General features: G+C 45.8%; 3 protein-coding genes across 3 annotated transcripts; 2 read left to right on the top strand and 1 right to left on the bottom strand.

Annotated features, from left to right (window-relative positions):
- The first annotated feature begins 28,952 nt into the window (after positions 1-28,952).
- On the top strand, positions 28,953-85,748 carry CEP170B (centrosomal protein 170B). The gene is made up of 19 exons (XM_053946220.1): positions 28,953-29,057; positions 40,979-41,068; positions 44,080-44,158; positions 46,730-46,788; positions 48,052-48,190; positions 56,614-56,715; positions 57,281-57,757; positions 60,947-61,695; positions 63,688-63,873; positions 64,069-64,177; positions 65,585-67,360; positions 70,621-70,870; positions 73,095-73,254; positions 76,879-76,917; positions 77,463-77,606; positions 79,149-79,237; positions 79,797-79,890; positions 80,772-80,823; positions 81,550-85,748. Exons 1-19 carry the CDS (start codon positions 28,953-28,955, stop codon positions 81,783-81,785), a joined length of 4,935 nt encoding a protein of 1,644 aa, XP_053802195.1. The 3' UTR covers positions 81,786-85,748.
- Positions 85,749-90,380: 4,632 nt separating this feature from the next.
- Positions 90,381-104,652, top strand: PLD4 (phospholipase D family member 4). The gene is made up of 11 exons (XM_053945600.1): positions 90,381-90,452; positions 93,405-93,494; positions 95,658-95,866; positions 96,538-96,721; positions 97,040-97,160; positions 97,518-97,645; positions 97,814-98,014; positions 98,481-98,620; positions 101,609-101,774; positions 102,801-102,897; positions 104,158-104,652. The coding sequence occupies exons 1-11, from the start codon at positions 90,450-90,452 to the stop codon at positions 104,373-104,375; spliced, it is 1,557 nt and encodes a 518-aa protein (XP_053801575.1). The 5' UTR covers positions 90,381-90,449; the 3' UTR covers positions 104,376-104,652.
- Positions 104,653-108,773: 4,121 nt separating this feature from the next.
- LOC128789327 (protein AHNAK2-like) lies at positions 108,774-137,616 on the bottom strand. Its single transcript, XM_053945154.1, has 7 exons — positions 137,567-137,616; positions 136,823-136,964; positions 136,310-136,485; positions 122,701-135,518; positions 119,668-121,749; positions 117,646-118,716; positions 108,774-116,694 (listed from the first exon to the last, which is right to left on the bottom strand). Exons 2-7 carry the CDS (start codon positions 136,956-136,958, stop codon positions 109,767-109,769), a joined length of 23,211 nt encoding a protein of 7,736 aa, XP_053801129.1. The 5' UTR covers positions 136,959-136,964; positions 137,567-137,616; the 3' UTR covers positions 108,774-109,766.
- Between the last annotated feature and the right edge of the window lie 4,417 nt (positions 137,617-142,033).

Genomic DNA, 142,033 nt, shown 5'->3' with positions numbered 1-142,033 from the left:
ACAGTATTTTCAGACATCAAAAGATGACAAAACTTACTGAGCACTGCTGTGAAGTTAGGTATGAGCACAGTGCCTTCCTCATGGTGTTCACTGTGCCTCCAGTAGCATTCTGGCAAGTTCTTGCAATGCTTTGTGTTCACCTTCAAATCAGAATTTCTGGCTTTTTGTTTTGTTTATTTCAAACTCAACAAAATATGTCAACTGCTTTTGGAATATGGAAACTTAGGAAATTTATCTTGGAAATTATTTTTCAAAACATGCCTTTTTGTGTGTGTTTTTCTCTGTTTACTGGGTCTTCAGGGTATGCAATGTGGCTGTGCACAGCTGATGGAGCACAGGGGAGTGTGGGGAGGTATCAGGAATGTAACTACAAAACCCGAATTTATCCCCCAGGATGATTTCATGCACAGTCATGATATCTGGATCTCTTAATTCTCCTCTCAAGTTGACATATCTAACAGCCTTTTTGCTAAAATGTCAGTGCTGGGAGTTTCCCTGGGAGAGCCTGTCTCCACATCATGACCTGGCACAAACTCCCTTAGCTTTTACAACTGTGTGGTGTTAAAGGGTTCTGTGGAAGGAAAATAGATGTAGTGAGAGCTCTTATTGCATCGCTGGCTTCTGGCACTGCAGCAAAAGCTGACTGATTCAGTTGGTTTCAAAAAATGGGTTGAAGTCTGATTTTTTTCCTTTTCTTTCTTTATGGTGTTGTTTTTTGGTTTTTTTTTTTTTTTTTTTTTGTTTTTTTTTTTTAATCTGCTAAGGAAAGTATTAGATTGGCAGCCTTTCAGTTAAAAGTCTTCAGGTTTGCCATCCCCGCAGACTCTCACGTGTGGAGGTATCAAATTGCAGAAAATAGAAAGTGCCTGGGTTGCTGGCTGTATCCTGCGAGGCTCAGCCCCGCGGTGGGGGCAAACTCCAGCTCAGTGGTGCAGAATTTTGCCCACGAGAGGCTGCGGAACGGGCTCGGGTGTTGCACAACGTCCGAGCGGCCCCGCGGAGCCGGTACCTGCGAGCCTCTCCCTCTTCCTTGTGTACTTTGAAACCCCGAGGGAGGGAGACGCAGAATGAGTAAGTCACTGGGAACAGATGTTGCACAGTAGCAGCGAAACAAATATTTTGTGTTTATGCTACTTCCATTCAAGGGTAATGTTAACACCGATGTGTCTGTGTTAACTTGCCCTTTTCTCAGCAGAATCTCAGCAGACTCAGGAATTGGTTGCTAACAGAAGTCTGCTTGGAGCAGGGTGAATGCTGGGTTCTGAATATATGTGTTCGGTTCCTAATTCTGCAAAGTGTATTGCTTATTCCCTTGCTATGTGTCATTTCTTCCCCTGCCTGACCTGTTTGCTCTCCCCCTGCTGCCAGTGGCAGTTTGCTTTGCGTAAGGAGGAAAAGCACTACCCAGAAGGACTCCAATTTTATTCCCCCAGCTTTAATTTATTTATTTTTTTCCCCCAATGGAGTTTCTGAGTAAGAAGCAGATACCCTGGTGGGTTTTGTTTTTCTTCTTCTTCTTTTCTTTTTTTTTTTTTTTTTTTTTTTTTTTTTTTTCTTGGAGAGACCTGCCTATTCCTCTTGAGGCTTTTTCATGTAGATATGATGGGCTTGGGGTGCACAGCTGCCCCACCATCCCCTTGTTCTCAGCTTGGAAGTCTGGGAAATGCCTGGCTCCCCAGCCCTGGAGGATATTATCCCTGTGGCAGCATCTGGCTCTTGGCAGACGCTGTGGACAGCCACACTGGCAGGGTTTGGAGTTCCCTTTTAGTTTTGTCGTGTGGTAATCTGTCAGTTGGCTCTTTGGGCTCCCTTGTTCTCTTGTGTGCCTTTTCTTTTTGACAAACCTCTTAATTCAGAGTTGGTCATTGAGAATTCTGAGAATGATCCCTGGAATCTCTATCCACAAGGCATTTCTTTTACTTTGCTGCAAGGAGGGGTCTTTTGGCAAATCTTTGTTTTAGTATAACAATGGGGAGAGGGAAAAAAAGCTGATCAAGTTCCTGGTAGCTCATGGAATCTGTTAGTGTCAGTGGACAGGATAATTTGCTCAGCGGACTGATTTATTTACAGTAACCCTAAAAGCATTGACTCCCTCCCCAGGAAGGAAGCACTGATGGTTTTAAACAGAAAGAAAAGCCTTTAAACAAACTAAGAGTAAAGAAAAAATGCCAGTTCTGCTGCTGCTCTTAAAAATGAGTGGTTTTGGGGACAGACCTCAGCTGAAGTAAATCCCACCTGTCCCTTGGATTGTGTCACTGTGCACTGTTTGAAAACCGTCCCCCAAGGATATTACTATTATTTTCTCCATGTATGAATAAGCCACTTACAAGGCATAGCTGCTATATTACAATTTCCTAAGAGGTGCTGGCATCTGGAGAGATTACATTCCACTGGCCCTTGGGATGGAAAGAATGAGTTCAAGAACAAAGAATGAAACTCTCACTTCTGCACTCAGAAACCCAATATTCACCGAAGGGTAGGGGCCAGCCAGTAACCAGACCTCAACATTGCCGCTGCTTGGCGCAACCTTCCCCTTCCCTGCCAAAAATTGGGCTGCACTGAACCATCCATAAACTTAAGCTTAATACTACTCAGGCTGAACTTGGTGGCGGGGAGGGGAGAGGAGGAGGAAAAATCAGGCTCCTCTCTGTGGTGAACTTTGCGACACCGCAATGTGTAGGATTAGCAGCTCCACGCTTCGGTGTCTATTTGCAGGACTGGCACGGTTCACGCCGTGGTCTTGGCAGCTGCGGCGCAGCCCCGGCACCTTGCTCTGCAGAGACACCTTTCTGGGTGGGAGGAGGATGCTGAGCGCCTGGCTGCCCGCCAGCCCGCGTCGAACCGCCACGCAAATTGCAGCGGAGCTGCAAAGAAACGGAGATCGCCCACTCCGAGCAGTCTGTGCCATCGGCTGTCTGGCAGGATTGATGGTTGTCACTACCGAACGCTGCTGAGCTGGAGCCAAAATCAAATGAGTGGATGTCCTTGTGAGCCTGCTTGGGGGAGAGAAAAAGAAAAAAGCAACTAAAACTAAGAACTTCTTTTCAGTTTAGAAAATGAGCTAAAAGCTGGTTCCACTTTGTAATAGCTTAGCTGAGAAGAAGGGCTGGGAAGCATTCCTGCTGCATGCGGAATTGGAAGGCCACAGGTTTTTGTCTTCCTTGGTACTGATTTGTAGCAGAAGAGACTCTGTCAGGAAGGAGGGAGCATCTCATGTTAAACTGTCCATAGGGCACAGAGGAATGTTTAACCATAGCCAGCCCTGATCTTGACAGGTGTGGCGTAACGTTGATGGTGGCAACAGGGGATGGGCTGATGTCCTTTAATGGTTTTCTGTCTTCCCACATGGACAACCAGACCTGGCCATGCTCCAGGTCATGATTGTAGCAGTGGCTGATGCATAATGATAGTGAAGCAACTGGTTATAACCTCCCTGGGAAATCATAGATTAGCTTGTGTTGGAAGGTAACTTCAAAGATCATTCAGTCCAAACCTCCAGCAATGAGCAGGGACATCATCATAGAATGAGAGAATGGTTGGGGTTGGAAGGGACCTTAAAGATAATCTAGCTCCAACCCCACTGCCATGGGCAGGGACACCTTCTGCCAGACCAGGTTATTCAGAACCCCATCTAACCTGGCCTTGAACACTTCCAGGGATGGGACAGCCTCAATTTCTCTGGGCAGCCTGTGCCAGTGCCTCACTGCCCTCATAGTAAAGAATTTCTTCCCAGTATCTAATCAAACCTGTCATTTGTCAGCTTAAAAGCACACCTCCTGTTTTTCCTATTGCTATGTGCCTTTTTATCTGATCTTCAACTAGGTAAGATTGATCAGAGCCCCATCCCAAATGACCTTCAATGTTTCCCAGACAAAAAGAGGGGACTTGGTTTCCTGAATCTGACTGAGAGGTGTTACCAAAAGAATTTTACAAAATCATGGTAGAAACACAGTATTGGAGCCTGGTTTGTCTGTGAGGACTGAATTGAGCCACATTTACACCAACAAAGCAGAGATGAGGCCCTACCCCTGGCATGGGGTTGGCTCACCTTTCAGTCTCCAAATTGTTCGCAAAATGGACAAGAATTATCCAGACCAACATATCCTGAGGGACAAGAACAACTTGGAAAATGGAATGCATTAATCTCTGCTCCTTCACCTCTTAAGAGAGGGACAAAAGGAAGGAAAGCAAGCCAGAAAGGAAAGATATGTGCTTCCTTTTCTCCTCTGTGTTGGGGAAAAAAAAGCTTACTCGTCTGCCAGCTTCTTCTTTCCTTCCCTCATGTCCTTAGTGTGGTAAGATACAGAAAATAAAGTGTTTTTCTCTACCATGTATATCAAGTCCCTCTCCTGGGATGGAGGTGCTGTGGTGCTGCTACTCACTGGGCTGAGGAGTGCTGGGTCTGGTCCTGCCTCTCCCATTGTTCCTACTTATACTGGTAATTTATGTTTTGGGGGTAGATCTGAGCTAGCCAAACTAAATCTTCGGGCCTTGCTAGAAAAATGGTACCACGCATTCTTGAATTAGGTCAACAATTCTTGAATTAGATGTGATGCCAAAGGTATCTTTGAGCCTGCTTGAGCTGAAGAAAAGCCTCCTGCCTGGTGATGTGACCTCTCCAGGATGCATCCTTTTGTTTTCTTCTGGTGTGTCTTGAAGGGACTGATTCTGGCAGGGAGGTACTGCTGGGGGGACATCCTTGTGCCTGAGGTGGGGAGCGGGGCGGGGACAGGGCATGCTTTGTTTGTGACATTGGCAGTGCCTACATTGCTCATTGCTAGAGGGATCCAAGCTGTAGAGCTAAAATGCATGGTAAACACTGGCTTGGCACATAGCAAGACTATGGCTACAGTGAGGTAAGGACCATGTCCCCTGCCCTGCAGCCCAGCACTTGTTTGAGGTTGTAGCCTCTGAGAGATGATCTCTCCTTGTTGTCCAGGCAGTGAGGTGAACCTCTTCTTTTCCTTGGAGCTCCTGCCCTGATGGCCAGGAAACTCCACTCTTCAGATGGGCTATAAATATTCAAAGGAGGAAGCACAGGAGCCTGGCCATGCCAGGCCATCACTTCTGTGCCTTCAAACCTAAATTACTCCCATAAGCTGAATTCTTGGTTTGGAGGGTACCTAAACAGCGTGTTCAAACACTTCTCACCTCCCTGAGCAGGTACTTCCTCTCTCTGTTGGCTTCAGGAAGGATGCTCACCCCAAGACACCTCCTTCCTGACTCAGGTTCAGCCTGGCTTTAACAAACCCACAGACCCCTTCAGCCTGAGAGATCCTTCCATTGCTTCTCTGCTTCAGAGAAAATCATGTCCAAGTGCTGTGTCTGTCCCTAGGCAGGCATGTGGAGGATAAACTGGCTGCCTGTTTGTGTCTGGTCAAAGATGTTACTTGGTTTGGTTCCTTCTCCCTCCCTTTTCCCTGTTAGTCCAATGGTATCTTTATATTAAGCAGCACAAGAGAAGAATAAAGATTTAAGCTCATTTAACCTTGAACACAGCCATTAGTTAAGCAATTAAAATTAAAGGGTGAGTTAATGGGCAGTGTCAAACATTCGGAGAAACATCTGTTGTAATAGAAGTCTGCCTTTTAGTTGATGAATAATTGATCCTCTGTTTGTCAGCACCTAAGCTCAGGCAAGGCAGGAGCACTGGCACTGCCAGAGCATCTCCAGTGCCCCCTCCCCAACCACAGGCTCCAGGAGAGCAGGAGGACCCAGCCACCAGCACTTGGAGGTACATTAGGAAAACCACCTGCACTGCACCCCCTCGCTGAGGTGGTCCCTGCTGGGTCTCTTGCTTAGCTGGGATCAGATGTGTTACTCCAGGTCTGGAGGAATTGATGGTCTATTTTTAAGTCTTTATTAATGCATATGTGGCTGGATGTGGTGTCTGGACACCCATAGCCAGGCACGTAGATGATTCAAACTGCTTTGAATTGAATCACTGAGTTAAATTTACTTGCTTTTTGGCAAGCAGTAGATGTGAGGGAACGTCTTTACTAATGCATTGAAGGCAGTACTGTAAATATTACCCAGAGTTTGAGGAGTAAAGAGCAGAAAGGGTTTGTCTCTTGGCTGTGGTAGAGCCAGTATTGCTGGAGTCACTTCTGCAGTATTGCCATCTCCCACAGGCATCCCTCTCTCCCTAGAATGGAGAACAGCAAAAGATATTTGTGTGAAATCTTGTGTCCTGTGAGATGGGGAGAGCTCCGCTATTGCCAGCAGCAGGGTGCCCCTGGTGCCTAGTCCTGCACACCCAGCTGGAAAGCACTTCCCAGCCAAACCAGTCTCCATGTGGGGCTGGGAGTGCCTTAGCAGGGTGGGGTGATGGAGCAGGGTCTGGTTCCCGTGCTGAGCTCCTCGTGTCTGGGGCTGGGAGAAGTGCCAGAACAACCCAGAAACCGAATCGAGGATATGAAACATTTGCAGCGTGGGATGTGGGAGAGGAAACCTGGGTCACGGAGGATTCTTGACGTGTTGTTTTCCATATTACCTCTCAATCCCTTTAAAAAAATCAAACTGAGCCTGTTGTGCAATTCTCCATAATTTGAGCATGCAAAACTGTGCAACAAACGGAATTAAATCAAAGCCACTGTCCCAGTCCAGCACAGAAGGAACAGTGGATTTTTAGCAAGCCCAGCAGCCCCCATATGGGGGATGCCATGAGCACAGACCCCTTTATAGAAGGCAGTTGGGAAAAAGCAGTGGGAAGACAGCAAAAAAAGCAGAAGGAAATTATTTTGAAGGTATGTCAGAGATGAATGTTGTCAGAATGTGAGTTCTACCCCTGCCTCAAGCTTTGTCAAGCCAAGCTTTTACCCTTTGAGGTAAAAAAATAATATCCATCTGGCTCTTTGTTAGAGAGAAACACAACAAAATCACCTCCACCCTCCTAAAGAAACCAATTGTAAAAATATTTTGGTTTCATACACTTATCTTTCTTTTTTCCCTCCAAACTATCTGTAGAACTTGAATTTATGCAAGAGTTCAGGATTTGTTTAATATTGGGTTAATCAGTGTGTGCATCATAAGCATAAAGAAAGGGAAATAAACTGGGATGGGAAAATTATCTGTGTGTCTTCTGCTGGTTTTAGCTGACAACAAACAGAACCTGTAGCCCTGTTTCTTCCCCTATCTCCTCCTGTGCATGTAGAGGTTGCCTTAGCATTTGTCTGCACTTTTGCTGCTGCTTCCACTTCTTTCTCTGCTTCTTTGGAGTAGAGTAGCTCTTTTTCAATTTTATATTGAAATTTCTATTTCAATGTAAGATTGTCCTCGCATTATTGTCAAGTGTTTGAAGCCTTTTTCCACTTGCACCTTTTTATTTAATTCGTCAATATTGCCTTTAGCCACACGTGAATGCAAACAGACCTTGATCTGAGGCCTGTGTACAGCAGGCAACAAACGTGGCTGTTCCAGAGTTCTTTAGACAAATTGTTTTCAAGCAAAATTTTAACTGCTGAGGTTATGAACACACAAACCAGCCCATCCAACTGTGTGTAGGACATGCACAGAGGAGATGTTCATGTTGAAATTAGTGTGGAAGCTTTTTAAAATCAGAGATGACTGTGAGGATGGATAAAGTAAAGGGTCAGGGATTTTTATCCTAGATGAATTTTGTTTGAGGAAATCTGACCATTTATTAAGGAGATTGTATTCAAAACTGTAATTCAGCCATTTTCAAATATGAATAGCAAAACACCCCTCAGAAGCAACAACAAAGATCTCAGACCTCTGACTTTTCAAATTTACTTATTCCTATGTTTGGCTATATTGTAGTGCCAAACGTGTATTTTCTAACTTTTCCCCAAAATTGCATATTCATATCTTCTGCCTCAACCCCAACTTTGAGACTGTCCCCATGGTGATACAAGTGACTATTTCCACTCTAATAACCTGGTTATATTTTCTTGGCCACGAAACTACAAAAAATCATAATCATACTTTCTTTCACTCAAATATTTTGCGAGAAGGATCTAGGAAAAAATCTCTGCTAAGTAGTTTAGCTGAAAGTCATATTTATTGACTTAAACGGAAGAAGATTTGAGCCTTAAAAGCAGGCTGCTGCCTTTCAGATAATATCCCCAAACACCACTTTTTCATGTGTTTTCTGAGCTAGGTATTTTCTGAGATGACTTCTTTCCAGCCCTCTGTTTACATCTACAGACAATAAAAAGGAGATTTACCCTGGAGCTTTCTTGCCTGTGATGAGCATTTGCCCCCTGCACACCACATCTCAGAGACGGGTGCAAAGCAGTGCTGATTTATCTGAGGATGCAGGTTACAGGAACAGCTGTTTTTTGAAAGTGGAGTTTATGCACATGAATAGGGGATAGCTGAGGGCTGCCAACTAATCTGCTGCAAGCTTCCCCTATACATTGTTACAGCAAAAGATTTGTGTGGTAATGCCTAATTTTTAATTGCAATTTCATTAGGATTATCAGCTAGTTATTTCATCCCTGTTGGGAGTGGCTGGGCTGCAAGGGAGGTACAAGGGCATCCTCAGCCTGGTCCAGCCAAACCTGTGTCACTCTCCCAGGAGGGGCAAATTCAGTGCCTCTGCCTAAGCTCTGCAGAGCCCACATTCAGAACCCCTCATGCATAAGCAGGAAACTTTACAGGAGCCCTGCAGATGCTCAGGAGGACAAAGTGAAGTTGGGGATGAAGGAGGAAACCTCTTGATGTCACAAAGACATCCCAGAGTCATAGAATCATCAAGGCTGGAAAAGACCTCCAGGGTCATCGAGTCTAGCCTTTCACCCAACACCACCTTGTCAGCTAAACCATGGCACTGAGTGCCTCCTCCAGGCATTTCAGGGATGGTGAGTGACTTCACCACCTCCCTGGGCAGCCCATTGCAGTGCTTAACCACCCTTTCAGTGAAAAGCTTCTTCCTGATGTCCAACCTGAACCTCCCCTGGTGCAGCCTCAGGCCAATTCTTCTCATCCTGTCACTGGCTGCCTGGAAGAAAAGGCTGACCCTCACCTGAGTCCTTTCAGAAAGTTGTAAAGAGTGATAAGGTCTCCCCTGAGTGTCTTTTCATCCAGGCTAAACACCCCCAGCTCTCTCAGCAGCTCTTCATAAAACTTACTCTGAAACAAGCATCTACCTCCCCAGAGATGCTACTAAGGCAAGTCAGAATAGCTACTGCTTTGTTTCAAAATAATAGAGGATTGATTTGGCATTTTGTTCTGAAAAGCTGCTTGCAATGTTAGCAACTACCCAGGCAAAACAGAGGAGAAAGGTACAACTTCCCAAGCCCTGGGTGCTCTCCCCCTGCCCATGACTGACAGCTCTGCTCTGCCTGTCATCTGCAAATGAGCTGAATTCCTCGCCATAACAACAGTTGGAAGAATCTGTTTTTCTAGCCTAGAAATAGGGATTTGGCCTTGGCCTTTTTGGGTAATCTGTTTGGAATTTGGTGGTGGTGATGATCAACAGTTGTTCAAAGCTGCTGGCAGCCCACTGGCCTTCACGCATCGACTTGGTGGTCTTGGGCTCTTTCCAGCTCTGTGCATTAAACATTGCTTTCCCATGATGCAAGAAAAAGGGTGCAGTCGATGCTAAAAGGCAGAAAATTTAAATCTGATGAAAGGAAATGCTTTTCTACACAATTAGCCTTTGGGATTTGTTACCACATGGAGCTGCTTAGGCCAAACATTTCACATGTCTTTGGGGGGAGGAAAGGGTGTCTGGGGATTTATATGGAAAGCAGATTTTCCAAGGAAAAAGGTTCAAATTTGAATGAAGGCTCTGAAGTTCAGAGTAGGAGTTTTAGCTTCAGTTTGAGTGATTAAGGTGCTCTCTGGACTGCAGCAAGATTTTGAATTGCAACCTGCAGTCAGTCCCAAGTGAGCATCACAACTACTGGTTATGCTGTTAACCTGCTTTCAGAATTGTTTCTCCTACCACCAGTGCACCCAGCAGCACAAACTTCCCCACCAGAGGAGTTTCAGCAGTGGTACAGTTTGTTACCTTCCTCCTCGGGGCCATACCAGCACTATAATGCATGGGGCTTGATGATTTCATATGTGGGCAGCAAAGGCATTAGTGGCTTTCCTCATCACTCCAGCTGATGGGTGACTTTGTGCTGTGGGAGAGGTCAAAATGTGCCTTCCCTTCAGACAGGAGCAAACCACAGGAAGTTTTGTGTATGAAATAAACTCTGCTGGATGGGCTGGCAAGGCTGAAGGCTGGAGGAAGCCTTCTTCCTGGGAAAGGTTTCTCCTGGCTGTAGCCTCACAGGTGCTGGGCCCCTGAAGAGCCACCTGAGCTGGAGTTTTAGTATAGTTTTGATGAACACAGCCTCCTGTAGTCACATCGTGTTGAAATTAATGTGCTTTTTAATGGTTGGGTTTTCTTTCACTTTTGTTTTGAGAATGCCAGGACCATTTTTAAAAACCAAAAAATTCCCCCCTGGGTTTTCCAACTTCCCCTGAAATATCAAGCCCTTCATTTAAAGTCCATTTTTATTATTAGTTTGGATTTCACTGGACAGTCTCAACTTGCATCCAGGTGTTTTGTTAGACTGGATTTGTTCCCATGTGCCACAATGAGTTTCATCCTGCAAAATGCGGCATTTTGCAGAAAAGGGGGGTTTTAGAGGAAGTCTTTCAAACCAGAAAAATAAAACCATGGCAGAGCAAGAGACTATTGCCATTATAAACAAGTGTTTGGTGCAAACACAAATGTCTGCAGAAATTCCCTTGTTCCAGTGGGTGGGGCTGACATTCAGAATATTTACAGAGCCTTGGGAACTCCTGCCTGTTGGGAGATGGGTGCTGTGGTGCACAGTGCTAGAGAAATGCACAACAACCCAAATTTCCTCATTTCCTTCCTTGTTGTCTATGATAAAGAGACATAAGGATAATAAAGGACATAAAGGTCCTTCAATTTGCCCCTTATTTGCTGTCAAAATCACAGAATCACAGAATGGTTTGGGTTGGAAGGGACCTTAAAGATCATCCAGTTCCAAACCCCCTCCATGGGCAGGGACACCTTCCACCAGGCCAGGCTGCTCAGAGCCCCATCCAGCCTGGCCTTGAACACTCCCAGGGATGGGACATCCCAGCTTCTCTGGGCAACCTGTTCCAGTACCTCACCACTCCCACTGTCACAATTTTCTTCCTAATACCTAATCTATACCTGCTTTCTTTCAGTCTAAAGCCATTCCCCCTTCCCAGTCACTACTTGCCCATGTGAAAAGCCCCTCTCCAACTCCCCTGTATTCTCCTTTAGGTACTGGAGGGTCTCCCTGGAGCCTTCTCTTATGTCCCACATAATGTATCACAAATAGGTGATTGAAATAAAACCCAGCAAACAACTATTGGCCTTATCGAAGTCCCTGCCTGCCTCCATGCTGGTTCAAAATGTATATTGAGCAGTAATAGCATTGCAAAAGCAGGGTAAGTAGTTTCTGTCACTGCTTTGTCACTTGCATTACACTTTTGTACGTATGAACGTTTTTTTTCTTATCTTTTTAAGCCTTGAAACACCGCCTAAGCCTTGGCTAAGCCTTTGTGAGCCTCGAAGCCGAGCGGATTGAGAAGGGAGAGAGGCGGTTTGCCTCTCACTGCCGACCCAAGAGCATCCTCTAGTGTGGATGGGAGGTAACATTTACACCTTGCCTCGCAAAACCGCACTGGCGGAGCCAAGCAGCGAAAACGCAGCGCCAAGTTCGTGGTAAAAGGCAGCACGAGGGAGGGAATGCAAACACAGGCAGTGGGTGCTTGGCCCCACTCCAGGCTGGCTTCAGGAGGAGGTGACAGAGCCGAAACCCCCATGGGCTGAGCCTGTGATGTGATTGGGCAGCTCTCATGTACTAATCCTGAGTGAAACTGAGTGCCAGCCATTTCATAATGTTAAATGTATTGATGTGGCCAGGTATATAAAAAATGGAAGACCTACTGTAGGCAGACACCTTAAAATAATTTAAAATGTGTATCATGCACTTACAGATTACAGTAGTTTCTGTAAGGGGTGTATTTTGAGTATAAATGTATTTTGCTAAAAAAGGTAAGTGAAACCACCTTTGAGGCTATGGTTTTTTTTTTTTTTTTTTTTCTTTTTCTGTGAAAACCTACTTTATATTTTTGGTAACAGTAAGCAATTTTTGTGCACTGAGCAACCAAAACCACATTTTGATTTTCACTGCACTGTAAAAAATGTGCCTCCATGACAGCAGGAGGACTGAGATCCAGCAACTGCCATGGTCCACTCCTAGGACCATGTAAGGGGATGCATCTCCAGTAGATAGAAGGCTGAAGAGTGTGACTAATGATTGTTAAATAGTCATTACATGGCTATTATGTGTATTTATGCTATTATGGTATTATATGACACAGATCTAGTCCCCTTGTGCCTTATTTTTTTGTTCTGTAAAATGGAAAAAACAAGTTTAATTTCACTGCCTCAGGAGGGGATAAACTAATTATCCTGAATGTGCATCTAAAAGCTGATGGGGAGCTGTAGAATTATTGCAGGTGGGTGGACACATGGCCAGTGACAGTGTGTTACCTTCCAAAGCCTGAACAGGAGAAATGAGGCCACCCTTTCCTTCCCCACCTCACTGCACCTCGGGATCACAGAATCATTGGTTTAGGTTGGAAGGGACCTAAAAGATCATCCAGTTCCAAACCCCTTGCCATGGGCAGGGACACCTTCCACCAAGTTGCTCAGCCTGGCTGAGCCTGGCTTTGAACACTCCCAGGGATGAAGGATTCAAAACCTTTCTGAGCAACCTGTGAGTGCCCTCACAGTAACGAATTTCTTCCTGATATCTAATCTAAATCTACCTTTCCTTTGGTTTGAAACTGCTAGCCCTTGTTGTGTCCCTACACTCCCTGATCCCTCATCTTTCCTCTCCTTGAAGTGCTGGAACCATCCTGTTATGGGGTGGCTGGGTTGTTTCTGGTTGTTTCTGTTTGCTAAAAGCTTGCAGTGAAACCTTCTGCAGGAAGGAAGGCAGCACATGTGCTCTGACCTGGAGAAGCTCACATATTAGGACAAGCAACACACTCCATCTGTGCACAAATTTGGAAGAAGTAGAGAGGAAGGGTGAGATCAGGACAGACACAGGTTGGAGTAATCTCACCTCAGTGGGATGAAAGGCTTTGAAAGAAGCTTTGAAGGGATAAGTACTTATCCAACATGGGAGCAAACAGAAAATGAGATAAGAGCCAACACAGCTTACCCAAAGTCCACCATGCCAGCACAACCTGTTAGCTTCCTTTGATAAGAGAACTGATCTTCCAGATAAGATCTGCTGCACTGATACACTACTTGCCTGGTCTCTCAGAGCAATTGGTAAAGTGCCATTTGGGAAATTATGCCCTCAGATGGGAAGTGGTAGAAATGTTGTGGTGAGGTAAGAAACTGGCCAGGGCAATGTGAGTAGCAGGGAAAGCCTTGGGGGAAACTGCTGGAGACATTCCACAAGAAGACTGGAAAATCATTGCCAGTACAGGGCAGATGGGGTGTCCCAGTAGGACACAGATGGAAAAAGTAGGAGAAAGGGAAGAAATTCAGTTGCTATGAGCATGAGCTCATGGAATAGCAATAGAGTTTCTGCCATCAAACAGGTACTCAAGACTTGGGAATGACTGGGAAGGAGAACACATCCACTGGGGGCAGGAGGATTGAGATCCACCAGCTGCCATGGCCTTGACAGTGGTGTGTCCACCCCTAGGATGTAATGGGTGGGGATGGATTTCCTACAGATAGAAGGCAGGACAAAGGCCATAGAGCAGAGGTGGGTGAGACTTCATCTGGGATATTCTGCTCAGTCTGGTCCTCTGTGGGAGGTACTGGGCCTATCTACCAGCCAAGGCAGGAGGCTTTGGGGAGAACAGGCACAGCTTTTTATAGGTAAATATTGATGCTGGACAGGATGATCATTGCAGATCCCTTCCAACTGGAACTATCCTATTCTATTCTAACACCTTAAAGAGAACTGCTGGGCATACCCCAAAATTTTGAGTTTACTTCTTTTGCTGACTTGTGATTTAATTAGATCATAGAGCTAAACACAAGATAAACAAGTTCAAGCAACACAGATCTTGAAAATTAAACCAGAAATGTTAATGCCGCCAAGGATTTTGTCCATTCAAGGTGCTGAATTGAACGTTGACAAGTTTTGTTGACTGATGCCCTCCCTTCTGCAGCTGGGGTGGGTTCTGTGCATCTGGAATGTCTGTGTGGACATCTGCCCATGGACTTGCAGGGCTGATTGCTCACTTCCTGCCCTGCCTTGCTCCTGTGTCCTCTGAGTAAGCTACTGCAATCCCACCTTGAGAGCACACCAGCAACATTCAGTTTATGCTGGCAGTGGCTTCAGAGGGCTGGTATGGACAGTACAAGCACTGCAACAAACAGATAACAGGAATAGACACAGGTGGGGCTAAATGATGTGTCATTTGGCCAATAAAATCCCTCTTAATAATACTCTGGATAGTAGAACTGCTGCATAGCAGTGGTGAGGGGAGGTGTTGCTGAAATTATGCAAAGCCTTGCACCCCCCTTCCCTGTTCCATCATGCCCTGCTGAAAAGAGCAGCTGCTTAGCTCCCGATTGGAATGAGCATTGGATTGGGTGCTGAGGAATGCTGTGTATTCTTCCACTCTCTGTTTTGACTGGCAATGCCACCTGCAGCACTGACTGCCAGGTTCCTCCCTAGATCCCAAGTGATGCTGCCCCTGGTGCCTTATGGTATCTCTCCGCCTTCTCTTCTATCTTTCTAACCAGTTTTCTACTCATTCACCCAGGCTATACTATTTGCCCCATGCTTGCTGCAGGAAGATAGGCTCTAGAGTAAATTCTGTGCTGTTTTTTGGCTCTTTGGTGTCTGTCATTTTTAGGAAATCCATCTTACCCTGCCAACACCCAGTCCTGTCTCCCATAAACAGCCTTCTAGCTATGCCATCTCCCTTCAAATCCAAAAGCTGCTTTTCTCCAGCAACTGAGCCAAGATTGATTTGTAAAGTCTATGGTTCTGATTAGTGCAGGCAATTACTTAATCTCTTTTAAGTCTCCCCCCTACCCTAGAAGGTTTAGCAGTTGCAAGATCCCTTGTATCCAGCTGATGGACTTGCTGAGCACACCTATTGTGGTGGGAAGCTCTCCAGAGCCACACTGCCTTGGGCATGACTCCACTCAGGTAAATCACTAAAGCTCAGCGCCAAGAAATCACAGTCATCGCAGAGGGGCCTGAAGAAAAACTCTGTGCAAGCTGATCTATAACAGCTTCCAAATGCACTGAGCCCTTCCAGTACAGATGTCCTAAATCTTCTCTGCCTCTGCCAGTATCAGGGACCCTGCTGTGCCCTGGTGAAGGAAGGTAGAACATGACCCCATGTGCCTTATATCCCTTTGGTGCAATTATATTGCAAATGATAAAAACGACTGTGAGTTTAAGGAGAGGCTGGGCAGGTTCACAAAAGGCTGTTTAGAAGAGGGAAACCACACACACCTCAGGAAGGCTCTGGCAGCCAGGCTGCACCCAGGGCAAGTAGGTATTTTTGCATTTTCCTCTAGGAATTCACTTTGACTGTGGCCAGGGAGGGGCAGGATACAGCCATTATTAAGAGGAAAGCCATCTTTTTGCAGAGCACTTGTGAGCTCCTGGGTCTCATCACACACAGGCTCTGCTGCACCTGGCTGCCATCAGTGGGAATGGGTCCCCAAGCTTTTGTAGTCTGGACCTTCTTGCTTCACATCACATCTAGAGCAAAGTGAAAGTGCTGCCTGAACTGCAGTTGGCAGTGCTAATTCTGGGTCAATAACTTTCAGTATTTCTTCAAATGGAAAAGGTTGCAGTTTAAACCTTTCCCTAAGCACAGGCTGATATGTGTTCCTGACAGACAAGAACACAGCATGTGAAAGCTTTCCTTGCTGAATTCATCAGGAATTTACCCTTTCACATGGATGAGGGGCTTTTCTGGCCATCCCCCATCTTCCCATTGCAAAGGAATAGAGAGATGCGGTCCCACACAGCAGTCTCCAGTCAGCAAATCCTCCCATTGGGAACAGTAAGTTTATGAATTTTCATGATATCCATTAGTAGTAAGCAGAAGTTGCCTTGAGACAGACTTTTTGTTAATTAACTTTCTGAACACGCACTTTTGTTTCTAGCTGGTGAATGAATTTGTTGTTCAAAGTCTTTCTCACATGCCCAGGCTTTTGTCTTTTTCTCTTCCAGGTTAATGGCTTTATAATTCTTCATGGATAGTAAAATAATCACCAAAAGACAAGAGCAATAATTACATAGAGCTGAATAAATGGACATGGTCAGAACCTCAGCTAACGTAAAGAGATTTTGAGGGATCTGCTCCTACTAGATGAGGGTGTTCAAAGATTTTCCTGCCCTTCCTCCTCAGAAGAGGAATTTGGAGTGTGTGTTCTCAAGGATGTGAAATTCTGCTGTGTAAGGCTGTCAGCATCTTCAGGTTTACTTCTCAGCTTTGTAGTTTTACGCTGTCTAAGAAAAGCAATCGGCACAGATGAAACACTCAGATGTGCTGAATGACTGCTTTGATGACTGAAAAGCAGAATCCCAGGTGCTGAGCCTCTTGCACTCCAGTGGGTCCATGGAGATGGACGGTGGCTCCTGGAAATTTCCAGGAGCAATGCACAGGAGGACATGACCCAAATCCAACCAGCGAGGGATTTCCTGAGCTGAGAGTTGGAGGGATATCTGGGGGCTCTGCATGGGGACAAGAGTAGAGCAGTTCAGATCAACTTGCTTCTCTGTCTGACCAGCTCTCATCCCTTCTGCCACAGCCCAGAGAGAGGCCCCAGGGCTGAGCTCCTGTCCTGCACCACTCTGCATTTCCTAAACCCCAAGGGACCAGCTGCAGCCCAGTTATGCAATGATATTTTTTAATAGCCAGTAGCAGGGAAGGCAGAGTACAAAAGCGGCTTCAGCTGGCACCCCTACAAACCAAGACATTCCCATGTTTTTAGCAGGAGTCAGTTTTACACAAACCACACACCTTAGAAGAAGCAGCAGAGTGATGCTGGCTGTAGTATCCAAACCTGGTTCATTCTGTTTCTTGCCAAGTCTTTACTGAGGCCTGTATATTTCACTTAAGATTTGCCAATTTGTCACTTCTTAATTCACCTACCTTAATGCTATTACTTACTGCAATAATTATTGCAAACAGTAAAGCAGTCTGCAAAAAGCAACTATCTTATATCTGTTTAGAAGCTGTTATCAACCAGGCAAATAGTTTATGGAAAAGACAAAATCAAGCTCCTTGCACAAGCCTTTTTTTTTCCTGTAAGTCGTGTTGACCCCTATTATATACATTGTCATTCTTTATTGCTGACTTCTATACTAATATTTCATTACTTTGCCCAGAATGGCTGACTGGATGGCTTAGCATTACTTACATTGCCCTAGTGATTTTTTTAATAATTTACCCAAAATGCAGCATTCCACCAGTCCTCTAAAACATTTGTAGTCCTCCAAGATTAAGTGGGAGTGGGTCAAAGATCCCTTGAGCCAATTCATTTAAGTTCTGAAGATGACAGTTGTCTGGACCTGTTAAGGTAATAATGTTTGTCTCTAGTAATGCTGTTTAATAGCTTCCCTGGTTACTAATGGGATGGAAAGTGCATTGTCCTCATGACATTTGTGCATGATTCTTCTTGTTTCCAAATTCAGAACAAAAATATTTACTGAACATCTCAGTCCTTTTCACATCATCATCAACAATTTTACCATTTCCACCATGTGATTCAAGTGTTTTTGAAGTGAGCACCATCTTAAATGTAAACTAGAGCCAAATGCCAGCTTATTGCCCTGTTCTATTTAATGCACTTGTGACTGATTTAAGACTTGATTGTTCAAGGCTGCAGCAATATGAAAATCCCACTAAAACTCTAGAGGATCTTCAGGGGTGAACTCAACCCCCCAGGTGGTATTGGCTGCCAAAATTACTTAAAAGATTAAAATAGGCAATGCCTGATACAGCATACCAATTGGCCTTATTGATTTTGTTAAAGCTAAAAATGGCTACAATTCAAGTTTTAAATTAGTTGGAAAGGCAGTATGGTACTTTTATTAAGCCAAAGGCATTCTTAAATTTATATTCCCACAGCAAGCATCTTTTATATAATGTTTTTAAAAGCTGGTCTCTATGCCCAATCCTTTCTAAGTGTTTCTAATGTTAAAAAAATTAACCAGGTGTAGCTCAGATAGGGAAGAAAATTGCTTAACTGTGATAGCACAGCACAGAAATGGCAGAGAGCTCCAAAAGTGCACTGTAAGAAGTGCCCAATGGCCAGTGACATCACTGCTGCCACTGTTGTCATCTACAGTCTGTGACCTAACCTGTGACCAGGGCTGTGCAGGGACTGAAATGCCTTCCTGTGAGTTATGTTACATCAGGTAGACTTCTCTCTTCCTGGGCACTCCTGGGCTCAAGCTCCCTGCTGCTGTGGGTGCTCCCCACCAGCACAAAACCTCTCCTGCTATTCCTTGTGCAAAGGGCTCAGTGGGCACTATGACTGATACAGTCTCTCTGGTCCTCCAACTCCATCCCCCTTTTCTGTAAGGAAATATAAAATGTTTTAAACTATAACTATTGGGAGGGTTGGTTGGGGTTTGGGTATTTTGGTGGGTTTTTTTGGTTTTTTTGGTTTTTTTTTTTGGTTGGATGGTTGGTTGGTTTGGAGGGTTGTTTTATTTTTTTTTTACTTAAAGCAGGAAATGCCATCTCTTTGAAAAGTGTTGTGCCCATTTCTGTTTGCAAAGGCAGATCTGTAGGGGCAAGGAAGTCTAAGCCATACCTCTGCATGATCCTTTATCCTGCAGGGTGGAACAAAGTAACCTGGCAAATTATTGGCCAATGCTCTAGGCAGAGTTGAAAATGCTTTCAAGTATTAACTGGAAGTTTCGAAAGTCCTTTTGTGCCACCAGTACAGTATTGTATTGCTTATTTTCCTCCCTTGAAAGACTTGCAAAAGACATTTGCATAGGGTTTGCTGAGCTCACTGTCAGAGGGCACGGCGAGCTCTCTGCAGTGTGTGTTAACCTCAGCTCCTCTCCTTGTCCAGACGTGTCCCCAGAAATCAGCTTATGGCTCAACAACAGATCACAGGACCAGTCAAACTACACACTGGAGGATTTCCTTTTCATCTTCTTCTTCCACTAAGATGACTTGTTATAAATGTGAACATTTTTCTGCTCAGCTATTAGTCCAGTCCAGCAAAGAAAGAAATTATAGACCATGTCATCAATCTTAACTATTTTCACCAACTCTCTCCCCTCCTCAGTTTATTGTCTTAGATAAATTCCTGTGAGACATTATCTCTGGTTTACCTTGGGTCTTAAAGGGATCTGATTTACAGCCTTGCCAGGTATACACCAGCTTCTGTTGAATGATTATTTATATTAGAGGAGTACTAAGAAGCTTAATGCATAGTACAAAAACATTATTTAAGACAGTCCCTGATTAAAAAAGGTTGCAGTCTACTTGGGAACCAAATACCAGAGGCAAAGCTGTAAAGTGGGACAATTCTTATGTCTCACCCATTGTTGCTGCCTCTCGGTCTCATACAAGACCTACATGTATTGGCTCAGGATTTTTCTTGCTCTCCTTGCATTTTCTTTTGCACTTGAGTTTTGCTGACCACACCACTTGGAGAACCTTTTCATGGCATCTCTCTGCTGTGATGGCTCCTCTGTTCTCCATCATGTGTTTGAGCTGATGCACATGCAGGCCCAAGTACTGAGAAATATCTCTTGTAGAGTGGGAAATATAACCCTCGGGACTGAATGAGAAATTAAGATAAAATACAGTGCTAATGAATGTTTCTGCATTCAAAGTTAACTCATGGTGTGTGGGGGGAAAGCTCTAGGATGTTTCTTCAAGATCCCAAGAGCAGAAGTTTGACCTGTAGCAGCTAGTGCCAAAGGCAAGATGAGGATAGCCATGACTGAGATGGGGAAGTACTGTGTTGTGCCCACTGATGTGATGCAGAACCTATTCTGCATGTCCCAGGCCAAAAAAAAAAAAAAAAAAAAAAAAGATGGCTAAAATCCTTTAGTGAGATTTAGTAGTATAATCTGTTCTCATCCCTAAGTACCCAGCTTGTGGGCAGGTGTGACCAGCATTGACTGGTGTGGCAGTCAATGTTTTTTTCCTAGAGAAAAAAACTTGCTTGCTGGTGTTATCTACCTCCTTTTCTCTCTGGAACAACTGCCAGGGTCTTTGAAAAAAGGAGAAACCTGCACAAATCTGCTCTGCCACAGGGTAAGGAGAGGCATCAGTCAAAGCTGGTGACTGGATCCTCCTCTGAAAGCTCCTGCACCCTCTGATATTAGATCTGACCAGAAAGTTACAACGTGGTCCTTCTACCTGCAGTGTCCAGATGTGGTCAGTTCAGAATTGCTTCTGCTAAAGCTATTCCTGCAGAAAATGCAATTCAACCCCAAACACTGAAGCTGATTATTAACAAAGGGAGTTGTATGGTGCCATTATCTCCCAGCAAGCATCCACCCTATAGGTATAGGTATTGAAAGGACCCAGAATTTTATTAATCTTGAAAAAATTGTGCAAGATGGTGAAACTTAGTAGAGGTGAGAGGCATTCTGAGTCTCTTCTGGACAATTTAAACATAGCAGCCTGTGTGTGTAGGATGTGAAGAGTTGCTTCATGCTTGGCAGATAATCAAGACTGTGGTACCCCTCTTTTTTGTTCAAATGTCACTTAGCTTTCCTCAATCAACTATCTCAACCTCCCACAACTCACTTTTGGGAATTAATTACACCAGCATGGAAATACCCAGAAACCTGAGTCTTGCCAGGAGTGTTGCAATGATACAGAGATCTGTGCCCAGCTTACCTGAGAGCTTGTTTCAGTCATGATTACTCTGTTTGCCTGAAATGAATGGAGCTTTTACTCATCAACTCTGCAGTGAGAAGGACAGCCATGAGCCATGTGTGTGCAGTCAGAAAATGTGCATTTTTTGCAGGGTTTTAAGATGATTTAATGAATATGGAACACATGGCAGTTCATGCACCTGCTGACTAAAGAAGATTATTCTAAAGTATCCTGAAGCTTTTAAGAACCAGCATGTAATGAAGCCACTACTACATCTCAAAAATACTGCTCTGTTGGTCTCCTGCTTGTGGCTTTTTTCCTCCAGTGATGTCGGTAACACAACATTTTCCCCCAAAGAAATAAATATAATTCTGATGAGCTCTCTCATAAAATGCCTGACAAGCATATAAATCTCCAGCTGATGGCTTGTATGCTATAAATTACTAAAGCTGCCCCTACAGTTGCCCCATCAAAGTGGGCTGGCTCCTCCAGACACTGCTGACCTTTTCTTCCACATTCATAACATTCTTCCACCATTCTCAAGTGAAGAAAGCATCACTAAAGATCAACACAGTGGAGTATGGTTTTAACTTCACAGGGCAGAAAATATGTGAATCTCCAAGTGATTAAATAAATTATTCCCTGCAGGGCAGCAGATTATGAACCTTCTCTTCCTGTAAGGCCTTTGTCTCTGCACTGGATATTACTGAAGACATATTCTTCAATTTAAAGGGAACTATATTTTTTTTACATGTACCTATTACATATTTCATCAAAGCTTTTCATCTTGCAGGCAAAAATGATAATGCAAGAAACCAAGAAAATGGTTTCAAGCAGAACTGCCATTTTCATTAAACCAGAGTTTAATCTAGTGTCAGCAGAGCAAACACTTGTTTACAGAGGCAATAATAATGATTGCTTTAGAGATGCAACTGTACTGTTATCAAAATGTTCTTTATAACATCAGCAAAATATGTTTATTGGTCTTGGATTTCCAGTAAAATGTATGAATTTGCTCAAATCATACAGGAATGACTTATTCTCTACAAGTTCTCATTTACCCATTGCTGAGTCTCTAAGTCTTGTCTTAACAAGTCTCTTAGGCAAGGAGCAACCTTGAATAGTTCATAAATCAGTGAGATCCTGTTGAATGACAATGTTGGTTTTCTTTGGTGTAAACTGATGTTTCATTTTGAACAAGGATTTTTATAATCCTCATGAATTTTAATCAAATGGCCACATTGAACTAAATATGAAAAGGATTTTCCTAGAAATGCATAAAGTTGAACCAATGGGAGAAATTTTATAAAGAATCTTCTGACTAAGTGGACCCTTGGGAAAGGGTAGCAGAGGATCACCTGCATAGAACAGAGTGTGCAATGAATGTACTTGCAAAATAAACCTTGGGCCAGATCTGAAAATGTGCAAGTGTATGAGTGGAGTACTAGGGAAGAGGAAGGAAAAGAAATAGAGGGGGTTACTACAGCAAAACTGCTTAAGGAAATCCTGCATTTCCGGCATTCAACCAAATATTCCTGCCTTAGCATTATAATAACAACCACAGAGGAAGAGGAGAAAGAATTTGTTCATGGTTGGGAGGGCAAAGTACAGCCCTCTGGCCATGCATGTTGTGTTGAGTTCTCCAGGCCATGTGAAATCATTTTTCTGTTTAAGTAGGCTTGCAACCTTTCTCTTAAGAAATACACACATATATGAAAATTAATTGAACGAATAAGAGGGAAAAGAACCCTGAAATAGAGACGATCTCAAGCTGCCTGTTGTTTGCATTCTCCCACACAGGAGGCCTCAAAACCCTGCTGCTTCTCTTATGAAACCAATCAACTTTCCCTGAGAAGCTATTTCTTTAAATGTGATATTGAAATGGCTCTGACTTGCCATAAGGTGATTCCCATTTAAGATGCCACACCATACAACTATGTATAATCTGACCTAATCTCATCAGACAGCACGACATCATCATTGACGAGCTTTTGCTAATTAAACCCCCCTAAAACGAGATCACTTAAGCGTATGTTTTAATTCTTGCAGCAAAGTTTTAAACCACACAGATCCTAGATGAGACATTCTGACAATGCTCACACTAAACCAGCTCCACTCTTTTATTGCACTGATAATTCTTCCTGCTCCCCTGCCACAAGTTATGAGGGTCATAAATTAAAAATAGTTGTACAAATTCCTCTCCATAATAAAAATAAGATCTTTTTTGTGGGTTAGCTGGGGAATAAAGGAGGATCACTGGAGAAGGCCATACTGCACATTCTGGAAATAAGTGTTAACACAAATGGGGTTTTATTTTAGTAAATTCCATAGTAGTAAAATTAAATTTCATGTTGGTATGTAGGACTATGCTGTGGGTAAAAAAAAATACGAGTAAAATTCTCCAGCTGGTGTAAAACAAAGATGCCAAACTAAAGCTGTTTTGGGCAATGCTACCACACTCCAGCTAAGAATCTGTCCCTATGGCTGGTTAATAAACAGGTTAAAAACACGAGTATTGTAAAAAGCCATTTTGTAGAACCATCCAAACGACATAAGCCTGTCCCAGTCAGACTGTATCTCTGCAAACATTTATGCCAGGAAATAACCATGCACATGAATGGTCTTATTGTTTTCCAGTTGACTGGGCAGGGTTGGGGCCTGTTCCTGGCTATACAGGAGAGGAGAATGTTGGCAACCAGCACAACTGAGGTACTGGGCAGAGTGAAGGATTGGTGCTTAGATAGAGAGGAGGGACAGATTGCTTTTGTTGGTCCAAACTCAGTTTGGTTCCTACACCAAGCTCAGCAAGGTTCCTACACCAAGCTGACTAAAATTGAAATAAACATCCATTTAAAAATAATTTTTAAAATTCATTTAAAAATAATCAATCAGCAAGAAATGAACAAACAAACAAACAAAAAAACCACGTGAAATCAAAGGAAATGTTTTTGAAATGACACTTAGAAGGTGCATATTCAGAAAGGGGATTATTTGCATGTTATGCTGATCCAGCTCATGCTGATACCCAGAACCAGTGATGAAAAGCTTTGGTCTCAAGCTCCATAGGAAAGGGCTCAGGGCAGCCAACTGCACCATTAGCTGTGTGAAGTACACAGGTCCAGACCTGCAGCATTCTCTTGTGAAAGACCACAGATCTTTCTGGGTTACAGTAAAAATCCAGGCAGAAATCCTGACCTGAAGTGAGAATGCTGCAGGCACACATCTCCCTGCAGCAGGGCTCAAAGAGCTGGCATGTGTCCAATTTTGGCTTCCTGGGAAAGAAAGTAATCACTGAGAAGCAGAATCCATTCGAATGAAGAAGTGGTTAAGAAACCCTGCGTGACCTACTTGTGAACCTCTCCTGATGCTTCTCAAAGTGAGTTAACAAAGAACAAATGAAATAATCTCGGGGAACAGTGACTGACAACTACAGCCCTTGGATGCAAAGTAGTCAGGAATTCATGAGCTGCACATTTACTCATGAATGTGTTTGCATACAGCTGTGCACACTGGATTTCAGCCAGCCTGCAAAGAGTTAATCAGGCCACGTTCACTTAGCAGTCCTGCACACCTTCATTTACAAGCTACCCACCAAGTTGACATGTAGCTCATGGACAGGGAAAACTGCCCTTCAGAGGGGAAGCCAAACAGGACGACATCTGGATCAGGCTATGATCACTCTGGAACAGAAGCCTCCTCTGCAGCAAGATGCAGCTCTTGTTTGGCAACTCTATCAAAAAATCTCCTTCACATCAGAGCCTGCCAGCAAGAACTAGATTTAGCTCAGTTCCTTTGGGAATGGTGGGATCTTTGGTTTGAAGCAGGGATCTTAAGTGGTTCTGCTCCAAGCTGTGGGTTCAGGGTGTCAGACAGAAAGCATTTCAGTGGAGCAGATGACTTGATTCAATAGGTCTGGATACAGATTGCCCTGTGACCTGTTAATCTTCTGTCTGGACATTTTACCTTGCCTTCAATCTCCTTGTTTAGTGGGAATATGAGTGCTATGGGACAGGGACTGGTCATTACTCTGCATCTGCACAACGTACAGAGCAGTGAACCTCCTGCCACCTGGGCCATGCAGGTTAACACAGCTGAGAGCATGTCCTCTGTAGCTGAAGGTGACAAGGCTGTAGATGAATGTAGAGGGATTTGCAGGATAAATATATGCCCCAAATTTAATGTGAGCCACATTGTGCTGTGCTACACCCAACTTTGTGAGGTCTTTCCCTGGCCTTTCCTCCTCCCAGCAGGAAGAAGTGGTTTTATGTCACTTTTATGGTGTTGTATTTTCCAAGACAGTTGTGTGTTTGGCTAGCCTGGGGGGTTGAGCAGCCCAAGGGCTACACTGCCTGCCAAAAAGGCTTGTTTCAATAGGAAAAAAAAAGTAAAACTCAAAGTACAGCCGTGCTTTGAGCAGCTTGTCTTCCCCATGGACACATGCTCTCACTGGGATTTAAAGATGACAGTGTAGCACCAGGATATGGTGCCCACACACTCTTTTTGGAGGGGTGAGGAGTGAGGAGACAGGACAAGGAAAAACTCCACTGATTATCTTTTTTATTCCTTTTAGATCACTGGAGTAAAATAAAGAGGCTGCAATGCAGCATTCAGCCAGGCCCAGGGTATTGGCCCAAAATTCATCTTCAGCCAGGTCAGAAGACACGTGGTGGGAACAGGGGCGACTTTTTTTCTTCCCTATAAATGCTGAAGTACTGACTGACTGCTCAAATAAATACACTTGGATAAATGCATGGTAAAACTGGGCTTAAAGAGAGACTAAAGCAAACACCAACCTTTTTATAGCAACTTTTAACAAAGATTTGCCTAGATGGCAGGCTTGTATAAAGAAGTAAATTATCCTACTTCCTTTGAGGAGCATAGAGATGCTCTACAGATCAGTTAATAGAGCAGCCTCTCCAGTAAATAGATGTAGTTCAGAAAGAAGTGAATAATATATATAAAAACTTAAGCTATAGGTCAGTTAAATCAATAATAAAACATCATTCAGTGACAGGATGAGCTGGCAAAATAGGGCAGAAGTCCATTTTTATTTATAAAGGATTTCTATTACTTCATGGCAGCACTCAATTAAAAAGCCTTCAAAGTGCCGTGGAAGTGGCAACTGCTCCCTCCATCCTCCTGCCTGCTGTCTGAGGGACATGGCATGCTGCAAGGGTGTGGTGCTCTGCTCCAAGCAGAGACCAAGAGCACTTCAGTAAAACACAGATGCTGCAGCTCAGCCAGCTTTGAAGACTTTGAAGATAATGATACCCTGAAATCACTCTGGGGCATGACGTATCTGCCAAGAAAGAAGTCAAATACTGGTTAAAGAATACTATTAATTAAATAATAACAAAGTCCCACTGCTCTTCAGAAAGAGGAGGAAAAGGAAGAAATGCTCTTTTCCTTCCCTCCTTACAGTCCTTACTTTGCCCTTCCTGGCTCCTCAGCCTTGCAGCAAAAGTATAAATCAGGAGTAAGCCCACTAAGTGACGTGGCTAAAGGGCCACCCCCTGCAACTGGTGTGCCAGACCTGTGGTTTCTGTGCCATCAGACTTTATTAAGATTACATCCTGAGCCAAAATTCCAACGCACACAACATGAAAACACCAAGAAAAGTTCTTGCAGGTGACTGAGAAACAATCACCCAACTGTACAGCATATAAAAGCAAAGCTGTCTTTCCAGCTGGAATATGAGCCTGGGGAAACATCACCATGAACTTGGTGTCTTCCTATAGAATTCCTTTAGCAGCCTGTGTCAGCTGGAGCCAGAGAGCCAGTGTTCAGCTGCTGCTCTTTGCAGCTCCACTGACATTTGCAGGAGCTGGGGCTCTCTTGAGAAAGCTTTACCATGATACTCAATGCTCCTCACAAAGGGAGAAAAAGTTGTAATTGCTCACTGCACTTACTGTTCTTTAGAATTTTCTAATTACCTACAACTGAAAAGAACCCATAAAATGGCATGCCCTTTCACAGCACCCATTTCAGGCTCTTATTCCATGGTTAGATGCTCAAGATTAACTCAGTCCTGCCAACTGCATTTTGGTACTGCCCTGCAAGAGTTCAAGGAGTGTATCTGGAGATGGATGCTGACCTGCAGCTTGGTGGAGAGTGAGAGAGACTGGTGCTGAGGCTCGCTTGGGTGGCTGGAGAGCCTGTGCTGGGACTCGGGCTGGAGAAGCAGCTGGTGTTAGAACTTGAGTGGGAGAAGAGGTTGGTGTTGGACCTCCCTTGGGCTGGTGTGGGGTCTGGTCCCAGTGTCTCACAGAGGCAGCATCTCCAGTCCCATGGTATCAAGCTTGAAGTTGGACCTTCCCAGGTCAAGGATTGCTGCCCTGGTCAGAGAGGTGCCAGACGCTCTGCTGGCATTCACTGAGCCTCTCTGAGAGCCTGAAGTGAGGGATGCTGAACCAGGGCACGGCACTGCACTGCCACAGGCTCCCTGGAGAAGCTGTGGATGCCCCAGCCCTGGAGGTGTTCAAGGCCAGGACGGATACGGCTTTGAGCAACCTGGTCTGGTGGCTGGCATCCCTGCCCATGGTGGCAGGGTAGATGACCTTTAAGGTAGATGACCTTTAAGGCCCCTTCCAACCCAACCCATGCCATGGTTGTGTCCCTGCAGCGATGACACGACCCGAAGCCAGGCCAGCACCTGCCGCTCAGGTGCCCCGCGAGCACCGGCGAGCCGGGCTCGGGACCCGCCGCGGCACCGCTGCCTCCCCCGGCCGGGCCCGGCAGGGCTGGAGCCGCCTCCTGACGTCGGGAACCTGCGGCGCGGGGGCGGAGCGGGGCGGGCGCCGGGAGCGGCCCGCGGGGCAGGCAGAGCCGGCTGGCGGGGCGCGGTGCCCGGCTGCCACCGCGCCGAGGGCCGCAGCAGGTAGGGCAGGCGGGCCGGGGCCGGGGGGCTGCGGGGCCGGCACACAAAGGGCTGCGCCGGCGGTTCCCGGCTCCTCTTCCCGGGCGCTTTGTCGGGGCCGCGGTGTGTGGGGCCGCTCGCATGTCGTGACATGGGCGCGGCGGCTGCCGGAGCGGCGGGGAGGCGGCGGGGGCCGTGCGGGCTGTCCCCGTCCCCCGCGGAGGTCACTCATCCCCACCTGCGCGCCCCGGGGCCGCTGAGGCGGCGGTCGGGCCGGGGAGCGCCGCGCAGCCCGGGGAAAATGGAGATCTCCTTCCCCCGGTGCGCTTAGGAATGCAGCTGGGAGCCCGGGAGGTGGGTGAGGGGAAGGCGAGAGCCTGGCGTGTGCCGCTGAATCCTCCTTCCTTTAGCCAGGGAGAGGAAAATGGGATGTTGTGGGAGAGGCAGGCGGGGAGGCCGCAGGAACAGGCTGCCCGCAGCCGGGCTGTAGCAGGGACAACAAACAGGTGTGGCCGGGAGAGCGCCCGGTGAGTGCCGCACGCAGGTCACAGCTGCCGCCCCTCCGCCTGCTGAGCACCGAAACCCCGGTGGGAATCGCAGCTTGTGCTTCCTGTCCTGGGGCGGCTGAGCGCTTCGGTGTTTGGACCAGCCGTGCAGCGGGGGAGGAAGGAAGGAAGGATTTGTGGGCTCCCAACTTACATCAGTGTGGAAGTGGGATGAGCAATAGGGAGGTTCTCCTAGCACTGGTGTAAGCGCTCCTGGGAATGCACTGTGAAAGGTTAGAGGAGCCACGTTATGTCACCTCACTGATGCGCTGGTCCACATCTCTGATGATGGGGGAGGCTCAAGCTGTGTAGCACTGTGGTAGTGGTGAGGAAATGTTCTGGAAAGGAGATCTTTGTTGTTATCTCTTTTTTCCCCCTCCACCATATTTCATAATTTCACTGATTGGATGAAATTATGGATGCTTCAATTTTTTAAACAATCCTTTCTTCAGATCCTTAGTCTTACTTTGCCATGGGAATATTTGTAGGGCTGCAGAGCTCCTACACATGGGCAGCAGGTCCTGGCAGACACTTCACAACTGCTTGTTGTCACCAGAGATTTAAGATAGGATCACAAGTGCATGAGGCAGTGTTGGGTCCCGTGGTAGAGGGAAATTTGGGAATGGCGGGTACTCTTGTACTTGCACGCTTCATTAATAGCTAACTGTGTCTTGTGGGGTTTTTTTGTGTTTAGGATGTATAAAGGTTAAGTGCCAAGCGCCAAAATGAGCGTGACTTCGTGGTTCTTGGTGAGCAGCACTGGCATTCGCCATCGGCTCCCTCGGGAGATGATATTTGTTGGAAGAGATGACTGTGAACTGATGCTCCAGGTAACATGGCTTTTTTTTTTTTTTTTTGTAATTATTTCTTCTGAAGATGCAGTAGATGTGTATGTAATGCTGGGGACCTGTAGCGATGTTTGATGCTTTCAAGTGACACCTTTTAAAAGGAATTTTGTCTTTTTATCCTGAGTCTGTGTTTCCCTTGAAGACTTCATGTTTGTGACAGTGTCAGTGAGGTTTTCAAATTGCCATGTCATCAGATGGATAGGATCCGTAGTGGTGGGAGATTAATCAAATAGATTAACTGTCTTGCTGCTACTAGAAGCAGTAAACAAAGACATACCATTCTGTCCTGATCTGTGATTATGCTGCTGGCTTTTTTAGCTTTTAACACATGCGCTGTTTACATGTGATTTGAATGCAGGCAGAGTTTTTTGTTTACCTGTTTTTCCCTTTAAGTTTGATTAAATTATTTATGCTGGTATTTCTGAGGTGTTTTTATCATGGTAGAAAATGCTGATGTTTAGCAGAGGAAGTCTGTTTTGGTAGGCTGAGTAGGCTGGTGACCTCTTCCCAAAGTAATTGTGTTACTTGGGCAAACTTTCAGCTTCTGTTAGTACTTTCCATACCAGCATGTGTCTCTGCTGGACCTAATCCAGCATGTCTGAATTGTTGACTGTGGTCTGATGTTTGACAGCATAATGTAGTAGATGTCACTCCAGACAAATGGAGCTGGAATCTTGCAAAGAGCTTTTGACAGGAGCAGTTTAGCTCAGGAATTTGTAGAAGCTCAGAATTACAATAGTGGTTCTGCTAAACCCATGCCATGAGTACTTAAGTGCACCAAAAATGTTCTATTGCACCTGCCCGTCCCCCTTTTGCCTCTTTGTGAAGGTGGCAAATGTTCCTGTTGGTGGCAAAATTAGGAATCTGCCTGCCTCCCTCCTCATAATTTCCACTGCTGACCTGATCACAGGTATGTCCTAAATGCTGTGCTGATGATCTGCTGAGGAGGTTGCATTTGTAGTTGCTGCAGGGATTTTGTATGATAGTAGGAGGTCTGTTTAGAGAGGTAGAAGTTCTTGTACGAGGTGTACTTGAAGGGCAAGGTGCTGTCTAGCTGTAATAAAATGTCAGTGTCCACAAGAGGAGAGCTTGCAGTGTTTGTCCTGCTCTGCCTGCTGGCAGTGAGTGGCACGGCTGTGCTGCTGTGGTAGAGTTGGGAGCTCCTGTTCCACAGCAGATTGTTTGTTTGGGTTCTCCCATGAATCACACTATCTCTTATTTCATGTTTCTACATGTCTGGCTGGTGAGGCATGTAAAGGTGAGACATTAAAAATGTCCTGATACTTGCTGTACGTCTGCATTTGGCTGCTCAGGAACCTGATTGGCATCTTCTCTCATGACATGGAGGGAGAAAACACGGTGTCGCTGGTTTCCAGAAATGGTCTGAGTTTTAGGCTGCCCATCTTAATATCTTGTTAAGGAACTTGAGGGTTGTTGTCAGCTTTCAGTACTCTGACAGTCATATCTTAAGCTGTGGTCTCTAAATAATAAAGAACCCAAATATCAATTATGCTTAAAATGCACAGCTTATTTCTCTAGTTGCTTCTGGGGTTAACTGGATGTTGTGGGTTGTGAGCCACTCCATACCAACCAGAGTATTTCATGCTTCTTTGCCAGTCTGAGCTGGCTTGTCAGTGCTGCTTGTGGAGTACCCAACCTTGTGAGGCTCTTCATTTGCCATGCACTTTTCTACAAGGTAAATGAATTGAGATTCCTGGAGGAGCCAGGAATATCTGTGAAACAGTTGTATCTGGGGGCTCATAGGTTGTGGGTGGTATTAAAAGAGATTTCCATTATTTCACCAGAGTGAAGGCTCTGGATTGTCTATAAAAGCCAGCATGGGGTGAGCTACATGTGACCCTTTATAAACATAACTGGTCTGCTATCTCCAGTAATAAAGCTTTTTCTAGGCTCACATGTAAGGTCTTGTTTTGAACAGCACAGCACATTCTTTTCCTAGCCATTTGCTTATGAAGATGTTTTCCAGAGCTACCTGGGGCTCCAAATGAGATGTTTGTAGTAAGACTGAGTGCAGAAGAGAAACTGTGAACAGAGAGTCTTCATATCCAAGCAGAATTGTATGTGAGCAGATGGAGGATGAGATCTAAAAATAGACTTTTTCCCTACTGTGACTGTCCATGTCACAAAATCATTGTGCAGATTGGCACAATCGTTTGTCTTGGGGGAGCTTAAGAAGCAGGGCAGTTATCAGAGCAGATGGACAGAGCTCTTGTGGCAGTTGTTTGCACCTTGTAGTATTTCTGTGGTACTGACCCTGAAACTGTATATTCACTGCACGGTTATTTTCCATATATATTTCAAGATACTGGCATTTAATCCTTTAAAGTGCTCAGCTGGGAACAGACTGGCAGTGACTGGGTGACCTGGTCATTGTTTTTTCATGTCCAAGGCTGTTACTGCATATTGATTTCATCGTGACATGGTTTGTGGTTCCCTGTTGAGACCATGTGTAACATGGTGCTCTCACACACAACACAGAGATAATCCTTGTCCTGGAGACCTGCAATCTTGCCTTTCTCATTTTACTGTTTTAGGAATGTCTTGTCTATTGATATTTTCTTGGAATGTGCTGTCTCAAGGTATCAGATCTCTAAACAGCAAAAAAGGATGGATTTGTCACCAAACAATTAAGCTTTAGCTTTGTCTGGCTTTCTTATTTCATAATACAAGTAGTGAATTTGCTTTCTGATTAGCAAAGAGGTGAAGAAACCCAGAGTCTTTAATCTTAAAGTTGAGTAGGTCTGATAGTAGGGAAACATAAGGTACCTTGATACCTTCTATACCTACTAAGAGGATTAGAAATATTTTAAATGTTTTGCAGCCCTCTAAAGCTTCTAGTACAAGTAAATGCGAGATTTACATTGGGTTTGAATGTTAATGCATGGGTGAAAATGCCATGAAGTGTAGCTGTAGCTTGGCATGCAGTGTTCCTACCAGAGCCAAGGGCTCAATTCTGCCCTTTTTCCAAGAAAAGTGCTTGATTTCTTCAACAGCCTTGCTGCTTCCTTTAGGTAACAGTCAACAAACTGCAGGAGTGTGGAAATCTGGACCTTCACTAACTTGCACTGGTGTGGGTTTTTAAGGTGAAACTTGGGGGTGTTACGAAGTAATGGTCTGAAAAGATCTACTCATTTTTTTTAATCAAAAATAAAAGAATAAAGAATTTTGGGACCATCCTGAAGAAAATAATTTTTCCCTCCCCCCAACATCCTTCTTTTGGGAGATGCTGCCAGTTTTATCGGCTTTGATCACTTGCTTAATGTGATGGGTATTCAGGGGACAAACATTTTGCAAACTCAAAAATTTCACTTAACCACTAAAACATTCCCTGCTGCTCCTAAACAAAACTTTTTTTTTTTTTTTTTCAATTTTGCTAAATGTAGATATTTAACAGAATGGAAAGCAGTGTCATGGTTTCCCTGTTTTTGTTTGAGAGTGATGTATACTGGAAAATTTGGGGAATAGAAATGTTTAATCAGTGCTCCCCTGATTATTTCCCTCCCTTTAGAATGATGCTCTGGGCATGTGAGTTTGTACATGAGTGTGAGTTACAGCAGGAGTAGGTGCAGACAGCATGGTGCTTTCTGTTTTATGCCTTTATCCTTTATGCCTTTTGGGACAGCCTGACATTTCCTATCAGGAGACACTGTTTGCAATTGCTTATAACTCTGCTAAACTTTGTAGCTGCTTGGGACGAGAGTTTATTTTCCAGGCATCTGTTTTATGCAGTGTGTTCTGCATGCAATCATTTATCTCCCTTCTTTGGTTTTTGCTGTGAGCAACTCTGAGAAAAATGCTGTTTTCTTCAGGTCAATTATTTAAAAGTATTTTTAGCCTGTTCTTTGAAGTTCTGGCATTGTAGTACAGCTGAGTCAGTGAAGATTTTCAAGAGTGAATTTCTAGGTTGGAGGTGGTGGGGTTTTTTTTCCCATTAATCGATAATCTAAATGTGTTTGACCAAGTTCCAAACGTTTGAATAAAAGCTGGAGTTTGAATATGGTCAGCAGGGACTTATTTGATTGTATTGCCATAAGTAATTTCATCTGGGAGTGAGGTTGGCAAGGAGATGGAGTGGAGGAGTGTCACAGGTTGGGCAAAGAGGAACTGGGTGCAGGTATTCACAAGGATGGGGTGTAGATGTAACAGCAGCTGTGATAGATTAGATCAGGGTACACCTAACCTGGCATTCCTGACTCAGTGGTCAAAGCAGCTGTCGAGGAAAGGGCAAGAACAAGCCAAGAGTGTAATGATACTTCCAGAATGCTTGTTCAACCTCTTCAACTGTGTTTCAGGAAGCCACAGGTCAGATCTTTGCATGTAGTGGTTGGATTTCTACTCTATAGAGCTTCACCAAATGATGAAGATTTGGCCAAGTGAGGAAGTACAATGAGGATTCTGTTTGTGCAGAGTGAGAGGAGGAGCAGCAGGACTTGGAAAAGTAGAGAGGGTGGTGCACATAGGGCAGAAGCTGCTTGGTGTGGGCAAAACGGGCATTACAGGATGTGGCTGCTGAGCAGCATCGCCCTTAGGCCTGAGATGGGTCAAGACTTGCTGTTTATTATTCTGGTGTCAGAAGAGAGCTGTGAAAGCTCCTAGCCAAGCATCTGTCACTGGTCCAGATGGGACCAGTGGTGCTTATGATACTAATTAGTCAGTTCAAGTGGTAGAGCCTTGTGAGCTGAACATAGTTCATTCTTCTGGTGAATCACACAAAGGTAACAATACTGTGTTTCCATCTTTTTAGCTTGCTTTGTTAAAAAGACAGGGAATTACCAGCATTCTAGGAACTGAAGGAGTATTCTTATGGCTGCTAAGTCAAGTGTTTATAACTGCAGAGCAGTTACAACACACTAGTGTGAAGGCTGCTGAAGGCTGCCTGTGTAATCCTGCCTCTGCCCCTGTGTACATAGGCATGAAGATGCAATCTGTTATTGTGTCGTTCTTGGGTATTTTTCCCCGCAGGATCTGTTCTGTGTCTGGTATGCAGGGTGCACGGCGTGCTCCACAAATAATAGAGTGCAAAGATGAACTCTGCCTGTGTGTGACATCTGGTCAAATAAAGGTTTCATTGACCTGATGTATCCTGCCTTCCCTGGGCCATACTTGATAATACCGTGTCTTTCCTATGTAGTTTAGTAAGTGCATACATAAACAACCATAGGTGTGGTGTGGGTTGTCTACAGCGTTATGCTGGGAAGAAGCAGATGGTGAGAAGTTGGTAGATGATCTTTTTCCTGGTCCTTCTAGGTGGATTCACGACAGTGCAGAAATTGTATCCCTCCATTGCTCACATATTTCCAGCACTGGGAGCTCCCAGAAGAAGCCATGAGGAATCTCTGCTGGCTTTTGTGTCTGGACCTCCTTCCTCATGGCAGTGTAGGGTTGAAGTGGGAGGCTGTAGTCGGGACAGGGAGATGCCCCACCTGTGCTGTTTCACTGCAATTATCCGGAGGGTGTGAACAAGCACCTAAGTTACTCCCTGGGTGTTGGGAATTACCAAAAGTAAATTCATTAGGTGTTACAAAGGAAGTAAATGTCTTACAGAAGGGAATGGATCTAGCCTTGGGAAGGTGCTGCTTTTTGACAGGTAGTGTTTCCAGGTGCTGGGACAGCAACTGTGGGAGGAAGGATGCACATCCTGTATTTCCAGGCCTAGAGTTGTTTTTTTGGCTCTTCCTTGTCCCATTGTGTTCTGTTAATGTGCAGTTGATGGGAGGAGGTTATGATGCCTGATGGCATATGGGTGTTTGAGGCTGGAGGCATAGCAAGACTGGCAGACCTGGGAGGGGAGTTCATTGCTGGAGGCAGGGTAGGGAGAGAGGTGATGGTGGCACTGAAGGCAGATGGTTATTAGGGTTGAGAGGGCTTCATGCAGGTGCTGGAAGCCTGGACTGCCAAGGGAGGGTTTGTCCCACTCTGGAGAGGGCAGAGAAAAAAGGGAGATGTATCTTCCTTGTATGAGATCCTGATCCAGACAGTAGCAGCTCAGCTGCACTATAAAAATTCAGGCTTGTGTCTCACCTAAAATGATGCTTTTCCATTCCTCCTGGGTGGCCATGTAAAACAAAGGGAAAGCCAGTGCATCTTGGACAGCATGCTCCCTGCCTGTGGTCAGGATCTGACCCTGGGTCACTTGAACCAGTTCACTTTGGGAATGGGGAACCAGCAAGCAAAAACCCATTTTACCCCAAAATAACGGGTTAAGTTTTTATGGGAACCGTGCCAGCCTCCAAATCCCTTTGCCAAGCTGTGGGGATTATAGTTTCATTTTCCTGGGGGATTTCTCTCTTTTGTTCAGTGCCTTATTTTTTGCTTGAATACTCAGGCCCTGGTTCAGCCACAGATCTGCAAAGCCCATGATTTTGGCTTCAGCAAAGCTGAGGGCAGGAGCCTCTGCAACTGGGAGCTGTAAAGCGAGTCCAGCCCCAGGATGAGGTGGCTACACTTGCTGAAGAGATTTGTCTGCTTAGGCAGTCATTAGAAGCAGGCAGCACCTGCCCCTGGGAGCAATCAGGCTGCCACAGGGGTGACACATTTGCAACCAGCCTGGGGCAGGATGGAGCATTCACTGATATTCTGGAAAAGTACTGGAGGGGGCCAATGCACACAACGCTGTGAAATGCTTTGTGGTGAAAGAGAAGGACCCAGTGTTCACATCTGTCATTAAATGTTATCCAGCATATGTTTACTTTTGAGGAGCAAAATTCACATTTCAGGCCAGAATGCGTGGAAATTGATTTTTGTTATTGCTGTTGTTTTGTTGAGTGGGTGGTTTGTTTTTTGTTTTTTTTTAATTTGGTTTTTTCTGTCTCCGTTGTAAAGTGGGTCACCAGCAGAGGTTTGTATTTCCTTACTGGGACACTTGTGCAGAGCACAGTACTGGCAGAAATGTAACCTGTTCACTATGGAAAGTATTCGAGCAACTGTTTTATTGCATGCTGCCACCAGAACACTGCAGTTTTTTTGTGCCAGAAGTGCACAGCAGACTGCAGTGAGGAACAGGGAAACTGCTCATGTTTGTTTATTTTATCTCCAGTGCCACGATGCCTTGCAGCATTGGCAGGGCTGAGGTCCAAGTCTCAACCCCAACCGGTAGGTTTTCACCCATGGTAATTCTCCTGAGAAAAAAGCAGCATCTGTATCTGCACAGACAGCTGAGCTGCGTCTGCTCCCCGGCCCTGTGGGGAAATGCAGGCTGGCTGGCTGGATTTCTCCTCCTGCCTTCCTAAGCAGGTCTTTTTGCCTTGTGGATTTTGCTTGGCATCTCTGCAGCTCATGCTTTCATCCCGAGATCCCTGCTCTCTGGATTGGACTCTTCACCAAACACAAAGCTGTAGGGTATGTGCAGCACATGTAGCCAGTGTGATTTGTGCCTCTGTGGAGATTTCTGCAAGCTTTTGAAGCTGATTTTGCTGATTTGATGATGTGTGCAGTTTTGAGAATCACAAGTGAGCTGCCTGGTCTCATGGCTGATTGGAACCTGGTGATCGAAGGTGTTGGTACCACTGTGGGACTGGCAGACCCCCAGGTACTATTCCTGTGTTTTGTACTATCTGATTAACATGATTGTGGAAGAAGGAAGAGCTATATATAAAGTACCTCCATCCTCAGTTATATGCTGTGTGTGCATTTTGTCTACTAGGTATTTAAAACATGATGCATGGTAGATAGTATGACAGAAAAGCAGCACAACCTTATATTAGGAAATGATTTGAATGTCTGGAAATTCCAGCCCTGGATGAGGGCTGAGTGTAGTAACAAATCAATGTCCATGTTTTCCCTGCAGAGAAGTGTAAATATTCTTAATCAGAAAAGCACACGTGTTTTCCTGAGAGTTGTTTTCATTTGATAACAGGTCCAGTGTTGGGACATGGTGAGAATGCTATATGCTTCCTTCATTTCCATCTTCTTGGAGTGTAGCCTTGTTTCTTGCCTGAAGATTACCACTGCTTAAGAGGACACCTCCCTTCCTTTTTTCCCCTTCTCAACCTCCCCTGAGGTGCTCCAGCTCTGGTTTGGTTGTTTGGATCTCTTACCCATAGCTCAAGACTACTGCTCACCCCATCACAAGTGCTTTTCTGGTGAAACAGATTAACTGCAAGGATGTACTGGTTATTTTTTGCTTTTGACATCTGGATATGGGTAATTGAGGTTTCTTATTAACACTTTATTGGAAATTCTGTTGTGTTTTTTTTTTTTGTTTTTTGTTTTGGTTTTTTTTTTGTTTGGTTGGTTTTTTTTTGTTTTTTTTTTTTTTTTTTTTTTTTTTTTTTTTTTTTTTTTTTTTTGTTGTTTTTTTTGGACCCCTGTGTCTACTCATGATGGATCAGTCTTGCCTTTGGTTGTAGAGGTCATGGCTCATCCTTAAGCAAAACTCAGTATTTGCTGCACATGTGCATTTAGGCTAGAAGTCCTCTTATGTTAGTGATTCAGTCAACTTAATTGCAATTTTTCAATTTATAGATGCCTAAAATCTTTCCAGTGAAGTTGCAGATGGCTGGGAGCTCTGCAGCCATGGATGTGTTGACTCGGGCTTCTTAAATCACTTTCTGTGATTCAGCAGGTCACTCCTTAGAAACCACTGGCCTGCTGGGCTGGACTGTCCCTGGGCTCTCAGCTGTTACCAGCATGGAAACTGGTTTGTCTCCTCATGGGAAGTGGGATTGAGGGAGCCTGCTCCTCTCTGAGACAAAAACACCATCAGCCGCTGGCACTGCACACAAGAGCAGTTCATGTTAAATGTGACTGATGTTGAAATAAGTCACACCTCAGTTCTCAAGTAAGAGTGACCTTTGGCAAGTCTGCATCAAAATAAATAAGGTGTGCTTTTAGTTACTTTAAGTTGAATTTCCTTGGAGACAGGCCCTTAGGAACTCCTGCTACCAGTTCCTGTGATGTTTGCTGGCTTAACATAAACAAAACTAAGAAAATTCCTCTCTTCTCCACAAAAGCATGAAATTTCACAGAAGTGCAATCTGCATAACAGTTTGCCTTGTTCCTGATGTGCTCTTAAAGAGATGTTGAGAGGTTGGATGAAGACTGTGGGTCAGATTTTGCATGTTGTTTTGACTCCTTTTGCCATGGGCTTTCTTGAACACAGCTGAAACTTCCTTGGAAAACAGAGTGGCATAAATTGGTTCCTTTGGTGACCTTTTTCTGCATTTATGGAGGTGAATATCATATTGCTAGAATACATGTCTGCTCCCCTGAGATGACCCTCATATGACTGGGGACCCCTGAGTGGCTGAAGTCAGCTGTTGCAGAACACAGCAGACCAAGGGCTGTGCTCAGTTACATCAGGGTCAGATGCAGGGCAAGTTGAATTTTTCGGAGACAGCTGGTTCCCAGAAATAAACTTCTTTTTAAGTGATCTGTGATACATTTAAAATCAGATACCAGACCTGCCCCAGTTTTTTGTCTGGGATAACTTTTTGGGCTGGAAATCTTTCTGCCCTTGGAAGGGGGCTAAATGGTTTGTTCTACCTTTAGAATCTGTTAATCTTTAAATGGAACCTCCACGATGTGCTGTAAAAAGCTAAAGCAAACACTGCTGCACCAGTTAATCAGCATTCCCTTGTATCTCGTTGGGAACAGTGACATGCACAATTTTTAGTAGCAGAGGGATCACAGGGAAGACAGATCACGTCTCTGCTGTGCAGGCACGGTCCCCTGTGCATGGTTGTCTTTGACTCCAGTGGCATGAAGCGTAGCACATAAATGCCCATGGATAGGGAGAGGGGATGGTCATCGCCCTCTGCTTTGTAGCTGAGGTGTGGTGAGCCCTCCAGGAGGCCTGTCCAGAGCAGTGCTCAAACAGCCAGACTGTTGTGGGGCTCACATCCCTCCAGAGGGTGTGAGGGACCATGTGACAGATGAGGAACAACCCCAGCTTGTGTAGCATCAGCTGCTGTGGTACCTGAGGCTGTGCCTGGAGACACTCCCATCCTCAGGGCCATATGCTGAGGTGCAGGGCCTGGGCACTGTCCCTCAGCTGTGCTTTCCTGGACCACCCTTACCTCGCACTGCACACACCTGCCACAGCCACTTGGGTCTTTTAAAAAACAGACTGAGGAGCTGCATCTGGTGTGGATAATAGGAGAAAGAAGCAGTAGCTTCATTGCAGATGCTTAAAACCTGCCCTGCCTTGTGGTCAGGGCTCAGACACCAAGTGTGGGGATGGCATGGGGGGTGAGGGTTTTGTGTGTGCCCCTCCTGGGAGGGCTTTGCTGTGTGTTGTTTCTCATGTTTAGTGCTCAGCATAGCAGGAGGCACAGGTGGGCTGTCCCCAGTCACGCTCTCTCTGCCTGTCCCACCTCTGTTTGTGTCTTTGGGGGGGTGATTGCTGTCTGAGCAGCATCTGTTGGGCAGCAAAGCATGAAGTGCTTCCTTGGAAGTCCAGCAGCACGTGGATAACTGTATTAGTGAGGGAGCTGGAGGCCTGGGGTCACCTGTCCTCGCTGCCTCTGCTTGAGGTGACATGTCATGAATAGTGTGAGGGATGTTGCAAGGTGGGAACGTAGTCTTATGGCCAGGCATGTGCTTGCTTCATATTGGTACTTCAGGGTTATTCTGGAGGATGTGTCTCTTGGGCTGATGGACGCTCTGCAGGGGAAGGATATGCCATTTCTCAGGTGTTGTGGTACTTCCCATGTGCTTGACATTGGCAGGGCCAGAAAAAATTCCTGCAAATAGTAGCAGTTTGTGTGAAAAAAGCCTCTTTTGTTTTCACCAAGGAATTGCCTGAAACAATCTTTGCCTCTGCATGCTTGCAAGAAGCCAGATAATGGCTTGCTGAGAGCAGTGCTGTGGAAACCGGTGTGTTTAGACTTGGCAAAAGGGAAGGACTTTCAGCAAGAACTTGTTGGTTGGTGCCCAGGAAGATGAGGATTAGCTGACTTGGAGCCTGGCTGGTCTCCCTGCTCTGGTAGCGTGGCCTTCCCTCCCCTGGCCTGAAGTACCAGGGAGGTCTCAGTGCTCTGTGTACGTGCTGATGGAGTGACTGCTTCCAGCCTAAGGTCAACTGCAGCAAGGATTCAAGTTACGAGAGGCAGCAGGTCTAAAAACAGACAGTCTGGTGTCTTTAAGCTGTAACACACCATATTTCAAAATTATTCATAGATTTTGTTCTAGCATTTCTTCAGAAGTCTGACATGATGCCTGCTCAAGTGTCACACTCTGTTTTGAATATAAGGTGCATTACTTGTGCATTGTGACAAAGCCAGTGGCACCAGATTACTGTCAAGTTCAGTGTACTCAAACCCAGTTTACAATTTAAATTTTTCTGGAGTTGCTTTCTTTCTCATTCCACGTTTACTAACCTCTCTCTAACTTGGAACACATCCTAAAATTTAAATCAGTTCCAGGACATAATCCTGGGAACAGTATAAATTTTTGGGAACAAGTTTTGTTTGTAACTCAAGAAAATGATTTTTTTTCTCTTTGAAATATAGGAAGAAATGATCCCAAGTAGGAGCATCCCTAGTGTTGAGGCCATTGGCCTCAGCAGTTGAAAAACTGAGATCTTCTAGCTCATGCTGGCTCAGATCCTGGCCCCCAGGCTTTCAGTTTGACTGATTTTGCTCTGTGTGCATTGATACAATTTATTGAAATTGTGGCATAGTCTTGACAGCCTTCAGCGATTTTTTTAAAAACTTTTTCTTTTCCCTTCTCCATGAAAATGGCCTATTGTCTTCAAACTCTGCAAACAACCATGGAAGCATTTACTGCTTTTCCTTCCATTATTTATAGTAGTAAATAGTATTTAATCCTTCCTGCTTTCCCCCTCTATCCCCCTACCCCACATCAAGCCAGTTTAATGTCTCAATGTTACCAGTGTCTGTTATGCCTGACCGCTCTCACGCTCATTGTGCTTCCATTGCCAGTCCCGCAGTGTGGATAAGCAGCACGCTGTAATCAACTACGACAAGGAGAAGGATGAGCACTGGGTGAAGGATCTTGGGAGCTTAAACGGAGTAAGTACCAAACCTCCCAGCTGGCAGGGGTGGCCTGGTGCTGTGGTCAGTCTGCAAGCACTCATGTGCTCGCTGAATCCTGCTCTCAGACCCTTTTGGGTCACTGCAGCTGTTGGCATGAGTTAAGCCAAACATGCATAATTATTTGCAAGGCCTGAGGTGGAGGTCATGTAGCATCTCATCTTGGCAGGGGAAAACTTTGGTGAATATTGTATTGCTTTTTCCCTCTCTGCTGGTGTCCTTGTAGAATGCTTCGGGGCTCACAAAATTATAAAGCCTCTTGCAAAAGGGGAGGAAATAAATTCAGTTTCATGTTGAGGATCTTAACTTAAAACTGGTGGAGATTCTGGAGCAGCTGTTCAGCATGAGCAGGGTGACCTTTTGGTGGTTCAACTGTCAGTGCATGGAGTGATTTATGGGGTGATAAGACATTTGAGTTCATTTGGGAGAAAACTACTTAAAACCACCTCTTTTTTTTTTTTTTTTTTTAAATAATAAAAATTGCTCTTTTGCCTGCCTTGAGCCTGGTTTGCGTGAAGACCGAGGAATACTGTAAGCACAGAGGAAGGAACTGAGCCTGACTGAATCTTAACCCTTGCTCTGGTTTGACTTATGCAGTGGTGTTAGACACCTGAATTCCATGGTATTTAAATACACCATTGTTGTTAAAAATGTCCAAATGTCATAGCATGCCTCTGTTTTGGTAGTTTCTTCATGCAAGTGGAGCTATTCCTCTGCTGGAGCAGGCCTAAGCTAGATTCACATAATTGTCTTCCTAGTGGGGGTTTTACTGCAGCCATTGTTTCATTGTTTTGGACTTAGAAACCCTCCACTATCACAGCCACAAAACCACGAGATGAGCCCAGAAACTTATACAAAAACAGTGGCTAAAGCAGCCCTCAACCATTCTGCCTCTTCTGGCATCTGAACACAGCAAGAATGAGTGCTAATCCTTCTCAGCCTAATAGCTGAAGGCACGGAGCCCTGCTGAAATGGGAATATTTCCAGTAACTGGTCTGGACTCTAGCTGGATCCCTGGTTCAAAAGCTATGGTATTTAACTCATGGTGGCAAAATAGCAACTGAAGATTCTGCTTGCAAGGGAGGAAAGACTTGTACCACTAATTATTTTCTATCTTCACCTGCTAAAGCATAAGAATTTACAATGTTTTAATATTAGACTTGTGCTTAGAGAGGCAGTGGAGTAAAAGGGAGTTACAGCAGTGCTTGTCTTCTGCAGCTGATCAAACGTTTCTGTTGAAAAAGACTGTTGAGGCCAAACCAAATTTTGCATGCAAGAAACATATCTTTATTTGAAAATTGTCACAAAAGCTTGTTTTCCCCCCGAAACTAAAGAAATAACTTTTGAGCACCTTGATTTTAAATCCATGTTCAGAATTTCCTTTTATTTTGTATTTGAGTAGTCAGCAATGCATTATATGGCTTTGCTGGATAATCTGGTTCATATTAATTGTCAAAGTGTTTTGTATTGTTTTTATTATAATGTACAGGTAATTCTGCTGTCTCTATTCAGAGGTTTTTGTTTTTAAGGGTAGCATTTCTATCCATATTAAGAATTTTACTAAAGTTACTTTATCTCAGGTAAACATGGACAAATAGGTAACTATCAAAATGAGTTCTTGCAGACTTTTTTGAAGAAAATTCAGCAAACAATTATTCCTGTTCCAGATGCAACTGTTGTGGGTTTTTTAAATATTAAAAACTTCAATGCAAATTGGAATTCTGTGCCTTTTAACTAGCTTCACTGTTTTTATTCTGAAATTACAGGCCTATTTCCCAGCTCTTCTGTAAATTGCCAGGAAACTGGGGGCTGTTGTCTGCTGAGGTTCTAGTTTCCTGCTCTACCATTTATTTTTCCTCTGTGGTTAATATTAGGTTTTATCATGCATGTTTGGCTTGGCTGAGGTGAGAAGACAGAAGGAAAAGACTGTGTTGCAGTCATGAAAACATGTAAATTCATTTTCTAGTGTAATTTTGTTTCCTCAGCTGTATTTGCATTAATGGTACAAAGCCCCAGCAGCAGGTTCCTAGTCTGGGAGGCTGGATGAATCCCACCTTGCCAAGTAGGGTAGCTCCTGGTGTCTGTCTGCCTCAAATCCAGCTGTGGGAGTGGCTAATCCCAATCAGCACTCTAGGGCTTCTTCAGCCCCTTCTTATTTTTTGTTTGACCCAGGTAATTGCAAAAGTACATGGGTTTATTTGTGAAAGATGTACATGCACGCTTGGTTTGATCCTTGGTTGGTCTGGGAGAATTGTTTCATAGTGGGTCCCCTCAGGAAGCAGACATCAAAGACATTTATTCACAGCTGTGAAATACATGTCTTGCACCTTTAGAAGGATGTTAGTTTCTTTCAGCCTCAATTAACTGCCTGGAGCATGGGAAAAAGGGGTGTGTGAATTTTTAGCAGGAGGGGTTTGGTTATCTCGGACAGTGTGGCCTCAGGTGTCATGGTGATGCTGCTTCAAGTTTTTTTCCCATTTCCCTGTGCATTTTCATTTCCCCTTCCCCTGTGATAGGCTTTGCTTGTTAAATTATCAGGCCTTGGGGCTGACACCAGTCTTGTTTGCCATCCAGCAGAAAGCTGATTCCTAGCTCAGTAATTAAGGGCATGAGTTGCAACTGTTTGCTGGTTGAGACGGAGACCAAGGGCATTTGAAGTTCCTAACTTCGGGCACCTCATTTACCTGCTCAAGTCGGGGACTAAAATTGCATTTGCAGTTGGTGCAAAGGAAATCTCCCTAAAGGTCCCTTCACAGCACCTCGCTTTGAAGCATAATTGGGGTGCTCTGACTTGCCCATGGGAGCTACTTGCTGGTGTTGGTTTTTCCAGGGAACTTAGCTCCTAGCTCCTGACTGGGTGCTGGCACACTCCGAGTACGTGCAGTGCCATCAGCAGATGGACATGGGTGCCCTCCAGGAGCACCATCCATCTGAGATCCATCATCCTGCTATCCTCAGTCAAAACTCCTTCCTTTGCTTTTCTCCTGCAGACATTTGTCAATGATGTGAGGATTCCTGACCAGAAGTACATCACCCTGAAACTGAATGATGTCATTCGCTTCGGCTACGATATCCTTTCTGAAGAGGATTGGGACTCAGACTTTCTTTGGGTTTTGTGCTGTTGGCTGCATGGAGAGGTACCAGGGCTATTTGTGTCTACTGAGTAAGGTGTTTGTTTTGCCTCTTGGAGCCTTTGGATGGCTCATGAGCTTGTGTTTCTCCACCATGAACCCGATTAAGAGCACATTAATCATGATGCCTGCATTGGACTTTGGCTCAGGCCCTGCCTCTTCAGTCTCCTCCTAAGGAAGGGTTGTGTTTTTTCATTTTATTTGTGTGGCAACTGTAGCTGCTACCAGCTAGCAGCAAACATAGTTCATATATTTTTGTATGAACTAACATCTTCCTATTTTTTTTCATTCAATTTACCTTATTACTCATTTCACCCAGATGCTTTCTTTCAGACAATTTTCAGGCCTTCAGCTTTCAACATGTAGCTGTAGAGCTTGTGGCCAGACCCTTGACTCTGTACTGATTAAAGTTTGCCCATGCAAATTGGTTCTGCCACAAAATGCAAGAGTAAATCTCACTTTTGCAATAGCACATTTCACCTCTAGCAAGGGAAGCTAGGTTGCAGTTACTGCTTTATTTACAGAACACAAATCCTGCTGGTGTCTGCTAAAACACCTTTGCTTTCATCCCTTTCCTTTTTTATCCTGATGTGACAGTATGGCTGGCTATAAACATAGATGTTGACATGCCTTTCTGAGCCTGAAGAGCAATAGTGATAAGTAGAGGCTCCTATTGCTGTCTTTTCATGTAATCTAATCCTTTTTTCACTTTTTTCAGTTGCTTCTATCTGCCAAACTTTGCCCACTCAAGCTGAATTTAGAAGTAGCAAGTGTCTTCTCCAGAAGACACTTTTTTTTTTTCTTTCTTTTCTGGGGAGATGTCAATTAAAACAGTCCAGACATTTCTGAGAATAGAGGCAGAGACTAAGTTTTACCATTTGGTGGGGGAAAACGTTTGGCTGGAAAACTCTTGTGCATCCTTGACCCCAAGGCCACATTCTTCCACCTTTTGCTGTCCCCATGATAATCCATTTGTGCTTGACCATGATTTAGCCCTTGAAATACTCCAAACCTTTAGCCCTGCTGGTCTTCCAGGGATCTGGTACTTCAGCTCCCAGCAGTGACAGTGCAGGAGCACTCACTGTTGCAACCAGGATTGCTTAAACTTACGTGTGCGCCATCGTGGATCTGCAGGAAGAGAGGGTTTTCTGGGCCATGGATCATAATTTGGGTCTTGGTCACTGTCATAAAGGTGGTGTCTTGCTGCACAAGTGATGAAATCTTTTACAGGCAACCTCAGTTGAAGCTTTTCTCGACTTTGCAAATGTTTTTTTTATATAGCTGCTTGTGTATGTTCTGGTCTCTTGGTGTGTGATGAAATGCACACAAGACTTGCTGTGAACTCCAGTCCTGGGAAGGCAAAAATTAGTGCCTGGAGCATGGGTGGATTTTAATGGCTGCAATACCAGTTTAAACTTTTTACAGAAAGCAATTCTCAGCAATGATCAGCTGAGATTAAGTATTATTCCTGCAGCCCTTTCATGGATATTCAAGTGAAATTAATTGTGAAGTGAATTCCACAACAAAAGTGAGTTGTAGAATCTATTGCCCTCAACAGGAAAATTTTAAAGAATGTAGGTTTTAGAGTAATCTTTGTAAGATGTACTGTACCTATGGCAGCTGTAAGGTCTTTCTCTGCTTTGCTGCTTCAGTGCCACTCTGTTTAGCAGAGCTTTCTGTGCACACTGCAGTCAGCTTGGTGTGGATGGCAGCATCTCCTGAGGTCTTGGAGTCACTGTGTCCTGTTGCATGAGAGCATTTCTCTTTTCCATTTACAGTTTCGCTTACAGGCTGTGCAGAGTTTCTCTGCTAGGCCAGTACCACTTGGTTTATTTTTAGTCTAACATTTTCCATCTTTCCTTTTTCCTCCTCTTTGCTTTCTGCTCTGCTGATTGGGTTGTTCATGATGACATTCCAGATGCCAGCTTTTTTCTTTTTTTTTTTTTTTAATACAGCATTGCTGAGGATTATTGCCTGGGCTCAACCATGTGAATGCCTCCCTTCCTAAGAGGTCACAGCAGCTCATGACCTGATTTACTTTTCATCTAGAAAACTGCAGTGACTGAAAGGTCTTGCAAGGGAGCACCACAGTACCAAGCATTTGAGCAAGGAGCTGAACTCTGCTGCTCCCTTATCCAGCATGTGAGACTGGCCCATCTTGGCCGGGATACTGAGTGGTCTGCCTGAAGCCCATCAGCCAGGTGGAGAGGATCAGGGTGTGAGCTGAGCTGGGGCTCTGGTTACTCCCCCAGGTCCTGCACAGAGTTGCTGATCCTCCAGGCTTCTCCTGCTCAGGTCCCCAGGTCTGCTGCCCCTCAGTTGTTGTGAGTCTGGCTAGCAAATGTGGTTGTGTACAACAAAACCATGCTGGGCTGCAGCACAGGCAACTTTTACTACCCTGCGTATTTTAAGACTTTCTGGTATTATCATCCTCTTTTCTTTCTGTGACTAAATGCTAGATTTCTTTGTCCATTCAATTCCTGTGTATTTTCCTTAATGAATTCTGTACATTCGAATATGTATGTCCTGGAACAAATTCAACACAAAGTCCCAGAAGAAGCACTAAAGGTAAGAGTGGCTGGGTGCAGTGCATTAAAAAAAAATAAAACTTTAAGTACTCTAGTGATGGTCAAGCAGAGTGAAATATTAAAATACTCTTGATGGCAGTGAAATGTTTCAAAACGTGAGGCTCTCCTTGCATTTGGACTTAATAAAACGCTCCTTTGAGGAGAGAGATTTCCCAGTTATCTCAATTCTGATCTTTCCTGTTCCTGTGCTAGCATGTAGATCAAGTTCTTTGTTTCATGACTGCCAAGAAAAAAAAATGGTTACTTAAAGCTGTAAGATGTTAAAGAACAACCAGCACATGAACTTGTAGGTGAGGCACAGCAGAACTTTATTATTCCCAGAAGTGGAGCACAGATGTCTTTTTCTGAGCATGGTGACTTATGCCAGCTCCACCACACCTCAGTAAGACTGAAGTTTGCTTAATTTATTCATGTGTACCATCTCAATTTTTGCCTTCAAGCTCCCAATTTTTACTTACTGAGCAGTCAGTCCTCTTAGGAGTGAGGTGTTTTTTAAACATTGTTCAGTAGCAGGTAAGAAATATTCAAGCATCCTCTTTTCTAAGGCAGAAAAGCAACCCCCTCTGGACAAGAAAGCTGTAATGTTCAGCTGTGGGACTGGGCTATCAGTGCCATGCATCAGCTCTTGGCTAGCAGATACTGCCTTCCTAGCCCTGTTCCATATTTAAGACTTGGCAAGAATAGGAAATTTAACAGCTAGAATTGGGCAAATGATTCATTGAACTTACTCAGGGATAATCTGGATGGGTTCACCCTTTTATTAATTTACTTGTAATAAACCAGCTTCTAAATAGCTCATTTACTGTGTTAATATGGAACCTGTTTTAAGGTAGAATCACTTTCCTAGCTGGGGAGAGGGTTTGGAAAAAATAATTAAAATAGATTCCAATTCCTTTGCTGAAAAACCAAGATAATGCAGATGAGCACCCTGAAATAATTTATAATGTTCCTTTAAGAACAAAGGGGATTTCAGGATTTGAATCTTGAGTGGAGAATGGCCTGAGCTCTGATTCTTCTCAGTCTATTTTTTAAAGGATTTTCTAATTAGTTTTGCAGAGCTAAGTCACAGTGACCTTCTGGTGTACTACAATTGTCACTTAATGGCTTCCAAATGGGGTACTTCTCCTGTTCTGTAGCTTCTGCTCAGGTGTGCATGCTTTTTGTTGAAGGACAGAGCTGCAGTGGAATTTTGGGTGATCTGTTGGTGGGGAAGAGGGATTCATTGCTGTTTGTGTCTCTGCAGCATGAGAAGTACACCAGCCAACTCCAGATGAATTACAAAGGCACGGCCATGAAGAGGGCGGAGCAGCCCATGGAGCACGGTGTCTACACAGAGTCCCCACAAGCAAAGCTGGAGAAAGGAGAGAGGAAAGCAGTTACAGGTACCTGCTTGGGAACCAGTTAATCTGGATTCTGAGCAAAGTGCAGCTTGAGCCCAGTGCTGGGTTATAATTCTGACAATAGAGTCTTGTGGGTTGCATTTGGGAGCAGTTCTGGAAGGATCATCTTTCTAAACTCCTGGAGTATTCCAGACTCTGGGTTTTTGGATATTCAGCCTCAAAAAAAAAAAAAAAAAAGTCAGCTGATGTGATGGCTCCTACATGCCTTGTCGCTGTGTGTGTTCTGGAAAACCTGTGGGCAGAGCAGGTTTGGTAAGTTCTCTGGCACCTGTCTGGTCTATTTTTAATTTCCTAATCGTGAAGCTGGTGTTTGAACAGAGAGGGTGACTCAGAGTAGAAGATGTATAGCTGCTGTGGCATGGTGCTGGCAGGCAAAGAATCAGCAAGCCATTTCTTTCACAAAGCCCTGGATGGTTTTAAATGACTGTATTTCCTAATGTGTCAATATGTGGGATTGAAACTGACTGCCAAACTGGGAGATGTTTGCTTCAGGTTCGCTGTTCCCTGGCTTCAAACCTTTTCTATTCTGTTAACTTCTCTTCTCCATTTTGTTAACTGCTGCCTGCCTTTAAAGATCCTTTGTCAAACTCAGTTCCTCTGTGTTCCCCATTACAGTTTGCCAGGACCTCCCCAACAGTCTTGTCTCACCCATTTCACCCAAACTCCTGCCTCCTATGTGTGCTGTCCTGACAGGTCTCTCTCCCCAGTTCTGGTCAGGAATCAGTTCACGGCTTTCTGGAGCTTGCTGGTGCATGGGAGAAACAAATAAGGTTTTAAAGCATACTGGTGACATGACTGCTAGTGTTGGTGTTGTGGCTTCAGGATGGCAGAGCAATTGGAAAGCTTTACGGTTTAGCAGGGGGAGTTGCCCACTCTCTGTTGGAGGAAGAATCAGGGAGGAGGGGGATGGGCAAGTAAGAGTGAGGTAAACATCCTGGGTGAGTTTGCCTAGAGACAGGTATGGCAGCTTTCTAGAAAAGTGTACAACTTTGGGCAAATCTGTTAAGGCTTCATGATAACTAATTGGAGTGGGTTGATTGACCATAATTTCCCATGTATTGTCCTTATGAAAATCCCCCTAAGCTGACACAGTGCACTAACACAGTGTAATGTTCCTCCCTGGCTCCTTGCTGTCTCCAGCTGTGTGGGGAAGCACGTGCAACTCCCATTTTTGGCACCAGAAAACCTTTCTTTGTGTTACTTTGTGTTCTCTGTGTGGCTGTGTTTGAGACTGAGCCTGACAAGTGTGAAAGTAAAGGGATGGAATTGTGGATGTTTAGGTGTGGCACTAGGGAGGGTGAGAAGAGGTGAACCCCACTGGGGGAAGAGCTCTCCATTGCCTTTCAAGGGGCAGGACATTCTTGGAAAGCTTTGCCAGTAACTGGAACCACTTTGTGTTTGCTACTGCCTGGTTCCATGAACACTCAGTTTTTTATTCTTACCTCCTTCCAAAATACACTCTCATTGATTTTAACCTACATAGCATAAGCAGTGAATATTTGGAACACCTTCAAAGCCAGGACGTTGAGTGACTCTTCAGCAAGGTGACCCGTTTCTCTGGCCTGTGATTTGCAGACCTGCATTATGTTTCTGTCATCTTCAGTGGGCACAGACCAGAGGTCTGAGGCAAAACAGGCTCTTTGTTCTTACTGGGGACCAGCACTGAAGTATGTCACATGCAGTGGGACTGATGGGCAGAGCTAAAAAAATCTGTAAAGTGCTGCTAACCCCACTGAACTATAGAGGAAATAAGGACTTTTTCTTTGAAGTATTTTGCTAAATTGGACTGAAGCCTGTGGAAACAAGAACCTGAGCATTAAATCAGTTCCTGGCTCTCCCAGGGACTGATTTAGCATCTCTATCTCGTGAGCAGAATGATCAGTGGATCCCTTTCTCATCTGTGAGGTGACTAATTCACCTTGTCCTCAGCTGCACACATGCACTGTTTCTCCTTGGCTGCTGGGAGGAGTGGCAGCAATTTGAAATTATTAGTGAAAAGAAGAGTGTAGTGTTCTTAAGGGGAGTGGGCTTGCTTAGTGGCAGCAGAAAGAGGCTTTAGGGAAAGAGCTATTTTGCTAAGCCTGTAGGTATTTAGGAATTTGCATTGACTAATTAAAGCAAGGTCTGGGCTGACAAAAGCCTTTAGAAGGATCGGTTCCCAGGGCCCGGTGGAAAAGAGGCGGAGGGAATGCAAGCTTTCAGGGAAGAGGTTTAACAAACCAATGTGAACAATTAGAGCTGCTTAGAAATGGGAGGAGGTGAGGGGCTGAGGATAAAGAGATCCAGGGGAGTGAATGGGAAACAGTCAGTTTAGTCTTTATGCTGTTGAACTTGCAGCTTTTGGGTGTATGTTGCCTGTAAGCAGAAAATCATCAGTCTGTGAAATGTTTGAAGCAAAGACCTTGGTTAATCCTATAGCTTGGAGATGGATATGAATAAAAGTGTCCACAGTTCAGCTAGATAATGCTAAAAATAGCTATTAGCTCTCATGTCTAAAGCCTTAAGTTATCAGGAAGCCAGGTAGAGCCTTGAACTGAGTAGATTTCAAGACAGTCACAATCCCTATTCCCATCTGTTGGTACCTGAGTTGAGGTACTTGATGAGATAAGCTGCTTTGTGGTCTTCTGTTCTCAGCACATAGTTCAATCCTCAGGCTGATCTTAATTTTTTGTTTTTTCAAAGCTGCCACAGTCTGATGGGACTGGGTAATCCTGAATCTGATGACTAACCTCTGAATGACTGCTGCAGGCCTGAGTTTCCAGGGGTGGAGGCTGCTTGCAGGGAAATGGGCATCATCACTTGCAGGAGTAGGACCAATTGCAGGAGCTGCTCTCGGGATCTGTGAAATAGGTTTGCTCACCAGGTCAGCGTCCATGTCATTAGTTAAGTCCTCTCAGCAGAGTGGACAACTTGAAAGTCTTGTTGATGTCCAGGGCTGAGGTCAGCAGGCAGCATGGATGGAGACAGTGGGAGCTGTGCCCAGTTGTGAAGTGGTTTCCGTGGTTTTTGGCTGCTTTCCCCATGAGATCATGGCAATAGCTATTTAGACGCACAGCACTGCCCTAGCCTTTAATTTAAGGGAGTGGTGTTATATCTGCTTTTTTGCCTGAACTAGAGTGGTGGTAACTGTAGCATGTTTAAGGTTTGACCATGTAATTGATACATTTGTGATCATCAGCCTGATTTGAAAGTCCCTGGGGTCTGTGTATGTTTACAGCAGGGTACAAAAGACCAGGGCCTAGATTAACCATGCACATAAGAAATAAATTGTGTGGCAAAGAGTCAGAGAACTGCTTTATGATTATTCCTACAAGGTCTGAATTCCCTATTTTGGAGAGGAGTTAAAAAGCAGAGATGTAAGGAATTAATTTTAAAATGTTGTAGCTAGATCATCTTTTTTTTTCCCCAAGGCCTCTGCTGTAAGAAACCTACTCTGCATCTTCTGTAGATGGACATTACTGTTATTAATAATGAATCAAAAACAGTTTGACTTAAAGCAAGCTGGATTTCTCATGCTTTTGTTATGACTTACAGTAGCGAGCTTCAAAGCTGTGTGTGCTTCTGTGAGCAAAGAAATTTGCTGTTGCTGACTGTCTCTCATGATTGTGTGAAGCTTTGTGAAGATTTGGGCAAAGCACAGTGCTCAGTCCTGTCCTGACCACAGGAGACACCTTCAAGAGAAATCAGGCCCCTCTGTTTAGTGGGAGCTGTATGCTAGTCTTGAAAGCTCTTCTTCCTGCTTGATGATGGAAAGCAGCTTTAACACAGTCTTTCTCCTTTGCCTTTCATCACCAGGAGTGTATTTCTGGTTGTGGCCTTGTGTTCTGTGTGATTCACTTCTCCATAAATGCACCCTTTGTATTGACACGTCTCATTCTCTCTTTTGGTGCCTCTCCTTCAGATGATCAATAGTCCTATATTAATTTAACAGGCCACATTTTTGTCAGACTGTTAAGCAAATGGACTTCCCTTGTTCTGTGCTAAAACAGCCTTCATTTTTCCTTTTGAGTGACTGCCCCGAAGACTGAAATCCAGGAGCAGAACATGTGTATGTCAGTGATCTTCCCTGTATTACACCATCACTGGTAGCTCAGTATTTATCTGGCTGAATGCTTGTGCTGACCTCAATTCAGTTATCTAAAAGGATGGTTTTCGGGCTGCCTGCCTGAATTGATGAGCCAAGAAATATGTCTAAATGAATTGGCACCATCTGGGCAGCCTGGCACGGAGTGGAGAGAGGTGGTAACAAGCTGCCATCAATTGGAGGAAGTCTCATGTCATTAAAATGACTGAGCAGTTCATTTTCATTGGTGTTCCTCCCTTCACTGCTGACTTGAACAAGCCCCGAGTTTCTCTGCTCTTGCAAGAGCATCCATCTTACACTAAAACAGAACAGACAGGAGGTGGCTTCAGGGTGCTTTGCATGTCTCAGGACACAGGCAAACATGCTGCTCTGGATGTTGCCAGGTCCATGTTGAGGTTACTACCCAAAATGGATCCCAGCTGGTGAAGAGCAAAGCCCGCTGACACAACTGCACATGTAGCTGCTCCCTGGCCCACTTCTGTCACAGCCATCTGTTTTAGCTGCCTTCCCATCGTGCTTTCGCCCCACCCCTCCCCTTTTCCTACAGTATTGTTGTGTTAAGAGCTGGAGCTGGGAGAGGTGTCAGTTGTGCTGGCAAATTAGAAGGGACAGACGCTTCTGACTGAGCAGGGCAGCAAATTCATGTAGCTCTTTGTGCTGGTTTTGGCTGCGGTAGAGTTAATTTTCTTCCCAGTGGCCAGTATGGAGCTGTGTTTTGGATTTTTGCGGAACACAGAGTTGTTAATACAGAGATGTTTTTGTTATTGCTGAGCAGGGCTTACACAGAGCCAAGGCCTTTTCTGCTTTCCCTCCTGCCACGCTGGCGAGGGGATTGGGGCTGCCTGGGAGGCTGGGAGGAGGCACAGCCAGGACAGGTGACCCAAAGGGACCAAAGGGATATTCCAGACCACATCACATGCTCAGTATATAATATAGGGGGAAGAAGGAGGAAGTGGGAGGGGATATTTGGGGTGATGGTATTTGTCTTCCCAAGTCACTGTTATGTGTAATGGAGTCCTGATTTCCTGGAGATGGCTGAGCACCTGCCTGCCCTTGGGAAGTGGTGAATGAATTCCTTCTTTGGCTTTGCTTCTGTGCACGGCTTTTGCTTTCCTTACTAAACTCTCTATATCTCAACCCATGACTATTCTACCTTTTACCCTTCTGATTCTTTCCCTTATCCCACTGGTGGGGGAGCAAGTGAGTGGCTGTGTGGGGCTTGGCTATTGGCTGGGGTTATACCGCAAAACTTTTCTGAACTCATGAGAAATTTTACTGTGTTTCAGGATCTGTCTGCTTTCAGCAACAGCCAGGAATGATGGTGACTGTCATGTAACACTGTTGTCCCTTGACAATGTTACTCAAAATGCAAATTAATATGAATGCTCAGTGGAAACATTAATTGCTCTTAAAATATTGAAACTGTCCCCAAATAGCAAGATACCGACTCCTCAGCTTTCCACCTGTGCTTTTTGCAATTTTAAAATTAAATTCCCGTTCATTGTGGAGGTTGGGAGAGGAAAGGAATGAAACGCCACACACAAAAATGTGCAGCTTTGTCACAGATGCTGTAACAGGCATTGCAGGTGGGGCCATGTGAGCTCTGTGTCATGGGGCATGAGGAACCCTCTGCTGCTGTGCAGTGAGTGCAGTGCAGTGTCTTCCACCTGATGGCCCCAGATCTGTGCACTCTGGCCAACCTGGTGCACTCTTTTTAGGCATTCCTAGGCCTGCCCTGGGGTTTTGACTTTGTGCTAGCTTTTGTCAGAGGGGCAGTTAGGGTAATTTCCAAGTACCTATTAGGGTCCAGGGAAATTTAAGACAGCAGAAAAGCTGGAACATTATTCTTTGTAAATCCTTTATTTTCCTCCTTCAGCTTCGGTTGTAATCCCAAAGTTCCTCATCAACAAAAGAGGTCTGACCCAAAGTCTGACTTACTCCCCCAGCTGCCTTTTTCCCTGTAGTAGAAAAGCTCCTGGCTAACAAAGGCAGAAGCTCCTGTGTTTATACTCAGATGGGACACAGATCTTTGAGCAGTTTCTGGGAAGACTTCTGTCCTGCAGGATGGGTGTGAGCTCTCTAGCTCTCTTCTGCCCCTCTGGACACAGAATTGTCTTGGAATAGATCACTGGCATCTTCTAGACTAGGGGGCCTTTGGGATCCCTTTGGGGCTGGGATGTGCTGGAGAGATGAGCTGTTAATGAGCTACAACTCCTTGCAAGATGCAAGCAGTAACAGCACCCATCCTTGGGAAAGGTGCTGCTTGTGCAACAGTGGAGTGCAAGTGGTCTTTGCATTTCATCTATAGGGTAGTTGATCCCTTTAGGCACAAATTACCTCAGACATCACTGGCTCTTGCTAATGGATTTGTGTTAAAGTGTTGATCTCCTCCCCCTGGCTTCCCCCAGATAGCTGCCTCTTGGCTATCACCCCTAAGATCTGTACTGCAAGCCAGAGGGTAATAATGCATGGTGTGCCTGAAGTGCCTGATGCTGGTGGAGCAGATCCTGCATGGGTGGGGTGGGGTCTAGTGGGCAAGTTATAGCATGAAAAGAGGATGGTAGATTTCTGCTAGGCTGTGTGACAGAGGCTCTCGGCCTAGGAGAAACCAAACCCTACCCTGGAGTAGGGTTCACTGGCAACATTGTGAATAGGTTTTTAAATTCTTTTTTTCCCCCCTCTCCCATGAGTGGTTTACCCATCAGTTATGAAACATATTGCTTGGCAATTCCAATTTATCATGGTGAGAAATGCTTCCTCCTTTGAACTTTCAAAGGCCGCCCACATAATAGGAACATGGTTTATCTTCCATGCACTCTAGGCAGGGAGGAGACTAATATTTTCAGCCTCTTTTGATCCTCAGTGAGAAGTGAGGCTGCGTGGTTAACTTTGAAACATGAACAAGATCTCTAGAAAAGGCCTGTGGGCTGCATCTGTAAAGCAAAAGTTTTGCTTGTGGACTGTCAGTGTATGAGCTTATATATCTGGAATGATCCTAGAACAAAAATATCTGAAGTAGTGGCTGCTGGGTCAGTGTAGCTTTAGAAACAACAGCATAAAATCAGGCTGCTTTTTTAATTTGAGTTATTTAATTCCCCTTCCTCTCCTGACTTCCCTTATGCTAACAACTGCTTTCTGTCATGTCCCTACTAAAGCAGGCAATGCAAAATTGCAGGGCTGTTTGAGAGCTGCTTTGCATAGAGCAGTGTGTGGCTTGAAAACCACAAGCTGAGCAGCAGCTGGCAGTAGAAGCCCAGCTATGGCTCTGGAGCTGGAGCCAGGGTTTCAAGACGTGGCCAGCTGCAGCTGTTACGAGCAGAGGCAGAAGCAGCCTAACAAAGCTGGATCTTAACCTCAGCCTCTGACCTATCCCGGTGTTTCTATCACCTCTAGATGAAAGAACAAAAGCTACTTTATTTGCTTCTTTTGGACTATGGAAAAACTGTAGTATTAACTGTTCCACAGGCAAATTGGGTGTATTCTTTTTGTTTGTTGCATAAACAGCAGCAGCCCAAGGCACTTCCAAAACACAACCTTGTTTTGTGGGGTACAAAACAAGGAGCAGTGGATCAGCTCCACTGAGTGGGTGCAGTGAAGCCCTGATCTTTCAGTGAGTGCTCACTGAATAGAGAATAATGTAAGCCTGGCTCTTCTAGACGAAATTCTCCATGAGAAAAACCTCTGTCCTACAATGACTATGCAACTCATTTGGTTTACTATAAATAAGCTTTAGAGAGCAAGATTGTACTGCTTCTTTATGAAAATATAAGGAGATGATTTTACTATTTTTCCTAAGTTTGTAATGCTTCAAGAATTTCCTGTTGTGGAATGTGTGTCACTTACAGTGGGAGTGGTAAATAGTGCAAAAAATCCCTAGCCTGGACATATCCAAGGACATGATGGGACAAAAAAGGGTAGAGCTAAAGTCTTCGCAGTTAAGTTGAGGAAAAAAGATTTTCACCCAAATTGCAGATGAGTTGAAGACAGTTTTGTGTTTAGTGTTTTGTAGTCTGTCCTACCAAAAATCTTCCACTTTGTGTATATTGTAAGGCAAGAAAGGGACAAAAACCAGTATCTGGGAAACACAGCTATGAAAGACAATGAAAGGAGGTGGAGTTAGTATCTTGCAATAGAATGTAAAAAGGAAAAAAACCAAAGAAAAGTCTGAACATATTATTGTGTATAATTTGCTGTTGTTATAAGTGTGATGTAACAGGTTCATGGTCTCATCTGGCCCTGCTGTTTTTCCCCTTTAGCTGTGCAGTTGAACCTAGTAAATTAGTATTTTCTGTGTTAAAGTATTTGCTTATCCTCTTCCTAGAAACAAATACTTACCGCACCCCTCTCTATGGGCAGCCCTCCTGGTGGGGGGAAGATGATGCAAATAACAAGGAAGAGAGAAGGCAAGAGGAACATTACTCAGGTAATGGAGGTGAGCTGGGGTGGGGGAAGATAGGGGACACAAAATTTTGGCACCCTTTTGATATTTACTGTTTGAAGCTGTCCTGTTTCAAGACTTCTAATTACTACTTCTTTTTTGTGCTTGCATTTGCACATTCCTGTGTGTAGGTTGCTGCTGCTGAAACTGGAATAAGGGGGAATTAGAATGTTTTCCCTAAATTATTTGACCACTAGAAACAGCAGCTGTGGAGTAAATCACTAAGCTTGTTTTAGAGTTAGTTGTGTAGCCGTATCTGTTTCTCACCTCATCATCCTTGGGAGCCATTTGGTCTTAACACTCCTGTTGTTATCAATCTCTGTGTATGGAAGAGGCATGTTGTTTTCACTTGTGCAGTAAACCTGATGTTTCCATCATCATATGCTCTACTGCACAAAGAATGTTTTATTTCAATGCACACACAATGTATCTGTTCTCTAGCAGAGAGGGGTTGTGATTAGTAGCCCTTCCAAGAAGTTGAAACAAGTGAATTAAGTAGTACTAAAAACATGTTATTTTATCCTTTATTTTTTTTTTTTCACTTTTGTAGAGAGATCAAAAGAGATAACCCAACATGAAGAGGAACTGAATGGGAATATTTCTACTTATAGGGATGCCCAAGAACAATCTGTGTTTGCCTTCCGGAGAGAGCCAAGTTATTTTGAGATTCCAACTAAAGAATTTCAGCAGCCATCAAAATCTCCAGAAACACAGGTCCATGAGATCCCAACAAAAGATATTGATGCTGTGGTAGCTCCTGTGGTACAGAGTCATGCTTCTTTCACCATTGAATTTGATGATGGTACCCCTGGTAAAATAAAGATAAAAGACCATATAACTAAATTTTCACTCAGACAGAGAAGACCCTACTGTAAGGAACCAGCTCATACAGAAGTGATGTCAGCAGAGAGCAAAGTGGCTGACTGGCTTGTCCAGAATGACCCAAGCCTGATGAGAAGGCAGTCTGCAGGAGATGATGTTTACAGTACCAAGAGTGACCTGCCAGTTCATGTGAGGACACTTAAAGGTGAGTGAATGTCTTGTCATGTGGACATAGCTCTCTGTTGGCCATGCAAAATCCAGCCTTTCATAATAAAATACGAAAATGCTTCTCCCATCAAGGAGAACTGGACTTAATTATCTCTGCTCCAAATTTGCAAGATGAAGAATATTACTTTAATGACTGTTGGTATTTTGAATGCAGCTAGCATGCTCTTCACCTGGCCCTGAAGTCATGTGTGATGTTAGCTTGAGGACACTAATGTGACTCCTCTGCATCTATAATGCCAGCTCAGCAGTAATTGGTTGAAAAAAAAAATTGATTTTTAAATGTCTAAAATAATTTCCATGTGGTCAGGCAGGCTGATAAACACAGATATTTCAGTGAATTTGGTTCTCTTGGCTTCTCCTAGCTGATGGAATGGCTTTTCTTTTTAACTCTAGTCCAAAGGAGTCTAAGCATGATCATCCTGCTACCTGTAAGTGTAAGTGTGATCATCTGGTAATGACCAGAGTCAGTTGGTTGGATGACAGAAAGTTGTTACAGAGACAATACTGGTAGAGTTGAGATACACATGATCCCTAGTAGAGGAAATTGTTGTGCTTGTAGGAAAAGGTTTCTTCTCCTAACCCAAAGCTTTTCTAAAATTCTGCTCTGTTCAAAGCCATCAGGTTTAGTGGACCTGTGTCTTGTTAAGTATGTCACTGTGAGGAATTCTTTTGGGGTTTTCAAAGATCTGAAGTGAAGTTTGGAGCCCAGTTCTTAGAGCAGCTGATGGGACTTAACATGATTCTGATGCAACTTGGAATACATTTTGCAAGATTTATGATTGCTTGGGTGTCTCTCTTGGGCCATCCACTGAACAGCTCGGAGGAGACCAGTGATTCCTGCATTCTCACTGCCTTGCCTTTGGAAGAGCTATTGTTTTGAACGGCAGCTTGAGCTGATTCTGTGAAATTGAAGGTTACCAGACCTACTTGTGCTTGAGGTCCTACTTAAATAAGTAGGACCTTGTTTTCTCTTAAAGGAATATTTGCTTTGACCTTCTTGAAAAAAAAAACCCAAAACTCATCATAATATGAAGAGTTTTACGTATTACACCTCCAAATTGCGGGTTTGGGTACATATTTGTGGGAACCGTGTACCTGTAAAAGTCTCATATTCAGCCATATGATTTGGCATGGCATGGAAATTGAACTATTTTGTTGGCCATTGCTTGGTTCTAGTCCTTCCCAATAAGGGACAATGTTGAGGTGCCCTGTTTCATTATTTAGGGTCTTAATTTCAGCATACTGTGATTGTGTGATGAAAGGGTTTGTGCTGGGATTTCTATTTTATTGTCATACTGGATTTTGTTGACTTCTTGGAGAACATTGTCAGGGATAGAGATGTGCTTCAGTGGTTTTGATCTTTCCTCTTGGAGAAAACTAGAGAGTTGGACAGGTGTTGCTGTTGTGATGCACAGGAACACTGGCTGCATTTGCCTCTCTACATGGAAAGAAGCTGAGATAATTCAGGGTTTAATTTGCATATCAAGAAATCAACACTGGACATTTGATTAAAACATACAGTGTTGATGGCCTGAGCAGTTGATCTGCCTCTGCTTTGGCAGGTGTCGTTTATCTACGATAGCTGTGCAACGTGTTCTTCTGGCAGGGCTAATGTTGAAGATGTGTTGGAGGCTGCTGCTGGCTGCCTACCAGGTTTGGGTCTCCAGGATCAGAAATGCCCTCCACTGGGGCTATCTAAGTAACATTTGTTCACTTCCAGCAACAATGTGGTGAATGTAAAGCCTGGTATCAAGACTACAGGGTGTTCAGGTCTTAGCAGCTTGAGGGGTTGTGCATGATGTTCTGCTGGGGAATCCGTGAGCATGGTGCATGTTTTCCTTGTGTCCTTACCGGTTTACATTTGTCAGAGCTCTTTGTCAAGACCTTTAATTTAAGAACTTACCCTTCCAAGGATGAAGCTTATCAGCCCTCAGGGCACAATGCAAAGTTTGCTGGCTTTCTTCATGAGTGTATTAGCAAACTCTTCATAGAATTGACTCCTGGGTTGAATGGACCTTACATTAAATTCTAATAGTTCACAGTTAACTTGATGTAATAAATGGTCTTCACCCATGAGTGTGGAGAACTTGCCAAGTTGGTTTGAGCAGTTTTCCTTCAAACACGTGGTGTTTTAGCCAGTATATCTTGCTACATATTACAGTCTAGAGCGCAGAGACCTCTTTCCCCGTTCTCCCGATGACAGGTTCCTGGTCGTTGACTGAATCGTGTTGTGTGCCTTCACACCTGTTTCCTTCTCCAAAAAAAGGTTTGTTTTTTGTTTTACTTTTAACTTTTTGTTTTAATTTTGACTTTTTGTTTTACTTCAACTTACTTTCTGAGAGTCCTGAGCTAAGGTGCTGAGAGGCAGGCAGGCACTGATACATAGAGACAGTTGTAAAGACGGTTGTTGCTAACATAAGTGAAAATAATTATAAACTCAGTTTAAGCTTAGTGAACTCTTAAGCAATGATTTAACCTTTGCTTGGCTGGTGATAGGATGGTGTAACTCATGGGGTTGTTATGGTATGATTCTTAAATCTCCAGGAAGAGTAAAGAACCCTGCAAATCCCCTTTTCTGTTAGCCTCTGGTTTATTTCCCCTTGTAGAGGAGAGTGACATGGGTGCTCAGAGATGCATGTACTTGTAATGCAGTGATCTGGTCTTTCATCGTGGGGATTTGGTTTCATGGTATGCAGTGTGAAGTTTTTATTTCCTGATCCTGCAGAGATATTTCTGCTCTGTAAAAGAGAAAACCTAGTGAGGTGGTCTTGGACTACAGTGATTGGATAGAATGGCAAAAAAATCTCATAATTTTTATTTGAATTGAAAAAGTAAAGAAACAAAACATTAGGTATGTAAACCCATCACCACCAGAATCAGAAAAAAATCAGAAATCCATGAGGCTGAGAGTACTTCTTGAATTCTTTTTAAATAAATAATTAACTTGGTAGCCAACCAGTGGTGAAAAGTGTGGTCAGGAAAAAGCTGCCTTCTCCTTATTTCTTCTGATGGGGTGTAATCCCTATACCACACAAAGGTCTTCGGAGTTTTTTAATCTTACAGAATGCCTTTTTCGTAACTGAAATTATAAATGTCAACTGGGCAGTAATGACAGGCCTACAACAGCTGAGAATATGAAGGTCAAATCTACATACCTTGTTTCCAGGCAACAGGCACGAGGACGGGACGCAGAGCGACACCGAAGACCCCAAGGCAGAGAAGGAGACGACGACGGGTGGGGAGCGTCCGACAGAGCAGACGAGGCTGCAGCGCCAGATGAGGCGTGACCCCCACGAGATGCTGCACAACAAGCAGGCCTTCGTCATCGAGTTCTTCGAGGACACGCCGCGGAAGAAGCGGTCCCAGTCCTTCACGCACAGCGCTCACTCATCCCAGAGTGACACAGATCCAGGGCTGAAGAACAAGGTTGAAAAGCGCAAGAGTGCGTTGCCGGCGGAGAAGCCGGGAAATTCAGTGCCACCATCCCATCTCACAGCCCAGACGGGCAAAGCCACCAACAACTCCTGCGGGACCCAAAGAACGAGCTCCTTCAAGAGGGACAAGACGGAGGATCGGATCAACTCTTCATCCTCCTCTGCTCCCAGAGCCAAAAGTTATGGGAGCGTTGGGAGGAAGTCGAAAATGGCTCAGGATTTTATGGCTGAGTACTTGCGTGAGACGGCTCAGTCTGGGAAGCCAAATGCTGAGAAACCAGCCCCTGTGCCCATGCCAGCAGCTCCACGAGTGGTTATATCCTCGGAACCAGAGCCTGCCTCTGCTTCACCTCCAGAGGTGAAGTCTTCCCAGGGCAGGAGGAATGATGAGGAAGACAGTGTAAGTGAGACGGGCACGTACACCATTGAGACAGAGTCGCAGGACAAAGAAGTGGAAGAAGCACGAAAAATGATAGATCAGGTAAATGCTGCTTTTCTGTGCTTGGCCAGTGAGCTGAGGGCTGCAGGCTCGGAGAGCCTAAATTAACTGGTGCCATGAAGGGATGCAATTGAGTGGAGCAGGGCATTATAGTTAGGGGTGGAAAATCATCCTGAGTGACCTGTGCTAAGGATAGGCCTCAACAAACTGTGATGCTTGTCTTTGAAAAATCCCATCAAAACAACAAAATTACAAACAAACAAAAAACCGCAGAGTTAAAGAAGGCAAAATATGCCTACAGCAAAGAACTGCTTGCTTAAAAATGGAATTTGGAAGCAAAAGGGAAAGAGTGGGTTTGCCATCTGTTTAGAGGGAAGGCAACACCTGAATAAAGATCAGGCTGATCCTGCTGACAGCTGTGGCTCGGAGCAGCTCTGCTCTCTAGGACTGCTCCCAAGCCTCTGCCTTGGCATTGCATCACCTCCTGCCCGCTGTTGTGAAGATGGGAGCTGTAGCCCATCACTGATGCATCATCCCATGGTAGGCCACAGGAAATGCCAAGGGCTGGTGCTTACAAGCCTTAGTGGCAGATGTTTCTCTATTTGGCTGTGCCTGATTAGAAAGGCAGTGCTTGCAGTCAGGGCAAGTGGCAGCTGGCTGAGATAGCAAAGGGTGTGATCTAGGGCAGAGGCAATCCCAGATGGATCTGTACTTGTTTGGATTTTGCAGAGTGAGTGATTGCCTAAAAGCTAAACACCAGAAGAACCCACCCAACTAACCAACCGCAGGGCAAACGAAAGTTTGGCTGATTTTCAGGTTTAACTCTCATCTGCGGTCTATTATGAAAACAAAACTGGCAAGTTGTTATGAAGATTTAGTGAAATGTAGTCAGGAGGATGGCAGGGTTTAAAGGAAGCCTTAATTGAACCTGGCTTTAGAGCTTTGTATACAGTGTTTATGAGCCTGGATCTAGCTTCTCTCTTTTGTTTTTGATTACATTTGTTCCTTACATCATGTTTGAAATGTGATCGGAAGCTTTCCGGGCATGGTATTTAGGTCACAGTAAGGTCCTAGTCCTGACAATAGATGGCTAATTGTTCTGATGGGGAAATATGAAGGAAAATGCCACAAAAATACAAATATTTCTGGGGAGTAGTCTTGGCAGCCATGTGACTCTGGCAGACAAACTGGCCAGCTTCTGGCCTGACTGTGCCATAGACCTGGTGCAGTGCAGACCTGCCACTTGTGAAACAGCTGATAACTGAACCTCAGTGCTTCTGTCCAGGAAGAAAGAAAATTAATTCTGGACTTACTTAGGTTCTAAGGTGTTTCTATTCTTTATTCCTCCACCACTGCAAGCCCATTTTTTCAACAGCAGTGAGAGTGGAGATGTTTATGGCTATCTCTGCGCAGCCAAGGCACCCTCTGTGGTGGTATCTTCCTCTGAACTTCTTGCAGTCAAGTGAGAGGAACAAGCCCTTCTGAGGCATGAGTCTCTGTCATTCCCCATAGAAGGCCTGTTTATCTTCAGGGGGAATCTGTGCAATGAGCTCAAACACTCACCCATCTCAGAGGCTCATCCTGTCCCAGTTCCCTGTGTCAGTGCAGGGCTGCTTTGCTCAACCCACTCACAGCTACAGTCTATGAAAGGCACTGGGGATGGAGCTTTCCCATTTTCTCTGTCTAAATCTTCATGAATGAGCTGGTAAATAGCTTTTCCGACATTCATCCTAAATTTCTCTGGGCTGAAAAGGAACTCCTTTTCAGTGAAAGATACTGCTGTTAAAGGCAAAACCCCTAAATAATGAGGGAGAGAGGAAATGTGGGTGTGAGTGGAATTCTCTGATTTTGTATATTTAAAGCTGCTACTCTGGAGTACAGAATAAAATCATTTACATGGTTTGCATGGAAGCATTGGCAAGTGTTTCTGGCCCCTTGGGATCATAGTTTATGTGTGACTAATGTTTCACAGATTTTGGCTAATGTTTTTCTGTTTCCTTGCATTTTTATATTGCCATGCAAACATCTTTTCAGGTTTTTGGCGTTCTTGAATCGCCTGAATTTTCCAGAATCTCTTCAACCTTTAGACCAATAATTAAAGGTGAAAAAGATGACTCCGGTTCTCAGCATCTAATCAGTGAAAATGGCACTAGTCAGAAGTCACCCTTGCTCCAGGCATTTTCCTCAAAAGCTGTGAATGGGTCTCAGGCTGAAGCACAGGTATGGGCAGTCCAGGTGGATTTCCTGGGATGGTGGAGGTGTAGATGGGTTTTCTGTCTGGATGTAAATGTGATGTGTAGCTTGATTTCCATCTTGAACAGACCGAGTGGTGTCAGTAAGAGAGGAGAGATTTTTGTGGCTAGGATTTTGTGTACAAACCCTCTTTCTGACCTCATCTTCCCCACCTTGTTGTAGGTGTCTGCAGCATCTCAAGGGAGTCAGAAGTGGGTGTCAAGGTGGGCAAGCCTTGCGGACAGTTACTCTGACTCTGGATCTGTCTCTGGGCAGGGTGATGGAAGTGCAGGTAAGTCTCACCTGACAGTGTGGTTCAAGGATACAAGAATCTAAACCAGGGTGATAAAAAAGCAGAAATTAAGGGCATCTTTGCATCTGGCTGTAGCTTATTTTCTGTTTTAACTGCAGTAATTGGAGATGGGAAGCACAGAGTGAATAGTTCGTACTGGACTGGAGACAGAGAGAGCCTCTGGTTTGCATTTTGGAGTTATTCAAGAGATTCTTAAATGTTAGGTTTGACATGACTAGGGGGAACCTGGGAAGGAGAAAGCTTGTAAGGGCTTTGGGTGTTAACCAGCCCCAAGCTGTTATTCCTTAGACTGCCTTATGATGCCTTTGCACATAGCCTTGGAGTTAGTTCCTTACTTGCATGTTTTTTGTATGCATCTCCTGTGTCTGGCTGTGCTGAGAATTTAGGCTGTTCTGGCATTTGCTGTTGAGTGGCAGTTTTAAAGGGTGGAGATCAGCATAGAATACTAGATATGGTGGGGAAGAAATGGGAGTCTAGTATCCTCCAGCTTCCTAACTTGGAAGACACCTTACAGGCCCTGTGGTCTTCTTGGTGTGTGAGAAAAGCACTTCATTGGCTTCTGCAAATGTTTTCAACTTTTTTTGGTTGGGATTACTTGTTATTATGTTCTTGCCATCGACAGCTATAGATAGAGCCAATAAAGATTAGAAGGAAACTTTGTTTCAGAGATCATTGCTACTGTTTTAACACCATGTAGGATACCTAACTGCTGGAGTGCTTGTAATATTACCATAGCAAAATAACCAGTTATCCTGGTATTTAGAGGTCTTATCAGATATGGAGGCCTGGCCAGCCGCATGGGAGAAATAGGAGCACTCTTTCTATGGAGTGTTAGTGTTCCTGCTGATAAGCCCACACAATTCAGAGCCTCTTGATTATTACAGGGTCTTTCTCCTGGGACTTTGCTCTGGGATATGAGTGTAGGAGAACTTGTACTGTGAAAAACACAATCTGTTTAGTCAAATGGGCAGTGTTGTTTAGAATGGTACTTAAAGCACTGCATCACTGATGTCTGATGGCTTTTCATCTCATTCCTGTGGCCTGATTGATGCTAGATGCCAGCAATGTCATTATACGCCATAGTGCTTGTACTGAGAGGTATATTATGGGAGAATGAATCTGACATACTACCTTGAGAGGGGAAGGTGTTGAGCAGTGTGATTCAGCAAAGGAATTAAGTTTAATGTCTGTATTGATAAACCCAAGGGAGCAGGGACCAACCAGGCCCTGCTGATGTTCATATTACATAAAACCTTAGTTCTAAGCACATCTTATGAGTGCTTGTGTGGACTTGCATTTTGCAGGATCAAGCTCTTCCTAAACAAATAAATAAATTAGTGGCACAGTTTTACAGTAATTGATTCTTTTCCTCTTAACTTTCTTCAGAAAGTGGGGTACCCCCAAAACCTGGGGAACCAGAAAACTCTGTACCCTCGAGAACAAGGCGCCTTCTTCCCCAGCTGCCACCAAGTGATAAATCAGACAGCCCCACTCCCCCAGTCCTGGTGTGCCAGGAGTCCTATTCGGAGGTTACCAAGAGAACCATCATGAAGGACCACTGTGTGGAAGCCTATGGCGATTCCAGCAGCCGCCTCTTCATCCAAGAAGACCTGGATCCGGATAGCCTCAGCGATGCCAGCAGATCTGACGATGGCTTCAGCACAGAAAAAGGCAAGAAATACAAAGAGAACAGCAAAATGCTAGAGCAGATGAGGGAAGACAATAGATCAGAGAGCCGGCAACCAGGAGCCTCCCGGATCTCTCATGTGAGAGCTGTGAGTGAGCCAGTTTCTACTTCGTTCTACATTGGTGATGACAGCAATGATGCAGAGGTTCCCTCCAAGCTCTCTCTGAGTGTGTCCCACACTCGAGCAGACAAGGACAGCAAGGATCCGGAGTTTTCCTTCAAGTGTGCTGGCACAGCAGTTTCTGGAAAGGCACCGGTCAAAGATGTTAGTGCTTATATAAACACGGCTGGAAAAGTTGTCATTTCCCTTCATCAGAGTCTTCCTCAAGATCAAGAAAACACGTCAGGAAAGGAAACGGCATCTTTTGTTAGACAAGAAAGTTTTACCAAAGATAAATCAAGCAGCGGTATTCCTCAGAATAAACTCCCACATATTTCAAGTCACCCCCTGCTTAAAGATTTAGAGGCTGTTCGGTCAACTCGTATGGACTTTAGTCAGGACACTCATCTTTTGCTTAAGGACACTGAAACTGCCTTGGCAGCGCTGGAAGCCAAATTGCTTGGTCAAAGCCAACAGCTGGAGCCGTCAGAAACTGGTGGTCAGCTGGAGGACTCCTTGTCAGGGGACTCAGATGTAGACACGGCCAGCACAGTCAGCTTGGTGAGTGGCAAAAACGTCCCAGCAAGTGCCCCGAAACGCAAAGCAGTCGTGAGTTTGCAGAAGGAGAAATCTTCGTCCACGCCATCCATCCAGGACCAGTGTGGGCAGCCCAGCGCTCGGGACAGGCTGACGGAGAAGCGGAAAACGCAAGCACCAGAGGCACCCAACCGAGCAGAGGCCACCAAACACTTCCAGATGAAGCGGAGCGCTGGGACTCGGGGGTCACTTGACTTCACAGATGACGAGAGAAGTTCAAACTCTCCCTACCTGCCAGTCCCAGATGCAGTCGTGTCTGACCACGAGCACTCGGTAACCCGGCCTGTTCCCAGGAGGAAACCTTTCACCCAGGCCACCAAGGAGGATCAGAGCAAAACGACCTCAAATGTGCAGAAAATCCAGCAGGTTCTCACCCGGTCCAACAGTTTATCTACCCCACGGCCCACAAGGGCCTCAAAGCTGCGCCGTGCCCGGCTGGGAGATGCTTCGGACAATGAATTTGTGGATGGTGACAAAACAGCCTCCAACTCGGATGCCACTGCTCAGGGCACCAAGCAGCCCACGGAGACGAAGAAGCTCTCCCGGCTGGACATCCTGGCCATGCCCAGGAAACGGGCAGGGTCCTTTACGGTGCCCAGTGACTCGGAGACGGCGCAGTCGAGGACGGGGTTTTCGGGCCGCAGCGCTGAGTCCTATCGGAAGACGGGTGTTTCAGAGGTCAGAGCTGCAGCCAGGAAAACAGCAGCTGCTGCCTCTGCCAAGCAGCCTTTCAGCAGGACTCGTTCAAGCAGTGTCAAGTATTCCTCCTCATCATCCTGTAAGTGGTCCGGCTTTATGTTTTTCCCCTCTTCCCCTGTTTCTGACTTACAGGCAGCACGTGGTTGCCAAGGATTAGTATTACAGTAGTAGAGGTGCTGCCATGGTGAGTACAAAAGTCTGCATTAATGAGCAGCACGGATGTTGAGATTTCATGTGGATTTGGAGACAGCAGATCACTCTTATACTCAGTGAGATGGTATTGTGGTTATGTCCATGAGGATACTACAAATAACTACTTTTTTTTTTCCTCCAGTGGTTTATTTTTTGAAAAACCAGTTGCCATTTGACAGTACTTTTTTTTTTTTTTAAGGATAGAATTTAATGCCTTTCTAGTGCTACAAAAAATTCTGACCTGTTTTACTTGTAAGAGTCAAAGTTTTCTTCCAGAGTGTTCATAATGATGTTGGTGACAGCTGATGTCCAAGGTGGCAGGTTTGAAGGCATCTGAAACTGGAGAACAAGCAGTATATGTCCCTGTGTTGTGAAAGCTGTTCCCTTGTTGCTCCTCAAAATATAAATACAGAGCTAGACACTGCACATTGATTACCCCAGGAAATTGACACTTCTGTGTATTTTCAGTGACTTTTGCCACAGCTAAGGCAGGTACACAGTTGTGGTTCCCATGAGGCAGAGGTGTGGGGACTACATCATCCTGTAGTTGAGCACTCAGCTGACCCTTGAAATACCAGCATATGCCATATTTGAAATCAGCCTTCAATTAAGAGATGGGAACAATTCAGATGAGAACTTTAGGATGGTAATTGGTAATGAGAGATTGTTCCTGAAACCTTTGGTCTAAGTTCAGGTCTGTGCCTGTAGTTCTTGACCTTCTACAGATGTGGCAAAGCAGATGTGTTTGCTTAGGATTTTAGGAATGATTGGTCACCAAAGGAACAGGAAGAACCTCTTTGGCTGGGTTTCTCAGTCCTGTTGAGAGGAATGCTATTTTCAACAATTTAATGATTTTGTAAGGGGTCTTGGAGTTCTGGATGTGTCCTTTAATATATTTTCATAGAGCTGAGTATTTATCCCTCTTGCATTATTCATTTTTATTGCATGCTAAAAATGTTATTTGCTGCTTGTTTTGATTTGGATTGTTTTAGTACATTCAGCTTCACCTTTAATTTTAGTGATTTTTTTTTTTCTTACACACTTTTATATGCATGTAAATATGAATGTGATTAAGCTAAAAGAGTATGTACAGTCTCTTCTCTTGCCTTATTTTGAGATGATGCTATTATTAACTTCTTGTTAATACTGATAAACAAATTTAAAACAAGATAATGTGGTCAGTTTTCCAAACAGCAGGTGCTCTTTGCACTCCCTCTGCCTTTGGACCACAGGCTTCAAATGATTCAGAGAAAAATGCTAAGTGTTGGCCAGTTCTTTCTTTAAATGAATTGGTTTTTGATTTCCACACCTCTGTAGCAGCATGCTAACCCCTTTCCTTGTCCACAGTTGCAGCAGATTATGCTAATCCTTCCTCTGAATTAGTCACTCTTAAAATACTAACCTCATAATTCCTTGATAGGAATTGATCCTTGTGCAAGCTCTAAGTACATGCTGGTGTATTTTGAGCTTCATCATGCTTGCTTGTCGTGTGATCCATGCTCTTGTACTAATGCTGTTATAGTCATAGCAAATCAGCAGCTAGAACTCCCTTCCTGCAACATGAGTGACACGTTGTTAAACTGGACTATTGCACTGTGCCATCAAGGCTTTTTTAGCATGATACAACAACCCTTGAAAGCTTTGAATGTCAGGCCTAGGGGATAAGGAGGCAGATGTGGCTGATTTATTCCAGAAGTTCTTAGTGTTTAGCTAACCACAGGAGCTCCCAACTCTCCCAGTGGGAGAAAGTTAATCTCGCTAGTGATGGAACAGCATGAACTGTCTGCCCATGAGACAAGATGTGCTGGTATAATGTTGGGCCATATGAAGTAGCTTTCTGTGAAAGTCACAGATAACATCAGAATAATCCAAGTTACCAGTTCTGAAAGCTAAAGGCCTGTCTCCTGTGCTCCTCTGTGTACACAATTTGTTTACTCAGGGTAATTTAATTGATGCTGAGGGAGCTGATTCTTATTTCCCTTGGCACACAGAGATGGAAAATGAGTCTCATCATTTTAAAATTGCTGTTCAGTGACAGGGTGACCTCTTGATTCTAAAACTGCATTAAAAAAAAAAAAAAGAGATGCAACTCTATGAATTGAATATGAGCAGATTTATTTATTTTTATTTTATATATATATATGTATATATCTAAATACCAAGACAAGGCATTGTTATAGCTATGGGTGAGATAGCAATGTGTAGGAATTCTTCTTTCACTATACAGTAATTATCTATAGTTTCTACCTGCATCTTACAAGCCAAATTAGTTGGTTTTGTATGTATGGTGTATGATGCTGACTTAATTCACAGGTAGTGTTTCAGTGTTAGGATTGTCTTGGTAACACAGTGACGTTTTTTGGTGCTGTAATTCTAAATAACTCGTCTGGTTCTGTTTGGTGGGTCTCCATTCTCCAGGGGTGGACAGAAGGGAATGAAGCAGTACTTGTAGGGAGTATAGTGAGGCAGCAAACATTGGGAGCCCAGTTTTCAAACAAGGACACCTTGACATTTCCCATGCAAGGAAGACCTGGGTGTCTGCAGATCTGCAGAACAAGTTGGGATAAGTGAGCAGCTTCCACTTGGCTCCAGGGCTTGGAGCCAGTCCTGACTGTGAACACTTTCTTGCAGAGTGTCATTAATGGTGAATTGTGAGGCAGGAGGTGAACATGGGGTGTGTACTCTTGCAAATAACACCAAGCACCACAGTCTACTCTTCACTCAAAAATCCCTCCTTGTGCTTGTACTTGAAGCTAATTAGAAAGGTATCTGCAGGCTTGAAAATTGGGCTCTCTTTAGAAAAGGACTTCTGTGGGACTATGAGGAGTCTGAAATGTGTGCTACTTATTCACAGAGCTTCTGTGCATGGAAAGCCGAGTCTGTGGTAGTAATTTACTACAGTGGAGGCGTTAACCTAGTCATTATGATTTTCCATTGGAATTTTCCACTCCAAATTTGTACAGTGAATGGGAGCCATAAAGGGGCTTAACCTTGAAATAAGCTCAGAGAATGTGGTGTTTTAACTTAAGATCTGCACAGAAACTCTCCTTTCCTTGTGCTCTTGGGCTAGTTTTGTGTTACCTTTCAGCCTTTTGTAGTTACTCTTGACTACTGTCCTCGATCTGAAACCAATTCATTTTTTATAAGCATCAAGGCGGAGACCACAGGGTTCAGATTACACTTCTACTTCGGAGGAGGAATATGGCTCAAATCACAGCTCCCCTAAACACAAACGCTCCCATACTTCAACAGCCACACAAACACCGAGGATGCGTGGCTCTGGGCTGGGCAAGCAGAAGCACAACGGCAGAGAAACAGATGAGGATGAAGATTTTGATGACAACCCTGACCCCTACAACTTCATGGCACAGACAGCAGAGATAGCAGAAATAGCCAGGTGAGGTGGGGCTTTATCTCTTAATCCACAAGTTTAAAATGGGTTATTTTCTCCTTGGTGTTCAAATCAAACCCAGGTGTCAGGGTAGAAGGAGAGGCTCTCTCCTGTTGTTTGTGTGCCCACATCTCCTTTATATATGAACATTGACTTGGAAGGTTTTCATGAACCTTTACAGCCTGGATGTGCTGGTTGTACCTTGTATCTACAAAAGGCCACGGTGCAGGGCGTCGTCTGTTGGTTTGTTTCTTGCTCAAGCTATGGGAAGTCTAATTGTTTATACCTGCATAACTCTGCTCTCTGCTGGAAGTCACAGTGTATGTTTGTGTGTGTATGGTGTGGTTGATGTGAACTCTCCTAATTCTCTGCAGAGGAAGTCAAATAGATTAGCAAAGACTGAATATGTAAACTGTGGAAGCTGCTTTGCCTGAAGCTGGTGAGGGAGCAGTAAGGAATAGCTGCAGGGCAGAAACCTCTTTGTTTGGCACAACTGAATCTGAACGTGTCTAGACCTTGTATATAAATGAATCGTTGCTTAGCTTGATGTCCCTGGATACAGTACTTGCTGTGTACTGGTGGTCTGATGGTTGCCTGGAGGACCTCGGCAATAAAGCAAATAGATTCTTTTTTTAAACAGTGGCATTTGAGGTTTGTCATCTCTAATATGCAACTGTGTTATGCCAACTTTCCAGAAATACTGGTCTTCCATTGTACTGGCCATACTTGAAATACTTTTGCCTGAGGAAGCTGCCTTGTGTCTGCTTTTGGCTATATCGCCTTCGCTGCTGCCGTGCTCACCTCAAAAGGGCTTTTCTTGCTAAAAGTTGCTGTCAAGCTGCTAGAAAGTGTGTCAGCCTTCAAACCAGGCTGCTCTACCTGTGCTGCACGAAGTGTGTGTGTGTGTGTGAGATGCCGGCTTCCCTCCCAGCAGCATTCCCAGCACGGGGGAGCGCTCCGGCTCTCAGCTATAAATAAAGGCTTGCGTCAGGCTCGTCTGGCGCTGCACCGTGCAGGGCTCTGTCACAGAGTCTGCCTGGTAATTGCAGTTCTGATTTCCCTTGCTGCTCCCGAATTAACTGGGAGGGGTTTAGAGGAGTCAGGGAGAGTTAAAAGGGAAAATGCCACTTGTTTACAGTACTGAGTCACATAATGGAAGTGTTTGGTGACAGTTCTATCCAAACCAGCACAGAGAGGGGTTACCTTATGCAGCCTGTATTTTATTAGTTCAACTGTGCGTTTTCTTTCCAAGGAAATGTTTTGATGAACTGACAGTTTTATTACATTGCTTGTTTTCCTTGTGGGTGTCTTCCAACTTGGAATATTCCATAATAACATGGGGTTTTTTTGTTGGGTGACATGGTTTTTTTTTTTTTTTTTTTGGTTGGTTGTTTTGGTTTTTTTCATTAAAAGAAGACAGTTGTTTCAAATTAATCTGACTAGCTGTAAGAGTTTTTTTTCTCGTGGAAGTTTTCCTTTAAAATTACCACAACAGCTACTTCTGGTCTGAAGGGGGTTTTTAAAGCTCTACTACCAACAATCCAGAGACTTAGGAGCTGTTTTTGAGCTCTAGAGCAGATAGAGCAAGGTCCTGCCAACACTGAGTGTTAACTGGACACCTGTCAAGGGGCTTGAAGTTTCAAGACTTGGTTTCTGAAAACCAGATCCCTCTAACATATGCTGTGCTTTCCTCATAATCCCTCAGTTCTTCTGGAGAATGTGGAGGCATATTGTGATTTTCAGTCTACAGACCACAAGAAAAATGCAAGAGAAATTGAGTTTTTTTTCTTTAAGTAAAAAATGAATTTTTTTCCCCTGTATGTACTTTTTAATGGAAACCAAAGAAGACCCAGGAAGAAAAATTAACTGTACTGTATTAAGAAAACAAACAAACAAGAGACAGAAGTAGAATGAATGGGTGGGGGAGCAATAACAAAATTTCTTTATGGATTGTCTCTACTTTCTGGCAGTGTGTAGTTACTAGAATTTGCTTTATATAAATTCTCCACTTTGAGGCTGGATTCAGGCAGGAAGGGGATTTATTTTTTTATGCAGCCAGAACATTCCTCAGCACCTTGCCAAGGCAGCCCAAAAAACCCTGTTTGCCCTAGCCTCTGCAGAGGTTATAGTTCCCACAAACCTTTTGTGGGTCCTCTTTTTATATTTTATGAATGAGAGGCATGTTGGTATTCTGTCTCCTAATGGTTCTGCTTCGTTGCCTGTGCTTTAGGCTCAGCCAAACCTTGGTGAAGGATGTGGCCATCCTTGCTCGAGAGATTCACGATGTTGCTGGAGACGGGGACTCACAGAGTTCCTCGGGGACGGGACCAAGCCCCTCCCTCAGCTCTGTGCCCAACACTCCGGCTTCTACCATATCTGCCAGAGAGGAGGTAAGGTCTGGAATCACAGAGATCTCTGCCCCTCGCTGCTAGTAAGTGCCTGGGGCATGATTGGAGTGGGAGACCAGGGCAGCATCCCCAGTTGCTGCAGCACTGAAAAACCTTCATTCCTTGTTCTCCTAAAAAGCACCACCAGAAAGACCAAATGCAGCCTATTTAGGGTGCTCTTTATTTTGTCCTCTCTGCTGCAGCCAGCCTTGCAAGAATCATATAATTTTCTCAAGGCTTCTGTTTGGACACTGGTCCCTGAAATTTGCCTCTGAGGAACAGTATGGAGGGGATGTGTTGTGCTCCTGTGCCAGGGAGCCAGAGCCTTCGTCTTTGTTTCACACAAGGCACTGACCGTGTGCACTGGCTGCACTCTCTGTGTCAGCTGTGTTTTGTACTTCTGCTGTGTCCTTTCTGCCAGGACTGTTGAAATGCTGTGCAGGTGTTGCTTTAATCCCTTCCCTTCATGTGAGTATTGGTGGAGGAGGGCAAGGACTCTGGGAGCTGGGCAGGGAGGCAGGCAGGTAGCTTGGGAAGTGCTGTCACCAAGCCCTTCAGTGAAGCTGTGGCTTCCTCCCAAACTGTGTAGCACAGTTTGTCTGCACTAGGCTGGGAAGGAGAGAGGCAATTTCTTAATTTGGTTCACCAGTGCCGCAGCGCAGGGACCAGCTCAGCTCAAATTTGGCTGTAAGGTCACCAGGAGGCTTCAGCTGCTGAAACAGAATCGCCTTTACTACTGTTTAAATCCAAATTCCCTCCTGTGTACCACCAGCGTGGGCTTAAAAAATACACAGGTCTCTCCTGCTCAAATGGTTCCTCTGGCTCCCTGTTGTCTTTGACTATTGTGAGAATTGCAGACCCATCCTAGGCAGGGTTCAAAGCTGAGACCAAACCTGTTACTCTGCCAAGAGAGTCCTTGGAGGTCCCGTGATCCTGCTGTGATCAGCGCTAGAGGTGCAAAGCAGAAGTTTAGGGAGATACCCAGATCAGGCGAGTGTGGCTGTGGTTGTGCTAAACAGAGATCAACTGCAGCCTGCTCAGGGAGGGGTTTGTCCTGGGGCCTTTTGGAGCCAAAGTGCACAAATGTTTCACAATAACTGCAGACTCTGAGATAAAATGTTTTATTGCTTTGTTTCCTTGCAAGTGCCACACCTGCCAAGCTGCCTTTTGTATTATTCTTTTCAAGCAGTAAAGGTGACATGCCTACTGTACTTCTGACTTGCAAATGAAACATTTTACTGGGCTCCCACTTGTTTACAGGGGAAGAAGAGTAGCATCCCTGCTTTTTTTTGTGGAGTGCCACTGAAGGGTTCAACTGTAACTCAGCTCATACAGAGGGATATTCCCAGCTGCTAGAGGAAGACACCTGCAAAAGTGTGTCTCTAGTTTCTCTAGTGTTTCTGCTCTGTGCAAAATTCTTGAGATCTTACAGTGGTGTGAAGGATGAAGCACTGATGGAAGCCTATGAAGACAGGTCAGGAATCATAACCTTTGGTGTGTTCAGGTAGTGGCTGAGAACACTCTAAAGGCTCCTAATGAGGCTTCCTCTGAACAGGAGTGGATATCAGCATGATTTCAGCAGGGCCAGCATCTGGCAGGCCATTTGAGTACACTCAAAATGCCACAATGCATCAGTGTTGCTGCCGTACGTTATCGATAGCCAGGAACAGGTTCCATCAGCAGGGCTTTCTGCTGGCAGTGCTGAGATGTGGAGCAGATCCTGAATAGCTTGGGATTCTAAACAGTGCAGCCTGGGGGTCTTGTTATGAATGCCAGCAATATAAACTGATGTGAGTTTAATAAACACACATCATCTTTGGCACTGGACCAGATGCAGCACCAGTGCACTGCCACGCCTGCTTCCCACAGTCTAAATTTTGTTGAAACTGTGCTGAATTAATAATTTTGGCTTGATGCAGAGAAGCTACTGGGAAATGTCTGAAGATCAGTGTGTGTGATGCTAAGCACTGTGAATTTTGTGAGTGTTATCAAACAACTATATTAAATATTCTAGGAAAGGACACAGTGATGAGAAATAGCTACTATGGTTATAATAGTAATATATTGAAATATCTGATAGAAGTGATTATATGAATAAGAAAAGTTTTCTCTATGTGGCTGTCTCTTACACTGCAATGGCTTATGCAGTGTTGTATGCCATTCTGCATTCTAGTACTAAATATTTATATCTATTCCAAAAAAGTGGGGGAAAATGCAGGAAAAAGAAGTACTGATATTGGAATCGCTTTTGAGTGTTTAATGCTGTACCAGAAACATCATTTGGGACCAGCGTGTGGTTGGCATTTCTCGGCCTCAAATGAACTGCTTTTTAATTACTTTTATTAAGAAGCTTGGTCAAAGTTTAAATGAGAAGTATCCTCTTCTAAGTTAAGGTGGAGCCTTAGATTTAAACCTTATTTTTCATGTTCTGTCCTTTCAGGTTCAGTGCTGGCTTGGATGTGTGCCAGGGAGGCTTTCCATTTCCCCAGTGTACGTTTGGGGTGGTTTTGTTTTTCTAGCCTCAGCTGTACAGTTTATGATAAGATAGATTCTTGGCATACAGAACTGAGTACTGCTACAAATTAAGCAAATTAAAAAATCCCAAAAAGCCAACAATAAAAAAACAGAACAAAAGAAAGAGTTCAGCAAGGGCGAAACCTTAATGATTCCTGTTTACCAAAGCCTTGGGTTGTTTGGGATGCCTTGCTTTGTGGTTGTGTAGGTTTTGCAGGACCCAGCTTTCTGCAGAGCTCAGCCACCAAACTTAAACCTCAGCTGCTGCAAACACATCAGGTTGGATCATCCCAAATCACTGGCTACTTCTGCGAATTTTAGACCTGCATAAAATTCTTGTGGCAGATCTTTTTAAAAAAAGTTAATAATGATGTAACAAAAACTAAAGAGCCTGATTAAGTTTGTTAAGTTGTTGTGTAATGTACTCAGTATGAGTGTTGGTACGACAAGAGGAAATGCTTACGGGTGTGATGGAACAGAAAATGTGAGAACAGAACAGGTCATGTGCAAAATCTCCTGGATGGTGGAGCAGGTGCTGTCCTTACCTTGTTTTCAGCTGTTTGTGCTGAGACCTGCTCACTGTAGGAATATCTCATTCCCTTCTGACACTTTTACTGCTGCAATCAGCCTAACTTACTGTTTCTGCACTTGATGATAGGAAGCTTATTAGCTAAATATTTTGGCTGTTCTGGCCCTGCGCCATACTATCTCACACCTGCTGCCTGTGTATAACCCAAGTGCTGCTGCATAGCGTGAGGAGCCTGGACCTTGGATGGCACATGGTTTCCTCACAAGGAGCTGTGTGCTTTGCCAACCAAAGAGCCTCTTGGGCTGGGTGTTCAGTCCTTTCCCAGAGCGCTCTGGATTTCGCTCAGCACAGTCCAGTTTGGATTAACTGGGGAGCTGCCCGAGGCCACCTCAGCAGAACTGGCTGGTGACCAGGATCTCCGTGGGCTTCAGTGCATGATGGGGGGGTGGGCACCAAGTGCTGGTCCTCAGGAATGTGCTTTTGGGGATATCAACCCCAAATAATGCCAAACCCTGTGTTCTCTTTGATACTTGCTGTCACAGTCATTCACTAGCATTGATCTCTTTGTTTCTGTTTTAACACAGATTGCTCGTAGATCTTTTCGGCTGGCATATCCATCTCAGGTGCACTTTCCATCCCATTATTTTTGTATCTCTGTCTTGTCACTGTTATTTTCTTCCCCTTCTTTTAAAGTTTTGGTCAGTAAACCCAACAGGAGTAACTGTCTTGTCATTTCTGTTCTTCCAGTTAATTATTTGCTTTTTTAGTGGTTTTGTATTGCTTTTTCATCTCTTTCACGTGTTACTAAATGGTTTCTGATTAATTTGAGTGTGTCTTTAATGTTGCATTGATATATTAAGACATAAAATATGGGAAAATAGGGTCCTTTTGAGTTTTAGCTAAATTCAAAAAAGACAGATGTACTTTTCCATACATGCTCAAGACTCAAAATTTTAAAGTAAGCCCCACAGAGTTTTGTGGTATGTCTCCAGTGGGTAGGCACTTGCAGGATTGGGGTCTAGGAATTTGCTTACGAGCCCATACCTGTCTGAACAAGACTTAAATGAATCAGGGTTCCTCTCGGGCTTGCCTGAAAATCTGCAATACCTTCAGTGAGTGCCTGCTTTCCCTACTAATTTTTAATGACTCATTACTCATTATTTCCAAGTTGGTGCAGCACATTCCAGAAGCAAGTCTGAACTACCAGAAAGTGCCTCCGGGATCAGTGGAACTGAAGGATTTTGACCAAAATATGAACGATAATAGAGAAGAGGATCCCTCAAGAAAAACAAGGACAAGAAACCGTGAGGAGGCAGGCCACCTTTTTCTTTACTTTATATATGATATTGCTATAAGCTGCTATATGTAAACTTGTTGTTTGTAAGCTGCCAAGGGAGGCTGCTCAAAAAAACAAAACAAAAACCCAAAAACCCCAACTTCTCAGCAGCCCTGATGTGTGGGTATAGAAACAGTGTTTAAAAAGAAAGAAGAGGAGCAGAACCACCCCTCTTGCCAGTAGTGACTGGAAGTTTCCTCCCTTGTGTAAAATGCCAGTCAAACCTGAGGCTTGGTCACCTGTTTTTGGCTCTAACACATTCAGTGTTAGAGCCTTCTTAGGCTATTTCACTGCTATCTTAGAGAAGAGCTCAAACATCTCAACTTTGAAATCTGAAGCACTGATAGTTTAATGGCACCTTACTGTTCTGCAGCTGGCATCCTGGTTAGAGCTGCTCATGGAGCAGCAATGGCGGGATCTGGACCTTAGGAGGGGATGTGTGACAGCTGGCTTGCTGTGCCCTGCAGTCTGTGAGCATCACTCCCTCCAACGTTACATGCAGGGTGACCTGCAAATCCCTGTGGTGATGGTAAAGGCTGAGAAAGCCTGGCCTGCACTTGAGGCTGGGGATGGTGTTGGGATGAGGGGTGTAGTGGGGTGATGGTGCCAGGGGGAGGAGGAGGAAAGCTGCTGATCCAGCACTGGCTGTTGCTCTTGCCTGCTTTCTGCCTGCCTGCCAGCTGTGGTGGAAAGGAGGAGCTGGGGCAGAGGCTTCAGGGAGGCAGTGCAGGCAGGAGGGCAGAGCTGCCTCCAGCACATCCACCCTGGAGGTGGTGTGACTCTCACAGGCACATACAGGGGACCGTGGGCTCAGCCACTGGAACTGATCCTCTCCTGTGACTGGTTTGAAGCAATCCCTTCCTCTCCTGTAGAGAAGTGCTGAGGCTGGATAAAAAGTGCAGCTTCAGAGTGCCCCCAGCTTGATGTGGGCTTTCCTGGCAGAAGCCTGGAAGCTCTGCTAAGCCACAGGACTTGAATATTTGAGGTTTGATAGTATTTTACTGTTACTTTTAATAAAGCAGAATGTAACATGGTGGGATACCTGGCTGTGAAGGTGGTTTGAACTCATATGTGTCACATTAGATAGTTTCAGTGAGACTGCTTATAGGGCTTCTTGCATTGTGATTTGACTTTTTGGTTGTGGGGGGTTTTTTTTTGGGTTTTTTTTTGGGGTTTTTTTTTTTGTTTGTTTGTTTGTTTTTTTTTTTTTTTGTGAGGTGTGGAAAGTCCTAAGTGCTGCTCTTTCAGAAATGCTTAAATGCTTAACAGCAGACTTACTTAAATGCTTACTGCAAACAGCTGTGTCTCTGTCTCTAAAAAAAGTCTGAACAAGTTAGTATTAACCATTTTGCCAAAGTGCTGTAGCAAAGCTGCACATCATCTTAATCTCCCTTGAACTTCAAGTATCATCCGCAGAAACAAAGATGTTTCAGTGGAGATGGTTTACTGTACAAAAAATTCCTATTTTGTAATATGCTGCTTTTGCTAAAAGTTCTCCAATCTGTCCTCATATTTTAGGTAATCTTTGACAATCTGATGTTGAACCCAGTGTCCCAGTTATCACATACGATCCGTGAAAATACAGAAAACCTTGCTGAAAAAATGAAGTAAGTAACTTCTTGTCCCTGGCCTGAAATATTAACTTGCTGGTGAGTTTGTTGACTTGCTGCTTGTGGAAGACATTGTACTGTTGTCTTGGAAAGTTCTGTAATCAGGATGCAGGGAATCTACACGTAGGAAATTGTGTGTGTGTGTAGCCACCCAGAGGTAATATGATTATTTGCTATCACTTTCCCTCATATCTTTGGCCTTTGGAATTTTAATGCTGGATTTGTAGTGCCTGTTGATGCCTTGACTTTGAAATGCTGCCTATGCAGGAGATAGAGCTGAAAACTGGTGGATCGTTTCTTCTTTCCTTTTCTGTACCAAGGCTCTTGTAAATATGCAATATGTTACCAAGCTTGTGAAGTCTTTCCAAAGTTTGTTGTTGCTCTAAAGACATCGGAGGGAAGGACTTTGGATTGTTCCTAAATCAGCTGAAAGGAGCTTTATCCAGCTGCTAATCCACTAATCTCTTTTGTTGCCACATCTTTTGATAATTAAGTCTTTTAAACAAGCAGTTTTTTGATGGCAGTTTTAAGATCTGCTCTACTTTTTGTGTTACAGGATTCTGTTTCAAAATTCAGAAAGGACCTGGGAGGAAATGGAGGCCAAAATCAATTCAGAAAATGAAGTGCCAATTCTGAAGACATCAAACAAAGTAAGTCCATGCAAACAAGTGAAATACTAAAGACTTGATCCATGAAAGCTTTGTAACAAACCAAACTAACAATATCTGACCCTTCTCAAAGCCATTTCTGAAATTTCTGGTCCATTTTCATGTGTTGAACTGCTGGATTTCGTTACTGTTTGAAGTGTGACAAAGTGAGTTCCTTCTGTGGTTTTGTTTCACCAAACTCTTTCCCAGTTCCTTTGCAAATGATTTTCAGAGACTGGATTCTTAACAGATGTTGAAATTCAGGGTCATTAGGCCTCATTTAAACATTTACCAAAGGGTCGCCTACCATGTGGTTGCCACAGCTTCAGCTGCAGACAGGTGTTTCACCTGTAAATGTTTGATATGAGGACAGTAAAAATCCACCTCAGGTGATTCAGCCTCAAGATGGTGCTTGTGCTCTCATGACCTTTCATTGCCCTTGAAGGGGGATTGTCAGTAAGGATTTAAGTGCAGTAGTGGACCCAGTGAATATGATGAATACTAAACAACCTTGTGCTAGACCTGTGTAGCTTGATGCTGCAGCAGTATAAATGTGGCCAAATACCCTGTCTGGTCTAGGAGTTGAGTTTGTAAATATCTTAGAGCATTTCTTATTAAGGATGAGTCTTTGTACAGGTGTAGCATTTAATATCTAAAAGCCACTGTGGCTGTGAATGGGGTGTGTAGTAGCACTTGGTGACATGATGCAGAGCAGGCTCCCTGTGCACTGACCAAATGCCCCTCAATACAGCTTTTCTGTTAAATGACCAAGGTTGGGCCTGACTTTGAATCTTCTTGATCAGATAAGGCAGAAGCAGTAAGACTAAATTCCTGTGTCAGTTGAATACTTCGTTGCTTAATTTTCTTTTGATGCTTTTTTCTAGGAAATCAGTTCTATCCTGAAGGAGCTCAGGCGAGTTCAAAAACAGCTTGAAGGTTGGTCATCTAAAATGTTCCTGTTGTCTCTCAAATGCCAGTAGAGTTGCACAAAATAATGTTGTCCTGATTTGTCAGTGAAAGCTGGGAGAGGATGCAGAAGTTCAGGCTGTTACCACAGTGCTGTCTGATGAGTGCATTAACTGTAGATTTATCTTTATACTGACAGTTTTTAGAAAGATTTTTGACTATTGAAATGTAGAAGCTGTTGCTATGGAAATGCCTTGTTTGTGGTAATTAGCATATTCCCATAAGATAAACTGGTGCAAGACTGTTCTGATGAAATAGTATTTAGCAGCTCTTCCAGCCAATAAACTGTGCTATGCTTTTTGGACTTGAATTTTGCACTTAGATCTCTGCATTAGAAAAAGCAAGACAAGCTCTTGCATCATCTAAAAGCATAGTAAAGGCATGTAAAAGCATGCAGGCATCATTTTGGGCTCCTGCTAAAAGCTTGCCATTTGGCTGCTGTAGTTTGTCTTTTCCAATTTAACCAGAAAGTTGAGAGTCCACATCTCTTCAGTCTGGGAGAGGTTTTGCTTGTTAAAGCTGTTTACACCTGAAGGTACTAATGAGGAAAATAACCTGACTAAAATGAACAAAAGTAATGTTTACAGTTCTTCTGCCTTCAAAATGAAGGCAGCAAACTTCTGTTTGGAAACTTTGCTGACTGCTGCTAATGTGTTTATGTCTCTTTTTTTTTTTTTTTTTTTTTTTTTTTCCTAGTCATAAACGCTATCATTGACCCTACTGGAAACTTGGATATAGTTACCAGTAACAAAACATCTTCTGCTGCTAAACAATCTACAGCCACTAAAGTCAGGACTGCTAACAATTCTGGGTCCACACTGGAGACTTTGTCCCTAGCACAGATGAGAAACTACGCTCAGAAATCGAACTGTGGGTCTTCTAGCTTACAAGAGTCGAATTTCATTCCAGATGGAGAGAAATATGTGATCTGATACAATATTTTGTATTGCTGTTATACTGTAATCTACTGTTGCATTAGTATTGTGTATGAGTGGTTTGTGGACAGTTTGTGTGGAGCAGTTGTTTAGATTGCTAACATGTTGCACAAAAAAGAAAAATCTATGCTGTGAGGGTGAATGGAAAGTCTGTGTATGCCTTTTAAACAAGACTAGCACTGTGGAGCAGCACATACTCAGCACAGAGGCAAACTGATTTTTACTAAAGTACTCATTTATTCTTCCAGTGTGCCATAAGAAAACAGGCTTTGCATATTTTCCATTCGATACTGCTGAGGCTAAAGTGCTCTTGCATTGGCCTGTTTATAACTATTCAGTTGTAATGATGTTCAGTTTGAAAAAAAAAACTACACTTTTTTGGTACTATATTTGTTTGGGTTTTATTTGATTGAATTTTTTTGAAGTGTACAATGAAGCATTACAACTCTGTTGGAATCAACTTGCAAATCCAACAGAACAATTGTGCAATATTATGGGTTTCTGAGAGAAACCCTTACTGCAGTTGTGTAAGATTTCCTTTCAACAGTCATAAAAAAGCAACCACGCTGAAGTTGTGCATCTGTTTTTCAGTCCAAAAACCAAAACAAGACAGAATAAACCAATTTGTTTTTTTTTATTGGGAAAGTATAAAAGTTAATAATGGTATGAATGTCAAGACTACTGATACAGCTACTATTTTTGATTATATTTCAGACCCAAAGTTTGGGGTAGGTACAAAAAGTTATATTTTACAATTTAGCTTGCCAAATTCTCATTATTTTGGTACAAATGCTGTCTTTAAGCTGCTTTTCTTTTTTTAATTTAAATATACAGTCTTTTCATAATGAGCTACAAGTGCTCTTGGCTGGGCCAAAGACTTAAGATGTTTGCAATTACCCAATTGCAAAGAAAACCATCTGTTCCAATGGCTCATGGAATAAACTCAATTACACAGTTGCTGTGAACTAGTGCAATCACTTGACAGCACTGAAAAAATAATGGCTTTGATGTAGCTCCACCTTTATGGCTACTTCTGTTACGATTTTTTTTTCAATGCAAAAGTGCTTACGAAGCCCACCATTGTGGTGTTCCTCAGAAACTATTCAGCAGTGTCAAGCACTTGGTACGTTTGAGATTTTTGTCTCTGGATTTAATTTTTGGTCCGTTATAATTGTAGAACACTAAGGAATGTGTACAATTGTTTGAGCAATTTCTTATTTAACAAAAGTTGGGGTTTATATTCTGTCTCTGTGTTAAACTGTAAAACACTAAGCAATTTTTATTGCTTTAAGAGCAAAAATTTTGGTTTTGAGGGGATCTCTTCCAGATGTGTTTGCTCCCAGTTTTTTCTGTCTTGTATCGATTCCTTTTTCATTCTTCCAGGTCAACAAATAGTAATCGGGTAAAGAAATTCTTTTGTAGCTGTGGAGGATACATTTACTGGGAAAGGTGAGCAGATGAGTTCCACTTTGCCCTCATACAGTATGTAGTTTAACCAGTGAAAATGGTTTCCCAAGCTTGACTGCTTCTTGTGTGCTGACTCTATATTTTGGGGTGAGTAGTGGATTCCTTAGTTAGCTTCAGTAGTTACCTGAGCTTTTCTGCTAGGATGTTGTATCAGTGGGGACCTGTTAAAATAATTTAAATAAATAGGGGTGCTCACAAAGTGTTTAACCTTACTAGTGAAGAAGGTGATTGCTTTCCTGGTGGAGCCAGTGAGAGCTTTCCATCAATTTCAGCAGAGACAAGATCGGTCGCAAAATAGGAGTATGTCAACACGTCATTAGTTTATTTTTGAGCCTGCAAGATGCTGGCTGGTAAATAGTAGGTGCAGATATCCTTCAGAGATTTCCAGTAGGCTATAAGCTCATCTGCTTGTGTGGAGATGCCCTTCCATGAAGAAATCTGCTGGATTTCACATAGATGAATGCAGAATAAAAAGAATTTGCCCTTGACGTTGTTCTGCCTGTAATATACGCACTATCTGAATGTGTTAATTCATGGTGATCCTGATCTGTCTTTTCTTGAAATACCTGACTGTGTCCTTGGTGAATATCATAAGTGGTGGTATCATTCCTGACATATGAGACACAATTTTTCAAACCCTTCTTAGTTAGGGTTTGAACTGACCAGGTGCTACCCCAACTCACTAGGAGTTGAAGGACCTTCACAGATAAGGTGTTGCTATTAGTTTCAGTTTTGCTGTAGAGACAAGTGAATTACTAAGACGTACATCTGACTTCTCTGATTATTTGTTATTTCCACATCTTCATGGCTATGCGCAAGTGGATTCTGTTTCTCTGCAATGTGCCCTTGATGGGACTTCTGTTTACTTTCACTTGAAAATTGCTTGATTATTCTTTGATTCTTGAACACATCAGGGAGGGATTTTTCTCCCTTGGTTGCTCTGTTCTGAACTAGAGAGAGCAAGCCCACAGACACCTTGCATCAATTAAATCAACCTGCAAAATACAGTACCTCTTCAAGTGACTAATGAGGATGCAACAATCAGTGTCTCTTGATAATTTGTAAATGAGTGTGTGAAGGCAGGGAGGATGCACAGCTTGATTTGTTTTATTTGTGACTCAGCCAAACTGTAAAATGCTTCTGTGTCCTGACACAATGCACATTCTTGGATCTGCATTTGAAAAGGTTTTGCTAGTCAACGATGAAACGCAACATATTTTTTCTTGTGTTCACTGCTTCTGAAGTACTGTGGTTTGCACTTGTCTGCTCCAGATAAGCCAAAGAGCTATCCACTCCTTTGCTGATTGTTGGTTCTTACAAGCAGTACTGTATGCAACCATGGAAACATTGTTTGCCTGTGTGACTCCAATGTGAACCTGACCCATGTGTAGTGGTGTATCTGGAGGGCCCAGGATCGGTGCACAAGATTCCTGCTGGCTCCCGTGAGCTGTGGATGGGCCCTGCATTGAGCTTGGCAGGGGTGATGCTGCCCTGTGTGTCAGTCCTGGGCCACTGCTTTTGTGTGTTTTGTGTTTGACTAAAGCAATGTAACCAAGGGTGGGATTTTCGAAGTCTTGGGGAAGCAAGTTGCTCAGGTCCTTTTGGATTTTCCGTATGCTTTGGGTGCTTGATGCCCTGAGCACCTTCCAAAATCCCAGCCATCAGCTCTTCCACTATACTTGAAAACTTTTCAGTTTGACACTTTCAAATGTAAAATCCTGTTATTCTGTTCTGATGGCGTGAATGTAAATTCCTGTGAGGGTGTGTAGGAGCTTTGGGAGCGAGGACCCAGCTGGATCTATGGCGGTGTCATGTTGTGGTCATGCTCCAGGAGGAAAGAACGTCTGCATCATCTTTGAGTATTTTAGTAAAGGTACAATTAGTGGAATGTTTACATACAGCCTACTGACAAAAAAGGAGACAAAAAGAAAAAGATAAAAAAGTGTAAAGTATTTAAGTGCAAGACTCTACTAGTTTTTTCTTGTTTTGCAGATCACACTAGCTATTTTTGAAGTTGGTAAATGTGTATAACTTTTGCAAAGACCAGACAGAACTACCTGTTCACGTTCAGTGTGCCCCGTGCTGAATTGTGCCTATTTCACTCTCTGCTGTTGTTATGCTGCTGATTCTGCTGTTCTGAACTGTTCACTGGATCATTCCATTTGCATGCAACACAAATGCAAGCTGAGCTGTCTGAGAGTAAAGCTGAAACACGTTTGTATAACTTGAATCGATTAATGACTTTCTTTTTTCCACACCCTCTTGAAATGCTGTGTATAGTTTTGATTTGTTTCTTCTGCCCTGTTTTCTTTCCACTTTTGGTTTGTTGGTTTTTTTTGAAAGATAATTTATTTTTGTTTGGATTATAGGCAGTATCTGTACATTTTGTTTCAAGGTGATATTGTGGATGTCTTTAAAAAACCAAAATGTTATTTTATATAATTTTATCATAAAGTTGCTCTAATAAATCATTCTTTTATCATGTGACAGTGATGCTGCATTTTGTGCATTAATTTGGAGGAGGATGTGTGTTTGGTGGATGGATTGTTTCAACTGCCTGTTCTCATTGCTGTTAATTGCAGTGCAATGACAGAATGGTCAGCCACTGAAGACTCAGAGCACAACTGGATCAGTCCTGGTGACACCTATGGCTGGGCAGATCCCTCTCCAAAGAGCAGGAGTCCCCTTATTCCCCTAGAATCTCTGGGGTTTAAGTCGCTAAGTCCCTTTAACATGAAGGAACCACATCTCAGTATTGTATGGTGATACTTTATTTAATTTTTAGTGCTGTTTTGTTTCATTGCCATGATTAACATGGTGGTTGAATCCAGCCTGGAAGTGATCATTCCCCAGGAGGTATGTGATTGCAGATACATTATTAGGCTTTTTTTTTTTTTCTCTCACCTTAGATATATATATATATATAGCTTATGTGTCTGTGAAATAGTTTTTGATGTTTTCCTTCATTCCACCAGTGTCCTCCTTCCCTCCTGCATTTCTGTCTGAGCTTTGCATCCTTCCTGGCACTTTAGAAATAATTTTAATTCCTCCTTCTCTGCACTGCCTTCAACCTCCCCCACCCTGCCTGGTGCCACGTGAGACTCTGCATTAACATAGCTCCTGCAGGAAGCAGAACACATGCAGCTGATGAAAACATGGCATTGTTTGCCAGCAGTAACTAAAACAGAAAGAGGAAGACAATCCTAGTCCCTAACTAGAATCTCTGGGAGATTTTCCATCCCCTTGTTACCTTTCCATTAGATACTTGCATATGGAAATCTTTTACATTTAAAAGCTTTAGGGAGGGAATTTGTATTAAAAAAACCAGTAAATCTAATGCCTCTCTTAAAAAGCCTTCTGAAGCTTCATTTGTGTGCTGTGTCTGCAGAGGTTTTCTGTGTTGCCTCCAGTGCAGGGCTGCATTGCACACTGACAATATTGCCTTTCCCCAGGCTTCCCTGACAGTATGGAGCAGTGTTTGAGTTGGGATGCTGTGCAAAGGGCCCTTTTGAAATCAATAGTGAACCCACTTCATTAATTTTTAACATTTTGACTGAACAAACATAAGAGGCGGTGAAACTGTAGCCAAAACTATTTGCAACGTAATAAAGCTGCTAGAATTGAAAAATAAAGGATAGATGGGAAAAGTAATGATCTCCTCTCTGCATCTTCCTGCTGAGCCTTCAGCTGCAAGCTTGGCTCTCCAACATCCTCAGCTGCTTTGGGAAATAGAGCCTGGTTTTCCACATGTGCCTAGCAGGGACCACCAGAATGCTTTGCCTTGAGCAGGGTTTCAGGATCCTTTCTCAGAACAAACCTTTTAATTCTTTGGAGGAGGCAGGTTCTCTTTTTTGGATGTTGTGTGAAGATCCAGCGGTAGACCCCCATCTGCTGGGTTCTGCCCACGTGATGGTGGGAGAGCAGCTTGTCCTCCTCAGCAAGGACATCCTTGGGCTTTGAAGAGCAAAGCCCTGCAGGTCTCAGCTGGTGAGGTGGGGTCGGTGAGGGGAGCAGTGGGCAGTTTGCCTGAAGGGGTGCTGCTTTCTGTAATGGGGTGCAACCATTTAGATGCAACCCTGCAAAGACTCTGAGCACCAGCACACAGGAGCTCCCCTGTGCAGTTACCTAGAAAAGGTGTTATTTTAGTGGGTTGGCTGCTGAGCTCTGTGAGTGATGTGGGCTGAGCAAGAGAAGCCAAGAACAATGAATATAAGAAAGTAGCACTCATTAGCACTCTACCCTGATTAAGCCTTTTCTCCTCTAAAAAGAAAATACTGAAAATACTGTACTTGCCAAAAGAGTTGGTGCCAGAAATTGGATGTTCAACACTAAATGCTTCTGTCAACATTCAAATCACAGGAAGGAAAAAAAAAACCACCAAAAAACACTTCACACTGCAGACACTTCCCAAACAGGAGATCCAAAGGCCTGGGTGAGGTTTGGTTTCAGCCAGAGCAATAACCCCAGAAAGAAGAGAAGGAGTACAATTTTTATAATAGAAAATACATTCAACACAGCATACACTGAAGTATTTTCCTAATACTTGCAAGTCATCTTTCCCAGGTGTGACTGGAGGGTGAGTGCTACAAAAGATGAGTGACAAGACTGAGACAGCAAAGGACTCTGCAGTCTCTTGTGCTATATGAATCACAGCTTTATTTGTTTGTTTTCAACTGAAATATTTTTCCAAACAAAACATGGCTGGCAGGCATTCAGTATTTAAATTTAAGCTGAATAAAATTACTCCATATAAATGAAATATTTCAAGTTAAATATTTCAAGTCCATGGCCAGATATCTTAGTGAATTTACTGAATATTTTAAAAAGTGGAAACTGAGTAAATCTTGAAAAATACTTCCAAACAAATCACAATTTTATTTGGACTTTGAATTTTTCCCTTGGCTTGTCAGCTGAATCACTTCCCAGTTCTAAACCTGAAATAATTTCTTTTGGGTCCTCCCCCCCACCCCCCCCCCCTCCAGCTAGTTTAAATATACAGTCTTTTGGCCCAAAGTATAAATAGAGCATTTTTCTTTTCAATTGTACAGACCTTGACTACTCCTGCCTCCTATCCTTCTGTCAGCTGTTGGTATTTGCAGCCCAGGCTTGTTCTCATGGAACAGAAAGTGTAGTTTTGTAGTAATCTCTGCAGTGGTACTGATGTTTTTGTCTATAATTATCTCTCGGAGATGAGAATGCATTAAACTAGCAGTTTCTTCTTAGCAAACCTCCCACACAGGCAGAAAAAGCTCCTCCACTGTATCTTTTAATGCACCCTATAACAAACTGGAAGTCCAGGCATGATTTTTAGAGGGAATATGTTAACCACAGAGTGCCACCCAACCATACAGCAAGAGATGCATTTATTCTGTGTGGGATGGTGGCAAGTCAGCCAGAGCAACTGGCAGAAGGAGCCTTGTCTGAGAGATGGGGAAGAGGAAGAATAAAGAAGATTTCCTGTTTGCTCTAAAACTTGCTATTCTTTTTTTTTTTTTCTTTCCTCCCCCCAGCTGCATGAATTGGTCAAATAGAACCATATTCTACCCATCCTGAAGCTATCATAGCTACAACACTGTTAGTAAGATCAGAAATGCAGAATGGTTGGGCTGGTATGTGAGATCAGATGAGAAGGAAACCAGGGTTTTGCAGCTGGAATGAAGGAGGACAGTGGAATTTATTAGTGCTGCAAGTGGTTAGAGAGCTGAAAAAGAGGAGAAATACAGAGCATTCCTTTTCCTGGAAGCTGCTCTTCCTCTGATACAACCTTCTTAAACTGAGCTTGTGATACTGGAGAACTAAGTTATAAATCCTGAACTTCGTAAAAAGGTGCTGCTGCCTGTGTGGTTCGATCCTGCAATCAGTGGGAGCTTTTGTGACTTATGCTGACATAGTTCATGCCAGGATTTCAGTCCTGCACACAAGCAGGAGCTTAGCTGAAATATTTAGTTGAAATGCTCAGCCTCTGAAGTCATCTGAGGGCCAGGGACACTTCCTGAGGGTGATTTGGATCTTTAGCAGGGGTGGCTTTCTGGAGCTCTTTTCATTGGCTGCAGATCCTGCCTCCAGCTTTCTGATGATTCGGATCTACACGGACAGCAGCAGCCTTTGCTTTGTTTTTAAGTCCTGTTGTAAATCCAGAGATTTGGGATGGCTCCCATGATAAGTGCTCTGTGCATAGCAGTAAATTCAGGAGTGAGGTGGCTGGGCAGAGAGGTGTCCTCTCTGCTCCACTAATTACTTTTTGGGCTTCTTTGACTTCATGCTTGTGTTTTGGTCTTGAGGGAAGCAGAAGACTCATGGCACTTGCAGTTTCCCAGGGAAAGCCAGACCTATCCTGGCTCCTGTTGTACCAGACCTATCCTCTGGCTCCTTATTTTTTCCATCTTCAGCAGCTTAATACAAGGTGTGCTAAAGCCTAAACAAGGTGTTCCAAGCTGTCTCTCCATTGACTCCTTACAGCATTCTTCCTCTGGTACTGCACTAGGGAACTGCATACTTGGGTTCAGTAGGAACAAGAGGCTGCCTGGAGAAAAACAGCAGTGTTCCAGAGCAATTTGTGTCAGCTGAGGTGCAGCCTTTGTGTTTTTTTATAGAAGGTATAATTTCTTAGAAGCTGCCCCAGTCTCAATGTCAGATATAACCCCTCAACTGCAAATCCCAAATGCCACGTGTTCAAGATGAGGACTGCATTGTTTCAAAGGAGCTGGCTTGCTCCCTTGTGTTTGTGCTTTCAAGAAAAATTTTGCAGAGAGGTTGTTTTGGAGAGTTTGTTTGCCTGCTTAAAATGAAGCTTCTGGTTAAGAATAATGCAGTGAAAATAGAGCCATGTTTGGGCTGCTAACAGCACCAAAGCCAAGCAGTCCTTCCAACCAGTGTCTTCCCATGCTGATGTGGACTTTCCACCACTGAGTGGGAGCTTTGCCACCCAACAGAGCAAGTTATGGCAAACCTGTGAAGATCAGGATCTGGAGTTTAAGAACTGGGTCACAACAACTGGAGGATAACTTAGTACTCTGTCAGTACACGTTGTGAAACTCACTGTCTAAGAGGAAGTGATCTACAGCAGGAGGGGAAAAAAGCCAGAAGAACCCTAAACAAATGTGCTGACAGAGCATGAGTATTGCCTTTTGTACATAAGTCTGGGAGTAACATCAGAGTACAGTGGGACATCCACACAGGAGGAGACCTTCCAGGATGGTAAGTACATTGGTCATCATCTTGAGAGAGCTGGGTGGTGGCCATGGAGAGATGAATGCACCTTGTTCATCTGAGGAACTTCAAACAGCTCCTGGGGACGATTTGGTATAGTGAAAAATCACATTCTTGTGTTTGAAATTCAAAGTCTGACACAATTTGTTGCTGGTGGAGAAAAGAAGTACCAAGAGGAATTTCAGAGGCAAAGAGAAAGCAACCTTAATGGTATGAACAGCAGTGTCCTGTGGGTACTCAGCAGACTGGCATTAGCTGGTGTCCCAGCCTGTGAAGCAATGCTAAGCAGTGCTTATATTTATTGCTCTTGAATGAACTTCATTCAGTCATTGAATGAAGCTGGTAGAGCCCTGAAAACTTTGAGGGAGCCGCAGTTAATTGCTGACTAGCTACAATATTATTCTTAGGAATTCTGGTTGTGTCTGTGATGTTTCCCTTCTTGAAAATTAAACTGTTTTAGAGCAGTTCTCACGACTTCTCTATAGCAGGTGGGACTTCAACCCAGTCAAAAACATCAAGAAGGGCTTTGTTTGAACAGAATGGTAGATGATTCTATCACAGCACATATGAAATCTGTTCACCTTCGTATTTTAAGAAAAACACTGCTTTTGGAAGACATTTTGTAACTGTTGCTGAAAAAGAGAAGTGAAACAAGTTGTTTCTGGTAAGCTCCATCCATCTGAGGCCATCATGTGGCTCTAATAGCACTGACACCTGCAGTTTCTTACTAAGACACTGCCTGGGTCATCAGATGTGAATTTGGGAGCCAGAGGGACAAGGGAGCCAGAGGGACAAGGGAGACAGAGGGACGCCTCTCAGCTCTGTGATGAGAACACTCGTGGTGGCTGTTCCCGCCAGCCCAGCTGATTGGGACAGCTGTGCCAGAGTCACAGGGTGTAGAGTGTGACCTGCAGCCTCAGTGGGCTCTCCTGGCCCAGCCTGAAGGGCTGATGCTGTTTGTCAGATGCCTTTCTTCTCCTCCTTTAAAATACCTTTGCCTCACTTTCTACCCAACTCTTTCACATCTTGCTGTCTCTTTCTTTTCCTCCCACTAAGATTTCTGGGTTGGAGTGTGACCATTTCCTCTCACGTGTGTTGCTGTCACACACCTTTCTCTGTGTGGTGGGTTATATCCCCCCATCTGCTTGGGCTGTCAGCTCTTTGGTGTAAGACAGTGGGTCTTTATATTGTGATAAAAACATGAACTGGGATTTCAGAGGTATGGGAATGGCCAACTGTCCTTCACTGCTGGCAGCCACTCCATTTCTCCAGGGCTGGGAGAATGGATGCTTACCTGCCAGCATTTGTAGCTATTTCTAGTAGAAAAGCTTTCAGCTGAGCTTGGGGCAGCAAACGGAAGTGACAGTGAAAAGTGTGAGTAAAACTGCTTTGGGAAGTGGGCCCTGCTGTAGTGATTGCAGCTGATAACAACAAGCAGGTCCTCAAGTGGAAACAGGGCTTTTTTCTATGCAGCTCCAGTCCTGCTTTTAAGCAGAAGTGTTTGTACCTTTTCTTCCCTCTACACCTTTTCCATCTTTGCCATTCTCTCTCGTCTGCTCTTTTACCACAGGCCCTCCCTTTGCACATCCCTCTCTGCATTCCCCAAGTCACTGTTTCAGACCCACCTCCCTTGTCTTCCAAGACATCCTCCCCCCCCTTTGCTTCAGCCCCACCAGTACCTGTGAGTCGAGTCCCAGAGGAAGCCACTGGGGCTGTGTCCACCCCCTGCCTGTTCCATGCAGCCACAGCATCCATACAGAAAGGTGGAGTGGGCAGGAGCTGGAAGCAGCAGGGAACGTGGATGGCCATGCTGCTTTACTGCTGGGGGAGGGCAGACACCGTAAGCCCACCCAGTTCAGGTGACAACAGCTGTGAACACATGGCAAGATGGATGGGACAAGTCTGGCAGGATCCTTCCTACGTAAAACTTGTTTGAGTGTGGCCACCCACAGAGCAACTCCACATCCAATACCACTGCAGCTGGTTCATCCTCCAGGCTACAAAAGCCCCGTGGCTCAGGGGTCAGAAGCAGTCGTTCAGGGACTGGACAGGTGGAGGGATCATCTGGTAGCACCTTATGAGATCTGCTGTACCCCAGGATTTGCTTCTTGCTTCTGAGAATGAAAAGTGTCATCAGGCTCCTGTGGGGTAAATTCACCTCTGCCAGTGCTGGGATGATTCATGACCCACTGGGCATGTGTCAAGTTTTTGAGAAGGTAAAATAGGCAAGTGCCAATTCCCCCTGTCTGGCCATCTGCTGTCATATTGGCATATTTTGGTATTTGCTCTTATGGTTGTCTCTGCTGACAGTAACACAAGATTGGAGAAATACTGCCTGAGAAGGAAAAGAAGATAACTTTTATTTTCCAGAGTCATGACTGCAACAGGGGAGAAGGGGAGTTTGTATTTCAGCATGGTCCCTGTCCCCTTAACTGACTGGCCCCTGTCCCTGACTCGTCCAGAGTCACTTCTGGAAGAGACACTGGCATTGAAGACAACTCACAGGCACAGGAAGAGAGCAGAAGCCTGACAGAGTCACACGCAGGATGAGACTGATGCTGCACACTATCACCCACTGCTTCTGCATTTAATTACTGCTTGTTGGCAAATATGTTCGCTTGCAACAGGACAAAAGTGGGTGTTGAAGGATGGCTGGAAGAGGCAGCGATGCAGTTGTTTACACATTAATTACTGCAGGGATTTTTGTGTGTAGACAGCACTGGGGAAAAACTGCGGGGACATGTCTCTCTGTCACTTTGGGATCTGTTAATGTCACTCAAGACCCATAACACAGGGAGCATGTTGCACAGATCCATACTCAAATCTCAGAGCACTGTGTAAAGCAGTGGCAGTAACCTACACTTTTTGTCTGTAATTGACTGTACACAAATGTTGTCATAAAGCTTTATTTTTCCCCTTGCATACATTTCTGTTTTTCAGATTGTGAAAAAAGCATTGAAAACATCCCTGATGTTTAATGAGTCCTTCAACATGAAATTAGGCGTGAACAATCAAAAAGACGTCAAAACGGTAATTATTGGGATACACCACATTTGCTTACAAGAGCTGAGATTGTGCTGACATTTCTGAAAAGAAATAACAGGTTAAGAAGAATGATTTTATTGGCCATTTTAGAAATCTGTGTAGGTTTCAATCCTATTTGTAAACAAGTGAGTGACAAAACCCTCATTGATTTATCTGGTAGACTGATCAAACCTTGCCCAGAGGGAGTAATGTGGAGATAAATCCTGCAGCTCAGTCTGGCTCAGGACAAGGAAACCATGCTCGTTCAAACAGCCTCACTTCCAGCACTGGCACAGCATTTATTCATGTATTCATTTGTTCATTTATTCAGATGCCCAGAGTACCTAGACATCACAGTGTGTAGCATGGTGACAGCCATGATGTGACTTCAAAATAGATTTCTTACCTTAGAAATGTCTTCTATAACCTGTCTAAGTCTTGCTAATGTGTTCATGTGATGAAATCTGGATCTCTTAAAAATGGGTGAGATTTTTTTTTTTTGTAAGGTAGAGAACAAGCCAGAGGGCAAAAATTTAAGTAGATAGCTTAAAGATTATTGTTTTATTCAAATCACAGCCTGAAATCCATGTCAGCCCTGTAGATTTTGAGCAAAGCAGAGAAGATTAAAAGCAAGAAGCTTTATCCACACAGAAACTGAAATAGAAACTTTCAGAGGCAAGTGGTACCTGTGTGGTTTTCCCATGTGCTTGATTTAGCTCAGATTTATGGCTACAGCCTCACAACCACCCCCAGACTCAATTCTCCTGCCTGGAAGCTCAGAAGCTCAACTCTGAAGTCCATGTTGCCTATCACAGGGTGGTGGATGGTTCCAACTCCCACCAATTGCCATGGGGAGCCAGACATGATAATTACTGGGGGGAAATAGATCTGCATGTGTGGCTGGTTGTCTTTTCCTGCTTGGCACAGGCAATATTTAGAGCATGGTGCTATAATTTTCAGCATGTGAGTGACTGGACTGCAGATCTGAAGCTACCAGGTAGCCAGGCTACTTTTGGGTTTGTTTTTTTTTTTTTTTTTCCATCTACATTCAGGACAAAAAAAAAAAAAAGTGCAGTAAAAGGGAAATGAGGAAATAGGAAATGAAACTAACTCACCACAGTAGAATGATATGGGAATACTGTACACATGGATAAATGAGATTTGTGTCGTTTCAGTTAAGGGAGGTTTAAGACAAAACCAGAATGTGTTCAGAAACCACAAAATGTCTTTCTGCCTCTGACACTTTCTGCCTGTTTTTTTTCCCCTGACAACACAAACTTCCTTTTTATGGTAATGCTTGGCTTAATCCCACAGCTAACCTTGTGTTAGAAATTTCCCTATTTTGATTTTGGTAGAAATTTTGTTGAACATCCACTGGTCCTGTGCTAAAATAAAGCTAATCAATGACAATCACAAAATTTGTGAAAAAACAAAGGATTGATATGTTGGCACAAAAAAAATTAAACCAAAAAATGGAAGTCATAATCATCACATAAACCAACACCAATCGATTTCCAAATTTTCTTTTTTTCCCCCCAGTTGCAATTTATTTGATCATATCTCTTTTCCAGAGTGTTTGTTCCACTTGATTCTCTCTTTCAAGATTTCATGGAGTTTCAGGCAATTCTTCCTTTCAGGAAAGGGGAAGAAATCTTGCCATTTCAATGAGGATCAATTGGGCAAGCTTTGGTCCATTTCCATGCATGTCATGTTGTCCCATTGGCTTTTATTGTTTTCACTTAGTTTCAGAATTTTCTCTTTTGTTTCTTAGTATTTCCTTTCTTCAATTTATTCTCCTGTCTCTTTGTTTACCTTTCTTCCCTGATTTTGGTGTTTCAATGTGAATAATTTTAGCAAGTTTTGGTCCTTCTCACTGCACCTCATTTCAGTTTGAAGGGACCTTTTAAAGGTCATCTAATCCAACCCCCTGGCAGAGAGAAGGGACATCTTCAACTAGATCAGGTTGCTCAGGGCCCTGGCCAAGCAGACCTCGAACAGTTGTTCCTCACTTTCAGTGCTGCACCCAAGAACACTGTCTGGCAGTAGCTGCAAGCAGATCTCCTATTCAAAGACTGTGATTTATTCACCTGCACAGGTAGTCATCCATTAGCTGGTGCACCAATGTCTTGGTGATCACTTAAATCTTCTCCTCTCTGGGTTCTGTTCTAGTTTCAAATCTTAGGGGCAATTCTGATGCTTGGTCTTGCCCTGATGGCTTTTTACTTCCTGAGTGTGGGCAGCACAGTTGATGCTGATGGAGAAGAAGCAGCAGTTGTCAGCATTTACAGAAAGGTGGAGGAGGAAGAAGGACTCTATGGAGATCTTCCAAGAACCACAATAACTGAGGAGGGCACCAACAGATCCAATGACTCCTGCAGGTGAGTCAGGTTAGATGGCACATGGAGAAGTCATCTCACAGAGAGAGAAATAGTTACAGTACTGATAATACCAGCATGGGTTTTATTCTCTTCCCACTGTATCGTAAGTGATGAAGCACCACTAATTTGGGAAGAGTGGGATGCTGTTTAGGCACTGGGTAATTGGTAGTTGCCTGCTGTGAGGGACAGTAGGGGCAGTGTCACTGCTCCTCTCCCAGTCCTATGCTTCTATGTTCATCTCAGCTCAGTTCCTCCTCTGCCACCTCCAGCCATCCTCCTTTTCTGTCACAGCAGAGTGACCAGCTGGCAGAGCAGTGGCTTCACAGAGACTGGAGGGGCAGGGAATGTCTGTGCTGGGAGAGGGTGAAGAGGGTACCCTAGCAACATCCAGCTGTGGGGGTTTGCTTTTCTCCACATCTTAGGCATGGTAAAATAAAAAGCTCAGAATGTCTCAGAATGTCAGAAACCACTCTGCTGAACTGGGGAGGTCCAACAATGTAAGCCTGGCTATAAAAGCTAGGGGTAGAGAGCACTCCCAACTTGTTTGTCCAGCTCATCTTGTTTGCTGTGGAGGCTGACACCCAGCATGGCCAACTGTGTGGCCTGACAGGTGCTTGGTGTCCTGCTGGGGTCACAGTCACTTGCTTCACAATACAAAATTGCCATTGCAGCTTTGAACTCGTGGAAAATGTTCCTTATGACTTACCCTTCGAGATAAACAGCACTGCAGCCAAACCCTTGTTCCAAGCCTGGATGAGACTGCTTGATCTAGCCCAGGAAAAAGTGCACGTGGCTTCTTACTACTGGTCTCTTACTGGGAAGGATATCGGTGTCAATGACTCCTCCTCCAAGCAGGTAAGGTAAAATCAACAGCAAGCACGTCTGTGGTTGTTTTTCCTCATGTCTGTGTGGTAGAGGACAGGCTGGCTGTGTGGTCTGTCTCCCAGAGACATTGCTTAACTCCTCCTGCAAATCCAGGAAGGTTTTCCATGCTGTTCTGAAGCAACACTCCAACTTTCCTCCTTCAGTCAAGTTAGACTGAAATAGATGAAAATTCTGACCTCCCTTGTGCTGGGGTTCTTCAAATGAAGCACCCATTAGTAACACTGCCCTTGCATATATCTTACTACACCTTCTGTAACAAAATATAAAAAAGAACAATGTACCACACAGGGTGAAGATATTCTGCAGAGGTTTGAGAGGTTGCTTGCAAAGAATGTCTCTTTGTATATTGCAGCAAGTTCACCAACTCTGGCTACAAAATCAAAGGACCTTGAGCTTTTAAAGGAAAAAGGTAATTATTTCCCTTCAGTGATCCACTCACAGTTTCTGTATTGCAAAAAGGCATTTGTGGGAAACTGGTCTCCAAGGCCTGTTCTGATGTAGTGCTTAAATGGGTTCACAGGACAAGCACCGTCTGCTCATTAGTTCATGCTTTCTTTCTGTCTTGTCATGCTCTTTAGGATTTTCTGAAAGTTCACATTTTGCATATTTTTTTTTCAAGTTACTGTGTTCCCAGGAATTAGTGCTTGTAAATTTTGGTAGCTGCTACTGCCTGCAAGAGTCAGACATGCAGATGTGTCCTGGCTGTTGAAGAACCATCTCCATGCTGTATCTCAACTCTTTTTTTCCCCTCTCCATCTTTCTTCAGGGGCTCATGTGAAAAAGATTGATTTTGGACATTTGACAGGAGGAGTGTTGCATAGCAAATTCTGGATAGTAGACATGAAACACATATATATTGGTAGTGCAAACATGGACTGGAGATCTTTATCTCAGGTAACGTCTGCTGCTGCATATTCAAAAATCTGGGGGAAAATTCATGTCCTGGCAGATAACAGAGAAAAATCATAATTATGTAAAATATTGTCAGAGCATAAGAAACAGCAAAGAAACCCCTGGAGATGGCTCTTTCTGGGGCTGTGACACAGCTTGCTCTCTTTGCAGGTGAAGGAGTTTGGTGCTGTGATGTATAACTGCAGCTGTTTGGCCCAAGACCTCTGGAAAACATTTAGTACCTACTGGGATGTTGGATATCCTAATGCTACCATCCCAAAGCCTTGGCCTCTTAATTATTCAACCCACATTAACAATCATCAGCCTCTGGAAGTAGAATTCAATGGAATCTTGACAGAAACCTATTTTTCTGTAAGTATGTTTGAAATTAATATGACAGACTGTAAACTGTTTAAGGATTGAGTAGGAAAGTTTCTTCAGCAGTCCTCCTGAGTTATTTGTGTTCCAGGTGGATAATAATTTGTTCCTTAGGTTTCTTTGGAATTGTTCAAAGGATAGGGATAAACCCAGCATAAGCTGTCAAATTGTATGGCAGGAACAGTGTGCAGGTCTCTTTTAACCACCTGTAGGCTCAATATATCCATAAGTATCTGACCCAGCAGGATATGAAAGGCATGAGGAAAGATGGTGGCCCATCTCAAGTGCTTTGTGATATTTTAATGAAAACTAGACAGATCTAAACATAAAGGGGTCTGAAATTTAAAAAAAAAATAATTAAATCACTGATCTATGTGTTTTCCTTTTTTTTTTTTTTTTTTTTTTGGTTTTGTTTTGTTTTGCTTTGTTTTGTTTTGGTTTTTTTTGTTTTTTTTTACAGGCTTCCCCTCCAGCATTTTGTCCAGAAGGTCGCGCCCATGACCTCTCTGCTATACTCAGTATTATCAGTCAGGCACAGAAGTTTGTCTATGTTTCTGTTATGGAATATTTCCCTACCAGCCGTTTTGTTCAACCAAAAAGGTACAGTTTTAATCCTGAGCAAATCAGCTACTTGTACTATTTAAAGAAAATAATATATTATTCCCCTCCTTCTGCAATGAAAATATTCAGAATGGAGAGAGACTTTGCTCTGCATTCCCAACCATCCTGCAGACTGTGCCTCCCAGGTACCAAGGGACAGGATGAGAGGAAACAGCCTCAAGTTGTTCCAGGGGAGGTTTAGGTTGGATGTTAGGAAAAAAAAATTAATGGAAAGGGTTGTCAGGTATTGGAACAGACTACCCAGGGAAGTGGTGTAGCCACCATCCCTGGAAGTGTTTAAAAATTCTGTGGATATGGCACTTGAGTACATGGTTTAGTGGTGAACATGATGCTAATGCTGGGCTGAGAGTTGGACTCGATGATCTTAAAGGTGTTTTCCAGAACCTAACAATTCTAGGATTCTGTGATTCCAGTCCTGATGCTGCAGGAAGGATGATTACCAATATCTGTGTGCTTTGCTGGTGTTTTGGAGCACCCTCCTGAGTTCTACACACAGCAGAAAAGCTGTGAAATGCCATACTAGAGACAGTCAGGTCCAGCGTCCTCCAAAATTCAACACAGCAGCTTTATGAATTGAGAGGAACACCAGAAATCTATCTGACACCAGATTTTTCAGAGAAAACATTTCTGTGCTCTCCTTTCTTTCTCCCATTTTTCTTTCTTGCTGTCCTTTACGTCTGAAGAGTCTTGACTTCCTGCTCTATTTCCTGCTTGATGCACTTGACCAGTAGTTTAGAGGGTAGTTCTTGACTCTCCTGACCTTTGCAGTGAGAGCTGAAACAGCCTCTAAAAGAAATTTCTGGGGTCTTCTGTTTGTTTGGGGCTTGGTGGTTTTTTTTGTTGCTGTTGTTGAGGTTTTTTTTTTTTTTGTTGTTGTTGTTTGAGGTATTTGTTTTGTTTTTAATAATTCCATCTAAGTTCCAGCAGCAGCTTCAGAGATAAGGTGATAGTGGTGATCTGGAGTAATCACAGAATGGTTTGGGCTACAGACCACCTCCTTCCTCCCCCTCCTGTGCCATGGGCAGGGACACCTTTCACTAGACCAGGCTGCTCAAAGCCCCATCCTGGCCTTGAGCCTGCGTGTGGTGAACCACTGCCATGGTCCCAGAGACTGCCCGAGGCCACAGCAGAACAATGCAGGCTCTGCACATGAACCCAAACCTGAGCAGCACAGAAAGTTAGTCATGGGGCAGCACTAAGACTCCCAGATCCTCTTAGATATGCTTGAATTGGGATGCTCATGTGCAACCAAGGGCTCTGAATTATCTGCTTACAACATTTCTGAGTTTTCCAGCCAGCTAAATAATCTGAGAAAGAAGTTCAAGTGAAAGAATTATGTGCAACATGTCTTGTGCAATAGGGTAAGCTCTAGGCTGCCATTTATCCAGAATGATATAATGCATTATGTCCCTCTGTCACAACTGTGTAAAGCCTCTGTTGTTCAGCTGAGGCACGGGTGTGTTATGGGGAAGATTTCAGGATAATAGACACAGATAATTCTACTGTCCAAGAAACAAAATCTCGAGACCAGCCTCTGCTTGGAGGATATCTTTTATAAATCAAACACCTCAGAGGATTTTCAGTTTATATGTAATACAATTGAGTTTCTGGGTTTCTCATCGTCTGAGAAACCACTCATCTTTCTGGGAATAAATTCCCAGAAAGTCTCTTTTCCCCCTTAGGACTGAGTGCATTAATATTCCTTATTCTTCATCTGAAGGCTTAATCCACAGTTTGTGACATCTAGGGCTGATCAGATGCAAACAAGAGTTTGAAAGGCCCAGGGAAAGCAGTGCAGGGCCTCGGGCTATCTCCACAGCAACCAGCTGTAGTGCCATGAATTGAAGCTGATTAGTTCAGGTTAGGTTCCTCCAGCAGCTGAGGCAGGGGGAACAAAGCTGCTGTCTAATGCCTGAGTGTAAATCAACTAGAAACTGATATATTTTAAAAATTGAAACCATTCAAAAATTGCATTTCAAATAGCATGTTTTTCCAAGCCTTTCAGGATCTATAAGTCAAGCCTGAGCCTCAGAGCACGTGGCCAGGCCATTGATCGCAATAGGACGATGCACGGGGGAGGCTTAGAGAATTCAGGCCTTTGTACATAAGACCAAAAGGATTAAGCTAGGCAAATTAATTCATCATTGCTCATGGGACTGTGAGCAAATGCTGGACCTCTCTCTGTATCAGCCCTCCAATCTGTACTAAACATGTTCGTCTCCCTCCGTGCAGCATTTGTCAGGATCTATGCAATGAAAGTGCCACGTGGGTGTTTGGAGTTACCAGCCCTGGGATGAACACTGTCCAGATCTTAGTGTTGTGTAGCTGGGTGAAGGATGTTAAAAATGTTCCCCATAGCTACAGCCAACACAAGTGTCAGGAAAACTAATTTTCCCATGTTCAGGGAACATGGAGAGCACAGCTGTGTCCATTACCTTTGGGCACACACAATGAGGACAGGGAGAGGTGGGGAGGGATAGAGTCTGCCCACACTGGCTGATGGCACAGGACCACTGCAGACACTGGAAATAATCTCCAGGGGCCTGAAAAAGCCATATTCTGCAAGATGGTTCTTAGACTTTTCTCTGGGCTCTGTACTGCCCTTTTTACTCTGTGTTGTATGAACTGGCTTTACCCAGGAGTTGCTATGTAGTTTCCTAAGGAGATAAGCATGGTGGCACCATGCTGTGTGTGTATCTGTACGTGCACTTTACTAAGCTTTAAACTTCCGGATGAATTTCACCCCAATTTGTCAGAGTCTGGGGGTCTCAAAACACGTTCCTGAAAAGAATGGACTTGGTAGAAGGCAGAAACCTTTCTTGTACCTCCAGGGAAGCCACAAGTGCTTCACTTACTGGACACCAGAAATTCCATCTGTGCATCATCACTCATAGTCTCAGTTTAACTTTGCAGCTTTCTAGTAAAGAAAAAAAAAATCCCTTTTTGCACACCCCTCCTTTTCTGCAGATACTGGCCAGCCATCGACAACGCCCTGAGACGTGCGGCTTTCAACCACAGAGTGCAAGTCCAGCTCCTGGTCAGCTGCTGGGCATACACTGACCCAGCCATGCTCCACTATCTGAGGTCCCTGCGTGCTCTCAACGACCCACATGCCCACATCAGTGTCGACGTGGTATGAATAAGAAACCTGATTTTGGAAAGACACCTTGAGGACATGGCCCCACACTGATTTCTGAGAATAAGCTGCTGTTTGTGTGTACAAATGCTAGCTTTTAGAGAAGCAGGTTGTCTGTTTTTGCAGTGACTGCTTCCCATTTTAGTGAAAATAAGGCCCAATATATGATCTTTGAGGAAGCAGCTATTTCAAGCTACTAGTGATATCAGGTATGTGCCTGGCTGTGGCACTTGAGACATTATCCAGGCATCTGCTTTTGCTGAGCGCTGTGACAGTAACAGTTTATATGATAACTCAGTGCTCCTCTCAGGGACTTTTTCCTGCATGGCATATATTAAATTGGTCTAACTGGTATCAGTTTTTTTAAAATTGAGAGCTCTGCTGTCTGCCTATACAGATAGATCTGTTCTTGAACACTAAATATTGCACACAGGTCATAGGCATTAGGCTGGAATGCATTAGGTGGAGTGGGGATGGTGTGGATGCTCCCAACATGATGCAGTAATCACAACAGAGAAATATCACAGAAGGAGGAGTGAGTTTCAGAAAAAAAAATAAAAAGGGAAATGTAGATTTTGGTAAGACTTAACACAAAAAGTTAGGCATTTTAGTTGCCTACAGTACCCCTTGTGTCTTTGATCAGCCCATTCTCACACAAAATAAGAGCAGCAATCAGTGGTAAATGCAATCTATTAAACAGCTGCCTAAAACTGTATTTTATTGTCTGCCCTGTAATGATAATAGCTGTGCCACTAATGGAACATTGTGAGGCAAACGTTTTCTGTATCTGATCTTAATTGCTTATCCAGTTTTATGTATAGTGGAAGTATTATTTGCTAATTTTCTTGGATAGATGTAAAATTTCTTCTATGGTCTATTCAATAACAGAGAGCAGTATGTTCTCTTTTGTTCTTCCCATACTCTTCTATTCTTTGAAACTATAGAAAACATGCACTGTCCAATCATGACGTCTGTTCCTCACTCTAGTATTTGTGTTAATATTTTTAATTTCTCTCCCTCCAGAAACTCTTCATTGTTCCCATTCTCAATCACACAAACATTCCTCATGGGAGAGTGAATCACAACAAATACATGGTCACTGATAAAGTAGCCTACATTGGTATGTATTCCATTATTCCAAATACTTACAGTATCTCCAGAGGTACTGGACTGAGACTGCAATACCAAAAAATACCTCATTTTGCCATATTAAGCAAAGTCTGTCCTAGGTAAAGAAGTACAGATATGAAGGGGAGAAAATAATGTAGGTCAAGTTCAGTAAGAGATTATTTCATATGATTGTGAACCATTAGGAGCAGAGCATAACAAGGCTGAGTGCACAGCCTGTGACAAGCACAGTGGGAATTTCACAGCCTGTGTGCTCAGAATGACAGAGGGATAGCTGGTGCTCCAGTATCTAACATTATAGTGCTTTAACAAAAAGGAACTGCTGGGAGGAATTAATTCTATGCACTGTTTGTTGAACAGAATTCTAGGAAAGGAAATGAGAAAACAGTAAAGTCAACTGTGCGCTGTTCCTGAAAACTGGGATGGTGTTTACATTTTATTTTTTTATTAGGAACCCTCAAAAAAGGAGACGTGAAAGTGCTCTGTCATTTCAGCCAGCTCATCCTCCCAGCAATACACACCAGCAAATAGCCTGATCTTCCAACTGGCTGAGGGTTTACAGCTCCAATTGCCTTCAATACTTTAATAACTTGTTTCATACTTGAAGGTAGATATGCAGATGATTTATTTTCATGCCTAAGCACCTTCTGGAATTGACAGATTTTTTTCTGGCTAAAGTGATCACGAAGAGAAGTGTGTAAGTGATCAAATGTGTATTCTTCACAGTGCTTGATTTTCTGAATTGAGGTAGCTTTGGAGAGAGCCCTAGACAATGTCTGCAGCTGGATTTCCAGCTTTGCCTGATTTAGAAGCAGGCTTTGCATGTTAAGCTCAGAACAGCTCCTGAGGGTTTATTGATCAGGAGTCCAGTTTCTCCTTTTGTTTTCCTTTAACAAGTGAAGAGAATTAAGTAAATTAAAGACTTTTTTCTTTAAACACTGAAACCCATGCCAAACACTGGCTTTTACTTCTCTTAATACTCAAATATTGCACTTTATTACCATGTTTATGAGTAGATTTGTGCATTCTGTCACAGGCTGTAATGAATCAGAAGGTTATGAACCTTCAGGGTTGCAGTTAATACCAAGTTTTCAAAACCTGAGGTCTGGCATAAGAAGGAGGTGACCTGATTTTTGCTGCCTCGTTGGTCCTAATGAGATTTGCAGTCATAGACCAAATCAACAAAGCCCAGAGATCAAACAGAACACTGGGAAATGAATGTTTTCTAACCAGCTACTTTTCCATTGCATAGGGACTTCCAATTGGTCAGAAGACTACTTCACTAATACAGCTGGTGTGGGACTAATTATCAAACAGAATTCAACCAACCTGCAAAGAAGGCAACAACCTGTTCAGGAACAGTTGAAAGATCTTTTTGAGCGAGACTGGAATTCCAAATATGCGGTGAATCTAGAAGATGTGCAGGGGCAGAAAGACTGTAACTGGGATGAAGACCCTGAAATGAATTGAAATGTGCACTTAAAATAGAAACAAAAAATGAATTTGAATCTTGTTCACATGCAAATCAAGGAACTATCTTCTTTTTGTCTTTGTCAGAGAAATCACTTCTTTGTGGCATCCACATTGGTGACATGAGAATTTCTGATAGTTGACTCTACCTGTAAAACCACTAGTCAATGTGTGATGTTTGAATTTTTTTGTGCTTACCTCATTGCAGAGTTAATGAAATGGATACAGTGTTGTATGACAAGCTGTCTGGCATTAAAGCAAACATCAGAGACACAGATCATTATTGGTCTGCTATTTTATCTTTAGAAACTATATATTTCAACCTAGAGGTTCCATTAACAGTGTTTGCTTTCATGTGTTTAAACATTTCTAATAAACTCCTGGCCACCTTAACATTTCAGCCATATATAGGATCACCTACAATAGCAGGGGCAGATTTTTAAAAGCATTTAGAAATTAGAGATACAGGGATTCATGTTGGTTGAAGAAATTTAGAGATTACCTGTTTCTAAGTGTTGAGGCTAGCTGCTAGAGACAAATGCCTGGGATTTAAACTTTGGGGTCAGTTTCCAACTCAGCTGCCCTGGAGCCCCAAATCTCTGGGGATGTTTGATTGTCTGTGTGTCGGTCTTGTGTAGCAAACAGGATGGGGAGCAGGGCAAAGCTGTAACATGAGTGCTGTTGTGGCTAGGGCATCCCACCTGCACTGTGGGCAGTGCTTGGAGAGCCTCCTTGCTCCTTCTGGGCTGCCCTGGTGCTGGCCCTGAGCAGTGTTGTGTCTCTGGGCTGCCTTTCCTCCTGCAGTCACTCAGGGACCACAACCCTGAGCCATCTGGTGCCTGATATCCGTATCCACCACAGCTCTGCCCTGGGTGACTTTCTGAGGTGACAGGAAAGGAGAGCAGGGCTCATGCTCATGCTGTGAGTGACACTGGGCTGGAGCTCCATGAGCCTTTCCAGGGCTGTGCATACACAAAAATCCCCATACAAATAAGGACTTTTAGACATGACCCCCATCAATGTTCCTTTTTTTAGTTTCCAGACTGCTCCTTAGCTATCTCTTCAGACATTTCCAAGATTCCTTGGAGTATCTTATCCATCATTACAAATCAATGCTTCTTGATACTGTGGCAGATTTTTTAAGACATGCAATTACTTGTACAGATATCACTGAAATTTTGGGAGTATTCACATACATGCCAAAATATTGAGGAACATGCAGGTGCTTTTCGTGCTCTCACACACTATTTCCTTACTAGAGTCAGCTTGAAAATCTTTGTGAGACCTTACATCTTCCACCAGCAAGACAGTTTTCTGTAGAGGAGTGCATTCCTCTAGATGGCACTCCAAGCTGTGTTTTCTGTTTCGGCAGGGATAGATATTGCAGGAGTAAGAAGAAAACTTCCTTCTCTTCTACTTGGGAGCTCAAATCTGACAGTGCTGGATTAGTTGTTCGGTGGGATAGAGTTTCTGTAGAAACTGGCAGAATTTTTCTTATGGCCATATAAACCTCAGGTGGGTTAAGGTTTTGCTTATAAAAGAAAAATGGACGCTTAGGAGAGTGCTCTTTTGTTTTCTCTACTGACATCACTGTTGGTTTTTCTCTTCATATGGGAAGGTGAGGAGGGAGTTTCCAATTAATACAATGAATTGATCTAAGAGGAACTTGGGAGTATTTCCCTGGTTACTTGTGTGACTTTTGAAGCCCGTTCATACCTTGATTCTTATTTACTTGTTTTCTATTAGAAAGGTAGAATATAATGTAAATTATAACCAGGCTTTGAGTCTCAATTCCTTTCTGTTTATGAAACAGGGTTAATAATAGTCCTTATCCATTCACCTCTTACTTATGTCTTTCATTTAGATTGTGATTTCTCCAAGCTAAGGACTGTTCCAAATGTATCCTGGGTCCTCCAGTGGCATTTATCAGCATCATCCTTGGGAAGATTGGCTATTAGAAAAAGGTTCTTCACCCAGAGGGTGGCTGGGCAGTGGAAAGGCTCCCCAGGAAAGTTGTCACATCAAGAAGCATTTGAAATACACTCTTGGAGATGTGGTGTGATTCTTGGGGTTGTACTGTGTAGAGCCAGGAGTTGGACCTTGTGAATCCCTTCTGACTCAGGATACTCTATGATTTTCTAGTCTCACTGTAGGCTGTTCAAATTTTTGTCAGTATTGGTTTATTCATGTCTAGAAAAGGTCACTGTTTTGGGTCTTGAGCATGGATACTCTCCTCTGATCAGCTCATCTCAGGTACCTGTGTGATGAGGGGGTTCAAGGTGTGCAAATTGGCTCTGCTTTACTGCAGTGGCTTTCAGGAGGAACTGCTGCACTGGTCCCCCAGCAGGATCACCTCTGGAAGCTCTTGGTGCAGTGCCTTGTGGCTACAGTGCTGCAACAGCAATGCAGGCGACAGCAAGACAGAACCTAGCTGGCTCCATGGGTTATGAGCACTGACATGACCACACAGTCACCTTAGACATTAGACACCAGCTTGTTTCAAAAGCTTTAGTGTTATCTGTTCACATTTTTTCCTGCCATTACCCAGGATGTTCCACATAAAACATACTTTTGTTGCTTTAATACAGGTACTGAGAAAACATTTAATCTACCATTTATGCCATATTAGGGTACACTTAATTTCTTGACAGTCATTAATATCCCCACAATCCTTAGAGGATAGCTCTTGGGCCATGGGCACTGACTCACAGACCTCTGCTCTCTGTAGAGAGCCCAGAAAAATCAGCTTTAGTTGCAGGGTGGATGGTGGTGATGCAGCTTCCTGAAAAGGGGAAGTGGAGAGGGAGGTGCCAGTTCTTTCTTCCTGGTATCCAGTGTTAGGATGTGTGGGAATAGTTCAGTTGCATCAGGGTAGGTTCAAATTTGACATTAGGAAAGATTTCCTTACCAAAAGAGTGGTCAAACGCTAAACCAGACTTGTCTTGAGAAGTGTTCAATGCCACAAGCCTGTCAGTGTCCAAGAGGCCTTAATAACCTCAATGTTTTTTCGATGTTTTGGTCATCCCTGAAGTGGTCAAGCAATTGAACTGAATCATCATTGTGGGCCCCTTTCAATTAACTATTCTGTTCTGTTCTGTTCTATTCTAAATGTCTATAATGTGAAACAGAGTTAGATCAGATATAAGGAGAAAATCTTTACTGTGAGGATGGTGAGGCCCCGGCACAGGTTGCCCAGAGAAGCTGCAGCTGCCCCTGGGAGTGTTCAAGGCCTGAGCAATCTAGGCCAGTGGAAGGTGTCCCTGCCCATGGCAGGGGGTTAGATGGATGATCTTTAAGATTCCTTCTGTCCCCTAAACATTCTATGATTCTGTGATAAGAAGAAGAGATGAAGAACATCTTAATCTACAGATGGTTAGACAGCCAAGTGCACTTCACTTACAACCCATTTACTAAGTGTTTTGCTGTGTCTGCTTTCCTGTACTAAGTAGAATATGGAGAAATATGGAAAGAGAAAACTACTATAAAGAAGCATGTCTGCACTTGTCATTCTGGAGAGAGGATCTCGTGAGTGAAGTGGTGATTGCAGCCGTCTTGGCCAAAGAGGCCACAAAGAAATTGAGTTTAAAATCTCTGTTGACAGGAGGAAAAGGGACAGCAAAACTTCAACTCTGGACAGGAGGAGAGCTGACTTCAGGTTGTTTAGGGAACTAGTGAGTAAAGTCTCCCAGGAAAATGTTTTTGCATTTGAGGGGAGTGTCCTGCTCTGCTCTGCACTGGGGTAGCCTTGCCTGGAGTCCTGTGAGCAGTTTTGGGTGCCACAATAAAAAAAAAGGTATTAGGAGGCCACAGGGATGATGAAGGGTCTGGAGGGGAAGCTGTATGAGGAGTGGCTGAAGTTGCTTGGTCTGTCCAGCCTGGAGGAGACTGAGGGGAGAGCTCAGTGTGGCCTTCAAATGCCCAAGAGGGGAAGCAGAGGGGCAGGTGCTATCTCTTCACTCTCGTGGCCAGTGACAGGACCTGAGGAAATGGCTGGAGCTGAGTCATGAGGAGTTTAGGATAGATGTTAGGAAAAGATTTTTCACCCAAAGGGTATTTGAGCACTGGGACAGACTCCCCAGGGCAGTGGTCACAACCCCAAGCCTGGCAGAGTTCAAGAAGCCTTTGGACAATGTTGTCAAGCACGTGGTGGGAGTCTTGAGGTGTCCTATGCAGGGCCAGGAGTGAGATTCAAGGATCCTGACAGGTTCCTTCCAAATCAACATATTCTATGATTCAACTTGGGATTGTAATGAGTGAAAAGTCTCCATTACCCTTACGTTAAGGACCTGCGCTGTCATTAAGCATCCACCTCAGCAGACAGTGAAGTACATGCAAACTTTTGCAAATTTAACCTGGGATTTTCCTAATCAGAAATGCCAGTAACTCACACTACTCAAGTTATTATTCATACAGTGAGTTTATTGTGAATTAAGAATACAGACAGTGTTTTAATGGTACATGTGAAGGCTGTCACATATGCACTCTGGTTTTCATTGTGCACTTGAGAGAAGCGCTAATATAAACAGAGGAGCAAATAATTATATACACCTCCTTTCCCAGAAAATCTCTGAAGCAATTCCACCAGTGTGGCAGATCATTCGAAGCATTTAACTATCCCATAAGTATATACATTAAAATTTATTTATCCACATTTGAATAATATTCTTTGTAAGCGTGTTTTATTCTGGTATCTTACAAACATGATTGAGTTACATGTTTTTTGGTCTTGAAATTATTCTGTTGGTTTTGCTGTTTTTGGTTGGTTTTTTTTTTTAATTATTGTAAGGCTAAATATGACCCACCACAATAATAAAAAATGAGAAGAGATGAAGAGGCAAAGCGTAGTCTCTCTACACTAATATTTAATTTTTATTTTATATTTTAAAATGTTTGTGGACTATACATACTACCTTAGCTGAAATAAAGAAAAAACATTTTAATAACAAAGCAAAAGTGGATCAGAAAGTTCCAAAATCTAAACAGGTAAGTATAGTTCTCATAATACTTGTTTAGAACCCATTCTGGAAATAATCTGTAATCTAAATATAACTGGTGGGTTTTGAGAAGCCTCTTTAACAATTCTTTTGGTACTGTTGAGCCTGTCAATGATTTACTTTCATGGTTCTGGTATATACTCAGACTTTGCTCAAATTATGGGCTCATCTGCACCTGTCATAATTGCTGCCTTTGGGGTAGATATGAAGAAATAATTCTTTTTATTAGTGTACAATCTAGTACGTCCATGTACTTGAAAATTTGAATGCAGTAAATTCTGTTCAAGTGTTTTCATGAATACCAACCTTGGGTTTTAATTTTGTTAGTAGAAAATTAGGAAAACATTCTCTTCCGTGGATGATTTTGTTTTCATTGAGAATTGAGAAAATACAACCTTCATTTGGTTGTATCTCCAACAATATTAGATTTACTGTCTTTTTCTTCCTCCAACAATATTAGTTCAGTTCTTGCTGAAGATGTCACGATAGATGAGGCCCTGTCAGTTTCAGCTTTTTCACCTTCTCCTATTTCTTTAGGTGATAAGCTTTCTCGTGCATCAAAAAACACATCTGGCTTATCTGTTGGGCTATCTTCATCTGAGAGTCTCCCCTCTTTATGACCCACCTCTTCTTTGTCAACAGACTTAGCCTTTTTGGAGGGAGATGTGAAACCAAGCTTGGGAAATCTAAACCATCCAGTTTTTTCACTCTGCTTAGAGGAATCATCTGATGTGTCAGCAGGTTTCACATCTTCTGGAACTGATTTTTTTATTTCTGCTTTTGCATCTGTGCTTGCTTCTTCCCCAGAAGCTGAAAAGCCAATACTTGGAAGCCAAAACTTAAATCTTCCAGGAGACCTTTTACTATCAGTCTTTTCTTTCTCATTGGTTATGTCTTTTTCTTCACCTTCCACTGCTTCAACTACATCTTCATCTTCAGAGAGAGGAGCTGCAGTTACTCCCTCTGGTGATTTATCAGGAAAACTCTCTTCAAGTTTACTGGGACCCTTTACTTCAGCAGCAGATGTTTTTAACTTTGACAAACTTACTTTTCCTCTAGATTCTTCAGACTCACAGTGTGGTTTGTCAGATAGTTTAAGCTCAGAACTGCCAGGTCTCTGTGCTGCTACTCCAAAGCTTTCACCACCACCTGTAGGTTTTCTCACTAATGCATCTCCTGTTGGAGATGGCTGCTGGACCAGCATGTCTAAATCACTGTGTGATTCAGGCAACTTGGCCTTGAGCAATGAGAATCCCAAAGTAGCAGTTTTGACCTCTGATGACAGAATCTCTGATTCTTTCAGTATTTCAGTAGTGTAAATCTCACACCGCTCAATAGCAACACGTTCAGTTTCTACTTTTTCACTTACTTCTTGGCCCTCTATATAAGACCAATGAATGTCTTGCCCTGGACTTGAAAGGGAGGACTCAATGGTAGCTGTCATTTGTGCTGTTTTTATGTCAGGCTCAGTCAGTGTTAAAATTTTGCTTTTTGCTTTTTGAATACCCCCCTCTACAGCTCCTGATGTTTCTTCAGGGATAGCAGAGCTTGCTGGCAGTTGCACTATTTCAATGTCAGTACTAGATCCCTTTGGATCTGTTACAACTTTTGACAGTAAAACATCAGCTTCAATTGGGGGAGTTCTGAAAGTGAATCTTGGTATTTTTAGTTTGGGAATTCTTACACTTACTTCTGGGACACCTTGTGTTTGGTCCACTGTTTCCCCTGTTATTCTGGCAGATGCTTCTATATGATCTAGAGCTGGACTTTTCAGGCCAATCCATCCTTCTGGTTTTTGTAACTGCATTTCTGCTGTGCCTCTTTCACTTTTAGGTGCTGAATCAGCTTCTGACTTTGGCAAATCGGTATCATCTTCAAACCCCTTGGTTTCAGAATGCAACATTCCAAATCTTGGAATCTTAAACTTGTATGCTTTAATTCTACTTATTTCTGCTCTGTCTTCTACTTGCACTTCCACTCCTGCAGACGTATCCTTTTCAACACTTTTCACGCGAAATTTCATTTCAGGATCTACTCCAGTAATTTTAACATCCGTCTTCACTGTTGGAACTTCTACCTTTAGATCTTCCAGTTTAGCAGTAACGTAAGTACCATCTTCCAATCCTTCTGTTGTAGACCATTCACACATAGTCCTTTTTAACTGACTTTCTTCACTGTCTTTTCCTATGATTTTCACCTCACCCTTTATCTTTCCTTTTTTAATTGCTGCCTCTTTATTTTGAGAATCTAGCTCTTCCTTTGGAAGACTAACATCTATTTTCTTCTGTGTTGCATCCAGAGTAATTTCAGCTAATGATGGTTTGCATTCTACCTCTGATGTCTCTAATTTCATGGAATTTTCTACCTTTTGGACATTTATATCCTGTGATTTGCCTTTATGCTCTGGAAATGTCAGAGTACATGTAGGAAACCTATTTGTTGAACTCTCGTCCTTGTCAGTTTCTGAACTTGGGTATGATTTAGACAATTCTGCTGCAGACACTGTGATTTCTGAAGTATGTCCTTCAGCACTGCACTTAACTACATCTGTGTAAGTTTCAGTTTTTTGAATACTAACTCTACTATCTGTTCTTTCTGTGGATAATGAAATATCTCCTTCAATCTTTGGCAAGCTAACATTAGAACTCTTCATAGAATCTCCTAATTTTTGAATCCCTTCTTTTCCAATAGTAATTTCAGCAACTGCATGTGGTAATGAGAAGATATTTTCAGGGACGCTTGTTTCAGTTTGTACTTTAGCAGAAGGAGTAGTTGCCTGAGCTTTTTCCATACTTCTTTCAATATCAGCATCACTTTTTTTTTCCTTTAAGGATGACCTGCCAAATGCAGGTATTCTGAATTTTGGCATTTTAAACCATCCCTGGTGTTCTTCAGTCTGAACTTCTTCAGCTTTTATTTCACGTTCTTTTAATTTGATTTCCTTCTCCCCAAGACTCTCAGTAACTCTCTCTGTTTTTGGTTTAGGCACTGACTGGGTGCTTATGTCTACCTTTGCATCTTCAGTGCCACCCGTCAGAGCTTGGGATGTTTTTATCTTACCATCAACTACTCCAGGATCTGACATATCAGATGTAAGTTCTGATGCTGGAACTTCCACAGCAATGTCAGCAATTTCATTTGTTGTTCTCAGTTGGGGTGGCTCAGTTTCTATTTTTGGAGAGCTGATCTCTGTCTCTGGGACTTTCCCTTTTGTGCGGGAGATTCCAAACTTTGTCTTCTGGAATTTGGGCATTTTAATCTTCCCTTCAGGACCTTCCAATTTCATTTTTCTTCCATCCACAACTGATGAGTTTCCTGTTAACATATCAGGGCTCTTCAAATCAACTGAAGCTTCTCCTTTGGGGAGCTTAGTACCTGTTTTTTGAATGTTACCTTCATTGGTAGAACTTATTTTTAAGTCAACCTGTTGAAAACTCCCCTCTGAGGGAGTCAAAGAAGCATCAGTCTTTGCTGAGCTGACTATTATTTCAGTGTTAGAGGCTTCAGTTTCTACTCTGGAAAACTCCAGAGTGTGGACCGTAGTGTCAGCCAGTTTTATGCTGATTTGTGCCCCTTCTTTAGTCCCTTCAGGATGACTTTTTTCTATATCAGGTATCTTAATTGAATCATCACCCTCTATTTCTCTTTTAAGAAGAGTAGCATCAGCTTCAACTTTTGGTGACTGAGACTGAGATTTTGGAACCTTGATCTTGGAGAGTGAAATTTTAGGCATGACAAATTGAGGCTTTTTAATGGGGCTTTTTTGTTCAACTTTTCCTGCAGATATTTCCAGATCAAGGTCTGGCCCACTACATTGATCATCAGTTGTAGTACCTTTCACTTCTGTGTCTATTCTGCTTGACACGACAGCAAGTTTTTGGTCTTCCAAATTTGCTCCAGAATCAGATTTAACACTTGCTTCCTTCTTTGGTGACCAACTGAAGGATGGAAGTTTGAATTTGGGCATTTTGAAATGTCCTTCTTTCTCTTCTCCATCTCCATCTTGCTTTATTTCCCCCTTGATCTTTACTGCTGCATCTGAATCTTGAATATCACTGTCTGTTTTTGGAATAGGAATGTCAGCTGATGGGAGGTGAACATCAGCCTCTGATGTCTTACTGTCAGTTTTGGTAATTTTGGTTTCAGGACTGTAAGTCCCTGTTTCTATGCCACATTCCACCTTCAAGTCGGGTGCTTCAACAGCTATGTCAGATATTTCTACTGTTGCTTTTAGTTGGGGAACCTTTACTTCTGGTTTGGATTGGCCAACATCCTTTTCTGACCCTTTTCCTTTAGAAAGTGTAATTCCTACCTTTGGCATTTGGAACTTAGACATTTTTGGTTTTCCTTCAGAACCTTCAGCTTTTATGTCTACATCACACACAGCAATTTCACTTGATGTTCCTTCAACAGTTATGTCAGGACTCTTCACCTCAAGTGAACCTTCAGGTATCATCTTAATATCTGAGGTGGAGAGGCTGGCATTAGCAGCAGCTGATTTCAGTGTCAGCTCATCTCCTTCACAGGTAGGAACTTTGACCTCACCTGTAGGCATGCTAATATCCATCTCTATTTTGGGAGCTTTGGCTTCTGGTTTGGAAAATTCCAAAGTTGGGACTGTAACTTTAGGCACTTCTATGCCCAGTCCTGCCCCTTCTCCACTACTTCCTTTCTCAGATTTCTGAACAGAAACACCTTCTATTTCTTGTTTGGGTCCAGAAACATCAGTTTCCAGTACAGGCAGAGAGACCTGTACTTTCTGACCCTTAATTTTAGGGAATGAGATCTTTGGCATGGTAAATTGGGACTTCTTGGTTTTGGCCTTTTCACCATCTTTTTCTGTTGTATCAAATTCTTCATTAAGGTATTGATTCTCAGGAGTAGGAAAAGTTAATTCAGATCCCATGTCTCCAGATAAGGTAGACAAAGTGCGTCCTTCCAGATGTTCCTCAACATGAGAAGGAGCAATAGCTTCTTTCTTTGGTGACCACCTAAATGAAGGCAGTTTGAATTTTGATGATTTAAATTTGTTTTCTTTCTCCTCAGTACCCTTCTCTCCTGTAACAACTTCCTGTTCTGCCTTGCACTCTAAAACTGGGCCATGGATTTCTGCTTCTAAGTTCGGCAAGGTAACCTCCATGGATGAGAGATTTGGATCCATTGCTGGTGCATCCAGAACAACTTCAAGTGAAGGCTTTAAACCAAGTTGGGCATCAGAGATTTGAGCTGATTTTTCAATATCAGGATCAGTCATATCAGATTTTATCCTCCCCTTGGAAATTTCAGATTCCATGCTGGAACCAATGTCACTTTCAGATGCTTTTTCCTTAGCTCGAATTCTGAATTTTGGTTTTCGGAATTTAGGAATATTAACTGTGACCTCTGTGTCAAACAAAGATATTTCAGCAGAAGTGGTTTTGCCCTCTAGCTTAATACCTCCTTGCTCCTCAGAACCATCATCACATAAAATTTCAAAATCTGAAAGATTTTCATCAGCAGGAGTTGCTATTTTTGATTCTGGGGAATTAATTTGGTATTTAGTAAGAGTAATATCCCCCTTTTGTAATGAGGACTCCAGATCAATTTTAGATGAAGTCACTTCACATTTAGAAAAACCAATGCTAGGAATTCTGAATTTGGTACTTTTAGAGACACTCTCTTCCTTAACGTCAGGAAAAAGTTTAGGTTCAACACTCTGAGAAACATCAGAAGTTTCCCCTGTTAAAGAATAACAAAGAGTTTCTGAAACAGAAACATCAGATCCAGACTGGCTTTGTGCATGAGGTTTGAAAGTTTTAGAAAGAGAAATTTTAGGCATTCTAAATAGAGAAGTTTTAGATTTACCAACATCCACCTCTTTACAAACAGAAGGATCTAGGGAAACGTCAAAACTGGGTGCTTGGATCTCAGAGTCAGAAAATGTCATGTCCACCTCAGCCATTGCTGACGGCATTGTCACTTGAGGCTCCTGGAGACTGACGTCCACCTCTGCAGCCACTGTGCCCTTGGCCTCTTTGCTGCTGGACCAGCCAAAGGAAGGCATGCCGAACTTGGGCATCTTGAACTTGCCGTCCTTGGTCTTGCCGGCCTCCTTCTCTGGGACCTTGGCTTCTCCTTCAAGGCTAAGGGTGGCCTCGGGCGCCTGCAGGTCGAGGCCGGCCTGTGGAAGGGAGACGTCGACGGAGGGCAGGCTGATGTCCACCTTGGGAGCTTTGACCTCAGCTTTGGGCATCTTGAGGGAGGGCTTCTCCAGCTTCAAGCCGGTGCCCTCCCCTGCGGCCGTCACAGTGGTGGAGGGGAGGTCGACCTCTGCGCTGGGCAAACTGACCTCGACTGTGGGCGCCACGGCCTTGGGGGAGGACACTGTGAATTTGGGCTTGTCAAACTTGGGCATCTTGAGCTTGCCTTTCAGACCCGAGCCTTCCAGCTCGAGCTTGCCCTCGGCGGAGGGCGCTTTGAGGTCTGTGTCAGGCGCCTGGATCTCGAGGGAGCCTTCGACGGAGGGCAGCGTGACGTCGGGGGCCGTGACGGTGATGTCGGCGTCAGCGGCCTTCAGCTCCGCCTGTGGGAGGCTGACGTCCGCATCCAGTTTGGGAGACTTGACGGTGGGCTTAGAGAAGACCACGCTGGGCACCTTGACTTTGGGCATGTGTATTTTCATGCCGCCGCCCTCAGCTTTGCCAGCGGCCACCTCCAGGCTGGCTTCGGCCTCGGGCCCCTGCAGGGCGACTTCGCCCTCCTGGCCTTTGGGCAGCGACACCTCGGCCTTGGGCAGGCTGACCTGCGCCTGGGGAGCTTTGACTTTGGGCAGCTTGACGCTGGGCATCTTGACGTCGGGCATCTTGAATCGGCCTTTCTCACCCTCTGCTGCAGCTGGGGCCGTCTCGACGGCCACCTCCACACTGGGCGCTTGGATATCGGCTGCGGCCAGGGTCACTTCCACTTCGGTGGCCCCGGAAGGCACCGTCACTTGAGGCTCCTGGAGACTGACGTCCACCTCTGCGGCCACTGTGCCCTTGGCCTCTTTGCTGCTGGACCAGCCAAAGGAAGGCATGCCGAACTTGGGCATCTTGAACTTGCCGTCCTTGGTCTTGCCGGCCTCTTTCTCTGGGACCTTGGCTTCTCCTTCAAGGCTAAGGGTGGCCTCGGGCGCCTGCAGGTCGAGGCCGGCCTGTGGAAGGGTGACGTCGACGGAGGGCAGGCTGATGTCCACCTTGGGAGCTTTGACCTCAGCTTTGGGCATCTTGAGGGAGGGCTTCTCCAGCTTCAAGCCGGTGCCCTCCCCTGCGGCCGTCACGGTGGTGGAGGGGAGGTCGACCTCTGCGCTGGGCAAACTGACCTCGACTGTGGGCGCCACGGCCTTGGGGGAGGACACTGTGAATTTGGGCTTGTCAAACTTGGGCATCTTGAGCTTGCCTTTCAGACCCGAGCCTTCCAGCTCGAGCTTGCCCTCGGCGGAGGGCGCTTTGAGGTCTGTGTCAGGCGCCTGGATCTCGAGGGAGCCTTCGACGGAGGGCAGCGTGACGTCGGGGGCCGTGACGGTGATGTCGGCGTCAGCGGCCTTCAGCTCCGCCTGTGGGAGGCTGACGTCCGCATCCAGTTTGGGAGACTTGACGGTGGGCTTAGAGAAGACCACGCTGGGCACCTTGACTTTGGGCATGTGTATTTTCATGCCGCCGCCCTCAGCTTTGCCAGCGGCCACCTCCAGGCTGGCTTCGGCCTCGGGCCCCTGCAGGGCGACTTCGCCCTCCTGGCCTTTGGGCAGCGACACCTCGGCCTTGGGCAGGCTGACCTGCGCCTGGGGAGCTTTGACTTTGGGCAGCTTGACGCTGGGCATCTTGACGTCGGGCATCTTGAATCGGCCTTTCTCACCCTCTGCTGCAGCTGGGGCCGTCTCGACGGCCACCTCCACACTGGGCGCTTGGATATCGGCTGCGGCCAGGGTCACTTCCACTTCGGTGGCCCCGGAAGGCACCGTCACTTGAGGCTCCTGGAGACTGACGTCCACCTCTGTGGCCACTGTGCCCTTGGCCTCTTTGCTGCTGGACCAGCCAAAGGAAGGCATGCCGAACTTGGGCATCTTGAACTTGCCGTCCTTGGTCTTGCCAGCCTCCTTCTCTGGGACCTTGGCTTCTCCTTCAAGGCTAAGGGTGGTCTCGGGCGCCTGCAGGTCGAGGCCGGCCTGTGGAAGGGAGACGTCGACGGAGGGCAGGCTGATGTCCACCTTGGGAGCTTTGACCTCAGCTTTGGGCATCTTGAGGGAGGGCTTCTCCAGCTTCAAGCCGGTGCCCTCCCCTGCGGCCGTCACGGTGGTGGAGGGGAGGTCGACCTCTGCGCTGGGCAAACTGACCTCGACTGTGGGCGCCACGGCCTTGGGGGAGGACACTGTGAATTTGGGCTTGTCAAACTTGGGCATCTTGAGCTTGCCTTTCAGACCCGAGCCTTCCAGCTCGAGCTTGCCCTCGGCGGAGGGCGCTTTGAGGTCTGTGTCAGGCGCCTGGATCTCGAGGGAGCCTTCGACGGAGGGCAGCGTGACGTCGGGGGCCGTGACGGTGATGTCGGCGTCAGCGGCCTTCAGCTCCGCCTGTGGGAGGCTGACGTCCGCATCCAGTTTGGGAGACTTGACGGTGGGCTTAGAGAAGACCACGCTGGGCACCTTGACTTTGGGCATGTGTATTTTCATGCCGCCGCCCTCAGCTTTGCCAGCGGCCACCTCCAGGCTGGCTTCGGCCTCGGGCCCCTGCAGGGCGACTTCGCCCTCCTGGCCTTTGGGCAGCGACACCTCGGCCTTGGGCAGGCTGACCTGCGCCTGGGGAGCTTTGACTTTGGGCAGCTTGACGCTGGGCATCTTGACGTCGGGCATCTTGAATCGGCCTTTCTCACCCTCTGCTGCAGCTGGGGCCGTCTCGACGGCCACCTCCACACTGGGCGCTTGGATATCGGCTGCGGCCAGGGTCACTTCCACTTCGGTGGCCCCGGAAGGCACCGTCACTTGAGGCTCCTGGAGACTGACGTCCACCTCTGCGGCCACTGTGCCCTTGGCCTCTTTGCTGCTGGACCAGCCAAAGGAAGGCATGCCGAACTTGGGCATCTTGAACTTGCCGTCCTTGGTCTTGCCGGCCTCCTTCTCTGGGACCTTGGCTTCTCCTTCAAGGCTAAGGGTGGTCTCGGGCGCCTGCAGGTCGAGGCCGGCCTGTGGAAGGGTGACGTCGACGGAGGGCAGGCTGATGTCCACCTTGGGAGCTTTGACCTCAGCTTTGGGCATCTTGAGGGAGGGCTTCTCCAGCTTCAAGCCGGTGCCCTCCCCTGCGGCCGTCACGGTGGTGGAGGGGAGGTCGACCTCTGCGCTGGGCAAACTGACCTCGACTGTGGGCGCCACGGCCTTGGGGGAGGACACTGTGAATTTGGGCTTGTCAAACTTGGGCATCTTGAGCTTGCCTTTCAGACCCGAGCCTTCCAGCTCGAGCTTGCCCTCGGCGGAGGGCGCTTTGAGGTCTGTGTCAGGCGCCTGGATCTCGAGGGAGCCTTCGACGGAGGGCAGCGTGACGTCGGGGGCCGTGACGGTGATGTCGGCGTCAGCGGCCTTCAGCTCCGCCTGTGGGAGGCTGACGTCCGCATCCAGTTTGGGAGACTTGACGGTGGGCTTAGAGAAGACCACGCTGGGCACCTTGACTTTGGGCATGTGTATTTTCATGCCGCCGCCCTCAGCTTTGCCAGCGGCCACCTCCAGGCTGGCTTCGGCCTCGGGCCCCTGCAGGGCGACTTCGCCCTCCTGGCCTTTGGGCAGCGACACCTCGGCCTTGGGCAGGCTGACCTGCGCCTGGGGAGCTTTGACTTTGGGCAGCTTGACGCTGGGCATCTTGACGTCGGGCATCTTGAATCGGCCTTTCTCACCCTCTGCTGCAGCTGGGGCCGTCTTGACGGCCACCTCCACACTGGGCGCTTGGATATCGGCTGCGGCCAGGCTCACTTCCACTTCGGTGGCCCCGGAAGGCACCGTCACTTGAGGCTCCTGGAGACTGACGTCCACCTCTGTGGCCACTGTGCCCTTGGCCTCTTTGCTGCTGGACCAGCCAAAGGAAGGCATGCCGAACTTGGGCATCTTGAACTTGCCGTCCTTGGTCTTGCTGGCCTCCTTCTCTGGGACCTTGGCTTCTCCTTCAAGGCTAAGGGTGGTCTCGGGCGCCTGCAGGTCGAGGCCGGCCTGTGGAAGGGTGACGTCGACGGAGGGCAGGCTGATGTCCACCTTGGGAGCTTTGACCTCAGCTTTGGGCATCTTGAGGGAGGGCTTCTCCAGCTTCAAGCCGGTGCCCTCCCCTGCGGCCGTCACGGTGGTGGAGGGGAGGTCGACCTCTGCGCTGGGCAAACTGACCTCGACTGTGGGCGCCACGGCCTTGGGGGAGGACACTGTGAATTTGGGCTTGTCAAACTTGGGCATCTTGAGCTTGCCTTTCAGACCCGAGCCTTCCAGCTCGAGCTTGCCCTCGGCGGAGGGCGCTTTGAGGTCTGTGTCAGGCGCCTGGATCTCGAGGGAGCCTTCGACGGAGGGCAGCGTGACGTCGGGGGCCGTGACGGTGATGTCGGCGTCAGCGGCCTTCAGCTCCGCCTGTGGGAGGCTGACGTCCGCATCCAGTTTGGGAGACTTGACGGTGGGCTTAGAGAAGACCACGCTGGGCACCTTGACTTTGGGCATGTGTATTTTCATGCCGCCGCCCTCAGCTTTGCCAGCGGCCACCTCCAGGCTGGCTTCGGCCTCGGGCCCCTGCAGGGCGACTTCGCCCTCCTGGCCTTTGGGCAGCGACACCTCGGCCTTGGGCAGGCTGACCTGCGCCTGGGGAGCTTTGACTTTGGGCAGCTTGACGCTGGGCATCTTGACGTCGGGCATCTTGAATCGGCCTTTCTCACCCTCTGCTGCAGCTGGGGCCGTCTCGACGGCCACCTCCACACTGGGCGCTTGGATATCGGCTGCGGCCAGGGTCACTTCCACTTCGGTGGCCCCGGAAGGCACCGTCACTTGAGGCTCCTGGAGACTGACGTCCACCTCTGCGGCCACTGTGCCCTTGGCCTCTTTGCTGCTGGACCAGCCAAAGGAAGGCATGCCGAACTTGGGCATCTTGAACTTGCCGTCCTTGGTCTTGCCAGCCTCCTTCTCTGGGACCTTGGCTTCTCCTTCAAGGCTAAGGGTGGTCTCGGGCGCCTGCAGGTCGAGGCCGGCCTGTGGAAGGGAGACGTCGACGGAGGGCAGGCTGATGTCCACCTTGGGAGCTTTGACCTCAGCTTTGGGCATCTTGAGGGAGGGCTTCTCCAGCTTCAAGCCGGTGCCCTCCCCTGCGGCCGTCACGGTGGTGGAGGGGAGGTCGACCTCTGCGCTGGGCAAACTGACCTCGACTGTGGGCGCCACGGCCTTGGGGGAGGACACTGTGAATTTGGGCTTGTCAAACTTGGGCATCTTGAGCTTGCCTTTCAGACCCGAGCCTTCCAGCTCGAGCTTGCCCTCGGCGGAGGGCGCTTTGAGGTCTGTGTCAGGCGCCTGGATCTCGAGGGAGCCTTCGACGGAGGGCAGCGTGACGTCGGGGGCCGTGACGGTGATGTCGGCGTCAGCGGCCTTCAGCTCCGCCTGTGGGAGGCTGACGTCCGCATCCAGTTTGGGAGACTTGACGGTGGGCTTAGAGAAGACCACGCTGGGCACCTTGACTTTGGGCATGTGTATTTTCATGCCGCCGCCCTCAGCTTTGCCAGCGGCCACCTCCAGGCTGGCTTCGGCCTCGGGCCCCTGCAGGGCGACTTCGCCCTCCTGGCCTTTGGGCAGCGACACCTCGGCCTTGGGCAGGCTGACCTGCGCCTGGGGAGCTTTGACTTTGGGCAGCTTGACGCTGGGCATCTTGACGTCGGGCATCTTGAATCGGCCTTTCTCACCCTCTGCTGCAGCTGGGGCCGTCTCGACGGCCACCTCCACACTGGGCGCTTGGATATCGGCTGCGGCCAGGGTCACTTCCACTTCGGTGGCCCCGGAAGGCACCGTCACTTGAGGCTCCTGGAGACTGACGTCCACCTCTGCGGCCACTGTGCCCTTGGCCTCTTTGCTGCTGGACCAGCCAAAGGAAGGCATGCCGAACTTGGGCATCTTGAACTTGCCGTCCTTGGTCTTGCCGGCCTCCTTCTCTGGGACCTTGGCTTCTCCTTCAAGGCTAAGGGTGGTCTCGGGCGCCTGCAGGTCGAGGCCGGCCTGTGGAAGGGTGACGTCGACGGAGGGCAGGCTGATGTCCACCTTGGGAGCTTTGACCTCAGCTTTGGGCATCTTGAGGGAGGGCTTCTCCAGCTTCAAGCCGGTGCCCTCCCCTGCGGCCGTCACGGTGGTGGAGGGGAGGTCGACCTCTGCGCTGGGCAAACTGACCTCGACTGTGGGCGCCACGGCCTTGGGGGAGGACACTGTGAATTTGGGCTTGTCAAACTTGGGCATCTTGAGCTTGCCTTTCAGACCCGAGCCTTCCAGCTCGAGCTTGCCCTCGGCGGAGGGCGCTTTGAGGTCTGTGTCAGGCGCCTGGATCTCGAGGGAGCCTTCGACGGAGGGCAGCGTGACGTCGGGGGCCGTGACGGTGATGTCGGCGTCAGCGGCCTTCAGCTCCGCCTGTGGGAGGCTGACGTCCGCATCCAGTTTGGGAGACTTGACGGTGGGCTTAGAGAAGACCACGCTGGGCACCTTGACTTTGGGCATGTGTATTTTCATGCCGCCGCCCTCAGCTTTGCCAGCGGCCACCTCCAGGCTGGCTTCGGCCTCGGGCCCCTGCAGGGCGACTTCGCCCTCCTGGCCTTTGGGCAGCGACACCTCGGCCTTGGGCAGGCTGACCTGCGCCTGGGGAGCTTTGACTTTGGGCAGCTTGACGCTGGGCATCTTGACGTCGGGCATCTTGAATCGGCCTTTCTCACCCTCTGCTGCAGCTGGGGCCGTCTCGACGGCCACCTCCACACTGGGCGCTTGGATATCGGCTGCGGCCAGGCTCACTTCCACTTCGGTGGCCCCGGAAGGCACCGTCACTTGAGGCTCCTGGAGACTGACGTCCACCTCTGTGGCCACTGTGCCCTTGGCCTCTTTGCTGCTGGACCAGCCAAAGGAAGGCATGCCGAACTTGGGCATCTTGAACTTGCCGTCCTTGGTCTTGCCGGCCTCCTTCTCTGGGACCTTGGCTTCTCCTTCAAGGCTAAGGGTGGCCTCGGGCGCCTGCAGGTCGAGGCCGGCCTGTGGAAGGGTGACGTCGACGGAGGGCAGGCTGATGTCCACCTTGGGAGCTTTGACCTCAGCTTTGGGCATCTTGAGGGAGGGCTTCTCCAGCTTCAAGCCGGTGCCCTCCCCTGCGGCCGTCACGGTGGTGGAGGGGAGGTCGACCTCTGCGCTGGGCAAACTGACCTCGACTGTGGGCGCCACGGCCTTGGGGGAGGACACTGTGAATTTGGGCTTGTCAAACTTGGGCATCTTGAGCTTGCCTTTCAGACCCGAGCCTTCCAGCTCGAGCTTGCCCTCGGCGGAGGGCGCTTTGAGGTCTGTGTCAGGCGCCTGGATCTCGAGGGAGCCTTCGACGGAGGGCAGCGTGACGTCGGGGGCCGTGACGGTGATGTCGGCGTCAGCGGCCTTCAGCTCCGCCTGTGGGAGGCTGACGTCCGCATCCAGTTTGGGAGACTTGACGGTGGGCTTAGAGAAGACCACGCTGGGCACCTTGACTTTGGGCATGTGTATTTTCATGCCGCCGCCCTCAGCTTTGCCAGCGGCCACCTCCAGGCTGGCTTCGGCCTCGGGCCCCTGCAGGGCGACTTCGCCCTCCTGGCCTTTGGGCAGCGACACCTCGGCCTTGGGCAGGCTGACCTGCGCCTGGGGAGCTTTGACTTTGGGCAGCTTGACGCTGGGCATCTTGACGTCGGGCATCTTGAATCGGCCTTTCTCACCCTCTGCTGCAGCTGGGGCCGTCTCGACAGTCACCTCCACACTGGGCGCTTGGATATCGGCTGCGGCCAGGCTCACTTCCACTTCGGTGGCCCCGGAAGGCACCGTCACTTGAGGCTCCTGGAGACTGACGTCCACCTCTGCGGCCACTGTGCCCTTGGCCTCTTTGCTGCTGGACCAGCCAAAGGAAGGCATGCCGAACTTGGGCATCTTGAACTTGCCGTCCTTGGTCTTGCCGGCCTCTTTCTCTGGGACCTTGGCTTCTCCTTCAAGGCTAAGGGTGGCCTCGGGCGCCTGCAGGTCGAGGCCGGCCTGTGGAAGGGTGACGTCGACGGAGGGCAGGCTGATGTCCACCTTGGGAGCTTTGACCTCAGCTTTGGGCATCTTGAGGGAGGGCTTCTCCAGCTTCAAGCCGGTGCCCTCCCCTGCGGCCGTCACGGTGGTGGAGGGGAGGTCGACCTCTGCGCTGGGCAAACTGACCTCGACTGTGGGCGCCACGGCCTTGGGGGAGGACACTGTGAATTTGGGCTTGTCAAACTTGGGCATCTTGAGCTTGCCTTTCAGACCCGAGCCTTCCAGCTCGAGCTTGCCCTCGGCGGAGGGCGCTTTGAGGTCTGTGTCAGGCGCCTGGATCTCGAGGGAGCCTTCGACGGAGGGCAGCGTGACGTCGGGGGCCGTGACGGTGATGTCGGCGTCAGCGGCCTTCAGCTCCGCCTGTGGGAGGCTGACGTCCGCATCCAGTTTGGGAGACTTGACGGTGGGCTTAGAGAAGACCACGCTGGGCACCTTGACTTTGGGCATGTGTATTTTCATGCCGCCGCCCTCAGCTTTGCCAGCGGCCACCTCCAGGCTGGCTTCGGCCTCGGGCCCCTGCAGGGCGACTTCGCCCTCCTGGCCTTTGGGCAGCGACACCTCGGCCTTGGGCAGGCTGACCTGCGCCTGGGGAGCTTTGACTTTGGGCAGCTTGACGCTGGGCATCTTGACGTCGGGCATCTTGAATCGGCCTTTCTCACCCTCTGCTGCAGCTGGGGCCGTCTCGACAGTCACCTCCACACTGGGCGCTTGGATATCGGCTGCGGCCAGGCTCACTTCCACTTCGGTGGCCCCGGAAGGCACCGTCACTTGAGGCTCCTGGAGACTGACGTCCACCTCTGCGGCCACTGTGCCCTTGGCCTCTTTGCTGCTGGACCAGCCAAAGGAAGGCATGCCGAACTTGGGCATCTTGAACTTGCCGTCCTTGGTCTTGCCGGCCTCTTTCTCTGGGACCTTGGCTTCTCCTTCAAGGCTAAGGGTGGCCTCGGGCGCCTGCAGGTCGAGGCCGGCCTGTGGAAGGGTGACGTCGACGGAGGGCAGGCTGATGTCCACCTTGGGAGCTTTGACCTCAGCTTTGGGCATCTTGAGGGAGGGCTTCTCCAGCTTCAAGCCGGTGCCCTCCCCTGCGGCCGTCACGGTGGTGGAGGGGAGGTCGACCTCTGCGCTGGGCAAACTGACCTCGACTGTGGGCGCCACGGCCTTGGGGGAGGACACTGTGAATTTGGGCTTGTCAAACTTGGGCATCTTGAGCTTGCCTTTCAGACCCGAGCCTTCCAGCTCGAGCTTGCCCTCGGCGGAGGGCGCTTTGAGGTCTGTGTCAGGCGCCTGGATCTCGAGGGAGCCTTCGACGGAGGGCAGCGTGACGTCGGGGGCCGTGACGGTGATGTCGGCGTCAGCGGCCTTCAGCTCCGCCTGTGGGAGGCTGACGTCCGCATCCAGTTTGGGAGACTTGACGGTGGGCTTAGAGAAGACCACGCTGGGCACCTTGACTTTGGGCATGTGTATTTTCATGCCGCCGCCCTCAGCTTTGCCAGCGGCCACCTCCAGGCTGGCTTCGGCCTCGGGCCCCTGCAGGGCGACTTCGCCCTCCTGGCCTTTGGGCAGCGACACCTCGGCCTTGGGCAGGCTGACCTGCGCCTGGGGAGCTTTGACTTTGGGCAGCTTGACGCTGGGCATCTTGACGTCGGGCATCTTGAATCGGCCTTTCTCACCCTCTGCTGCAGCTGGGGCCGTCTCGACAGTCACCTCCACACTGGGCGCTTGGATATCGGCTGCGGCCAGGCTCACTTCCACTTCGGTGGCCCCGGAAGGCACCGTCACTTGAGGCTCCTGGAGACTGACGTCCACCTCTGCGGCCACTGTGCCCTTGGCCTCTTTGCTGCTGGACCAGCCAAAGGAAGGCATGCCGAACTTGGGCATCTTGAACTTGCCGTCCTTGGTCTTGCCGGCCTCTTTCTCTGGGACCTTGGCTTCTCCTTCAAGGCTAAGGGTGGCCTCGGGCGCCTGCAGGTCGAGGCCGGCCTGTGGAAGGGTGACGTCGACGGAGGGCAGGCTGATGTCCACCTTGGGAGCTTTGACCTCAGCTTTGGGCATCTTGAGGGAGGGCTTCTCCAGCTTCAAGCCGGTGCCCTCCCCTGCGGCCGTCACGGTGGTGGAGGGGAGGTCGACCTCTGCGCTGGGCAAACTGACCTCGACTGTGGGCGCCACGGCCTTGGGGGAGGACACTGTGAATTTGGGCTTGTCAAACTTGGGCATCTTGAGCTTGCCTTTCAGACCCGAGCCTTCCAGCTCGAGCTTGCCCTCGGCGGAGGGCGCTTTGAGGTCTGTGTCAGGCGCCTGGATCTCGAGGGAGCCTTCGACGGAGGGCAGCGTGACGTCGGGGGCCGTGACGGTGATGTCGGCGTCAGCGGCCTTCAGCTCCGCCTGTGGGAGGCTGACGTCCGCATCCAGTTTGGGAGACTTGACGGTGGGCTTAGAGAAGACCACGCTGGGCACCTTGACTTTGGGCATGTGTATTTTCATGCCGCCGCCCTCAGCTTTGCCAGCGGCCACCTCCAGGCTGGCTTCGGCCTCGGGCCCCTGCAGGGCGACTTCGCCCTCCTGGCCTTTGGGCAGCGACACCTCGGCCTTGGGCAGGCTGACCTGCGCCTGGGGAGCTTTGACTTTGGGCAGCTTGACGCTGGGCATCTTGACGTCGGGCATCTTGAATCGGCCTTTCTCACCCTCTGCTGCAGCTGGGGCCGTCTCGACGGTCACCTCCACACTGGGCGCTTGGATATCGGCTGCGGCCAGGCTCACTTCCACTTCGGTGGCCCCGGAAGGCACCGTCACTTGAGGCTCCTGGAGACTGACGTCCACCTCTGCGGCCACTGTGCCCTTGGCCTCTTTGCTGCTGGACCAGCCAAAGGAAGGCATGCCGAACTTGGGCATCTTGAACTTGCCGTCCTTGGTCTTGCCGGCCTCCTTCTCTGGGACCTTGGCTTCTCCTTCAAGGCTAAGGGTGGCCTCGGGCGCCTGCAGGTCGAGGCCGGCCTGTGGAAGGGTGACGTCGACGGAGGGCAGGCTGATGTCCACCTTGGGAGCTTTGACCTCAGCTTTGGGCATCTTGAGGGAGGGCTTCTCCAGCTTCAAGCCGGTGCCCTCCCCTGCGGCCGTCACGGTGGTGGAGGGGAGGTCGACCTCTGCGCTGGGCAAACTGACCTCGACTGTGGGCGCCACGGCCTTGGGGGAGGACACTGTGAATTTGGGCTTGTCAAACTTGGGCATCTTGAGCTTGCCTTTCAGACCCGAGCCTTCCAGCTCGAGCTTGCCCTCGGCGGAGGGCGCTTTGAGGTCTGTGTCAGGCGCCTGGATCTCGAGGGAGCCTTCGACGGAGGGCAGCGTGACGTCGGGGGCCGTGACGGTGATGTCGGCGTCAGCGGCCTTCAGCTCCGCCTGTGGGAGGCTGACGTCCGCATCCAGTTTGGGAGACTTGACGGTGGGCTTAGAGAAGACCACGCTGGGCACCTTGACTTTGGGCATGTGTATTTTCATGCCGCCGCCCTCAGCTTTGCCAGCGGCCACCTCCAGGCTGGCTTCGGCCTCGGGCCCCTGCAGGGCGACTTCGCCCTCCTGGCCTTTGGGCAGCGACACCTCGGCCTTGGGCAGGCTGACCTGCGCCTGGGGAGCTTTGACTTTGGGCAGCTTGACGCTGGGCATCTTGACGTCGGGCATCTTGAATCGGCCTTTCTCACCCTCTGCTGCAGCTGGGGCCGTCTCGACAGTCACCTCCACACTGGGCGCTTGGATATCGGCTGCGGCCAGGCTCACTTCCACTTCGGTGGCCCCGGAAGGCACCGTCACTTGAGGCTCCTGGAGACTGACGTCCACCTCTGCGGCCACTGTGCCCTTGGCCTCTTTGCTGCTGGACCAGCCAAAGGAAGGCATGCCGAACTTGGGCATCTTGAACTTGCCGTCCTTGGTCTTGCCGGCCTCTTTCTCTGGGACCTTGGCTTCTCCTTCAAGGCTAAGGGTGGCCTCGGGCGCCTGCAGGTCGAGGCCGGCCTGTGGAAGGGTGACGTCGACGGAGGGCAGGCTGATGTCCACCTTGGGAGCTTTGACCTCAGCTTTGGGCATCTTGAGGGAGGGCTTCTCCAGCTTCAAGCCGGTGCCCTCCCCTGCGGCCGTCACGGTGGTGGAGGGGAGGTCGACCTCTGCGCTGGGCAAACTGACCTCGACTGTGGGCGCCACGGCCTTGGGGGAGGACACTGTGAATTTGGGCTTGTCAAACTTGGGCATCTTGAGCTTGCCTTTCAGACCCGAGCCTTCCAGCTCGAGCTTGCCCTCGGCGGAGGGCGCTTTGAGGTCTGTGTCAGGCGCCTGGATCTCGAGGGAGCCTTCGACGGAGGGCAGCGTGACGTCGGGGGCCGTGACGGTGATGTCGGCGTCAGCGGCCTTCAGCTCCGCCTGTGGGAGGCTGACGTCCGCATCCAGTTTGGGAGACTTGACGGTGGGCTTAGAGAAGACCACGCTGGGCACCTTGACTTTGGGCATGTGTATTTTCATGCCGCCGCCCTCAGCTTTGCCAGCGGCCACCTCCAGGCTGGCTTCGGCCTCGGGCCCCTGCAGGGCGACTTCGCCCTCCTGGCCTTTGGGCAGCGACACCTCGGCCTTGGGCAGGCTGACCTGCGCCTGGGGAGCTTTGACTTTGGGCAGCTTGACGCTGGGCATCTTGACGTCGGGCATCTTGAATCGGCCTTTCTCACCCTCTGCTGCAGCTGGGGCCGCCTCGACAGTCACCTCCACACTGGGCGCTTGGATATCGGCTGCGGCCAGGCTCACTTCCACTTCGGTGGCCCCGGAAGGCACCGTCACTTGAGGCTCCTGGAGACTGACGTCCACCTCTGCGGCCACTGTGCCCTTGGCCTCTTTGCTGCTGGACCAGCCAAAGGAAGGCATGCCGAACTTGGGCATCTTGAACTTGCCGTCCTTGGTCTTGCCGGCCTCTTTCTCTGGGACCTTGGCTTCTCCTTCAAGGCTAAGGGTGGCCTCGGGCGCCTGCAGGTCGAGGCCGGCCTGTGGAAGGGTGACGTCGACGGAGGGCAGGCTGATGTCCACCTTGGGAGCTTTGACCTCAGCTTTGGGCATCTTGAGGGAGGGCTTCTCCAGCTTCAAGCCGGTGCCCTCCCCTGCGGCCGTCACGGTGGTGGAGGGGAGGTCGACCTCTGCGCTGGGCAAACTGACCTCGACTGTGGGCGCCACGGCCTTGGGGGAGGACACTGTGAATTTGGGCTTGTCAAACTTGGGCATCTTGAGCTTGCCTTTCAGACCCGAGCCTTCCAGCTCGAGCTTGCCCTCGGCGGAGGGCGCTTTGAGGTCTGTGTCAGGCGCCTGGATCTCGAGGGAGCCTTCGACGGAGGGCAGCGTGACGTCGGGGGCCGTGACGGTGATGTCGGCGTCAGCGGCCTTCAGCTCCGCCTGTGGGAGGCTGACGTCCGCATCCAGTTTGGGAGACTTGACGGTGGGCTTAGAGAAGACCACGCTGGGCACCTTGACTTTGGGCATGTGTATTTTCATGCCGCCGCCCTCAGCTTTGCCAGCGGCCACCTCCAGGCTGGCTTCGGCCTCGGGCCCCTGCAGGGCGACTTCGCCCTCCTGGCCTTTGGGCAGCGACACCTCGGCCTTGGGCAGGCTGACCTGCGCCTGGGGAGCTTTGACTTTGGGCAGCTTGACGCTGGGCATCTTGACGTCGGGCATCTTGAATCGGCCTTTCTCACCCTCTGCTGCAGCTGGGGCCGCCTCGACAGTCACCTCCACACTGGGCGCTTGGATATCGGCTGCGGCCAGGCTCACTTCCACTTCGGTGGCCCCGGAAGGCACCGTCACTTGAGGCTCCTGGAGACTGACGTCCACCTCTGCGGCCACTGTGCCCTTGGCCTCTTTGCTGCTGGACCAGCCAAAGGAAGGCATGCCGAACTTGGGCATCTTGAACTTGCCGTCCTTGGTCTTGCCGGCCTCTTTCTCTGGGACCTTGGCTTCTCCTTCAAGGCTAAGGGTGGCCTCGGGCGCCTGCAGGTCGAGGCCGGCCTGTGGAAGGGTGACGTCGACGGAGGGCAGGCTGATGTCCACCTTGGGAGCTTTGACCTCAGCTTTGGGCATCTTGAGGGAGGGCTTCTCCAGCTTCAAGCCGGTGCCCTCCCCTGCGGCCGTCACGGTGGTGGAGGGGAGGTCGACCTCTGCGCTGGGCAAACTGACCTCGACTGTGGGCGCCACGGCCTTGGGGGAGGACACTGTGAATTTGGGCTTGTCAAACTTGGGCATCTTGAGCTTGCCTTTCAGACCCGAGCCTTCCAGCTCGAGCTTGCCCTCGGCGGAGGGCGCTTTGAGGTCTGTGTCAGGCGCCTGGATCTCGAGGGAGCCTTCGACGGAGGGCAGCGTGACGTCGGGGGCCGTGACGGTGATGTCGGCGTCAGCGGCCTTCAGCTCCGCCTGTGGGAGGCTGACGTCCGCATCCAGTTTGGGAGACTTGACGGTGGGCTTAGAGAAGACCACGCTGGGCACCTTGACTTTGGGCATGTGTATTTTCATGCCGCCGCCCTCAGCTTTGCCAGCGGCCACCTCCAGGCTGGCTTCGGCCTCGGGCCCCTGCAGGGCGACTTCGCCCTCCTGGCCTTTGGGCAGCGACACCTCGGCCTTGGGCAGGCTGACCTGCGCCTGGGGAGCTTTGACTTTGGGCAGCTTGACGCTGGGCATCTTGACGTCGGGCATCTTGAATCGGCCTTTCTCACCCTCTGCTGCAGCTGGGGCCGTCTCGACAGTCACCTCCACACTGGGCGCTTGGATATCGGCTGCGGCCAGGCTCACTTCCACTTCGGTGGCCCCGGAAGGCACCGTCACTTGAGGCTCCTGGAGACTGACGTCCACCTCTGCGGCCACTGTGCCCTTGGCCTCTTTGCTGCTGGACCAGCCAAAGGAAGGCATGCCGAACTTGGGCATCTTGAACTTGCCGTCCTTGGTCTTGCCGGCCTCCTTCTCTGGGACCTTGGCTTCTCCTTCAAGGCTAAGGGTGGCCTCGGGCGCCTGCAGGTCGAGGCCGGCCTGTGGAAGGGTGACGTCGACGGAGGGCAGGCTGATGTCCACCTTGGGAGCTTTGACCTCAGCTTTGGGCATCTTGAGGGAGGGCTTCTCCAGCTTCAAGCCGGTGCCCTCCCCTGCGGCCGTCACGGTGGTGGAGGGGAGGTCGACCTCTGCGCTGGGCAAACTGACCTCGACTGTGGGCGCCACGGCCTTGGGGGAGGACACTGTGAATTTGGGCTTGTCAAACTTGGGCATCTTGAGCTTGCCTTTCAGACCCGAGCCTTCCAGCTCGAGCTTGCCCTCAGCGGAGGGCGCTTTGAGGTCTGTGTCAGGCGCCTGGATCTCGAGGGAGCCTTCGACAGAGGGCAGCGTGACGTCGGGGGCCGTGACGGTGATGTCGGCGTCAGCGGCCTTCAGCTCCGCCTGTGGGAGGCTGACGTCCGCATCCAGTTTGGGAGACTTGACGGTGGGCTTAGAGAAGACCACGCTGGGCACCTTGACTTTGGGCATGTGTATTTTCATGCCGCCGCCCTCAGCTTTGCCAGCGGCCACCTCCAGGCTGGCTTCGGCCTCGGGCCCCTGCAGGGCGACTTCGCCCTCCTGGCCTTTGGGCAGCGACACCTCGGCCTTGGGCAGGCTGACCTGCGCCTGGGGAGCTTTGACTTTGGGCAGCTTGACGCTGGGCATCTTGACGTCGGGCATCTTGAATCGGCCTTTCTCACCCTCTGCTGCAGCTGGGGCCGTCTCGACGGCCACCTCCACACTGGGCGCTTGGATATCGGCTGCGGCCAGGCTCACTTCCACTTCGGTGGCCCCGGAAGGCACCGTCACTTGAGGCTCCTGGAGACTGACGTCCACCTCTGCGGCCACTGTGCCCTTGGCCTCTTTGCTGCTGGACCAGCCAAAGGAAGGCATGCCGAACTTGGGCATCTTGAACTTGCCGTCCTTGGTCTTGCCGGCCTCTTTCTCTGGGACCTTGGCTTCTCCTTCAAGGCTAAGGGTGGCCTCGGGCGCCTGCAGGTCGAGGCCGGCCTGTGGAAGGGTGACGTCGACGGAGGGCAGGCTGATGTCCACCTTGGGAGCTTTGACCTCAGCTTTGGGCATCTTGAGGGAGGGCTTCTCCAGCTTCAAGCCGGTGCCCTCCCCTGCGGCCGTCACGGTGGTGGAGGGGAGGTCGACCTCTGCGCTGGGCAAACTGACCTCGACTGTGGGCGCCACGGCCTTGGGGGAGGACACTGTGAATTTGGGCTTGTCAAACTTGGGCATCTTGAGCTTGCCTTTCAGACCCGAGCCTTCCAGCTCGAGCTTGCCCTCGGCGGAGGGCGCTTTGAGGTCTGTGTCAGGCGCCTGGATCTCGAGGGAGCCTTCGACGGAGGGCAGCGTGACGTCGGGGGCCGTGACGGTGATGTCGGCGTCAGCGGCCTTCAGCTCCGCCTGTGGGAGGCTGACGTCCGCATCCAGTTTGGGAGACTTGACGGTGGGCTTAGAGAAGACCACGCTGGGCACCTTGACTTTGGGCATGTGTATTTTCATGCCGCCGCCCTCAGCTTTGCCAGCGGCCACCTCCAGGCTGGCTTCGGCCTCGGGCCCCTGCAGGGCGACTTCGCCCTCCTGGCCTTTGGGCAGCGACACCTCGGCCTTGGGCAGGCTGACCTGCGCCTGGGGAGCTTTGACTTTGGGCAGCTTGACGCTGGGCATCTTGACGTCGGGCATCTTGAATCGGCCTTTCTCACCCTCTGCTGCAGCTGGGGCCGTCTCGACAGTCACCTCCACACTGGGCGCTTGGATATCGGCTGCGGCCAGGCTCACTTCCACTTCGGTGGCCCCGGAAGGCACCGTCACTTGATGCTCCTGGAGACTGACGTCCACCTCTGCGGCCACTGTGCCCTTGGCCTCTTTGCTGCTGGACCAGCCAAAGGAAGGCATGCCGAACTTGGGCATCTTGAACTTGCCGTCCTTGGTCTTGCCGGCCTCTTTCTCTGGGACCTTGGCTTCTCCTTCAAGGCTAAGGGTGGCCTCGGGCGCCTGCAGGTCGAGGCCGGCCTGTGGAAGGGTGACGTCGACGGAGGGCAGGCTGATGTCCACCTTGGGAGCTTTGACCTCAGCTTTGGGCATCTTGAGGGAGGGCTTCTCCAGCTTCAAGCCGGTGCCCTCCCCTGCGGCCGTCACGGTGGTGGAGGGGAGGTCGACCTCTGCGCTGGGCAAACTGACCTCGACTGTGGGCACCACGGCCTTGGGGGAGGACACTGTGAATTTGGGCTTGTCAAACTTGGGCATCTTGAGCTTGCCTTTCAGACCCGAGCCTTCCAGCTCAAGCTTGCCCTCGGCGGAGGGCGCTTTGAGGTCTGTGTCAGGCGCCTGGATCTCGAGGGAGCCTTCGACGGAGGGCAGCGTGACGTCGGGGGCCGTGACGGTGATGTCGGCGTCAGCGGCCTTCAGCTCCGCCTGTGGGAGGCTGACGTCCGCATCCAGTTTGGGAGACTTGACGGTGGGCTTAGAGAAGACCACGCTGGGCACCTTGACTTTGGGCATGTGTATTTTCATGCCGCCGCCCTCAGCTTTGCCAGCGGCCACCTCCAGGCTGGCTTCGGCCTCGGGCCCCTGCAGGGCGACTTCGCCCTCCTGGCCTTTGGGCAGCGACACCTCGGCCTTGGGCAGGCTGACCTGCGCCTGGGGAGCTTTGACTTTGGGCAGCTTGACGCTGGGCATCTTGACGTCGGGCATCTTGAATCGGCCTTTCTCACCCTCTGCTGCAGCTGGGGCCGCCTCGACGGTCACCTCCACACTGGGCGCTTGGATATCGGCTGCGGCCAGGCTCACTTCCACTTCGGTGGCCCCGGAAGGCACCGTCACTTGAGGCTCCTGGAGACTGACGTCCACCTCTGCAGCCACTGTGCCCTTGGCCTCTTTGCTGCTGGACCAGCCAAAGGAAGGCATGCCGAACTTGGGCATCTTGAACTTGCCGTCCTTGGTCTTGCCGGCCTCTTTCTCTGGGACCTTGGCTTCTCCTTCAAGGCTAAGAGTGGCCTCGGGCGCCTGCAGGTCGAGGCCGGCCTGTGGAAGGGTGACGTCGATGGAGGGTAGGCTGATGTCCACCTTGGGTGCTTTGACGTCAGATGGTGTAATTTCTGAAATTTCATCTTTTGATTTTTTATTGAATTCCTTTATGTCTATTTCAATATCTCTTTTTGAAATCCGTATTTTTTCTTTTGTGTCTTCAGTTTTAGTTTCCACTGGCGAAGATTTTATAGTTGATTCTTTCAGACTCGGTAACTGGCCTTTGGGATTTTGCTTTATATTATTATCAAGTCTTTTTCCTATGGATATTCCTATATGCATATCAGCACTTGGAGTCCTAATTTCTCCTGGTGGTCCATTTACCTGAAGTCCTTCGGCATTTTCTAGTGTTTGCACTTTTACTTCCTTTTCACTTATCTGTGCTTCAGGTTGGGCTGTTTCTTCCTTAGTTGTTGACCAGGTAAATGTAGGGAATTTTAACTTTGGCAGTCTGAATTTGCTTTCTTTCCCGTCTATATCTTTTTCTCCTCTCTTCATTCCAATTTCTATGTTTAAGGCTTTGTCATTTGTAGGCATGCCATTATCCTCCATCCTTTCCTTTTTTACACTATCTTTTGTGTCCTCTCTGCTTTCTTCTCTTGTCATTTTCATGTCAGTTTTAGGTGCTTTGACCACTTTGAATGATGGCATTTGTATTTTTGAAGTAGACACATCTGATTCTGCATCTGGCATAAGAGTTTTCACATTGAAATTCCTGCTGTCCTCTAAAGTCATATCAGCTGTTTTTTCTGGTACTGAATGTGGAACGTCACTTCCCTGTTTGGTAGTGTCAGTGTCTGTCTCTTTTTCTTTGGGCACTGAAATTCCATAATTTATTTTCTGAATGTTTAGTATTTGTGTGTCTTGTTCTGCTTGTTTTTCTCCTGTTTCCAGTGTGTCAGATGTCTGTAATTCTGCTTTAGCAGTGCCAATTTCTAGGCCTTTTACCTGTACATATCCTTTAGTACTGTGACCTACCAAGTCTATGTTAATTCCACTTTCTCCATCTTTTTTATCTGCTGTTCCCTTCTGTTTCTTTTTTCGGGATTTTGATGAGGCTTGTGGTGATTTTTTAGTTGGGCTTACTTTCAGATCAGCTGTTTCTAAACTGGGCTTTGATATCTCTGTTGTTATGTCTGGTACTTCAGTTACACTAAATTTTGATGTTGCTTCCTTATCTTTTTCTTTTTTAATGCTTATTTCAACTTCAGGGCATTGTTTTACATGAGATGGAATACCATTTTTCATCTCTTTTAAGTCTTTTGTTAAAGTTTCATGTCCCTCCCCTGTTTTCATTTCATAAGCAGAAGATGTGGTATATTCAACAGTTAAGATTTCGGGATTTTCCAGGCTTATATCATCTTTATATATTTTTTCTTTTTCAGAGATCAGTGTAGTTTTTATTTCTTTTTTTTGCTTTTCTTGTGGTTCTGCTCTGGACCTGTGCATTCTGAATCCAATGCTAGGGAACTTCAGTTTCCTTTGGCTTCCTTTTTTCTCTTTGGTATGGACCTCTTGTGGAAATTGAGACTCTGTGTCCGTGCTTGTAGGGGAAATATCCTGCACAGCAGGCTCATATGCATCTGATGTACTGTGAGATCTTCTGTGCCTCAATATCTTTTTATTTTTGATTGACTGAAATTTTGGCCATGATAATCTATCTTTTTTAGGTCTCTTACTTCTTCCTACCCTTTGGCTTACAATTAATGTTTCCCTGTCTTCTTCTGAAATGGCTTTTCCTGAAACATGCAGTGTTTCTTCAGGAATGCTCTCACTGAATTCTTTTTCCTAAAAGAACAAACAGTAATCAGAAGATTAGAAGTAACCTAAATATAGGTGCAACAGAAAATAAAAAACATACCATAAAACATGTAGAAAAATGTTCTTTTTATTACTAGTATCTACTCGTTATATAAAAAAATCCTGAAGATTACAAAAATATGCAATGTCAGGCAGAAATTACATTAAAAAATTGACTGTAATATATGGATTTCTGAAAATTTTAATTCCTTGCAAAACATTACAGTAGAGGTTTCTATATGTATCTATATATGTATATATGTTCCTATAAATATATATTATATACATTTGAAAAAATATATTAAGAAAATATAATCTTTAAGTTGATGGAAGCCTATTCAGAGATCATAGGTCTATCAAAATATCAGTGGTTAGACACAGATTTTTTTAATAGAAAAATCTTACAGAGAAGTTTTGGATAAAAATTTTTACTGATATTTTACATTTTTGAACATACTTATTATAAGTATTACAGAGATTACCCAAGTCTGTTCCATCAGTGGACAATTAACAACTAAAAAATGCTGACTCCCTAAAAGAGTATTTTCACACCCTAAAACAAGATTGTGGATTTATATAAAATCTGTAGTCTCACTCAAGATATTTAAAAAGCTGCAAATATTGTTTGGGATTTTTTAAAATCATGAATATTCATGCTAGTAAATTTAAACACATGTGTAAGTCTTAAGAAGACACAAGCGTGTGTTTTATGATCTATTTCCACACAGCACATTACTATAGTATGTTACTCAAACCTTGTAAACTAATTGGATATCTACCTGGCCTATCTTTTCCCTTTTGTGCTGGGCTGTGGAGTGTTCTAGATCTTCTTGCACGGCAATTTTTCTTTTGAGGCTGAATTGGACTCTGTATGGCTCGGAATATTGGAGAATCTTGAGTGCATCTTCATATTTGATATTATCAAAAAATATTGTAGCACTTAGAAGCTGATCACCTGCAAGCAGAATAACGCATAATTTTAATTACTTTGTCTTTTCTTATAGGTTTTTTTTTCCGTTTTAGTTTTGTATATACTACTTTCTATATGTCTTCTCCACTGTTCCAGTGAAAACGGATTTTTTTACAGTATACAAAAAAGTCACATTTCATTATTGTTCAAGCAAGTGATCTTAGAAATTATTAATATGAACAGGTTGAGCTCACAGATAACAATAGTTGGTTTGAAATCTACTATTTCTGATACCTAAAGAGATGACAGATCACACAGCTACAAATCTCATTATTTAAAGAAACAGAATAAAATTATAACAAAATAAAAAATCAGACTGTACCTTCTCTAAGACTAAATATTTTTGAAGCAGGAGATTCCTTAAGTACTTTTTTAATAAATATTCCTTCATTTCCTCCACCTTTCACACTAAAACCACTAGCTCCAGCTTCCACTTCTGTTTTCAGGGTCACTTCCATTGTCTCCTAGAGATGGAAAAATATGTGAATTTATCATTTTTATTCATTTGTATTAAAGGGTTCTAAGTTGTTCTACAATAACAAATTTAGTCTCCTCAGGTATATTTTAAACAGCTCAAGAAAGATTATCCAAAATACAGAATATACTTAGTGTGGGTTTGATTCTGTTCTAAATTACAATTAAGCACGTGTGTTTGGGTTATGTTGAATCAGAGTCATAATGAAAATATGTTATAATTTTAAAATGTGAAATATATGGAAACTTAGGGCTGAAGGGTTGTATTTTCTGTGAAGTTGTTAACCACTCAAATTAAAATCTATGGGCCAGAAAAGTCAGAATAAGAGCTAATGCTGTACTGCACTCAAATTAGAGAAGGCTAAAGAAAGAATTATAAAAAGAATTATGGAAGAACCACAAATAGGACAAATAAATGTTCCTGCCTGTGCTACAACTCAGCCATTCATGAAGTTCCTGGCCAAAACAAGTCCAAAGTGCTTCTTTGCCCATTTGTCCTTCCTTCTGTCCACCCATTCATGTCTCTGTGTTTTAACAAATTTTACTATTTACAAGGCTCATACCTAAAACTACAGAGTGCTTTTAAACTGACCTGTGGATGACTCTTCTTTGATTTGTCTGTAGAATGTTTTTTATTTTCTTCTTGAATCTGAAAAATAATTTTTAATTATTTCAAGTTCAGAAGCCATGGTGTTCTTAAGTACAACAAAAGTCAATTAAAATTCCAGGTTTAGAGTAAGAAATGAGGCTGAATTTAATGGCAACAAAGCAAAATCAGGATCAAGTGCTATGTACAACATTAATGATTTAACTATACTAATCCCAGTAGTAAATTAGATGCCAAGGCCTCCCTTCATTGTATCAAAATTTGCATTAAATCACAGACCATTGTACAAAAATTTGCATTTGGTCAGAGACCAAATGTCTTAAGATATTGGGAGCTTTTCTGTGTCCTAATGTAGTATATTGTTCACCTTTCAATTTTGCAAATATATTTTTTTTTTACTTATTCAACTTCAGCATGAATTTTAAACTGTTGCTTACTTAACATGGATGTACTAATTAAATCTCTAACTTTGAGTAACTAAGAGGCACAGGTAATTTTTAAATACTTATTAGTAAGATTCAAGCCATATATTCTAACAGGAAAAATGCTATAATTTCTTTATGCCCTATGCCTTGTGTCCTTTACAGAACTAAGTCAAATGCATTTTCTTGCCAAGAAACAAGAACATGGTCAGCAAGTCCAGCACAAAATAAATCCATCAATGAACACAGATGCTGTTTTGGTGGGGACAGGAAGACAACATGGCTGCAACAATGGCCCATTCTATGACATGTGACTCTCTGCTACTTGTGGGAGCTAAAGCCTCTTGAATCAACTTGATAAAGCCATGTCTGCACAAAAATTCAATATCTTGCCTTAAAATAGTCTTCTTCTACTGGATACTCATAAACTGGAGAGGATCCTTGTGGCCTTGGACGAATGTCTTCTACTGCCACTTCATTAACCTGTGGAAAAGACATGAGTGGTGGTAAAGGAACACCCACCATTAAGCAGTGACTCGTTTTTAGGAGTGTTTCTCTAGCTATCCACAGTGTCCTTCTGAGTAAAAATCTTTAATTAGTGATGGTGGATAAAAAATAACCAGTAACTTTTTTTTAGATCAAGAACAAATACAGTTCTCATGTTAAAGCACTCAAAACCACAAGAGACAGAGTTCTAAGAGACAAAATCGAGTGGTAAGCTTATTTTTATTTTCTTTATGTATTGTATGTATCTACAGACTGAACAGACTGAAAATGGACAGATCAATTAGTAATAATTGAAAAAGTAAAAAAACCAAAAAATCCCTTCCCTGCTCTATTTGGACACCTAAACTTTGCATCCAATGGCTTCAACCTTTATTGTCCTCTATAAGCAAGCAAACCATAGAAAAGTCCCAGCAGGAATTTCTGCTGACAAGCACTTGGCATTCTTCCTTCTCCAGTCAGACAATAGGGAACCTAAACTGTCTAAATCCTTAAAGAAAAGTTACTGTAGTTAACAGACATGTAATACTTTGGTAAGTCTTGGTAGTAAACTTATGCCAAGGAACCATGGCAAAGAGCAGATGCCTTTACACTGAAACATCTTTCTGGGTTTTGAGCTGGCAGGACAATCCCAAGCTAAAATACAACATTTTTAATGGGAAGGAAAACCACCAGCAAGACCCAGTCATAAGCAAAATATTTAAGATCCCATTTTGCCAAACTGTCATCACAGAAAAACTCAACTCCAAAAAACTCACAGAATCTTCCTCCTCAGCATCTGCATCGGCATCAGCATCTCCCGGGGGCTCAGCCGGTCTCAGCTGTCGTCCAGAACCTGAAAGCAGCACACAGGTTGTCGGTGCCTGCACGATCCACACAGAGCACAGAGCAGTCAGCTTGCAAGCTGAAACCCCCTGGAGCAGCACGGCAAGGGCCGTGCACAGGCCACTGGAAAGGCCTGCCTTAATTTAGACTCCTAGCATCACAGAATGGTTTGGCTTGGAAGGGACCTTAAAGATCATCGAGTGCCGCCATAGGCAAAACCACAATACAACAATCTAGTTCTCCCTACCAGCCATGGGCAGGGGTTATAATCTAGCTTACCTCTAGTTCAACATTTTCTCCCAGCTAGGGGTTTTTCTCCTTCACAAAAGTCTTTACATTTCTGGATATGAGTATTTCTGCTACCTTTGGAAAAATGAAAGCATCGACCATCTGCTGACCCCTGTCTTCTGCACCAGCCTCCACCTTTCCAAAGGGACTGAGCATAGCCCACAGTGAAGGCTTGGAGGGATTGGAGACCAGAAAAAGGGAAGGAGAGGTCTACAGAGGGTATCCAACGTGTTTTTCCCTGAGTTGTTTTATTCTTTAAAATAACAGAATCAGTAATTAACAGTTTGCTAATTCACAATGAATTGAATTACTGAAATTCCCCATACTGAAACTCTTCTTCGCTTCTGACAAAGGTCTTAAGAACAGGAGAGTAAACATCATGAACCTTGATAGTCATAAAGACATTGTTTTCTTAGTTTTTAAAAGTATTGAGGGTGGACAGAGATGAGGTGAAGGAGATGGGCTGTCTGAAAGTATGATTCTCTTGAAATGCTCTAAATTGGGCACCAAAGAATGAAAACAGCATGAATTAGAACATTTTCAGAGATCCAGGCTTAGCCAGTAGAGGACAGTGTGGCTGAACTACATATTCCCTAATGCACCAGCTATTCACACACATGCCCAAGTCCTTGTCCTAATAACTATGTCTCTTTCCTGTCTCCATGCTTGTTTTTTCCAAGCCATCAGGCTGTCTAGCTCCGCAACACTCAGTTCTGCAACTGCCATTACTATACATAGTTTTGGCTCTCCTAAACAGATCCTCTGGCTTAAAAATATGCTCAAAAACGAAAGAAAACAACTGACAAGAACTGTGCAACTCATTGTCTGTTTTAAATGGAGAATCCTTGGGCTGGAACACAAGATTTCTGGACGTTGCACGCTGTGTGTGCAGACAAGATGGCACGACTTAGTCATGTCTGCAATCACTGACTTACACGTGTTGCCAAGCTCTTGTTAAAGCGGCTGGGATTTTGTTGGTCACTCCTCATAGTCTTCTGATCTCCTACGTTTACTTTTTCCTTGATTTTTTTAAGGTGAAATTATATAGTACAGGCAAAGTTTTGAAAGAGTTATGCCCCAGTGATCAGTGATGGACCACTTTGTTAAGATGAATGGGAAGAGTGTGCTTCCAGTGGGGATATCCCATAACAGTCTGTGGGTCAGGCTTCCAAACTTGATAAAATAAAAGGCAATCCACATTAGCCATATGTACAGCATCATAATCAGCTCTCCTGCAGTATTCCTGCCCCAGAGAATTAGGATCAACCCAGAACACATCAGGGCTGCCAGACCATTCCTCATTTAGCCTTCACAGCACTAGTCCTGACACCAAAAATGGATAATTCCAGCAAATTCTAGAAAATGGTCTTAATGCACATTTTAACTCAGATTAATGACCTGCCTGAAATTTAGCTTGATTTTTTTTTTCCAAAAGCTCTAGCATTTGCAGTCTTCAGAAGCTCAAAAAAATTGAAGAATTAGCATAACCTTATTTAAAAATTTAGACATGGAGTTATGAACTTGATTTTAAGCATTTCTGCTTGAAAATTCTGGAATCCATTCATGACGCACTTCACCAAATGTACTTTAATAACCATCATATGAGGAGAAGAGCTGCAGGATTGATGCTTGATTGTTTAATTTGCCTAGTGCTTCTAAAGATTCAGGTGCCAACAATAAATTTTATGGCTGTTACTAAAATTCCAAGAAATACTAAGGACTTAGTCTTGTGGCCTTGCCATATTTTTCACTTGGGAGAATCCCACCCACAAGCCCTGCAGTCCAGTAGAATGACTTAACAGAAAATTGCTTGGATTGCTGGAGTGTTTGCTCTTCAATGCAGCACTCCAGTGTTAACTACAGCATTGATCCCTGGTGGCTGCCAATAATTTTGCTACTGGAAAAGAAACAGGAAAGAATCCTCTGTGAGACTTCTTGGGCTGGTTCACTGCAGTTTCTCTTGTTTTACTCTGATGTAACTTCAGGGACACTTTAACTGTCTGGAGCTGGAGCAATGCAAGTACATCACCTCTCCTAAACTGGGATAGCAGTGCCTTTTCCTAAAAAAATCAACCAACACATTACTGCCCCCAGGGCTAACAGAGACGTGGGTGAGACTGCATGGAGGGGCATCAGACACACAGATGACCTTCCCTCCCAAAGCTTCGCACTGAGGCTTTTCCATCCACCCTGATTTCCCCAGGCTGCCCCTCTGTGATAGTTAACCCATGTCATAAAAGACTTCTCGTGCCCTTGATTCCTACTGTTGACTAAGATTTGCTTCTGATTATGTCCTGATTCAGAATACTTTCAAAAGAAATCTATAAAAGAGGGGCATTACAGTACATTTCCAGCAAAGCCTTCTTTCTGAGTAGAAAAGCCTGTGCCAATAAACTATGATTTATATGCATGT

This window comes from Vidua chalybeata, chromosome 6 (genome assembly GCF_026979565.1).
Source record: "Vidua chalybeata isolate OUT-0048 chromosome 6, bVidCha1 merged haplotype, whole genome shotgun sequence".
Classification (NCBI taxonomy): domain Eukaryota; kingdom Metazoa; phylum Chordata; class Aves; order Passeriformes; family Viduidae; genus Vidua; species Vidua chalybeata.
Note: the sequence above shows the minus strand (reverse complement) of the source record. Positions and strands in the feature narration are given on the sequence as shown.

Bases quoted from the DNA above. Each gene is read 5' to 3' on its own strand.
- CEP170B (XM_053946220.1), top strand. From the start codon at position 28,953: ATGAGCGTGACTTCGTGGTTCTTGGTGAGCAGCACTGGCATTCGCCAT. The intron at 29,058-40,978 runs GTAACATGGCTT...TTCCATTGCCAG, and splicing joins ACTGTGAACTGATGCTCCAG to TCCCGCAGTGTGGATAAGCA. The intron at 63,874-64,068 runs GTATGGGCAGTC...ACCTTGTTGTAG, and splicing joins GGTCTCAGGCTGAAGCACAG to GTGTCTGCAGCATCTCAAGG.
- PLD4 (XM_053945600.1), top strand. The intron at 93,495-95,657 runs GTAATTATTGGG...GTTCTGTTCTAG, and splicing joins ATCAAAAAGACGTCAAAACG to TTTCAAATCTTAGGGGCAAT. The intron at 97,646-97,813 runs GTAACGTCTGCT...CTCTCTTTGCAG, and splicing joins ACTGGAGATCTTTATCTCAG to GTGAAGGAGTTTGGTGCTGT.
- LOC128789327 (XM_053945154.1), bottom strand. From the start codon at position 136,958: ATGGAAGTGACCCTGAAAACAGAAGTGGAAGCTGGAGCTAGTGGTTTT. The intron at 136,486-136,822 runs GTACAGTCTGAT...TTCTGCTTGCAG, and splicing joins AATATTTAGTCTTAGAGAAG to GTGATCAGCTTCTAAGTGCT. The intron at 135,519-136,309 runs GTAGATATCCAA...TTGTTCTTTTAG, and splicing joins AAAGGGAAAAGATAGGCCAG to GAAAAAGAATTCAGTGAGAG.